This window comes from Gallinula chloropus (assembly GCF_964237585.1).
Source record: "Gallinula chloropus genome assembly, chromosome: 9".
Classification (NCBI taxonomy): domain Eukaryota; kingdom Metazoa; phylum Chordata; class Aves; order Gruiformes; family Rallidae; genus Gallinula; species Gallinula chloropus.
In genome coordinates, this window is record NC_140094.1 from 19,801,777 (window position 1) to 19,945,242 (window position 143,466).

The 143,466-nt window shown below is 51.4% G+C and overlaps 1 protein-coding gene across 1 annotated transcript; it reads right to left on the reverse strand.

The window, feature by feature from the left end:
• Nucleotides 1-35,503: 35,503 nt before the first annotated feature.
• Nucleotides 35,504-80,797, reverse strand: SMAD6 (SMAD family member 6). The gene is made up of 4 exons (XM_084267991.1): nucleotides 79,293-80,797; nucleotides 76,749-76,805; nucleotides 75,071-75,148; nucleotides 35,504-36,447 (listed from the first exon to the last, which is right to left on the reverse strand). Exons 1-4 carry the CDS (start codon nucleotides 80,098-80,100, stop codon nucleotides 35,906-35,908), a joined length of 1,485 nt encoding a protein of 494 aa, XP_084124117.1. The 5' UTR covers nucleotides 80,101-80,797; the 3' UTR covers nucleotides 35,504-35,905.
• Nucleotides 80,798-143,466: the final 62,669 nt, after the last annotated feature.

The following is a 143,466-nucleotide window of genomic DNA, read 5'->3' on the forward strand; positions in this document are numbered from 1 at the left end:
TTTCATTTGCCTGACCTTTCCAGCGAGGCCCCGATTGCCTTTGGTGACACGACGCCCGGGGGCCGCATTCCTCCTGCGCTTCGCCATACTGGCGCTTTGTGCGGCAGGACGCGGCGGCCTGGACGTCATCGCGTGGCCAAAGCGCCAGACCCCGCGGTACCCACAGCCCTCGCTCGTGCCAGCAGACCTCCTGTCGCCGGGCCGGCTGCCGCCAGCCCGCGTGGGCCGCGGCCAAAGAGGTGCCAAGACCCCACCAGCCCTGGGAAAGTAATGCCCACAGGTTTGAATGGGAGGCTGGCAGCGCATCCATGGCATTTATTGTTCCAGGGCACAAGAGCTCTTTGGGGAGAAAAATTTCATGAAGTGCCTTGGTGGAGAGATTAGATCTGTTCCCTTCATTGCTATTATGCTCGGAGATAAAACTGGCGACGGGTGGCTGATGGAGCGTCTGACACTGCCTTTGTGTGCTCTGGGGCCTCACTGTTCAAAGCTGCTCCCAGCAGGGAAAGCAACCCCACCATTTACAAAAAAGGGACTTTCTCCAGATGGGTGATGGGATGGGATGGGCTGTGGCTGGCTCTGGGGCTGGCACAGAGCAGCCAGCCTCAGGCCACGGCTCAGCAGTGATGCTCATGGCTGAACCCCAGGGGCAATCGCAACCACTTTGGGAGTGGGGTGGATGCTCCAAGGGCCATTCTGTCCTAAAGGCACAGGGGGATGTGGATGGTCCTGAGCATCCTCAAGCCTACAGATGAACTCCCCATACTGAACACGCCCAACTCCCATCACTTGCAAAGCTCTACTCTCTAGATGCTTACTGCAACCACCCACCCCAGCACCCTCAGTGAAGGCACCAGAGGGACCACAGCTGGATGAGACTGTGCAGGAAAGCTATGACTTAGGAACTGAAGAGCGGCGCACAGGGATGATGGAGCTGGGTACCTCCAACTCAGTGCATCAAAACATCTTCCTAACTCTGCCACTAGCTTGCTTGTGACCCAGGAGAAGTCATTTCATCCCTTCACTTCTCCTCTGTAAAACGAGGACACACTGACCTCCTTCTTTAACACCTATTGTGGGTCCTTGTTGGAGAGCTGGTTTTTGGCTGCACACAGAACGATGCTGTATTTTGCACATGCTTATGGAAAAAGCACACGTCAGCCTGGAGACACCTACTGCACAACACCAGCTTGACCCCAAGCCTCTGCAGTGACTGCAGAGGCAGGAGGGAGAGGAGACCAAGAGCAGCTCTCCAGGAGAGCCAAGACCTGCCAGAAGCCACTGCACAGTCCGACCTTCTGAGCTGCCAGCGCCGTGCAAGACCCATCTTGCTGCCACCCACCCCACTTCTCATTTTCTCTTTTCATGGTTTCGTAATTACAGTCTAGTCATATTCCCGGACTCAGGGGGCACGGTGAATGAATGCATCAAAGACCAGGCTGCACAGCAAACCATCGCCAACTCAAAGCCACAACACTTCCAGTGGCGTTCCTCGCTTGCGACGGGTGCACCGGTGGGGAGCTTGGATGTCTGGAGAACAAAAGCTCTACACAAAGTGTTCCTGCCCGACTTGAATCGCAGCCCTGACGGCTGATACAGTCTCAAACGCAGTAATTATTGCTGGCTTTGAAGACTAACGTGTTCAGAGTGCACTTTCCACACCTATTTCACCCAAACGACAACACTTACCTCATCCTCCCGGTACCTGCTCCTCCGAAGCTCTTTGTAGTCCTGCCAGGGCAGCTCATTACCGCGCTCAAATGCAGCTTCTGCTGGAACAAGAGACAGTAACTTTATGTAGGAGAGAATGCTAAATGAAAAAGATTGCCCTGAATTACAGCTCACATCACCATGAGAAAAGGCTTTTTTAAATTATCATTATCATCATTTCAACCTGCTTGATTACAGGAAATTAAAGGATTAAGTTTCCAAACGGACATATACTGTGCACACCTCACACATGCCCTGCATTGGCTGGTCCCTGGCCTGTCACCCTGAAGGACATTCCTCTCCCTCGTCATTTCTCATCAACTTTTCACCCAGACCATCTGCATGCTCTGTCAGTGCAACTCAAAGCCAAGTCAGGGATGAAGGCTTCTTGCCATCATACTGTGGAAGTGGCAGACCCGGAGGAGTGCTATAAAACCACGGTGGGATTTTACAATGTCAGCCTTGCAGGACAGAAACCAGCCTTAGAAATCTGCTCTGCCATCCCCAGCGACACCCCTAAGGCAATAACAAAGGTAAACTAACTAGGAAGAGATAACATCAGATAGCCCAAATAGCTCTGACCCAGTGATGCAGAAGCAAAAGCATGTTTGTCGCTCTGAGAATATCTTAAATATGGTCTCAGCCAAGTGGAGTTGAGCCCAAGCACTGTGTTACCAGCAAACATGAGCTCTGCAGAGCAGCCCTGTGGCACTGGTGAGCCAGAGCAGAGCTCAGCAACCTCTGCACAGCAGCACAGCCTCATTCCCCTTCCCAGTGGCTGGTTTGGGCCAGCTGATCCCCACCACATTCTGCACATTCAAACAGACATGGGGGGCCTTAGCAGTCAAAATCCATGAGATGAGGTTGCTTGATCAACCAAACCAGAACATAAACATTTGCTTTATTTGGTTCTACAGGAGCTGGAAGGGTCCCTCATAAGAGATTTGGCATCCACACACTGTGAGTGCCAACCAGAAAGGGAAGGGCTGGAGATGACACTCAGCCAAACACCAACCAAGGCATCTCCTTTGATCAGTTCCTGCACACAGAATTCCAGAATAGTCAGGGATGGAAGGGACCTCTGGAGATCATCTAGTCCAACCCCCCGCTAAAGCAGGATCACCTTGAGCAGGTTGCACAGGCCTGTGTCCAGGTGGGTTCTGAATCTCTCCAGAGAAGGAGACTCCACAGCCTCTCTGTGCAGCCTGTCCCAGTGTTCGGGAATCCACACAGTGAAGAAGCTTTTCCTCACTTTCAGATGGACCTTCCTGTGGTCCAGTTTGTGCCCATTGCCCCTTGCTCTATCACTGGACCCCACTGAGAAGAGTCCAGCCCCATCTTCTAGACATCCAACCTTTAGGTATTTACAAGTATCTGTCAGATCCCCTCACAGTCTTCTCCAGGCTAAACAGCCCCAACTCCCTCAGACCTTCCTCATGCAAGAGATGCTCTGGTCCACTCATTACCCTTGTAGCACCTTGCTTGGACATCTGTGTTGGTGAAGACACAAGGTCTGTCAGCCAACAGGTCAACTCCACGGATGCTCTTTGCTCCGTTGAGCTCTCCAGTGGGGTTGGCACTGGGATCAAGCTTTGCCCTCTGCTTTCCCCCAGAGAGGAGCTGTGCCAGTGGAGACCTGGCAAAGGCAAAACTGCAGCTGTTCACCACCAGCAGTGACCCCACTCAAGCCACACACTAAGGGAAGGAGAAATTTGGCATCTTGGTTTAAAAACATTGCTGCCACCCACAGTCAAAGGCAACGGAGCAGCCACAGCACCCGCCTGGCATCAGGCTCCAGCCATGAACAATGCTGTGTCTGTAAAGCATCAATAACAGGGATGGGGGGGGGGGGTGCCACAGGGATGAGACAATCCCTGCAATTATTTTAGACCTTTTTTTCCTGGCCCCACAAAGTCATGGTGCAGGAATAAATCCCCAAGCATTCCCCTGGTTCAGGCTGATGTCTGGCAGTGCAGAGCCTGCAGCAGCCGCCCTGAATGGATACGATGCTGGCCTGGTGTGCTGTGGTGTATGTTTCCTGCTGTCTGGCCAAAGCTTCACAAGTGACTCTGGTCCAGCAGCCTCATTTAAGAAGGTCTCAGCCTGGTCCCTCAGCTGTCCACACATGCATCTGGGAAAGAACTGAAACTGGGGTTCAAAGCTGCGGAAGGGAAGAGGTCAGCAGCCATCCTGATGTGGTCTGCTTGGGAAACCTGTGGATGGCTGGAGGCTGCTGTGCTTATAGAGAGTGGGGCTCTCCACAGAATGTACAACACTCTCTTCAAAAATTAAAAGGAAAGGAAACTGGGGGGAGGGAGGGAAGCCCGTAACTCCTCACTGAGAGCAGAAAGACCCCAGACAGGTTTATTACTTGTGGAGATGTTCAGAAGGGCAGAACGTCAGCTCTCCACCAGTTATAAAGTAGTACAACAAAACAGATGCTCTTTAATATGATCATCTGTCCCCAGCATTAACAACTGTGCTGGCACGTTAATGAGCCAAACTACCAGAAGCGCTGCCAGTCACGGTGCTGAGCAGCGTTTGACTCTGTGCTGTGCAGTCCTCACTGATGTTTGCTTCTTAGAGCATAGCTAAAAATAAGAAATAAATAAGGGAAAAAGAAAAAGAGATCTCCCAGTCCCTCAAACAGCAAGCACACACTCTCCTTCAGAGCCCCATCAAGGCAAGAAGAAAAATAGCTTTGAGGCACAGCTTTGTTTATGGTTTTAGAGACAGCACTTAAGCTCTCAGAAGTCATCTTCGCCTGCTAAGCCCAGCACCTTCTAAAACCAGCTCCCTACCCCTGCAGCTCTAATCCACATCGACTCAAAAAGCCTTTGGGTGTCTATCAATACAATTCCAGCCTTAATTACAGAGCGCTATTAAGTAACGCTATTGTTCCCTGGAAAAAAAGCCTGTCGAGTTATTTATTAGGAAAGGATTTGGCAGATTGAGCCCAACTGCCAAACCTTTGATAAACTGAAACCTCATTTTTCCTGTGATCTCAATGGAACAGAGCTTTTTTACCCCCCTTCCCCTTAATGCTTTGAAATCCGAAGTCTGAGTAGTTGTCACTAAGTGACGATGACAAAGGGCTATTTTCCTGCCACTCAGAAGAACTGAAATTTTGCCAGTCCTTGCAGTGAAAAATAACCTGGCCTGAGCAACGAGTTGGGTGACTTGATTTCATGGCTGCAGCAGGTGATGCACTCGCACCTTTCATCTCTGGGTGCTATGGAAAGGATAAGGCATCCTCCCTGCTTCAGGAGTTGGGAACCAGGGAGGAAAGAACCAGAAGCTTTCTTTGTTTTTCCAAGGTGGTCCCTGACTTTCTCAACCCTGATTTATTCTAACACACTCCTACAGTACACAAGCTGCCCTACTTTAAACAGTGGCATTTAGAGAGGAGCTTTCCCCGTGGGACAACCAGTTTATCCATCAGGACATACAGCATCAAGTGACAATTCAACAACCAGACTGCTGTGGTCTTCAAACAGTTTTGCTTACAGACTTTCCCCCCCACCCCAGCCCCTCCATCACTGCATCTTTCACTCAGTGCTTGCTGAGATGATTATTGCATTTCTAAACGACACGGAGATGACACTTGTGGTTGATCTAGTCAGCATCCCATGATGAATCCTCAAGTAACTGTCAGGAAGACAAGTGTTAATAGATGGATTTCCCTTCCTGCTGCAGTGCTGCACAGGATAGTATCGACCCTGATGGGTCGGCTCTGTTTCCATACAAGGAGGTGCTTTTCACTGCCAACAGCTAATTCCTAAGCAAATTCTTTTCAAATGTTAATTACAGTAGAACATGGTTGAATTTTACTGACCCCATCAAATTTGACAGGCAACTTCTAATCTTACCCAGAGCCACTTAAAAGGAAAATAAAGTTGAATGTATCTTCAGGCTAAAATATTTGTTAGTCTAAAAGCCTGCAAGCTTCAACCATAACCTTGCAATTTCCCTTGTGTGTATTTACACTGATAACAGGTTCAGGACAGTAATTACTGGGCTTGTAAATACAAGCAAATATCAGGTCCCAGGGCCAAAGGCCAAAACAAGAGTGTCTCTGGTGCTCAGGAAGACTGCTAACTCTCTGTTACTCAATGACACGCAGACAAAAGAGATTTTATGCCCAGATCAAGGCAAAGTACAAGACAAGAAGCTGCATGAAGATCAAGTGGTAATATTTTTAAGTGCAGGAACTTGGAGTTGATCCCTCCTCTTTACTCCTCCAGGAGTGGAAGACCTGAATGTTCCTTCCCACTGGATAGCAACAAAGACCAATGATATTTATTCTTCCTGAGCAGTTTCTTCCAAGCCTTACCCATCCTTGTGGGCCTCCAGCTGTTTGAGTGCTCAGGAAGGCTGCCTCCCCCTCAGCTGATGGGCTGACTACAGCCTTTGGTCACTGGAGGGGCCAAGAGTTTGATCCATAGCAAGGATTGGGTGGAGCATCCTTTCTGGTTTGTGTTTTTCAAGCAAACTTGCCCTCTAGTCATCTGCTCGTTTATCACCATCACCCCACTGGGCTGCAAAGCTCCAATAAGGCAAATCCTGCAGGAAGCAAGTGGGATAATTGGGAAGTGAGTGCCCTGGATGACAGCCAGGTCATGCAGCTCTCCCTTGTGGAAGTCTTCACGTGACAATTCACAAGATTACACTGTGGCTGAGGGTTACAAAAGAGGGAAGGCAGAGAAGTTCAGTGCCACTCACACTAGAGATGCAGAGCATCCTGTTTCCAGAACCAGTGCTGGTGGCCATCCAGCTGCTTTGAGCCTTGTTTGGGACAACCCTCCTTCTCCCTCCCAAAAAAGCCCAGAAGAGATGTGTTTAAAGCTTCCCAGAGAGAAACAAAGTCATTCTTGGTGGTATTAAGGAGGTGCATGGAGCATCGAGGCACATAGCTACCACGGACCAATGCTCTCCAGGTATGGCCACAGCTTGGAAAGAAAGCCCTGGATCTCCACAGGACACAGTTTTGCCCATGATAGGTATGTTTTCAACTCTCAATTCAATCTCTGGCCCCAGGCTACTGGAAATAAACCCACAGTAAGTGGGGTTTTTTTTGCAAGAGCAGCCAAAAGCATCTGACAAGCATTATCTCTCAGCCCAAATCTTAAACTGCCATTATCATTGTCAATCAGGTTTCTCCTGGTTGCAGAGCCCAGCATAAGCTTCTGATCCTGCAGGTAAAACCAAAACCCAGGAGCATTCCTCTCCCAAAAGAAAAAAGCTCCAGCTTTTGTGAAATGAAGATTATTTTCTTCCCCCCCCCCCCCCCCCCCCCCCCCCCCCATCTCCACCTCCCAGTGTACCCCCAGTGGGAAACTCTAGCCTGAGCAGCTCTCTCCCTTTCAAAGGCTGGTGTGCTGACAGCTGGTGGAATTCCTCTGGCTCCTGGGGTCTGTGGCACAGCTACAATCAGGGTTTCCATCTCCCCCCTGTTTTATAAACAAGAATTTTAAACAGTCTGCAGAGTTAACAACTGCTCACTAAGGCCAGTTGCAAAACAGGCTCCTGGTTTATCTCAAAAGCTTCTGGTCTCCCCGCTAGATGTTGAGAGCATCGCCAGAGCTTCACACAAGCACATGCAGGCAGAATTTGAGACACATATTCAAAATAGTTCTGCTATGAACATGGATTTTTCTAGACCTACTTATTGCTTGCTCCCTGTGCTGGCACTAAGAGGCTGCCTGGAGACCCCCCTGCACCCCTTCCAGCCACACAGCTCTTACTCCCTCCGTGGGAAATTCGAGCTGATGTTTGGAGCCATCAGGTAGTTGGTGCTTTTACTTCTGAAAAATCTAGTTCTGGGGCAGTCCCAGCCTCCCCAGCTAACACCCAAGCTCCTCTCAGGGCCCACAGGCCAACTGATGAAATTGGTGGCCGTTCCCATTCCCCTTCCCTACTCATCCCTCCTCTCCAGGCAGAGGTTTCAGCAGAGCCTGGATCCATGGTTTCAACCAAACTGTTTTAAACACGTTATTACAACTTGCACAGAGAGATGTGTCTTGGAAGCTGGACTTTTGGCTTTCCCACAGGAAGGAGGAAGGCAGAACCACAAGATGCATTTCTTTAAATGCCTGATAGGGACAAATTTGGGAGTGGTTTATCAGGCATGTGCATGGCACGTGGCCTTTTTGGGTATGTAGGCTTTCCTCGTGGCTGAGATCCTTTATTGAGGTTTTTGCTTTGGACTGTGCAGCCTTTGAAGCTGCCAGCTGAGCCTGCTCAGGAGGAGGATGCGTTCAGGACCCAGAACCTGGAGGAGCTTAACTGGGGTTGTCAGAGAAACCCACATCACAGACATCCCAAATGCCACTTCCATCATCTCAGTCCTCCAGTGCAGGATGACAGGGCTGACATGGGCAGCAGTTTTATCTCTGTCTATCAGGCTTATCTCTATCAGGCTTATCCCTATCACATTTATGAGGCTTATCTCTACCCCCTCTGGGGTTTGTCCCAAATGTTTTTCTCAGGTTCTAAAGGGTTGGTTTTTTTTAATTCTGACCACAACTGAAACAGGGCAATAACTCCCCAGACTTTTCCTGGCTGTTTTGAGTATCCAAGGCTGCAGCTTAAAGCTCATCATGCCTTCAAGCTGAAAATTGGAAAACTCCCAGAAATTTGTATTTCTGATAAATAATTCCAGTGCTGAGCTCCCTTCTGGCAGCCTCAGGTTAACCTCTCTGGATTAGCATCCCCAGAGCAATTCTCTTTTGCATCAAGCTGCAGCTTGGTGGTTCACATTCACATGATGACAAACACTGACTTTCATCCCAGCATCTCTGTCTTCCAGGAGGAATTGCCCCAGAAAGCTGGGATTATCGTGGGGAGAGGAAGCTGCTGCTGGGCTTTGGGTCCTGGACCTGATGCAAGCTGAGGTGGCTGCCTTCCTCCATCCCTTCTGTCAAAAGGTAACATTGCTTTGCTTTTTCACATTGCAGCCTTTCTGTACAAATAAATATTGGTTTAAACACTGCTGAAATGTTATGTAAACAGCTTCCAGCATGTTTTTGCTGTTGATTATATCTGAGCTGCTTGTACACATGAGCAAGTTCCTAAGAACTGCAGAGATTTGCAGCCTTAAATAGCCCAGATTGTTCTCATCAAGCACACCAGCCTCAGTAAAGCTGCTCCAGGGATGACTTTGGTCTAAGAAAAAACATTTTGGAAGGAATGTTTCACAGTGAGGCAAAGCTCAAAGCCATTAGAAGGGCTTTTGGGACACCACTAAAATTAGGATTATCAAAGGAGAGCTCAGTATCATCTTAGCAGAGGCTGGTTCAGGCTGTCCTCAGGCATAGAGCAGTGCTGGTGTCTAAGCATGACCTGGTCCCAGAGCTGCTGCCCGTCACTCCTGCCATGAGTGGAGCATTATTACCTTTTCCTTGCAAAATCCACCCAGCCGTGGCCTGGTTTGTGATAAAGCTCCACTGAGCCTGTAGGCCAGGTCTCAAAAGACCTGTGGCCCTGTCTCAGGCTGGCCCATGTCCCCAGAACGGTGGGCATCCCCTTTCCACAGCAGTTTGCACAACTGGGACTCCCCTCAAGGTCTGACAGAAGCTTTCCAGTGACACCTGGATGCACCGTTACACAATACACTGATGCACTCAACGTCTTCACACCCTCCATCAGGGCACATGGGAAAAGCCATGCAAGAAAAGCTGGACTGATTTCTCCAAAACCACCTCTGCACAGAGCTGCTCAACCAGAGCAGGAGAGTCCCTTTGCCCCAAGCTCACCTACAGCCAGACCCAGTTCCCAACATCACCGCTGCACAAACACCCACAAGTCATGCTTCTTCACCCCTGTGACACCTACAAACCAACTTCCAAAACTCCTTTGGATGAGAAATCATCTCACATGTGAGGCACTGGCATCCCCAGCATGGTGACTGGTAGCTACACCCCACGGCAGGACGCTCTGTCCAGGCTGCTTGGCCACACTGCCTTTCCGTGCCGCTATAAAACCCTGGTGCTGCTAGAATCCTCCATGCCAGACACAGCACACAGTCAGAGCTGCCAGCAGGCTTGCAGGAAAACATAAACACAGGGGAAAATGCCTGCAGTTACTCAGAGTTTGTGGTCAGCAAGATGGTTTCAGCAGGGGAACCTCACCATCCTGACGATGGACTCGCCCCAGGATATTTGTGTGTCCGCTAAACAAAGCCCCTTCCATACCAAAAGCATCCAAAGGGGCAGTTTGCACTCAAACTGCAGAGTTAAAATTAACTTAGAGCACTTCTCCAAGTGTCTCTGTTTTCTCACAGGAATGGGACTAAACCCCAGGGCTTAGTTTTTGGGGTACAACTCCACCCCTATCTATAGTGACAGGGAAACCTTCACTGAGCAAGGAGCACTCATCCTACCAGGGTGCACATCCAGCACGGAGAAAGAGACGCCAAATCAGCTCTTTCCCACCCTGATCCACCACAGCAGCACCTCCCAAACGCTCCTCAGCTCTTTGTAGTACATACAGACAAAAATGGAGCCACACAGTTCTCCTCTGCAGCCAAGAGCAAAGATTATATCACATTTCCTATAGGAAATCCAGTCCAAGGCATCACGACTGCTCAGCGGGTGTCCAAGCAGGACCAGGGAAGCAGGATTTGGGTTGTCACTTTGTCACCTCCCCAACTGCTTCTGCCTTGCTGTGTGATGCATCAACACTTCCAGAGCAGGGCTTTATGCTTACCAGATGCTCTCGGATAGCACAGGGGCTCATCACAGGCAAGACTGAGTTCACCAAAGGAAAAAGGGAGCCTGTAAGACATGTTGGCTGCCCAGTTTAGAGAGACATGTCAGGCTTTACAAATACCTACAGGGACAAGCAGAGTCGCGAACAATCACTGTCACCACATCAGGATTTCACCCTGAGCCACAGAAGCCAAGGCACTGCAGTTTTAGCCTGACTGGCACTTGCTGAGCTCTGTTCAGCTCATGGCTCAGACTGGGCCAGTCTGTATCTGTTTTGGAAACACAGCATTCTCTGTGAAAGTTCAGTTTTACCTCCTGGATCCCTGTGTGAATCCTGAGCAGCAGGAACAAACACAAACATCCTCATTTGGCCCTTCCAGGACAGAGACAAGCCCTCTAACCCACCACAAATCCCTAACTGAAAAAAAATAACACAATGTAAAGACAATGAGGTTTGTCCCATGTTATTTGCATCCCCTAGGCAAGGGGCTCCAAACCAAAGGTGACAGACAGCATCCTCTAAAAACCAGGCCAGTACCCTCCCTCAGCATCCTTGCCACACACCAGCATCACCCTGACCAGGGGAAGAGCAACTTTTCAGGGATCCTTTCCAAAAAATAAATAAATAGCTGGAGTGGCATCATGTCCAGCATCCTAGCTAGGTCCACCACAGCCTCCCACTCCCTTGAGGCGAGGGCTCCATGGCAGGTTACACACAGCAACTTCTCAAGCACCCCCCTGCTTCTCACTGGGACCGAGCTTTGCCCCATCCTCTGCCCCTCCAGCTGACCTGCCAAAGCCCCCATTAGGACTTATGGGTACGTTTTCTGTAATGAGGAGGGTTTGCAGTAGAAACAGAGCAACCTTCCCCCTCTGTGTGCCAGCTGCTGGGAGGAAATCGCAATGACAAGCACAGAAGGTCAAATCCACAGCAAAGCAGGGGCCAGATGGGCAATCTCTCAAGCCCAGCTTTGAAAGGCCCTAGGATGGCTTTCCAGTTCCCAAGCTGTCTGTGAGCTCACCTAGTGAGCCAAACCACCACATCCTGTTTGCAAAGGGGGAAAAAGCAACAGAACTTCAAGACCAGCACTGCCACAGCTCAAGCATCATGATGACCCCACTCTCCTTTGGACACCCACGTGTCCCAGCATCCCATCCCACAGCAGAGCTGATTGGTGATGGTGCTTTTGACCAACCTTACACTAAATCACATCAATCCACATCCCATTAGCCTGTTATCATGGGCCCATTTGCTCTGTGTTTCTGGTCTGCAATCAGACATCTTTAGGCACTTACAGTGTTCAAGAGTTAAAATATTTGCTGCCCAAGGACAGAGGCTTTGGTGCCAGTTAATCATTAGCAGTGGTTTCCCTCAGCGTTTCCTGCAGAATAGTACCTGAAGAAAAGGTCCCACCAAGATGGGCTCCTCCAGGAATCCTGGGTGATGCTTGGAATACTTAAAATAGCACATCATCACTGCAAGCCCAAGAGCAGCTTCTCTGGGATAATCTAAAATGGATTAACCTCTGTGTAGAGTCATATTAAGTGAAGCAAAATTTGGGGAAGGTAATGCACCCTGCTGAGAGCCACGTACAAAGGAGAAAAAGAAGAACTAAAAATAAGTGGTGTTGCAGAAATTAGACTGAGTTGCAAAACCTCCCCATGAAACACAGTGGAGTATGGAAAAAACAGCCTCTGGTTTGCAAAGCAGATGGGTGCAGAGAAAAGGGGTGTTTTGCCCTCTCCCAGCTCACCCTTTGCTCTGTCCCAGCTGTGGCACTGAGAGTGGGGGTACTGACAGCTCTGCTCTCCCAGGCCCTTCCAAAGCTAATCTTTGGGGAAACAGGCACAACTTGTCCTGTGGCATTTTTCTGTTGGGCAGGTCTCCAGTAAATCCCTGCACAAGTCCCCAGCTTGGGCCAGGGGAGGGTGCCCAGGGTGGCCACAGAGCCCGTGTCCCAGCAAGGCAGCTCTTGGCTCGGCAGCTCAGACTCACCCACCTTCCCCATCCTGTCTTGTCCCAGCTCCTAACGCCCGAGCTGCCAGACTGACCCTCCTGCAGGACCCAGTTTGTGTTCTGGATGCTTCCAGACACTCCTTGCATTCCTCAGGGACTCTGGGATGTGCAAACAAGAGCAATAAAGGGGTATGAAGAACTTAATGCCACCAGTCAACACTGTCCCCACTGATGAGCACTTGTAGGTGATGAGCAGCTGCTCCACAGCAGATGTGTCAACATGGTGACATCCCTTATGGGATCTGCTGGGGCAGGACAGGAGGACCATGGTCTTCCTGCCACCCAGCTCCATCCCTTTGGGGGAGGGTGGGGGGGGGGGTTAGGCAATGAGACCCACCCTACCCTTCTGCAGAGCAAGGATGCCAGCACCTCGGCCACCTCTCCAGCCTGGGTGCTGCAGGTGGGGATGTGGGACCAGGGCACAGATGCTCCAGGCTGCTGCGGGGCTGCGTTCAAAGGCATCCAGCAAGGAGACTGCAGGGGTTTCCTGTGCCACATGCTCAGATGGTGACAGACATCTGGCAGAATGACTGCTGAACAGGCCGCTGAAGACCCGTGGGGACCGATGGACCAGCCCCTTCAAGAACCACACACAACAAACCACTCTCCTGAGACCTGGTCCAGAGGCCACCAGGACTGTCAGTCCCACAGCAAACCCCACCAGCCAGAGCTTCTCCTCAGCTTCCCCACACAAGGGATGGGAGTTTGGGGACTATGTCACCCACCTAGTCCCTAGGGTGCTCCGCAGCTGGGATGGCTGCACCCTTTGGGGCAGCATCACCAGCAAAGTCACTGCAACTAACCTCCAAACAGCAACAAAACCAGTAACACCTGCACCCACTACTGGGAAGCCATTAAAAGCCCTCAGCCCACCAGCTTTGAGCCAGAAGATGACACTCACTGGCATCTTCTCATCACTTGTATTTGCATCTCCAGCTGGATGCTCTCCACTGCAGAAGGTTGCTCAGCCCTAGCACCTGCTCTCACACAGTGCAGAGAGGTTCAGTGCTGGATTTGGCTGCCTCCTGCTCCTTTTTCTGGTGGGTTTGGTTTTGGTGGTGTTTCAGTATCTTTTTTAGGGGGCAGCCCAGCAAATGAGCATCATTTGAATTTTCCCTGCACCAAAGCATGTCATGTGCAGCCAACAAATAAAGTTAAATCCCACCAATGGAGACAACACTGAGAAGACTATTTTAGCAACAGCATTCACCCCCTCCTGCCTGCACAAGCCTGAGACCCCCAGGCTCCCAGGGAAAAGTCATTTAAGCAGGTGGTAGTTTGCTTGATGGTCAGTTTTGCATGTGGATGGTCATGATGATTTCAGCAAAAATGCTGAAAGCGTATTTTCATTGCTAATTAATATTGTTACAGAGGACAGGGATGGGCTGGAACTACAAACATCAGCATCCCTGAAGGAGCAAAAATATCTCAATGGATTCCCAAAATAAAACTAAGGAAAAAGAGACTTTTTTTGGGGAAAAGCAAAGCAACGACCCTGCAGTTCATTTACTGCAGAGGTGTCCAACGCACACATCCCCAGGCTGTCCCAGGGTGGGTGCTCTTACCCCAGCACAAGGGTGCATATTTATACCTGGGAGACAAACCCCTCAAACCTGGAAATAACTCAGTGCTTTCAGAGCCAATGCCTGCATGAGCAAGGTCAGAAGGAAACAGGGGCTCTGACGTGAGCACCTGCCCAAGGTGCTTCCCTCCCAGTGCTGCAGCCTGCGCACCAGGGCAGAGCTGGAATATTTACCTGTCCCTAGGGGCACAGGGAAAAGGAGTGAACTGATGTTATGAAATCTGCTAATTAATGTTTGTAGAGATGCAGAGATGAGAGTCGCTGTGTAATTGCTTCATAGCACGCCCCATTCCTCATCGAGAGACCTGGTTGTAACCTCAGAGTCCAGAACGATGCTTTGGTTTAATCCAGCCTTTCCCAGCCTGATTTGGCAGCAGCCAAGTTGGGGCAGCGTGGAACACAACTCATCCCAGCCCCTGAAGGACAAGCCAGGTTTCAGAGCCCAGCCTAGGCTGGGAAGATAAAACCAGTGTTAAAATGCAAGAGATGCTCTGCATGAACAGCACCGGGACCACTGACCACCACTGATAGCATCTGCATCCACCAAACCCTTGCAGAGTCCTCGTGTTCCCAGCCAAGCCTGGTGTGAGTCGGGAGCTATTCCACTGTGGTGCCTGCAATGGCACCCCAGGGAGACCCACACAACACCATTCCCATCCATGCTGGCAGCTCACAGCACCAGCTTGACTACAGCAGAGGCTGGAGCAACTCATCACCGAAGTGTCAGGGTGGGGAAGAACGCATGTGCTCACTTGGCATCTGCTGAACAGGGAGGGCAGTGACTGGAGCCTTCCTACCCACAGTTAAATCACTGCTGTGCTATCAGTCCCCTCCACATTGTGGGGCTACAAGAGCTGAACACCATGGAGAGCATTAGTCCATGAGTGGGCTGGGGTCACCCACGGCACACCACACAGCAAGGCCATCCTTAGGAGAAGGTGGTTGCTCAGGTTAAGCCCTTCATACCCAATTAATCTCTCCGCAGGGTGCCCTGAATGCCTCTCCCTCCGCTCTTGGAAAGCCAGCAGCATCACATTTTCCAGCAGGAAGTCTTCTGGGTCACAAACATTTTATTTCAGCAGCGTGCTGAAAAAGTGCAAAGGGTCAGGGGAGCTTGGAGATGACATCAGCCTCCTGCCTATTAATCCTGCGTTGAATATTATCCAGGAGAGAGTAGTTTTTAATGGGGCCCCGGTTCCTCTTGTTTAAACTTGCACATACCTGAGCTACTTTTAGGCCTAAACCCACAGAAAAGAAAATAATGCAGCTTGGCTTTGGTGCAAGCAGGAGAAGTGCTAATTCCACCTCCTTTTATCTCCGGGTTTACTCAGTAGTAGAGAGTAAATACAGGAAAATGGGGATTGTTACATTAAGGCACACCTAATAATACTACACCCTTCTTAACGCCAATTAACTCCGGGGCCTTTCAACACGGCAATCGCTGGGAGCACCCTTCAGATAATGGGGCTGATAGAGTAAGGAGGGGAAAAAAATAACACTGGTGTGAGCAGAGCTACGGGCAAGGGCGAGCTGCAGCCCAAGGGAAAGGGGTTATCACAGCAGCACCCCACATCTTTGTTCTGCAGGACTCCGGGGCTTTATTGAGACCACATCTGGAATGTCAGGTCCAGTTCTGGGTCCCTCAGAGGACATGGATGATGTCCTCTACATCTGCACCAAGATGATGGAGTGGAACACCTTCCTTATGAGGAGAGGCTGAGGGAGCTGGGTCTCTTCAGCTTGGAGATGACGACACTGAGGGGTGACCTTATTCATGTTTATAAATAAGGGTGAGTGTCAGGAGGCTGGAGCCAGGCTCTGCTCAGGGGTGGCAGTGACAGGACAAGGGGCAGCGGGTGCAGCTGGAGCAGAGGAAGCTCCATGGGAACGTCAGGAGGAACTTTGTCACTGTGAGGGTGACAGAGCCCTGGGACAGGCTGCCCGGAGAGGCTGGGGAGTCTCCTTCTCCGGAGACATCCAAACCCACCTGGATGTGTTCCTGTGGGATTTAGTCTGGGTGATCCTGCTATGGCAAGGGGGTTGGACTGGATGAGCTTTCAAGGTCCCTTCCAACTCCTAATGTTCTGGGGTTCTGTGAGCTAACCAGGCTCAGATGCTGTTATTAAATATTATGGGTTAGTATTGACAAATGGGAAGCACCAAGCAGCCCATGAGTAACCCCATTTCAGCACTAAAGTTTCAGCTTATCCCAGATTTACAAATAAAACAGGATGTAAAGGAACTGAGCAGCCAGACTAGGCTTGCCCAGTGAGCCACAGCAAGAGGTAAGAGAAGCAGACATCCTGCCTCCAGCATGGCTTGCAGCTCACATGGGCCTCGTTCCACGTGAGCAGAAACTGCCAAAGGAGATGGAACCATTTGTGGGAGCAAAGGACCGGAATCCAGTCCATGTACAGGACAGCATCGCTGCCTGTAGAGAGGGGGTTTCTCTGCTGGGGTGCAGGTTACACAGGTTTCCAGCCCATTTTGTGGCAGTGTACAGACACAGCTCTCTGAGGATGCCCCAGAAAAACCTACAGAAAGTGTAAGCTTCTATTATTAATCAAAAGAGACTTTAAATGATTTTTTTTCCCCCCACAACCATCTGTCAGTGATGACACAGTGTCTCCCATGAGACTAATGGCCAGGTCTGACACCAATTGCACAGCCAGACCCCAGCAGAAGCCAGTACCAGCAGAGAGGAGACACAGGTCCATGGGTCACAATCCCACTCCCAAATAACTCACATGATGCCCAAAGCTGGCTGAGAGAAGCCTCCAGCCAAGTGGGGAAGCTCCATGGCTGAGGAGCGGGTGAGAGGCTGCGGGAGCCTGAACTACTCTGCAGTTCAAGAGGGAACGTTTAATTTTCATGCTCTAAATTAAGTCATCAGGTTTGGTTATTTCTGAGATGGAAGGTATGATCTTCCTTTCTAAATATACGTGTGGAAGGCTGCCAGGGGGAACGTGGGCCTCCAAAACCAACAGGCAATTCAGCTTCCAAGAGAAGAGAAGCCCTCGGAGACCTGGGGAGCTGTTCTGAAAGGTCTTTTTCACGGCAGGGAGAGGAAGCCTTGGGTAGGCTTCACAGATGGGGAGAGCCCACGTTCCTGGTGCAAACTGGAAAGGGACAGAGTCCTCAAAGGGGAGAAGCTGTGTGTAAGCAGAGCAGCCCTGGGGTTCCAACAAGCCACTCTTGATTCAACAGCCTCCCGTTAATGAGCGGGAGGGATGTTGCTCCGAGGAGAAAGCCAGGAGCTGGCACTACTCACTGTGCCTTTGGATGGTGCTCACACCTCTGAGATAGCTCAGCTCCTTTGAAACCTGCTTATGGCCAGACCGCAGGGTTGCGCCTTGTCATTAGGCACCTGCGGGTACAGGACCCGTCTGACCAGTGCTGAGACTACAACTAAACCCACTGGGGCTTTGCTGGAGGAAGGCTTGTGCTCCTCATATGGGTGGGATGCTTCAGGAGCTGGCACAAACACCCACAGGGTATGGCCCACGTCCTGGGACTCCCACAGTGAGGGACAAGGCAGTGCTGTGGGCATCACAGGAAGCCCTACAAAGCATAACCCCCAACTATTCCTTCTGCCATCAACGCCAATGAGTGACTAGAGTAATTAAGGAAGGGGCACTAATGCCACTTGGGCACCAGTACCACCCAGAACACCAGAACTCCCGGGACTTCAACACACCAGGCACTTGCAGACAGACATCACACCAGCCCTTCCCAGCAGCCCTTCCCGTGCTAATCACAAACAGCCCCATCCAACTCGGAGGCTAAACCTGGTCCCCATTGCCACGCTGCTGAAGGAACAAGACCCATCAGTGGGTTTCAAGTGTTTTCTTCTTTATCAGGCTGGATCTAATTAGGAAAGGAACAGCACCACCAGAAAGGCTGAAATTAAACTGTCCCTTCAATTAGTGAAGTGCTGCTGGCAGAAAAGCAGGACCTCTGGGCTGCTGGTTTGCTGTCTGTGTCTTTGGCAGGGCTCTCTGGGAGCACCAGGCTCTTCCCTGCCTTCAGACCCCACTTGGTAGGTGGATGCTAATTTAATTAAATGAGCGTTTTGGCAATGACATGCATGAGCACACCAAGCATGAAGGAGGAAAGAGGGCCACCCTAGACCCAAACTAACCCCTTCTTCTGCCTGACACCATAAAGGAACCTACCAAAGGAGTGATGTTCTCACACTAAAATTCATCAAGATTTCACCCAAACCCACTACGATCTCGACAAGAAGATTAACAGGTTTAATTAGTAACTCCTGGATTTGGCTGTTGCTGCCAAGTCCTGAGTGCAACACCACATGCAGAAGTCCATTTCCAAGCACAAATATGGTCATGAACATCAAAAGGTTTGGAGATGCCGCTTGGGAAACCAGGCATTCTGATGCAAATACATCCATCCCCATCACCTAGGGCTCAAAAGCAAGGCTCAACCAGAAATACAGCTTCTTCAGACCCCTGCAACATCCAGTCTTTCCTGCTTCCAGCAAGATCTGGAATTGCCCTGAAAGAGCCTTTCTGAAGACAGTTCAGAAGACACCTGTTCTTAGACTGCTCCTCCTCCCTGCACACACGTGTCCACGAAAGGTCACGGGACAGGAGGTGGTGACCATCTCCTCACCACCAGATGTTTCCTGCCTTGTAGACAAGGATGGCATGAGAACCACACAGGGATTGTAAAATTCAAAGTATCATCTTCCCTCTCTGCTCTGCCCTCATGAGGCCCCAGCTGGAGTCCTGTGTCCAGAGCTGGGGTCCACAATACAAGAAAGATGGGGGACTGTTGGAGAGGGGACAGAGGAGCCACGAAGATGATGAGAGGGCTGGAGCAGCTCCCCTACGGAGAGAGGCTGAGGGAGCTGGGCTGGTTCAGCCTGGAGAAGAGAAGGCTGTGGGGGGACCTCATTGCAGCCTTCCCATCCCTGAAGGGAGCAAAGAAACAGGAGGGGAATCAGCTTGTTAAAGGGCAGAGACTGGCAGGACAAGGGGGATGGAGTGAAGCTGAAGGAGGGAAGGTTTAAATTAGATATTAGGGGGAAGTTCTTTACAGAGAGAGTGGTGAGGGGCTGGAACAGGCTGCCCAGAGAGGGGGTGGGTGCCCCATCCCTGGGGCTGTTCAAGGCCAGGTTGGCTGGGGCCCTGGGCAACCTTGTGTAGCTCCAGGCCTGGAGGTTGGTGGCCCTGCCTGTGGCAGGGGGGCTTGAACTGTGATCTTTGGGGTCCCTTCCAACCCAGACCAGTCTGGGATTCTACGATCTTCATTTTACACTCCCTGGAAAAGCAGTGACTTGCCCAGAGCAGGACTACAGAACATGACCTGCTAGTTCCCAGTTCACCATACTGGGACAGTTTACCATACTGTCAGACATGAGGTCTCCTTTGGCAAATCAGCAGCTCCCCCTGTTCACGCTGCAACAAAAGCTCCTGCTCAATGTTTCGAAACGAGTGGCTTCAACAACCAACACCCCAACTTTTCAGCTAAAAAAAAAAATATTAAAAAAATCATAATAAAAAAAATCCTTGCAAAAAACCTGCAAGTTTTCTAAAAAGCCAACCCAGACAACAGGAAGAGAAGAGGCCGCTCCCGCGCTCTGTTAATGGGGTGTTAAATTATCCCAATTACATGTGTTGCAATGTCACATATTTAGCTCTGTAACAAGCAGTAAAATCTTGGCATTGCTTTTGGCCAAAGGCAATTGCTTATCAAACCCAGTGCCAGAGAAAAATGATCACTATTTCCTAACGGGGCAGAGGAATTCCGTGCTCCACGCAGGGCTTCATTAGCCAGACACAAACCCATTGTGACCGGGTGGGTTTAATCCGCGCGGGGTCTAAGCCGGCGCTGGGAGAGCACGTCGTGGCAAGGGGGGGGGTCTGTGGGAAGAGGCTCCTGTTGAAAATGAGAGGAGCAGAGCACAGCCAAAGGCCCGTGTGCTGAGGACTGTTAATTTGCTCTGCCCTGAGTTTATTATTTATTTAGAAAGCTTCCTCCCTACGTCCAGTCAGCAGCAAAGAGGGGGGGTGTGGTGTGTGCAGCAGTGCAGCAAGGATCTGTAAGCATCCATGATGCTATGTGAAGGATTTATAGGAAGGATCATAAAGTCACATAGGTGGGGAGAAAACCTCTTATGACCATTGAGCCCAAATGTTGACCTAGCTGCCAAGCCCACTGCTTTGGGAAGAAGAGCAACTGGAATTGGCCAATAAATACTTGAGGGGTGGGGTCAAGAGGACGGGGTCAGTGTTTTTTCAGTTGTGACAGGACAAGAGGCAACGAGCACAAACTTGAATATAGGAAGTTCCAACTAAACATGAGGAGGAACTTCTTTACTATGAGGATGGCAGAGCCCTGGGACAGGCTGTCCAGAGAGGCTGGGGAGTCTCCATCTCTAGAGACATTCAAAAACCACCTGGACACTGTGCTGTGTGACATGCTCTAGGTGATCTTGCTCCGGCAGGGAGTTGGACTAGATGATCTCCAGAGGTCCCTTCCAATCCCAACCAGTTTGTGATTCTGGTTGTCCCAGGGGTGGCTGCCTCCAGCCCTTGGCCACAGCATCCTGGGCAAGTATGGCAGTCCTGCAGCATGACCACATGTAAGAGTGGGAATAAAGACGACCTGCATCCCTGAACACCACCCAGACCTTTGCTGGATACACAACAGACCTCATTCCTTCTGTCTGGAGAGCCAGCAGCACCACAGCATCAGGATTGCTCCAAGTCACACAGGCACACTCAGATTTAGGTTACTGGCTTCTTTCAGCCTAGTTTGGAAATCCTGCAGCGACAGCTACAGCGCCTCAGCAGCTCCACATCCCAACCCTGCTGGAACCTGGATGAGAAGAGCTTGCACCGAAGGGATCAGGACGGGGGGGCTGGGGGGAGGAAGAAAGTTAGCTGAACTTTCCTTAGCCCCAAAAAGAGTGCAAAGGGATTTCTTATTTTCTTCCCTCTGGTTTGTCCATCCCTAATTAGTATCTCAGAGAAAGCCATGCCGGTATTGCATAACCCTGCTGGAAGGAGGAGGCCCAGCCAGGAGTGTTTGGTGCTGCAGGATTTTATAGTTTATACTTTGTCCTCCCAGCACTTCTCGCAGGCCAGAGCACAGGGTGTGCCAGGGGCCAGGCATCCAGACACACTTTGGCCTAAAGAGTCCTAAAAAAGTGATGGAAACAGGATCTTCTGTGAGCTGGAGCACCCTGGCCTGAAGCCAGCCCTGGTAACATGCTGTATGGTACCAACCACAGAGGTTTAAGAACTTGGCCCACAAATGAGATACAGCACAACCACTGCTACCAGCTTCCAACAGGGACAACTCTCCAAAACCTTGTCCATTTAAACTCAGGGGTGAGAAGCTCACCCCTTGGAAGGCTGCACCTACCCCAGGGCCAGCTCCTGTAGATGCAAGAAACTGAGACAGAGGGGAAAGGATGCAACCTGCTTCCTCCCAAAAGCATGGGGCTAGTGGTTGGTTTGGGGGAACACAAGTACCATTGCCATCAATTCCTAGAAAGTAGGATCTCTGCCCAAAGTGGCTATTTGCAGGTGCTTCCCAGGAGTTTTGTGGCAGGGAACCATTCTGCAAAGCTTGAGGAAGGCTGAAGCAAGCTCAGTGGCAGTCAGCCTTTGGGGACCAGCTTCTGGGAACGAGCGTGTCAGGACCAGTTATTTCTAACAGCCAATTTAAACCAAAAAACAGTAAGAAATTCTAGTCTTGCCATTAAATGTTCACAAGTCAGATCTAAAAGCTACACTCCACCAGGCCAGTGAACAAAACCAGTGCTAAGTGACCTGCCATCCAACCAAGCCAGCCAAATGAAAATGCCGCAGACTCAGCGACAACCCCAAACATGAGATTGCTCATGCAGAAACCTCCCTGTTCTCTGACATCAAAGGGCTTGGAAGGCTTTTTCTCAATTCCCCAAGTCCTCCCACTCATGGGCTACCAAGCCCTGGCCAGTACATGCCATTGTGGATGGCAGGAGGTTTTTAGACCGGACGATTTCTAGACCAGATGATTCAAGCAGCACAGCTTCACTGGGTTCATCACCACACACCACCACAACTTTACAATCCCTAGTACCTGGGTTACAGCATCATCAGGAGTCCCTGCTGACAAAAGGCTGTAAGAGGCACCCTTAATATAGATCTGTATGTGTCACTTGCACACCCAAAGGTTGACAGATGACTTCTCCTGGAGAAGTGCAGCCATCAACAGCTAGAGGAGGGGTTTCCATGGGAGGGATTTACTCCCAAGCTGACCTGTCCTTCCTGACCATGTCTTCCAGCTTCCTTTTCCTTATTAACACCTGGGGTATTTTTATAGGTGGCCAGTTTAGGCCAGTGAATCCACACAGGGTACTGCAGCATCATCACCTTTTTCAAGCTGTAGCACTGGCTGTGGAGAGCTCAGAGAAACCCTTCTTCTGGAAAGGGGTGAGAAACAACCCCCAGCACTTCACAAAGCCCAACGAGGAGTTGCTAACACATGAAGGAACAACAGGAAAAAGGGACTACAACTCCACATGGAGTGGTGCAACAGCTCTGGAAAAAACCAAGCAAAAAATTACCCAGTTTGTCCAAGATATTCCAAACCCCTGGTGTCGGTCGGTCGTGTTTTGGATTAAACCCAGATGTATATCATCTTCTCATCAAAAAGAAGTGGCTGGAGTTGTTACAGTCAGACAGCTGGTTTTAAGCTCCCCTTTTCCCCATAGTGTAATACATCCCGTGCTCGTTGGAGCTTACAGCCCATGGAATCTCTTTGCAATTTGTAACCAGCTCACAACGCTGCTCAGCTGTAATTTCATAAATCACCCTGGAGCCCCCGTTTAATAATAAATCTTCTGATCCCTCTGGATCGTGAGGGACCAAGTGAAGGTCTGAAAGGGGATTTTTTTTTTTTTAATTTTACATTTTAATTTTTTTTTTTTCTTTTGAAGAGGAAAAAAAAAAGAAAAAAAGAGATGCAAAGACATTTGCAAAATCCACAAGGGGTCAGTGTCTTGGCAGAAATCCTCCTCCAAGGTTGAGGAGCACATGCACAGTCTCAGCTCCAGGATGTTTTTAATACTCTCAGACAAGGGTAGGATTTGTGGGGGCAGGGGGCTGACTCTGTTGGTTCTTCCTCCTTCCCTTTTTGATGGAAGAAAAGCAAGTGAAGCAGCGATTCTGCTCTGCTGTGGCTGGTTTTCTGCTTGGGCATTGCTTAAGGGAAGGAGCACCCAGCCAGGGCCACAAAGGGGGGTGCTGACCTCAGACCCACGTTGTTCCACCAGGATGGACGTAGGGGCCAGGCAGGGAAGGGGTTCAGCACCATCAGCCCTTCCCAAAGGAACCTCCTAGTGCTCGGAAACATCCTCCACGGTGGGAGAGCAATGCCCCAATGGGACAGCAGGATCACAGCCCCTCGACACCGCTGCAACTCCCTGGTGAGCTCCAGGCTGTCAGGGGACACCAGCCTGGTCTGGGCACGAGTTGGGATGGAGCAATGTGAGGATGCTCAGCAAAGTTGCCGTGGATCAGTGACAACCCAAGCCCACCCAGACTGCAGCCCAAACCCACGTCTGACCACAGGGGCTCTGGTGCAGAGAACTTGTGTACTCATGACACCTTCCAGCACCACGCAGAGCCTGAAATCAGTAGCAGCCTCTAAGTCCTCTCTGCTCCTTGATCCACCCGAGGGGTATGTTACCAACAGCACATCTAGAGAAGGAAGACACAGAGCATTTCCCAGCTCATCTCAAAAACAATAACCTCAGAAGTGTTTTTAAAGCAAGGGGACACTTTGTTCACCACTGTGCCAGCCGTTCTCATTCCCAGCTTTGAAAGTTCCTCTGCTGCAGTTCTGCCTCCCATTTTTCTGCCCACGTGGAGAATTTAAGGGTTGTTATGCAGATGTTTTCAGTTGACTCAAGGACTGCTGATCCAAGAGGTGATGTCCAAAGGCTTTATGAGCCTTTACTTTGTTTCCCTTCCTCGGGTCTGTTGCACTGAAGCAGCTCAAACACACAGAGCAGGGGTTTCTTACAGGGGAGTGTAGTTTGGTGTAAGGAGGAGGATTGCTCAAGCCTTATACTTGAGGAGTAGCTCTGACCTCCCACCTCTGCACACCTCCACTTGTATTGAAGGAAATGTTTCACAATATCACCTTAAAAAAAACTACTTCACAGCTTTCTTCTACATTTAAATAAACCAAAGTTTATGAATGTTATTCATGAGCACTGGGACAGGCTGCCCAGGGGGTGTGGAGTCTCCTTCTCTGGAGAGATTCCAGCCCTTTCTGGATGCTGACCTGTGTGCCCTGTCCTAGGGACCCTGCTTTGGCAGGGGGTTGGACCTGATGGGCTCTGGAGATCCCTTCCAACCCCTACAATTCTATGATAATGTTAAGCTGATAACAAAAACCTCCTGGAAATTTCATCTCAGCTTCCCTAGTCGTAGAACAAGGAGGTATGACCATCTTGGCCATCTCCAAAATCGTTACACAGCCTCTTTTTATCTTGCTTGATACCAGCTGATACGTGCATTTTGATGAAGAATTTACTGATGCAAGAATTCAAGGAGGGAGCTATCAAAGTGAGGGCTTTTTTTCTTTAAAGAACAGAAATATTGAGGTCAGTTCCCATCAGGACACCACAGACTTGGACACCTCAGCTGTGGAGAGGATCCCTGCCCAAGTTCCTACACACATGCTGCAATTTAATAAGGTAGTTACACCAACAACAGCAAAAATTAAATTAATTAAGGACTGACTGCTGAACCCAGCACAGCCTGGACTTGGGTGACATGTCAGAGTACATGGATCAATAACAGAGAGAAGACAAATAACAATTGCTGAACTACAAGAAAAACCCAGGACTTCTTAAGAAATGGAGGGGGAAACCCATGAGACCAGGTTTTGATCAGCAAATACAGATCTGATAGAACTGAAACAGTTCACAAGACTGCAGCCTTCTGGTCCAAGCTGGAAGTGAAAGCCACAAGGCAGTGCAGTCCTCAAACCACACAGGCTCTGGCTTAGCCTGAAGAATGATTTTTAAAGCAGGAATCACAATCACTAGGGTAGAAGAGACCTTTAAGATCAGAGAGTCCAACCATACCTGTCCTCTACAGGAAGGGCAGAAAAGAAATCCAGTGCCACAGGACAAAGGAGCTGTTGGTTCCTTAGAGCATTCTGGGCACTCTTCCTCCCTTGAGGGGTAATTTGGATGCTTCTTTGAGAGCTCATCCTCCAGCTCACACACGAAACCCTCCAGATGACCTGAGCCTGGTGGTGCTACAGCTCCCTGATCCAACTCTTCAGCTCATCCCCATGCACACGTCAGACCCCAGCGACAGGTCACACAGCAAGCTGCACCCCAGCCAGATATCCTGCTCCCCCAGCCAGACACCCTGCTCCCAGCACCACTGATCCCAGAGGATCCAGGTGGATTGTTCTCCTGCTGTAACCCACGCCTTCACCTGAGTGCAGTGCTTGACTCCAGCCTAACAAGGAGGAAAGCCTTATCAGTGACCTAAGGCAACTGAACCCCCTTCTGCTTCCCCTTGCCAAGTCCCATAACCCACTGAGGCCAACTCCAGCTGTCAAAAAGGTGTTTTTCCAAGGAATCTGTTCCTTGGCTTGTCCAAGGAGCTCCAACAAGCACCTGAGCAGCGTGTCACTGGGACTACACGGACCCAGGAGGAAACAGCAGAGTGAGCAGAAGTGCTTTAGATCAGCGATGTCAGAGCTCCTGCAGCAGAACACAGGTCCTGGGAGGGACTGCTCTGCGAACACACAACCAACTGGAGGAGAGGGAGGATCAGCCCTTGTGAAATACCACAGGCAGTGACCAGAGGGGAATCTTGTGCCGTTCCCTGCACACAGCAGAAAGACAACTCAGCAGGGACTTTCCTGGTAGGAGACATTTAGAGCGAAGCACAACAACTTTATTGCCCATCTACATGCAACTGTTCCTTAAAAAGCCACAAGCAAAGCAGCTAAAACCCAGATAAGCACAGGGATGGGCCCGTGAGGAACATTTCTGAAAGGAAGGCACCAACCCCCCAAGATTAGAGCACGGAAGCGTTCCCACAGGCTTGTTTCACTTAGAACTGAGGAGAAACATCTGTAGCAAGGACAAAAAGAAAGCCTTTAAGCTCTTCCCACTCTGAGGATTCAGCTCCCAAAGTGTTTCTTTGCAGGGAGCCTCCCCTGCTTCACAGTCAGGACTGGGGGACCCCCATGAGTAACCCGGGGGGGCAGGGACACACACACACACACACACACACACACACACACACACAACTGGCCTACATGGGTTAGCTTGAAAAGGAGCATCAGGACATGGGTTACCAAATGATTTCTAACCCATAACATGCTTCAGTTTCCAGATTTATCTATTTATCATACTTCAAAGATTTGAACTGGGAGAAAGGGAACTGAGCAGGAAACAGAGAGACCCCAGCAGTCCAAATCAGGGACCCTTTGAACTCAACTCTTTGAAACAAGTCACCTACAGACACTACTTTCCATCAGCATAACTTTTTTTCCACCTCCACCACCTTTGCCATGAGATTTAGCACCATTATCCTGCTTGAAAGAGGCTGAACCCCAACCATTTGTGCATAGACCTTGGTGTCTGGAGGGGTGGAAGAGGCAGACACTCTTGAGGCACCATGACTTCTGTTTTTCCAGGCAAACACAAACAGGTTTAAGATCCAGAAGAGACTGAAGGTGAACCACTTGTGGTCTGATGCTGAGGGAAAGGAGAATTCTGAAGTATTCACATTTTCAGAAGAAAAACTGCCCAAACCCCCAATGTGTTTTACCTTTTTTCTTGGCCTTCCAAGGCTAAAGAGCAGCTCTCCATAGGAAAGCAGATGCCTTCCCTGTGAAAGCTGCATATCTAGGAGACCAACAAGTGTGCAAAGACCTCTGTAGAGGTGAGCCATGAGAAGGGCCACTGCAAGGTCCCAGCTGCTGCAGCATCAAACATATCGTGGTAGAGGGAGCTTCTCCTACACATCCAGCACCAACCCATTGTATCCAGAAACTCACACACTTGAGAGTCTTAAGAAGTAACAATGAGTTAATTATTGACTCACCAAAGCTATTTTTAAAGAGCTGCTGTGACAGAGAACTGCAGAAGCTGTTACAACATCAGGTCCCTTAGACTGATGGTCCCACTCAATCCCCCCTGCACAATCTGAGCCATTGGCTGGTTTGAAGTCCTCAAAGCCTTCTTGAAGAGAAGGCTCTGGGGGGACCTTATAGCAGCCTTCCAGTACCTGGAAGGTGCCTAAAGGAAAGCTGGGGAAGAACTGTTCCCAAGGGCATGGACTGATAGGATGAGGGGTGATAGTTTTAAACTCAAACAGGGGAGATTTAGGTTGGGTATTAGGAAAAAATTCTTCAATAGGAGGGTGGTGGATCCCTGGCACAGGTTGCCCAGAGAGGTAGTGGAGGCCCCATCCCTGGAGATGTTCAAGGTCAGGCTTGATGGGGCTGAGTGACCTGACCTAGTGGAGATGTCCCTGCTCACTGCAGGGAGGTTGGACTAGATGGGCTCTGAAGGTCCCTTCCAACCTTACACATCCTATGAAAAAAAAAAGAAAAAAGAGAAAAACACACTGAATTCCCCAGCATTTGAATCATGGAAGGGTTTGCCAAGAACAGGCCTCCCTCATTACAATTTCATAATTCCTCAATCCTTTCAGACTCACTCAGACACCATGTGGGTAATAATTAACTGTTCCCAGCGCTCAGCGCCTGCTCAGTCGAGGGCTGCGTGTTCAAGCTTGGCATAGAGACCTTCAAAAGCTGTACAGTTTATTTCTGTTAATTATGCTATTTTGGAAGGAGAAGAGGAAGGAAAGCAATTTCCAGAGACTAGTGGGGCTTTTTTTTCTTCATCCTTTCCCCCCCACAGCATCCTTTGGGACAAGGCACTTCATGCTCATCATGGATCTCCCCCAGCATTGGGTTGTGGTTTCAATTCTGCATCCCAAAAGCGAGCAGAGTGGTGTACAATATACCCCTGATACATCCTCCAAGGGAGGAGGCACAGCACATGCTCCACACAAAGCCCTTCAGATAGATGATGGTGTTTAATTGCAGTTTGGGGTTCCAGAGAGCTCCTCTGAGCTGCTCGTTCTGCCTGCTTGTAAAGCCTCACGTCCCAAATGCCATCCCACTGGATGGCACCACAGCTTCTGACCAGTGCTGAGACACAGAGCATCATCCAGCTTAAAGCATCAGCCCAAGCTGGACGATGATAGAAGGTGATAGAAGGCACAAGCAGGGACAAGAGACAGAATGTTCTCCCTCCAAAACCCACAGCCAGGCTGCAAGAGATGCTCTGGGCACTCTTCCCTTTCTCCCCCATTTCACATGCTCTCCCCTGCAGTGCCAGGCTGGAGGGCATGCTCTGTGGACAGAGTCAGGCCACATTCTCCTGCCACTGCAGGCAAGTGACACGGTCACACAGCCCCCACTGTCCTCCAACACCATGGTCACACAAGCAGGACACCTGAAAGGTCTTGTGGTCATTTCATTTGGGTCCTGCCCCACCATGGGCCCCTGGTGCAGAGGCACTGGGGGGGCTGAGCCAGCACCAACATCTCCCAAACCACAATCTGATGCTACATAGTGGTGGCAATGGGCTGTGCTGTCTGGCCATACTGGGGAGCAGGCAACAGGTCAGAGACGCTCTCAATTTATTACCTGGGGGAAAATACTATTAGTAAAGACATTTCTAGGAGTCTTACATGGACAGAATAGTCCCACTGCTTTTTTCTCCTGTGTCAGGAGTTGATGTCCACTCTACAGGAACTGTGGAGGACCCAGAAAGTCCCATCACACATGCCACAGGACCATCAACTCGTGACCCAACTCAGATTGGTGGCTGGTGGGTGCAGAGGCACCCCCAGGGCTGCCACACAGGGAAGGGGCCAGGAAGCACCAACACACAGATGAGGAACCTCCAAGCAAACACTTGGCAGCAGCTGTAAAGCAACAGGGAAGCCATAGGCTCCAAGGAGCCATTTTCAGGACCACAGGCTGAGCAGGATGGGGAGATGCTGCTGGTCCACACGCCCTGGCAGCAGATAGAGTCTGGCATCCCCGAGACCAATTCCCACTGGCAGTGCTAACCCCCCTCCTGCAGATGTGATCACGCCGCACACAATCCCGTAAACAGCATCCAGATGTGATTTGGGAGCCTGAATAATAGTTCTTGATCTCCTGACAATGGTGCCCAGAAGGATCTGGAAAACTGACAGAAAACTTCAGAGCTTTATGCAATGTGCTAGGACATCTACAGCCACAGCTCCAGCAGCCCCATCCCACCCTGCTAAGGGGCCCAGCACCCTTCCCACCCTGCTAAGGGGCCCAGCACCCTTCCCACCCCCCTAGAATTTGGAGGGGGGGTCTCATGCTGTGCACTGAGGAACCAGGAAGCTCGGTGCAGCTCTGCTGTTTATCTTGGTCTTGCTGGTCCAGAAGTCAGAGCAATGTTGCCCAAGGCAAGCTGCACTTGGGACATTTCCTCTGCTTCCCGCTCCAGGGTGAACAACACTGTGGGAAAAATGATTCCCAGAAAACCTTGGTCGCTACAAGCCCGGCCTGAGAGTCGACGGAACGCGAGAGGCAAGAAACCCAGCAGAGCAGCACATCCCAAGACCAGGGAGAGGGTTATTTTTCCCTAAGGAAAGGCAGGAGCCAGCCACCCTGTCTGTCCATCCATCCCCACGACTCCTGGGCCATTCGTTTGATTTTAGCCAAACCCATCTAGGGATGAGAAACCCAAAGGGATTCTGCGGGGCCTGGCGTGCGGCCTAACGTGCCTCTCGCTGCCCCCGCGCAGGAAGAGGCCGCAGCAAAGCAAAGCAAAACCCTCCCTAAACAAGGAGCCCACACTAATGGGGTGCGTTTCACACCCCCTCCCCGAGCTCCCTCACACACCCACCAGGTTTCATCTTGCCTCTCAGAGCCTTGCCTTCCATTTTGTCCCCCAAGCCCCCCCATCCCCACCCTGAGCCGGGGCCAGAGGGCAGCTGGGAGAGTCACATTTCCCTACGAAATTCCAGGAAAGGCACTCCTGCTTTTAATGAGTAGGTGTTTTGGGGTTGGGGTTGGGTTTTCCCCCCCCCCTTCCCTGCTGACTTCCATAGCCAAGCTAATAAAAACGGAAAGCAATAAGAAATTCCAGCAGAAGGGAGGTGTGGGGGAGGAAGAAAGGGAAGATACCACTCGTTTGAACCTATCCTGAAGAGAAGATAATTAGCCACACACATCCCAGGAAGAACAGCAACAGTACATGCAATTATGGGGAATGCACACTTTAAGAGCCTTTGCCAAAAATGCCTGCTTTTATTAAAAAGGAATGGTTTCACAAAGGCCCAACTGTAAGAAAGGTTGTAATTTGCCCAAATAAAACTTAATTTGATCCATGAAATAGCTGTGGTTTATTGTGTAATATATGTGCTATGTGTTTTAATTTAATAGAATCCAATATAATTGTAAGCCAGTCGAGTTTCAGAGCAATTTTGGGCTGTTCCCACAGCGTATATAGCACAGATGCTACTTTGTGCACCACACCAGCACATACAGAAATGGGGAATATCGAAAGGATTATCCAGGAAGCAGCGAGCAACGCGCCGTCACGCGCCCAACGGGAAGTAAGACCTCTGAGGAAAGCAAGAGGAGTTATTTACAGGAAATAACTCTGGATGCTCTGTAGTTAACCACTGGGTCTCAGGTTCCTGCACCCAGTTTTGGGGTGGTGGGACAATGGCTGCAAGGCCCGGTGCTGGGATATTTACCCAGCAGTAAGTGATGCTGTGGACCCTGTCGCAAAGCCAGGTCATCCCCAGCACACCTCCCTTCTTGGGGCCTGCCAGATTCAGCAACCCAGTCTGCCTCAGGGGAGGGGAAACGGAGATGAACCTTTGGTTTTGCTCTTTAGGAAAGCTGTGGGCCACCTTGGCCATCCATCAGACCAGATCCATGTTCATGAGCCATGCTCCTGCTCCCAAACAGCTCAGACAAGGGACAGGATGAGGTGAAGGCACCAGCATCTCTCTCACCCCTCAGCACAGCTCTGCAGCCACCCTATTCCCAGGGTCTCAGAAAACCAAGCTTGAGAGACAGCCAGAGCAACCAGGTAGCAGCCAATTCACCAAACCAAACAGTCCAACACCAAAGCGAAGCACAGCACCAGTTTGGCACAGCCCAGCACCAGTTTGGCACAGCCCCATCCCCACAGCTTGTTCCTTCTACAGGGCCACTGACCTGGACAAGACGTTGGATGAAACCCAATAAAGCAACCCCCACACTAACTCCAGCTCCCAAGGCTCATTTCATGCCCCTTGGGAGAGCAGCAGCTCTGACCACACAGCCACTTTGTGCCCTGATCCAGGACCTAGATCAGGCCTGCTGCAGCTGTGGGGAACACAGGTACAAGTGCTTCCATGGCTCTGTTAGCAACGTGAGCTCACGTCCCAGAGCTGGAGAGCTTCCATTACCTACAAAGACCCTTAAGTCACACAGCATCACACCCCAGGACAAAGCTTCAGCTCTTTTCTCTGCACCAAGTGATCCCCTGCCCCTCCCCCCTTTTCCTTGCCAACCCCCACACAGAGGGCAATACTCAGCTTTTAATTATGCTAATAATTAAAACACCTCCAGGGATGCCCCATCCCTGGGGCTGTTCAAGGCCAGGTTGGATGGAGCCCTGGGCAACCTTGTGTAGCTCCAGGCCTGGAGGTTGGTGTCCCTGCCTGTGGCAGGGGGTTGGAGCTCTGTGACCCTTGGGGTCCCTTCCAACCCAGACCAGTCTGGGATTCTATGCTTTGAACAAGTCCCCTGTACTTTTACTGCAGGGATAAACCTGAGAAGGTGGTTTGCTGTCTAAAGACTGGTGCACCCTATAGAACTGTGGCAAAACCTCTGCCACCAAGGGGATCTCAGCCTCTCCTTCTAAGAGGAACCATACATGACTCCTCTTAGCATTCATTTCTTTCCCTTTCTGGCTAGTAAAAGGTAATTCTCATAGTAGCAACGAGCATCAAGGACAGAGACAATGAAATTCATCTCAGAGGAGTGAGGAGCCTCTGTGATGTACCAGCAGCACGTGGGTGCTTCTCCTCAGCCCACTGCACAGCTTTAAAACACGATACGACTCCAATCACGAGGATCTTGCCAAATAAACACACTCCACAAATCAAAGCCCAGCAGGACTCAGGTCCAACACCAGAATTACTCATTCAGGACTTCCACCTGAGCTGACTTGGGGTGTGTTTGCCACAGGGAAGCCAGAAACAGACTCTGCAGGCTCCAACCTCCTGACTGCAGCCCCTACACCAGGAGGAAGGCAGCGATGCCTGTCCATGCTTTGGCACTCACAGATAAAGGTGTCCAGCAAGTTCTGCTACCTTAGTTAACAGCTTAGAACATCTCCACGTCCCCACCACCCCCGCAGATGATCCATAAAGCAGCCAGTGTGAGTCAGAGCATTCAACTCAAGACTCTTTTGCAGGATCAAGACCTTGACAAGGAAGTTTGAGGGCTGTGGCCTGGGGAAGCTCCACCACCTGAGGAGTCACTGCCTTGGAGGGGTGAGACTCACCAGCTTAAGATCAGTTGAGGAACCAAACCCACACAACACCCCCATCCTACAGCATAACCACAACCTCTCTGACAAGGAACTGATGAATTGGAGCAAATTCCAAGTCCAGAGCACTGCTCAAGTCCTTCAGCACAGATGGAAAGTTGTTTGCTGAGGGATTTGCTGTCCCAACACCACCTCTAACCATGCAGGGCCAGGGGAGTGCTGCTGGGATCCTACCATGCTACCAAGTGGTGGCATATCCAGCTCCTCCAGCTCAGTCTGACCCCCAGTAACAGCAGGACAGGATCCCAGCAGGAGTGAAACAGCCCTTCCCAGCTACACTGCCCAGCACATCCCTCTGGAACAGCCCTCAGCCATGCCAGAAAGCCAACAATCCCCCCAGGGCAAAGCTAAACCAGCTCAGAAGCAATCACAGCAGCACCCCAGCATCAGAGCACAAGGAGAGGTGCCAGGAGCTCAGACAAAGCACCCTCCTGCCAAAGCACAGCCTCCATTCCCACCCTTACAATGCCATAACCCCCCCAGAGCATAGAGAACATGCTACTTACCTCAAGCACTGCAAGCCCACGACTGTTCTAGAAAGCAGCAGAAACCAGCTCAGTCTGCCCCAGTTAGCTCCCAGTTAAGGTGGGGGCAGATGAACAAACAGCCACACCTGTGGGTCTGAGACAGACTCAGCTGGTCCTCAGCAAACCCAACGATGACCAGCTGCACCTGCAAGTCCTGGCAAGAGAGGGATTGCTCTTTGTGTCCCCCATCCAGGGCCACCTGGAGGGCTGCTCCCAGTCACCCAAGAGTCCCCAGGGTCAAACCAGGGGGTCGCATGGGGGAGGCTGCAGCTGAGCTTTGCGAGGGTCCAGCCTGGACTTCAACAGCTTGGAAATCCTACAGCTTCTTTTAAAGGGTCCCAAGTTTGAATGATCACAGTAAGGTATTAGAGGGGAGAAACAGGACAGAAAAGCTACTTGACGTCTTATTTCATCACCTCACCATAAAATCCTGTTTTATTCCCTTTAAGCCCTTGCTGTCAAGTGAAAAGAAACCTCTGGATTTATTCCTAGGGAAGCACATGAGCAGCAAAGGAAGAAAAATTGAGCCCAATCACTGGCTCCCACAAGGGAAAACCCCACACTTAACCCCTCAGATTTCAACCCACAAAAACCCTTTCACTGGTGCAAACCTGGGCTGGAGGAGAAAGGCAGCCAGATGGTAGGACAGCACTGCAAGAAGACAGGGAAAACCAATGGAACTGAACAAGTTTCTGTGCTTACTGGGACAAGGACTTTTGTGGGTGGTATAAAAGCAAATGATGTCCATCCTTGGTGTTATTTTGCCCAATATATGGAAGAAGCTGGTAGCAAGTGGAGAATGGCAGCGCTGGTGCATCCATGTGCAGGAGAGGACAGGGATGGTGGCAGCAGCCAGCTCGGGATGCCAATATAAAACCTTCTGTGGTGGTGGGGAATGCCAGGAGAGAGGAAGGGGGAGAAGCAGCAAGTCAGCTCTTGGGCTGGTTCTTCCCAGTTGAGGATGGTATGAACAGAAATCTCTTGGAAAAAAACCCCAACACATAAAAACAGCCTCATGGAAGTGATGCAGTGAGGTGGTACAGCAGGATGTACCCTGTCTATGCCAAAGGGGATAAATCCCACCCCCATGCCTCCCAAAGCTCTGGAAAGCTGGTTTTGAATGATAGTACCATGTTTTGACACAGTTTCCTGACAACAGTGGCTGTAACACCAACAAAAATGAAGGATGTTGAGGATTCAGTGACACTGCAGGGACTCGACCAGTGTGGTCCCAATTAAATACTGAGCAGGGTTTGAGTCGGAGAGAGGACCCCACAATGTCATTCCCTGCTCGCTTCTCTCCCTGATGTCCACCCCAGCTCTGTGTTTCCACGCTGGGATGCAGTTCCCTTCCACAGAGGGATGCCCTCCCCACCTTTCCCATCCCTGCTCGTGACTGCAACCCCAAGTCCAGCTGCTGACACACATGCCTGGCTCCCCATCAAGAGGGCTTTTTAATAGGACACCTGCACCCTATTGTACACTCTGAGGTTCGAGCCCCTTAGGAGGTCCCATTCCAGGTTTTCCTCCACAAACGTGAGGGCTACAAAAGCATCCTCTGTACCACAGAAAGCTAAGGTGCTTCTGCAGTCACTGGACTCCAGAAGCTGGGCCTTCCCAAAAATCCAAGTACCTGTTCCTCCTGGACGGTTCCGCATCAGCTTGCTGCCTGCACGACTGGGAGATCCAGGGGACAAACCTGCACTCAATTCTCACCTCTGCCTTACTTCAGGTTGCTGGAGAGGTTCCCAAAATTCAGGCCACGCCATGGTGTCTCCAACTGAGGATCCACCCAACCATGAGTTGTCTAAACCCACCGTTTGTTTCTCAGCTATCAAACATACCTGTGAGGTACCGGACTCGGGGAGGAAATCCCCATGCAAGGTTGGTAATGCCACCTGGGCAGCTCTTAGGGCCATGGTTTACTCTGCTCTTCCCACCAGCACCAATACCCATTGATTTGCACCAACAGCCATTCATCTGCACAAAAACAATGGTGCACACTCATCTTCATAATGACCTCATCATGTTTTGTGTTACCAGCAAGATCGTGGAGCCAAGAGCAAGAAGAGCTACAGGAGATGTTCCTCTCACCACCTCCATTTGGTCCCTGGGCTCCACTGCCCTCACTGACCCTCCTCCTGGGAGACAACCACATCCTTCCAGCAACTCATTACTCATTAATTGCTTTTCTAAGGGTCCCTCTGGACCCCCCCAGGACGCCCGAGCAGACCCCGCTGCGGACTTCTGTCAGGGGAAGGGGGGGAAAAAAAAGACAATTAACCCCCCCCCTATAATGCGAATACTTTATTATCAATGAGTGACTGGTATTAGCTTTTTTGTCTGGGTATTAATAATATTTCAAAAAACCATACATCAAAATTAGGGCTTTCTCCTCCTACTTTTGCTGTATAATTTTTCTTTTTTTTTTTAAAAAAAAAAATCTGTATTGAAAGAATTATATAAGCCAAAGTGCATCTTCTGGTTTTTTTGTCCATATACACATTGCACCATACATAAATAATTACATTGTAAAAATGACTCCATAATTACAAGTATAATATATATTTTCATATAATATATAAAACTTTATATTAAATCTAGGTAGATGATATTTGGGATAGTCTTGTGTCTTTTTTTTTTTTTTTCTTTTTTTTAAATCTTTCTCTTTTTCCTTTCATCAGAGGCCGACTGTTACCGACTGTTACTGAGCAAGATCTCCAGCCAACAAGGACACGACGTGATGAACTGTCTGGAGTAGCAGGGCCCCCAGCCTTTGGCGAAGCTGATCCGCACGCTGTTGGGGTCGTAGGGCCCGTCGGCGTAATCCAGCTCGGCCGTGTGCTGCAAGAGGCAGGATTTCTCATAGTCAAACACCTTGATGGAATAACCCGGCATCACCTTGCGCACTATCAGAGTCCTACAGTTGGGGATGTCCAGTGTCGGGGAGTTGACGAAGATGGGATGCTCGCTGCGGTTGTACGCCCACACGCCGTCCGGTTCTTTGCTGAGTAAAATCCCGTAGCCGATTTTACTTCGAGTCCTTCTCACAGTCTCACTCCTGTTTTCCAGGTTTAGTTGTCCGAGGCAGAAGCCGTTTCCTTGAGGTAGGTCATAAAATATACTGACAGACTGTTCGTACACTGTGTAGAGGCGGCCGACGCGCGTCCGGTGCTCCCAATAGGCCACGTTGCACCAGTGGCTCCTCTTCACGGCATCGGGCGACGTACTGGCATCTGTGGGGGAAAGCAGAGAGAGTCAGGGCGTGCTGTGACCACCTGGGAAGAGATGGGTATGGAAGGGAAGCAAATGGCTCTTCCCACCCCATCGGCTTTGCTCACGTGGGAACGGAGCCTGTGTTCAGCCCACAGCTTGTGTTCCACCCAAAACTTGTGTTCAACTCGCAAGACAACCACTTGTCTTCAATTATATCTAATGCCACCAAGAAAGAAGGCTCAAGCAAAGGCTGGTGGGCCACCCACCAGCTCCCACTGAGCTCAACGCCTCTTCCTCTCTCTAATGTCCAATCCTGTGCCCAGCAGCTGGGAGGGACCCTCAAGTGATGTGCATTAAGAGCTGGCATGGATCCTACACCACTGCAACTCAGCCACCCCTGAGCTTGGTGGGTCCCCACACCTTGTGGTGGTGGTGTACCCCCATTTCCAAAGGTTAACTCATGTTGAGCTGATGCCCATGAAGTGCTTGGATGGCTGATCTGACAGTTGTCCCTGGGATGTAATATTCTTTGACAGCCATGCTGATGTTCCCATGGGGAATGTGAAATCTGAGGAGGCATTTCACACCAAAGGGGAGTAGTTACTACAAACTATACACATCCTCCTACAAGACCACTGCAACTCTCTCCAGAAACATGAGAAACATCTCTTCTTTCTAAGGATTACACTCAAGGAAGACGGGAGGGATGCAGATTGCCAAAAATCTGTTTAATTTATGATGCCTCCAGAATTTATGATGCCTCAAGAAGGAAGATGGGAACTCTCAGCCCTAGAAGAGTCCCTAAGAAGGTGAATATACCTCTTGTTGAACGTCCTCCCTGCTCCTACCACACCAGAGAGCAGAAAACCACCCTGGGATTCCCAGCAAGGGGCTCTGCTTGGAGCCAGCTCCGCTCCGTGCCCGGCATTAAGCTCCCTGACAAAGCATCAGGCGCCCGCGGCCTGCTGACCCCTCTTGCCCTCCGGCCATCGTGTCCCATTAACTGGCCCGCAGGGTGATGCCATTATCGTGCTTCAGGGACCCCAGTGACACCCCGGGTTTCAAGCACAGCCCCGCAGCCTCGGTTCTTTCCAGGCTCAAATTACCCCAGAGGGGAATGGGCTCTCCTCCCCACTGACCAGCTCCCAATTCAGCAGCTTCGGTAGGAGTTTAACTTGAGTTGGAACCATAGAAATTTAAGGGGAGAGAGATTGGGGGGAGAGGGTTAAACTGGGTTAGCAGGTTAGAATCATAGAATCACAGGCTGGTCTGGGTTGGAAGGGACCCCAAGGATCACAGAGCTCCAACCCCCTGCCACAGGCAGGGACACCAACCTCCAGACCTGGAGCTACACAAGGTTGCCCAGGGCCCCAGCCAACCTGACCTTGAACACCCTCAGGGTTGGGGCACCCACCCCCTCTCTGGGCAGCCTGTTCCAGCCCCTCACCACTCTCTTTGCAAAGAACTTCCCCCTAATATCTCACCTCACCCTTCCCTCCTCCAGCTTCACTCCACCCCCCTTGTCCTGCCATTATCCCCTTTGAACAAGCTGATTCCCCTCCTGTTCCTCTGCTCCCTTCAGGTACTGGGAGGCTGCAGTGAGGTCCCCCCACAGCCTTCTCTTCTCCAGGCTGAACCAGCCCAGCTCCCTCAGCCTCTCTCCGTAGGGGAGCTGCATCCTAGGGAACTAGTGGGACCGGTGGGATGCCTTTTGCTGTGGTCGATGCTCATCATCTTGCACTGACTCCTTCATCCATCTCAGGTCTGAACCACCCTGAAAATACCAGAGTGGCCCCTTTCTCCCCCATCATGTTGAAAGAATTTTTAGGACCCATCAGAGCTGCCAACAGCCCCTTTTCGGTGTGACAGGCACTTTACCAGGAGCAGGAAGGAAACCCCACAGCAATGAGACACCTCTGAACCCCACCAGGAGAAGAAACACCATCGCCCTGTGTTTATGGCAGTCCTGCATGTGAGCCAACAGCTTCATGCCCCTTAATACTGAAGGTGATGTCCTGGGGTCCTAAAGTCACGGGGAAAGGCTCTCCTGACCACAACTGGGTGAGATATGCCCCTTAAATTCACAGTTAGTGGCTCTTCACAGCAGGGAAGTGGCTGAAGACCCTTGGTCAGAGCAAGGACAGTGTCCTGGAGCTGGGAGAGGCAAACCTGTGTTTCCTTCCTCCAGAGACCAGGTCCTGTCCCCCAGCCACCACCCTTGCAGCTGGGTAACACACTCCAACACCTTTCAGTGGCACCAGGGAGGGGGGGTCTTCATGCCTCCCTGTTTTGAAGTCACCCTCACACCACTCCGAGCCACTCTGTACTATGCTGACACTGCACTCTGCCAACAACAACAATCAGCAACCCCCAAGGCTCTCCCCCCATCTCAGCCTGTGGGCAGTAACTGCATTTCCATGTCCATCTCCAACGACCCTCCTGCATCCAGACCACCAGGCACTACCTGAATAACCCAACTGCTCTGAAAGGGCAGTGACTTCATCAGCAAGTGCACGATGGATGGGTATGGTGTACCCCAGCACATCATTAAACACAACTGGACTTGGCTCTTCCTGAAGTATCTCACAATGCCTTGTAAAGCAACAGCCCTGTGAACGTGAAGTTTTATGGGAGGAGAAGATTCAAATGCAATTCTGGGTTAGAACCTCCTGCCTAGTGCCAACACCATGCACCACCAGCCCTACAAGAGCAGAAACTTTGATGAACTGGTGATGACAACATTCCAGAACCTCTCTGTGGTATTTCTGCACCAGTTGCAAAAACTGTATTAACCAAGTTTCTGGCATTAAACCAAATGTCATTCAAACAGTCTCATCTAACTGAATGTTACTGAAGCAAGACCATCCTTAGCTACCTATCTCTACAAACCCCCAAAATCAGCCTGCCATGGATGAAAATCTTTTGACCTCCTCTGGTAACATCCCTTGATCAACCACCATGCAGATGGTCAGTGCATCTTCCTCTTCCATAGAATCACCTGGGTTGGAAGAGACCCTTTAGATCATCGAGTCCAGCCACAGCCTAGCCCTGCCTAGTCCACCTCTAGATCATGTCCTTAAGCACTTCATCTACTAATGTCCCCAAGCACTTCATCCACACACCTTTTAAATGCCTCCAGGGATGGTGACTCCACCACCTCCCTGGGCAGCCTGTTCCAGTGCCTGACAACCCTTTCAGTACAGAAATTCCTCCTGATCTCTGACCTAAATCTCCCCTGGTGCAATTTAAAGCCATTCCCTGTCATCCTGTCGCTTGTCACCTGAGAGAAGAAACCAACCCCAACACCTCTGCAACTGCCTTGCAGGTGGTTGTAGAGAGATCAGGTCTCCCCTCAGCCTTCCTTTCTCAAGACTAAAAAGCCCCATCTCCCTCAGCCACTCCTCATAGGACTCGTGCTCCAGACTCTTCACCAGCTTCATCACCCTCCTCTGGACATGCTCCAGCACTAAACAAAGACACATTAAAAGCACTACGGGCAAATAGTTCCAGATTTTCTTTTCAGAGGTGAAACAAGGTGCAGTTCATAAATGTCACAACAGCAGAGAAAAGAGGAACTGAGCATCTCTGCTCCTCATCTGCAGGTCCATCTTCCACAGCCTCCAACTTCCAGTATCATCTTCCCCCTGGGCCATCATACAGTTGAGATGACCCCTGTGTCTTTCCAAACCTCTTCTCAAACGCTCCAATTTCACCCTTGTCCCACTCAAGTGATGCTGGAGGGCTACAGACAAGCTCAGAGCTTTTCATCTGCAGGGCCTGGAGGCTGGTAGCAATTACCAAGCTCTGCATCTGTTTAACCTCCCAACCTCTGGGAAGCCCTGCATTGCCCATTAGGTATGTCGGGCTTGTTATTACATTTTTTGGAAGCTACTGCTCTGCCCCTGAATTTCCCTCACACGCTTTCCAAACTCAAGTTTCCCCATCAGCTGAATTAATTAGGGGAACAGTCAGCAAATAAACATCTCAAGAGGTGCTTCCCATGGTTTCCTGCAAATGAATGTACCTAGTGAGGGAAAGCAAAGCAGGAGAACATCTGTTCTAGGAGAACATCTCACTGTGGGTGCCATTACCCGTGGTGCCATCTCAGCTTTCCAAGAACAGACCAAGATTTGGGCACAATGGTCAATCTACACACACGCTGAGAATGAGAAGGTCCTTTCGCACCTCCTGGGCCAGCCTTATTAAAACAATGTCTGTGCAATTCACAGCATGAGCTTCAGTCCATCCACACAAGAACTCATCTCAGGAGGTGACATCCCCCCTCTGCCAACGCGCTCCTCACGTGTCTCATCCCACAGCAGCTCCTGCCTGGCAGCGACAGCTCTGTCACCTTGAAGCACTCCTGGAGATGTCCTGTGCTCCTTCAAGCTGGTGAGGACACCAAGTTTTAAGTAAGTGCACATCAAGCAGCTCAAAGTTTCCTTTCCACCCCACTTCTCCCGGCCAGGGGTGAAGAAAGACTTTAAAAAGCCACACACCAGCTGCAAAACCAACCTGCCCATGACTGCAGGCAATCAGAACACCCCAAAAAGGGATGGTTACAAGACTCATCTGAAAAGCCTCTGCCTCAGGAGAGCTTTTGGCATGGTCCTTCTGCACCCCCAGCCCCATCCATCGCCACCCTTGCTGGCTGCCCTGCTCCCCATGCTGCAGCGGGTTCCTTTACCTCCTTTCATCTCCCAGCGTGCTCCACCAAATCCCGAAAAGATGAACTCATCTCCCAGCCCTGACATAAAGCAAAAGCTCTTCAGCAAGCCCCTAATACGAGGGGGCCTGTGCTGTGTCTCATCCCCTGCCAAGTATTAGTTTCGCCTCCAGCTATTAGCCACTACCACTCAGCAGACAGCAGGGGTGGCTGGCAGAAAAAGCACATCCTCTGCCTTTTAAATAAATACCCCATTTCTCCCCTCCCTTTTCCATGCTGCTCTTTAGGCACAGACAAGAAAATCCCCTTTTTAAAGCTTTTTTCCCCCCTTTCTCCCCCTCTTGCCCCTGGGACAGAGGCAGGCTTGTGAGCTTTTCTTTTTGAAGAAAGCAAAGTATTTGAAGCTGGCGGTGCCTCCCTCGATGGTACACACCACATCTTTAACAACTAGCACTGTAGGCAGCTACAACTTCTAGCAGCTACATCCAGGCTGGCGTCAGGGCTATCTCTTCCATCAAAGCCACCTTTATCGATCAGATGGACGGGCTGAAGCTCTGGCTCTTGTTTACTCGTTCCTCTCAGTCGCTGTTTCCTCTGCTGCAGCGATGCCTCACAGCAGACACATCCAGAAGGGAATTCACAGAATCACAGGGTTGGAAAAGACCTTTAAGATCACTGAGTCCAACCACTCCTGTCCTGTGCTAAACCAGATCCCTAAGTACCTCATCCACCCTTTTTTTAAACACATACAGGGGTGGGAACTCAGCCCCTCCCTGGGCAGCCTGTGCCACAGCCCCACAACTCTGCCAGGGAAGAACTTTGCCCTCCCATCTGAGCTGACCCTGCCCTGGGGCAGCTTGAGCCCATTGCCCCTTGTCCCATCTCCTGTCCTCTGGCTGAAGAGACCATCGCCCACCTCTCTGCACCCTCCTGGCAGGTCAGTGGAGGCGGGGAGAAGGTGTCCCCTCAGCCTCCTCTTCTCCAGGCTGAACACCCCCAGCTCCCTCAGCTGCTCCTCAGAGGATTTGCCCTCCAGCCCCTTCCCCAGCCTGGTTGCCCTTCTCTGGACTCGCTCCAGGACCTCAATGTCCTTCTTATGGTGAGGAGCACAGAACCGGACACAACACACAAGGTGTGGACCACAATCCCTGCCCTGGACCTACTGGCCACACTATTTTTGACACAAGCCAGGATGCTGTTGTCCTTCTTGGCCCCCCGGGCACACTGCTGGCTCGTGTTCAGTCACAGTCACCCAACACCCCCAGGTCCTTCTCTGCCTGACAGCTCTCCAGCCAGTCTCCCCCAAGCCTATAGCACTTGCAGGGATTCAAATGATTTAAAGTTTAAAAAAAAAACCCAAACCCCAAAAAAACCCAAACAAAACAAGGTAGGAAGCAAGGTGGGGAATCAAATCCAGAACTTAACAGGGGGAGAGTCTTGCGTGGCTCAGGCAGGAGCCTGGGCATGGGAACAAATCTGGAGAGCAAACACTGTAAATCCTCATGGCGTTGGCAGTGCTGCTGCTTTTGCTCTCTGCGGAGTGTGGAGGTAAAGAAAATAACTGGAGGTTTTAGATTATTTGTGATTTGACAGTGCTTTATGCCAGCAAAGTTCAAAGCAGTGTATTAAAAGAGAAAAGAAAGATGTTGGGGTTTGGTTTTGTTCCGAAACAAATTGCTGCACAGTCCCACTGCTTGATGTAGCACTTAAAAGCAGGATGGAAAACATGGGCAGGTCAGCAAATGCATGATTAAAGTGTCTCAGATTCAAGCTTCTGCTCTTCTAAGCCACCAAACCTCCTCCAGTGGCCCCACAACACATGGCTGCAGGTAAGAGCTCGCTGTGTAAGGGAACGGGGCGAGAGGGGAGGTTTGCTGCAGAGTTTTGAGGAATGTTCCTGTTTTTGCACCAAGTCCTGATGGAAAAGTCTCCAGGGGTGCCATACTGGTGGTCCCAGCAGAGCCCGCTGCGATACCAGTCCCCCCTTCCCAGCCTAACCCCATGGGCATCCAAACCATGTTTGAAGAGGTGCCCACGGCGCTGACCACGCGTGTCAAGCCCATCCAGACCCCTGAAGAGATGAAGTGGGATATTCAAGTGCCCCCAGGCTCCATTTTCACATCCCACCCCCCAGTACCCTTGCATCTCCAGGCAGCCCAATGCTCCCCTGGGCTTGGGGCTCAGTTATACCCCTTTGCAATGGCTAAGGTCTTGCCTCACTTTTGTTCTTCAGAGCATCAGAATCGTGTTCAGCCTTTTTCCTCCCCTCTGCCACAGCACAGGCGCATCCTTACACTACCCAACATGCAGGCACATGGAAGCAGGGTGGATATACCCATACACAGGTCCCCATGAGCAAGGTCCAGATAAAACACCCGGCACAAAGAACACTCAAGTTTCCCCCAGATCTATTTTAACAGTTCACTGGGGAGCCAGCAGTTCAAATAACCCCCCGTTAATCCCCGTGGAAAGCAGCCCTGTGGTACAGAAGGGGTTAACGCTTCCCAGAGCACAAATGGAATTTTTATGGCCCTGGAAAAAAAATAATAAAATAATAAAAATTGTCAATCTGCCCCAGCAAAGCTCACAACCGTTTTCATTAAGCCAATATACTTAAAATACCTCTGCTGTGCAAGTTTCAGCTGGAATGCATCACTGCGGCCCCTGGAGAGCCCCCCCCGTGCTCCCAGCACCCTCCCGGCACGAGACCCTGCACACTGGGGCTGGTGGGGGGGGGAAGCTGAGTGCTGGCCCCAGCACTGGCCTCCCCCATCTGGATGACCTGGGGACACAGGGCCCAGAAACTGGCCATCATCTGCTTGTCCACCCTCACTGGGAATGGTAGGGTGGGACTTTGAATGCGCCTTCCCACCCTTGAAGGAGCTGTGGCTGCTGGTGAGCCACATCTTGGCCAGCGGCCGCTCTGTCAGCCCACGGGAGTGGTCCAATGCTGGCTCCACCATCTATCTTTAAGGCCACATCCCAAGCCCACCAGACAACAAATGCAGGCAGCTGGGCAGCACTCAGGCTGCTGTCCTATTGTGGCTGCAAGCAGGAGGCTAGAAAGCCCTAGACCTTCTCCTTAAGGCCCAGCATTCCCTGAGGATCCTTCAGTGTCCCAAGGTATTAATTCATGTTCCTGATGCACAGAGGCCCAGAAAAGCTGTCATCAGCTCCCCAACCAATGACTGAGGTCGACCACAGGGACAGCACCCTAGACCTTCCCTATGCTGCAGAGCATCACCCTCTCTCCTGGTTTGCTCTGCTGAGGGAGATGTAAAGACTCAGCCCAGCTCACGCCTCAATTACTAACAAAGAGCTTGATTTCTACTGGAATCACCACTGTTGCAGCACAAGAGGGTCCCAAACTCCTCCAACCCCAGCACCAACCCTGACATGTTCCTCACATTGGACGTGGCTGTTGTGCAGCCACAAAGACCAGTTCAGCTCACTCACCCAGCAAAATCCAACACCAAAGAAAGCACAGCAGACAAAGAGCCCTCACTGCCACCATACCCACCACGAAGGAGGCACCTTCCTCTTCCTCCTCCTCCTCCTTCACCTCCAGCCTCTACCTTGAGGCAGAGCTCGGGTGCTCCCCAGCCTCCTTCCATGAGCCAACTGAATTCGTTAACCCAGTAGATGATTAACTCAGAAGAACACTTGCACTGGGTTAATTAATCAAATTAGTTCAAAAATGGGTCTGACGGGCAACAGAGCCGGTGGAAGAGACGCGTGGAGGGGCCTGGGGGGGAAAGGGGGACATTTCCATGGCAGCCCAAGAAACACAAGCAACACAGGACGGGAGCCAATGCCAAGAATCAGGAAGAAACCAAAATTTTCTCTGCAGAAAAGAAACCCCTCTGCAAAATTATCAGCTCACGCTGGTTTTTTTACATCCTTCAAAGAAAAACACATGCCACGCTTAGTTCTGCCTGGAGATTTGGAAGCCATCAGCAGCTTGTTTTCAAGCTGAAGCCGAGGAGTTCCTTTCTAATCTACTTTCTCTGGCCATGAAATACAGAGTCCAGACCATGATTTTAAGGTATTTTAGGAGGGGTTTTTTTTCCTCCCCTCCCCATCTCCTCTATGTGGTTTACAAAGGTCTTTTCAGCCAAGGGTGAAAAGTCCTAGAAAGTAAAAAAGAAAAAAAACCCTGGAAAAGTCCAACTCAGGTATTTTTCACTGACATTTTTATGTGTTACTTCTAAAGGCCAATGTTTGTGGAGATTTAGGTGATTTTTTTAAACTACTTCTGAGTCGAATAGTCTCTCTACACTCTCAGCTTCCCTTGCTTGGGGCTTTCGCAGGCGTGTTCATGGCTTTTAAGTTCCTGGGCTGTGTGTGTAACCGCTTTCTACCTGGCACGTCAACGTTAACACAACAATGTAAATACATCTTCAAAAGGAGCCCAAAACGTAATCACCTGCGTCTGCTGCCAATTCTGAAAGCACCCAGACCTGTCATCGACCAGAATTTGGCTGAGACTTCTCTGCTGTTGGAAACCAGCCCTGGGTAAGTCCAAGCAAGCCTGGCAAAATCCCGGCATTGTGCTCGGCATCTCCGTGAGCATCCCGGGGCATCCCGGCTGGGGATGTGGGTGCCCCAACCCGATGAAAAAATGGGGAGAGAAATGAGCTGTCAAAAGACCCAAGGGATAGGATGGGGGGAAGGTCTCCACTAACCAATGTGCCATGGAATCAGGAGGTTTGCTGCAATCCCCAAAGCATCGTTTAGTTGGGGATGGATAATTTTTTCCTCTGCTTCCTGCTCCCAGCTAAGGAGGAAGTCTCACTGCCCCAGTGCCCACTGCAAGGCAGGACTATGAGGGTGGGGATGTGCTGGGACCAAAAAACAGGGTGTGTGGGGGGGAATAAATCCTTCTTTAATAATTATTTTTAGGTTGAGAACTTGCACATTTTCAGCTCCTCCGAGCAACCATGTACGCAATCCTTTATTTTTCCCCCACTGAGCCTGAAAAACGCTGGGAATCTGGGAGAAATCAGCCCATAAATCACCCAGCAGCAGCACATTTCCCTTTTAGCCGCCACCGCAACGTCCAACGTTCCCTTCCCCGCGCCGCTCCCGCCTGGCACCGCTCCAGCCCTCGCTATTAATTAATCCGGGGGCCGGCTGCTGCAATCCCGGCTACGCCGACCGCATCAGGCTTGGGCTGGGCTGGTGGGCAGAATTTGAGCTGGCCAAATCCCACGGGACCCTCCGGAGCTCCTCTCCCTTTTGAAGCCGTCTTGGCGCTGCTGAGTAATTCTGGGTACTCTTAAGACATCCCAACTGATGCCCTTGGGGAGGGAAAATAATCCGCTCCAGGACCAGATCTGCGGGAAATGGGAGCACCCTGGTAGTGGAGGAGAGACTCTGGAAAATGGGATAAATAAGTAATAATAGTTTTCGCTCGCTGAGGAGTTTCGGCTGAGCACTTCAAAGCATTATAAAAGCAGAAACTAATTAGTAGGTCCCTCTGAAGAGAAACAGGAATAACACCACCTTCCGCCTCCATCATGCCTTGTGTGCAGAGCACGTCGGGTGCCGGACTCGGCTCCTGGGAACCACCTTACTGGGGTGATGGTCCAGGGCCAGGAGGATCAGGGCTGTAGCCAAACCAAAGCCCTGCCTGGTTTGCACCAGCATTAAACGAAGGGGATTCTCTGAGGTGGAAGGGTCACTAAGGATGGAGATGTTTGGTGAAGCCACTTGGTGAGAACGTGGATGAGGTGTGTATAAAATAGATGCTTGAGCCCGTCCTCGCTCCCACACTTGCTAAGAGCACCAGAGCATCCCTGGCAGCTGTAGGACCCCTAGCCCAGCACAGGACACGCATCCCCTCCAACCCAGACAACTTCTCTGGAGAAAAGTAGTTTATTAAAAAAAAAAAGGTGGCTTTTTTCCCCTCTGGCTGTTCAATAAGGAGGCACTGAGCTCCTCTGAACCAGGTAGCACACCGTGACCTCCTCGCAACGTTCTCGGCACAGTCCCTCCCCTGAATTACAGCTCAACTCCCTCAGAATTTGCCATTTCCGAAGGGGAATGCTGGGAGGTTCCCCTACACAAGGCCTCCCTCAGAGGTCCCAGGCTGGTCCCCAAACCTCCGGCGAAGATGGAAACTTTGGGCTTTAGAGCTCACACAGGACATGGGAAACGAAGCTGGCTGGGACTGCAGTACCTTTGGTGCACTGTCCCATTTTTACCAATCAGAAAACGAGTGGAGATGCTTCCCTGGGAGGAAAACCAAAGCAAAAACCAAATTAAACCTCACCATCAGATGTATCTGGAGAGCCTGCCATTGTGCTCCAGCTCAAGCCATTCCCTCCGGAGCAAGAACGACACCAGCCTTGCCCAGTTATTGCACCTCTAGTGATTTATGCCCTAGAACCAGCCACAAGGGTTTCAGAGCAAACAGACAGCGTGAGAAGTAGCGAGAGGGCTGAAAAAACCCAAGGCCACCTTGATTGCTCTGAGGCGAGGCCACCGTGCAGCCCCAAGCAGCATCCTCGAGGAGACAAGAGGCGCTGGAGGCAGAGATCTGTCGGCTCGATGCCAACACCCCTGTGAGTATCAAGGACTCCAAAAGCTTTAGGGAACTATCTCCGACTCGGCAAACAAGCTGCGCTGGAGGAGTGCCAGGCTGGGGACGCTCCCCGGGGGCCACGAGCAGGAGCCCATCGGATGTTGTTCTCTGTATGGGCTGGGAATGAGGAGCTTGGCTCCTCCCTGGGCAGCCGGGTACAGAGTCCATCCCCAGGCAAGCGCAACACCCCAGCCTGGGACCTCTGGGAGAGCAAAAAATCTCAGGGTTTCATCCCAAAACCTCACCGGTATGTGGGCGGGTTGTGGGACACCCACCCTGACCCACACTCTGCTCCCAGAAAGTATTCCACCCGATGCCTACCCCTGCCTAACAATTCTCCCCTAGCATCTTTACAAAAGCCATTGGGTTTTTTTCCTAGCACAGTATCCGTGCCCCTCACATACGTGGGAAGCAGGCAGAGTGACATGGAAATTTAGGCTTTGCTCTTGCTGGCTGAAGCCCAAGATCCTTCTCCTGATAAACCTCTCCCCAGACTCGCTGTCCAAGCAAGACAAGGAGCCATGGCTCCACGCTCCCCACTGCACATCCCTCTGAGTCCTCCCTTATGGTGGATTTGCCCAAATTTTCCAGGGAATTAAAGGATTTTGGGTGCCAGCGTGACCTTTGCAAGGAAACAATCCTCAGTGTGCCAGCCAATTGGTCACACTGGAAGGATAAACCTATATGGGAAGGTCCTGGGGCTGGTATCTGCCGGAGAGGAACCGAAAGCAGTGGGGACAGTCCGTACACGGTGCTAGCAGCCCTGGGAGCCCCGTGACACAGTGGCAGGTCCCCAGTCCTGTGGTGCTGGTGGGGAGCACAGGGATGGGTCCTGCCCAGCCCAGCTCACACAGGCTGGCACGGGAGGAGCGTGCAGGGGGATGCGTGCATGCGTGTGCACCCACACACGCCAGATTTTCCGAGAGCTGCCTCATGTATTTATGTGTAAACATTTTCTGGGTCTATTCCAGTCCTTCTTCCAAGCAAGCAGCTCGCTCCACTGACAACTGCTCGTGGCCAGCATCCATGGGATCTTACTCCCACTTTAAGCAAAGACTAAACAATGACTTAAGCATCTCAGGATTTAAGCCATGTAGCTGGGTCCCTCGTGGCTGAAGCAGCAAGGATGCCTTTGCAGGAAGACCTACACCACCGCCAACACCGTGGGTAATAAACTTTGTGCCATTGTGGTGGAAGCTATGGGAAGGGGCACCTGGTCCTTTTGCTGTCAAATCCATAAACTGGAAGGTCAGAAGAGCAGATGCATCACAGGGTATGAATTTCTGCTAAGCCTGGGATAAGAGCACCCCCGTAGACCAAACATACCTCCCTCTTCTTGTTTCTGTGCTCCCTGGAATGGCACTGCCCATCTACTAAAGTTCAGGTAAACAGCAAGAAGAATTTGCACATGGGATCAGCAGGGATGGGGGATGGAAGCCCAATGTCTTTGCATGACATCCACAAAGCATCACTGCAGCCCAGCCAGGCAGTGACACGGGGCCTCCGAAAGGCCCCGAAAGCATCTTCAGAATCATCTCCCGGATGACAGAATTCCCAACCCTGTGTTTGCCCGGGGAGAGTGGAGGTGACTCATGCTAATTACCCTCCCTGGTCAAGAAGGACTTGTTTTCATTTCTAAAAACCACAGTTTCTTTTCAAAAAAAAGGGGAGGGGTGGGGGGAATAGGAAAAAACCCAAAATATGCACAGAATTCCCAAGAACACATCCTGCCCTGCTGCATGAATACCAGCCCCAGGCACCCTGATACTCCAGCTTCACTTGGGATGTTCAAGGAGAAAAGGACTAATGAGTTATTGTAGCATGAAGACGCATGGCAGAGATGCTGCCAGCACCAGCACCGGGTCTCCCAGTTTCCAGTAACTCAATATAAATCATGAGCAGAGCTGAAGAAGGGTCTTCATTCAGATTAAAAACCCTCCCACCTTCCCTGGACAAGCTCTCATCTTTCTTGGAGATTTCTGAAATTTAAAGCTAAATTAGAAAGCTAACTTAAAGCTGAGAAATTTAAAGCTAAAGAGATGAAATTTAAAGCTAAAAAGAACCTTTTCAGGACCGACTCATGCAGTCACAACTCCTCCATGAGCTGTTTCAGAGAGGGCTGCAGGGGCTGCAGTTATAAACTCAGCAAATTAAAGTACCAAACGACCTTCCCACCAAGAGGAAAACGGGAAGGAGAGGTCGGGCTCTTTGTAAATCAAGGACAGGGAGATTATCAGAGCATGTGAACACTTCGTTATGTCTAACAAGATCAAGACTGCACACCCTCCATGAGGGCACTGGAAAAGAAGTATCAAATTCTTCCCCTCCCCTCAAGAGAAATAGATATTTTAAAATAAAGTAAGGCATATTGGGCATTGTACATTAAAAGCCTAAACCAGACCTGTTTCTCTTCCCTGTTATATATATATACAGACACACACACTTATAAAGACACACATAGCCTCCCCCAAAACCTGATGAATAACAGAGTGTAAAAATCCAGGTCAGATATCTTACAGAAAGGCATTCACAAAGCCTCAACAAACAACACAGTTCCCACTTTGAACAACTTTAGCTCGGGAACACAACATTTCTGGTGGGGCTGTGGGTGATGAAGCCTCATCATTCAACACTGGTATCTGCATGGCACAAACAAACCCAACACTATCGATGCTATAAACTGTCAAGCTCCTGCTCCAGAATCCTGAAATTGTTAAAAATAGGAAAGAAACTGCACAGTTCACATATTTTATAAAGCTGGGTTAAATCAACATCTGCAAAAAATATCCCTGTTAAACGAAATAGCAGGATTTCATTAAGTAAATTGCAAGTTGGCAAAAATTCTGAAAGAAAGGGAAAAAGCCACAGCCAGGCCTGTAATTTAAACCTCATTTTAACTGTGACAGCACGACTGCGAGAGGCTGTGTTCCCAAACAGAAAAATAAGGGTTTTTTTAAAAAAAAGTACCTGTCCCCACTGCCCCCCACCCCAGCCCACCCCACCTCATCGCACCCCCGTGTCTGCAGTCATTACGCTAATGAGCCCCTTCCCAGGGAGATGAAGAGGGATTGGGACCCATCCTCTGTATTGATCCCACCAAAATCTGGGGTTTTCCACCACAGGAGCACCTGGATGCCTGTGTGGTGTCAGGGGGGTGATGTCTGTGAAACCCTTGGAGCCAAAGGGGGCTTGGGGACACCCCCATGGGTCTGCAGCTGGTGGCTGCAACCAGCGTGGAGAGAGCCCTTGGCCTGGAGGCCAAGCAGCCAAAAGCTGGGATGAGTGACTGTGGGTCTGACAGAAGAGCTCAGTCCGGGCAGCTCTTCATCACCTTTGACATTTTCAACACATCCTGTTCTCTTGCACAAGACCAGGGGCCAGACAGCGTTCTGGGGAAGGGCTGGTGGCACCTACCCCACCCTGTGTGGGCAGCACGGTCCTACAGGCGCCCATCAGGGCTGGGGGAAGCGGGGAGGAATGGGTGGCAGCAGTTGGTTATTTGCTTGGGCATCCCAAAGTCCCTGAAGGGACAGGACGGATGTCCTGCTGCCGAGCAGGATGGTGGTGCTCACCCACAGGGAGCTGCTTTGGGCCTTTCCTTTGGGTCTGGTGTCTGAGGGTGGTCAAGGCTCCACACACACCAACTCTGGATGCAAACACCCCCTCTCTCCCCAAAACCCAGAGCTTCAAGACAGCCTCAGCCCGGAGGTGCGGCTGCCCCCGGCGTGGCCTGGCACAGGCAGAGCATCTCCAGCCAGCCTCCCAAACCCACTGAGTGCCTTTCCTGCCTGGGGTGACTCAGGCAGGCTGGGCCCTGCTCTTCCCACAGCGCTGGCCAAAATCCTTGGCAGGAGCCATCCCTGCAGGGACCGGGTGGGCTGCGGGGACACCCCAGAGGGGCACTGTCCTCTGGGGTCACCTCCTCCAGGTAACACCCAACAGCCAGGGCCCAAACACCAGCTCCAGAACGACAGTGCTTGGACCTGCAGACCCAGAAGGAACATCCCCTCAAAGCAGCGCTCTGGGGTCAGCAACATCTCTCCTCTGTTTGCCTCAAAAATAACGGCAAAACCTTAAAACAAACCCAAAGAACAACAGGCCTGACACGCAGACCCGGGGCTGAGGCGCAGGCCTCACTATCTGCTAAGGACGTCTTGGCCTTGCTGTTTTTCCTGGCACTCAGGACACCCGAGTTCTTCTGAAGGGCTGTTTGCTGCACGCGGAGCTGAGAGAACAGCAGCCCCGTTTCCCTTCTGATCTAAACATCCGTTTGTCGTGCGAGCGGGAGGGGAAAAGAAACCCAACAAACCCACCCCCAAACCCTGTGCTATCTCAGGAAGTGCAGAGAGAAAAGGGGAGGTGGGTGCTGGGGGTAGGGGGGGAAGGGGAGCAGGCAGCCACCCCCCCACCCCAGGTGAGCCAGCTCAGCAAAGAGGCCCAAGACAAAGGCAATGGCTGCCCCAAGGGGTCTGTCCTGCTCTGCTCCATGATGACCAAGTGCAGGACCCCCAGATGGACCAGACACTTCATGCTCCTTAACACATCCACAGAGGCAGAAGTTGCGTGGCTCCTCACCAGCAGCAGCTTTACTCTTACAGCAGGACTGAGCTGCTCCAGAGGGTGAAAACCCAGAGACCCCACAGCTTAGTGCTGCTTGGAGCAGTGACTAAAAGCTCAGAGGCGCAGCAGAGACCCCACGGTGCTGGAGCCTTGGGAAATCCAGTGTGGGAGACAAAAGAAAGGTGGTTATCGTGGGGTGAGCAAAGCCCAGACGGTGCCCAAGCTCAGCCCAAGTCAGGTCCAGCCACCCCAGCACAAAGCAGGATGCTGGAGCGGTGTGGGACCAGCTAATCAGAGTATTTACAAGGGCAGAAGGAAAGCACCCGAGATGCTTGTGCCTCCCCAAAACCCCACCATGCAACAACTGCCTGTGTCTTGGACACCCCACCACAGGTCAGACACCTGTGTCAAACCAGCCACACAGGGACCACCTTGTCAGCACCACCCAAACCCCAAAACCTGGTGACAGGAGACCCCATGGCTCTTAAGTCACAAATCAATCCCCACATGGAGACGAGACCCTGCACCCCCAGTAAAGTGCCTGCCAGGGCCTAGGGGTGTTTGGGGGACACACACATGTCCCCCCATGGACCCATGCTGTCGTTGCCACCATCTCCTCCCAGCCCTGCTTTCCACCCTTCAATGAGCTAAGGGCCAGCTCACTGTCATGTCCCTAAATTTCCTGGTTTTTGAGGATACAGGCCAGGCCATTAACATTATTTATAGGTTCCTGTGTATGAGTTTCCATTTGTTTGTCTGCTTCCAAACAGCCAGGTGAAAAAAAGAAATTCCTGGAGGTCAGACAGTGAAAAAAAAAACCAACCCCACTATGCCCATGGGCTGAGGGACCTAAAGGATCAGCAGCTCCTTCGGAGACGTAACTGTTTCCTTAAATGCTTATTGTGTAAATATTTAAGCTACTTTATAAAATTTTTTACAATGTACTTAGGAAGCATAAATCTCCCCATGGGAGCACGGCAGGCCATCCCAGCAGTGCACGCTCAGGAGCCTGGAAGAACACACACAGGGATGCTTCCAACGCTAACGCTCCACTCCCTGGGGCCCCCGAGGTCACAATCCCACAGGGATCACGACTAAGCCGATCCCCATCATTCCAATGTTGTGTGGTTATGTGCAACGAGTCGTTGCAATATTACCTCACTCCAGTGCCACTGTATTTTTTGCTTTAAAAAAATCTGCTCATGGTTCTTACGGAGTGTACGGCGTCATGGAGAGAGGGCTGAGATTTCCTCGTTGAAATTCAGCCCCAGATTTAACATCACACAGGCAAAACACATGGAATCAAGCCCAAAACGGTCCACCAACACATATCCATCTCAAGAATTAAATGTTTCTCCCCCCACCCCAAAAAAACCAACTTTAAACTCATTACAGCCAACTTCAGCATCCCCAGATGGATGCAACCAACCCAGCACCAACCTCCTGGGTGCTGTTTGTAGAGATGCCCTTCTCCTGGGTGAACATTCCCTCACCTTAAGGAAAAAAACAATGATGTTTTTCACTGACACATCTGTCCTCAGGGTGGTTTCCATATGGAAAGCCGTGGAGCTTTATGAGATCTGCTCGGACATGGCATTTCCCTGCTCCAATTCATCAAATAAACTCAGATCTTCCTACCCAACACAGGAAATAACACGTTTTCAGGGTTTTTTTCCTGAAACTTGGGCTTCTTTGCAGTAATTTAGGTGTGTTTGAGGCAACGACAACAACAAATGGAAGCGGGGAACTGGGAGTTTATTCCCTTTGCAAAGCACAAGCTTTGTGTGTGATGAAGTGCAAGGAAAGCCCGGAAAAGGCTTGGATGGGAGTTCAAACACCGATGCTTTCAAGATGAAAGCGGGCTCTTCGCTGCAGTGTTTAAGTAAAAGCTTTCTCGTACTAAATCATTTAAACATTTTCACATTCTTCACATTTCTCCAAGTGCTGCTCGCTTGTATTTATTGTCATAACCCAGTGCCCTCAGCAAGCAACCACGGCTAGCTGAGGCAACCTGCTTTCCAACGGGAAAGGCCTTGCAGGACAGCAAAAATTGATGGTGAAGGCAGCCTGGCTGGGATTCTCCAACCATCTCTTCATTCTCCGACCACCATCATGTTTTCCTCCTTCTCTTACACAGAAATCCTTCCACACTGCGTGTGGGGAATCATAGAATCATGGAATGGTCTGGGTTGGAAGGGACCCCAAGGATAATACAGTTCCAGCCTCCCTGTCACAGGCAGGGCCACCAACCTCCAGGCCTGGAGGCAACAAGGTTGCCCAGGGCCCCATCCAACCTGGCCTTGAACAGCCCCAGGGATGGGGCACCCACCCCCTCTCTGGGCAGCCCCTTCCAGCCCCTCACCACTCTCTCTGCAAAAAACTTCCCCCTAATATCCACTTTAAACCTTCCTTCCTTTAGCTTCACTCCATCCCCCTTGTCCTGCCAGTCTCTGCCCTTTTAAAAAGTTGATTCCCTCCTGTTTCTCTGCTCCCTTCAGGGACTGGAAGGCTGCAATGAGCAGAACCTGGCTTTCCCTGTTCCCAAATATTGACCAGAAATTCAAAGTAACTCAACTGACTTCACTGTGGTTGTATTTAGACAGCTGTACCTCAGGACTTGGCCTGGGCATTCAAACTGTCTGTTTTAGAAACGCTCGGGCCGTTCCAGTCCGCTGTCAGTGATGAAGTCACAGCCTTACTCATCCCAAGACCTGGGAACAGCTCTGCCATCAGTGCCACGAAACGGCTCCAACAAGCTTAAAATCCACATGATCCCTTCTTTTAATGATGCAACCGCATCCAGAAGGGTCCAGCCACCAGTATTTTGCCCTGTGCCTTCCTCCCCAGCGACAGCACCTCACCAAGGACGCCGGAACGCTCAGCAGCAATGGCAGAGAGACCAGTGCCCTGCTGCCAGCATGATGTGGGATGCTGGGAGAGCTTTGGCGTGACCATGGAGCTCAGCCCATGCAGAGCTGAGTTCACTGATGAGTTTGTTGAGAAGGTACAACTCATGCAACCATGAAGCACAATGCTCAGCGAAGCTCAATCCCACCCTCTCCCAGGCTGTGCTACAAAGGAGCGAGTAACTATAGGGAAACCTGGAATCAGTGGGGATGAACTTGTTGTCAGTCAGTGTGGAGGAGAAACACTGGCAAGGTTTCTGTTGCCAGCCAACCCAGTGGTAGCAGAGGACTGTAGATCTCAGTTTCTTTTCAGACAGGACTTGAGAAACTTAACGCTGCTTCCCAAGGCAGGAGGTAACCGAGCTGTGTCACCCAGCATGCCATCACCAGCCCTCACGTCCTTCCTTCCTTGTAAAACCAACCACCCCAACCCAAGGGGACCTGAGCCCTCAGGAATCCCGAGCCCAGCTCAATGCTCAGGGTACCCTGATGGTTCCATCCCTGCTGTACCCCGCTGACCCTCTCCCCACGAGCTCATGGGGCTGTTTAGTTAGCACACCCCAATATAAAACTCCCTATTTATTTTGGCACCGTTCATTTCGAAGGCCCTAAAACCCAAATAAAGTCCATTCCCCTTTCTGTGCATCTCCAGCTACTGACATCGCTCACAACCAATCTGTAAACACAACTGTGTTGTGTAATGAAGCTGGAAAAACAATCAGGAAGAGGCCAGAGATCTGCTCACAGGGTCCCGCAGGGAAGGCTGGAAGGGGTGGCAGCCCAGGAAGAGATTACAAGGAATGAAACTTTCACTCTGATAACAACAGGTGCTATTTTCTGCCCATGACATCATGCTCCTGACTGCTATTAAACAATGGAGATAGTCCAGTGCTGGTTGAAGTCTTGGAGAACTTTGCTGTTCGTTTTGGTGGCCAGTGTGGTACAATTCCCTCTTTTAAAAATAGATTTTTAATTTATGGGTTTTTTTCCCTTTCACGTCCCTCACAACCACCCAAATCCCCCCCCCCGCTGCCACAAGGATAAATCCCAGCATCCCAGGGCCACGTGAGCAGCCTGGACCTGCTGCACTCCCACTAGTAAATGAGGAGAAATAAGCACTTTTGGGGCACTGCTCATCCAACTTTTAGACTTCTTCCTTACAGAGAAGGATGAATTGTGCCCTGCAAGTCACTATTTCTCCCTGCTGAGCGCAGGAGCATCTAGAAAACCAGCTCAGTCATGAGCACCCGTGTAACTTTAAGATGAAGTGTGAGGGCTGCTGCCCAGACAGCAGCAAAATGGCCCCCAAAATTACCTGCTCTTTAGTTACATGCAAAAGCAACACCTCACTAAGGGGATTCCAATCCTATGGGTATGGTGACCTCCTCCCTGGTTGCTCTGGGTGTGAAATCAAGGTGGAAACAGGCTGTGAGTGTAAATACTTCAGTGGATCCTCCTACCCGCAGACACAAAATTGGTGTCTAATTGGTGGCATTTAGATACACCCAGGTAACTACCCCTACACTCCAGAAACTACCCTTACAGTCCCCTGGCTGGAAAAAGGCAAATGAGGTGTCCTGATGGCATTTTACAGCTACTATCTGCAAGCTCCAGCTCTGCAAAAATCACAGAGGCTGATAGAAGGATAGATGGCCCGTTCGGAGAACCAGAGGCAGAGAAGCACGGTGCTGAGGTGTGCAGGAGATGGTAATGTTGTGACTCTCATTAAACATAAAGAGCTGCCACTGCCTTCTCCTGCAGCTTGCAGGACCCTGTGATGGCCAAACCCCAGCTGCTGCTAAATGGAAACCTGTCCCAGCCATGGAAGGGTCTCTGCATCAGCACGACAAGGGTTTAGTCTCATGTGCAATGCAAAAAGCAGAACATCAACTCTTTTTTAGCCCTGTTGATAAGAAAGACATTAAAATGAAATCCTGCTTGCACCCTCCCTTATGCACATCCTTGTTCTGCTCCTCCTCCCCAGCCAGAGCCCAGCCTCTGCCAAGCTCACCTGGTTTCAGGTTTCCTTACAAACCCTGGGACAGAAACACGTTCCTAACTGCTGGTGAAGCTGAGCCAAGTTCCTGGCAGGGCTGCATTCAGGATTGAAACAAGGGGGGAAAAAGCACAGTGGTTTTGCCCCAAAACCAAGATCTGCCCCCCTGAAACTTGGTGGTTCCTGCTGGCTTTTACTTCACCTCAAAACTCAGGGCTCCAACACCCTCCTGGGGAAGGGGTGGGATTTTCAGAGCTCGGCAAGACATCAACTCCCCTCCTGATGCTGGACATCTTGGTGGAGGTGTGCTACAACACCCGGCACTTTCTCCAGGGCAAAGATGAAGGCGATTGCAGCTTTTAATGCAGCGAAATCCCCAGAAGGATGGGAGCCCCTTTCTAAACACTCGCTGCGAATCTCACCCCGTGCCCAGCGACGAGCAGCGGCGGTCGGAGGCTGCACACAAATATAGCTGCAGGCATCTTTCCGACTGCTGCAAAGTCAAGTTTAAAAGCAGGATGTTTGGCTGAGCTGCTCTTCCCTCAAATAAACACCCACAACCTTACTCAAAACAGAGAGGCACTGCTCTGGGAATACTTGAGACGCCTTATTTCCAAAAACCCAGCCTAGATTCCCCCCCCGCCCCCCTGGCGCCGCAGGAACGCTGCCAGGACGGTTCCTCGGGAAGGCAGCGATGGCCAGAGCACTCCAAGGGGGATATGGTATCCCGGCACACACAAACATTTTCTCATGGCCCCCTCTGCAGAGAGCTGCTAGGTTGAGCTGGCCAGAAAACTCCTGTTTGTGAAGCTCTGACACGTGGAACTGCTGAGTCTCTCCCTGCATCACAGCCTGCGGCAGCACACCAGAGGGAAATGATTCAAGGCATCAGGGTGACCCAATGCTTCAAGCCTGGGTGTGATGCTTGCTGGTCCCTTGTAGCACCCTCTCAGGTCAGCCTGGTGACCACCGAGGTCTCTGGCTGCATACGACTCCGCAGCAGCAGCATCACAGTGAGGAGACACAGCTCCAGCCCTTTGCTGCCAGCTGAGAGGGGATGGAGACACAGCCCTTTGGAAAACCACTTCTGCTGCTTGCACGCCTACGTGCCTGCGGCAGCACGGCAGCTCCTTCACGTGACACGCGAGCCCTGCATCCCGCTTTGAAGGGAAAAGGATAAAAGCTGCACTGGAAGCCCGTGCCGGTTCCTTTGGGTGAATGAACACAGCCCCCTACCACTGACAGCAGACTCCTTCCCCCTCTCAGGGCACAAACTGTTGTCGCCACCACCATTCCTGCATGTGGCCCCTTCCCCATCCGCAGGGCTGGACAGCAGGGCACTGCCTTGAAGAGCACCCCTGCCCCAGCCAGCAGCCCCAGTCAAGCCATTCTCATCCTGTGGGATGCTTTTAGTTTCCCACTTTCTGCTGCCTGTGTGGTTCTGGGGCACTTGGGAGACGTGTGTTTTGGTGCCCAACGAAGCAGACAGACACGGGTTGTTAGTGCTTTAACCAATTTCACTTGCAGTTAAATCCTCAACTTGCTGGCCTGCCTCAGAAGCCCCTTCTGCATGCCAAAGACCTTCCCAAGGGTTTGAAGAGGGTGGCAAGCACAGCTCCAGATCCCAGCAGAGGATTCCAGCGCTCAGCATGCCGCAAGCCCTCAAACCCAGGGATCTGCACCAAGCCAGCCTGTCCCAGAGAAGAGCTTGAGAAACAAATAAGCGCCGTGTCTTACCAAACCTCTAATCAAAGCAAGCTTGTGCTGCAATGGCCAGAGGCGGCCGAGCCACAGGAGCAAGCCAGAAGCCACGCGGGCACATCCCGCATCCTGGTCCTCCCTCCCCTACTGCCCAGGCGGGCACCCAGGGGATGCTCCACCGTGAGACAGCTCAGAAGGCAGCCCAAAAACCCCAGCAGTAAACACACCATGCGTTTCAAAGGGGACAGAGCCAGGAGCAAACAGCATTTTGGAGGCTGAGGGAGAAGCCAGGCGGCAGCGAGGAGCAGGGGCTGAGCACGCCCCGGCGCTGAGCGGTGCCAGCTTCGCCCTCGCCCGGCCCCTGCGCGCAGCTTGCTCCTGCCTCCGAGGGGAAATTGGCTTTGCGAGCCAGCTGTTTCTCATTGCGTGCCTCTCGCAGCCTGCATGGGGGGAAGAGAGCCTGCAGGGAAGGGGAGAGGAAAAAGGAGGGGCGAGAGTATCGGGATTAAAATAATATTGTGCAGAAATCTCAATGAGAGGGAGAGAAGGGGGGGAAAGAGGGAGAGAAACAAATGGGTTTTTTTTTTTTGCCAGGCAGCGATGGGAGTCGCAGCGCTTCAAGCCACGGCTGAGCTGGGATTAGCTCCTGGCTCTCAGAAATGTTCTGGTGTTGGTTAGTTTGTCCTCGTTTAAACCCCGATTGATCGCAGCACGTACACCCAGCCAGGGCTGTTCCCCTCGGCGCGATAAGGCAGCGCCCAAAAGCATCACCGGGAACGAAGCCGCCGCATTTACCATGGGCAACGTGCTCTCTGCTCCACAAACCTTCACGGGGGTTGAGCTGGGCTCTGAAAGGAACTCTCTTCAGCAGCCCAAACCTTTGGGAGGCGACAGCCCTTCCCTTAGCACTCTTTATCTTTTATTTGCTGCTGCTGATCTGTTTGGAAAGGAACAATTCAAGGTTTGCAGCAGGCTGGGATGTGCACGGGGACGTCAGGCTGGATGGGAAAGGGCGTCCTGCCCCACCATGACCAAAACCTGTCCGGTGACAGAGCTGGTCCAACCATGCAAAACATTGGGCTGGTTCTCTCTTTTTGGCTTTCTGGATTAAATTAGTTTTTTGGGGGAAAAAAAAAAAGAGATTTCAAGCCAAGAATTGGGAAACTTTGTGCTATTATTTTTAGTTTACCTTTTTTTTTTAAATAGCAGCAATGGTCTGACTGGATGTCTTGCAGTTGGCTTCTGCCTGCAAAGATCTCCAGTGAATTTTGTGGGATTCCCTATCCCCTAAATCTCCGCACGCCAGCGCAGGTCACCCATGGGCTCCTTTCATCCACAGCAAGGAGGAAAGGGGCAGGGAAGGAACCGTGTTTAGGACTGTGCAGAGACCAAACCAAAGGTGACCACGACCATGCAAAGCCCTGGGAGGTGGTGAGCCCGGTGCCTACAGCAAGCTGCTGGTGAGCCCTCCAATACACCCAGCGCCAAAATACCCATCTCGCCAACCCCAAACACTTCACAGGATGCTCCAGTTTTGGGATGCCTGGTTCTGCAGGAAGCTTCATTTAGGATAATTAAAAAGCCAGCTATAACCCCCCCCTGCTGCTTCTAGGCATATCTGCTTGGGAAGGCTTAGGAGCATCCTCAGGATGGGGGTGGGTTGTCCACCAGCACACGGAGCTCCAGCACTGTTTTCCAAGCAGGAATGAGCCCCAGGCATCCAGTTTCCTTGATGACTTTGTAAAGTCACGCTCAGCTTTTCCTTCCTGCAGGTTTTAACCAAGTCATTAGCTGACATTTACTTCCCTGTGAAGAAAGGAGCTCCGGGACGGGGGAGCTCAGCATATAAAACACCAAGCACAGGCAGCCTTTGAAGAGAAGCCCTTCAAAGACAGCCACATACCAAAGCCACTGAGGTTTTGGGGGTTGGAGGGGTTTTTTTTTCCCTTCTTTTACGCAAACAAATTCAGCATGGCAAGAGCAAAACTAATTTGCAAAGATCCTTAATGTTAAAAGTCTCAAATGACCCGACCCCCTTTCAAGTACAGCTGAATTCAATTCTGGCTCTTAAAAGGTCTGAGTTGATGATTCAATGTGGAAAAGGCCATGGATATTTCAAAATATGTGGCTGTAATTACCTGGAAATAAAAAAAAACCAAACCTCCTCAAATATTCTTGTTTTGGGGGTGGAGGAGCTGCCCACAGTGTTCCTACTCTACTCCTGCCCTAACACCGGGATGCACAGTGACTCTGTTTTGTTGTTCAAGGCACTTTTGCTGACATTTCCCTTTCATTAAAATAGCTCAACAATGGGGGGAAGAGCAGCTCACCCTGTGCATAGGATCTTTACCTTACTTTGTACTCAGAGGAATTTCCTTGCTCTCCTCCGGGGTGGAAGTTTCCACAATCACACGCGAGCGGCTCTAGCGGAGCATCCCAGAGACCGGCTCGCTCCCCTTGTAAATCCTTCTCCAGGCTGGGTATAAATCAGCTTGGCCAAGAGAGGAGAGACGTGATGTGCTGCCAAGGGGGTGCAAATAGCCCCCACCCCTGCGGCCCCCACCTCTGCTCTCATCCCAAGATGGATGGGACAGACCAACAGCCGTCCCCGACGCTTGGCACGCCTTCGGATGGACGCCTGCCAGGGTGGACAGAGGCTTCAGCGGCGGGCGGCACCGACACCCGTGTCCAGCCCAGCCCAGCCCTCTGTGCAAGCAGGGCAATAAAGCCTGGGGCAAATGGAAATGCTGGGAACCTCCTGAGATATTTAAAGATGGGACAAATCAGAGACAGGGCTTATTGTGGGAGGCTGGTCCTCCAATCCTGGAGGTATTTAAAAGGCGTGTCCATGTTCTGCTTGAAGACATGGTCTAGAGGTGGACTAGGCAGGGTTAGGCTGTGGTTGGAGTTGATCTTGAAGGTCTCTTCCAACCTAACTACTATCATTCTATCATTAAACCATCACCTGGCTCACTGGGAAACAGCTCTGAGTTTTGGTAGGGCTGGAATGTCCCCACCACAGTCACTGGCTCAGGAAGCAAAGCACATGGTGCATCACCAGCTCTTCGGAGGACACAAAACTGCCCCAGAGTCTCTTCACGCCCACCCCTCATCCCTGGATCACCCCATCCCACAGGGACAAGACCCAAGCTAAAAGATTCAATGAGCCTACGAACACATGCAGCTTTGGCTGAACCAGGAGGACGGGGACCAAGTAATGGAGTGAAGAGCCAGACCGTGCCCATCCTGTGAGAGGGACCCAGATCAGAGCAGCCCTGTGGCTTGGATCTTCCCAGGGGCTGCCTGAACCACTTCACATTGGCCATAGGAAATGGTCCCTTCTCAGAGGCCACAGCTCCATCCTGGCAGACCCTAATGCACAACAGTTGTCCCATCACAGGGATCCGATGGGCTCACTCCTAACCCATCAACCAACCACAGTTATAGGTGGCAATGGGTCAGCGAGCGAGTTACAGCCCTAATTCAGACAGAACCACCTCTGCCTCCTTGCACGTGGTGCTTCCCTGACCCCCTGCAAGAAAACCAGAGAGCAGAAAACACAACAAGAGGCGACACGTCTGGTGCAGCAACGTCCAAGCCCCAGGCCAGGCTTTTGCCAACTGCTGCTGAGCTACTCAACACATGGCACCCACCAGCAGCCAACAGCCCTGCACCAACACAGCCACCCCAACCCAGCTCTTCCCCTTCCACTGGCTGGGATGAGCAGACAGACCACGCCACAGATGCAACACTCATCCAGTGTCCTCACCTGCAGGAACCCACCTGGGACAGGAGGACAAAGCTCCCACCCAGGTTTTGCAAACTCCGGAGCCAGCTAGAGCTGTCGCCCTTGCCCAGCTCAGGCCCCAACCATAAAACAAGCTCCACAATAGGGTTATTTATTTTTTTTAAGTCAGAAATTATTTCCAGCAGCAGGAGGGTGGAAGGATGCAACGTGCTGGACCCTGCTCGCCGGCATCCAGCCAGTCTCATAAATGGTTGGCAGCCGGCAGCGCAGCAACCCCGTTCCTATTGAAATGAGCTTGTTACTACTAATTTTTACTGTCTTCCCGCTTGATTCATAAAGTTTTGTTGGGGTTTTTTTTGCTCCTTTGGTTCGGTTGGGTCTCTTGCAGATCTCAGAAAGCAATTCCTGAGACACTTGGGGAAAAACAAGCCCTGGCCTCCCCATGAAGGGGCTGTTCCTGCACCCTGGCACAGGCGCCTCTGTCCCCCCTCAAAGCCGCAGTGTCTTGTTTCCAGGGCTTCATAAACTCGTATTAGGAAGAGTTCTCTAGCTTTGAACAGGCCAAAATCAAACCCTCATGGATTAAGCTTTACCATTATCAGCCCCGTGGCAAAAACAGCTCCAGACTTCAATGCGAAGCCTCGAGACACCCTGTCTGCAGACACATTTCACAGGGACCGGCTGGGGTCTGAGACACTGAACTCCCTGTTTTCCCACCTGCTCCCTCTCTCCAGGATGGATGCATCAAGCTCTTGCACTAGGCAGAACCAAGCAGACCTCATCTCACAGCCTGAACTTTTTGTAAGCACTGGCAAGTACGAGCTCCAAGACGCAGCACAGCTTCCACCACTGACCTCACGACCTGCATGGATGAGAGCTCCTCTTTTTGGCTGGGCAAGGACAGCCAAAGCCCCTGCAAACACCAGGAGGGCCACAACAGTTTTACTCCATCCAAAATCCCAACACAGAGCCCTACAATGCAACACACACACACACTTAGTGCTGAGACAGGCCCTCAACACCACGATGCCAAGAGCACTACCAGCCAAGCCAAGCTCAGGAGGAGAATGCTACAGGAATGAGCCCACACAGCGTCACCTTTCCCATCTCTGCCCACGTGACATTTCAAAGCATCTTCAGCACTTCAGCGTGGTGCTTCCCATACAACTCTGCTTATCACTTAGACTTAATTAGCACAAAGACCTTTCCCTACACATTTGTGTTCCAATGTTGGACCCTAAAGAAACCCACAGCACCGAGCACAAAGCAACCGGCTACTCACCTCATTCCCCAGGCCCCTTTTTGCAAACACCTGGGTTATGCCATGGCTGCTCCAGACATGAAGAAGAACAGGGAAAAACCCCACCTCGTGTCTCATTTTCACATACAACTCACTGTTGGGCAGCCACCTTGTGTTCCTTCCCTGCTGCTGATGTGGGACAGGGCACGGATGCTCTGAGATCCCTGGGTGGTGGTGGGAGGGGGTTTAACGGATACAAATCAACTGATTCATTCTTCCAAGTGGACAAACTTGCGTTCTGCCGGCGCAGGATCTCACAAACGGGCTGTTGTCTGCACGCCACGCCAGGCACTCGTCCCCAGAATAGGCTGTGCTTTGTAACAGCCAAAAGCAAGGCAGGAGGAGGGGGGAAAAGGAAGCGAGGGAAAGCAAAACGATGTGCTCTGACAGCACGTCCATCCCTCTGGAGACAGGTGGAATAGAGCTGAGGACAGCACAGCACCATCACCGCTCACCCAGCGGCCACCCAAGTGCTACGTGCAGGTATCTACACAGGGTTTTTCTCCAACTCTTTGAGGCTACGGGGTGTTTTTCCCCCCTTTACTGAACAGACAACAGCAGTTTGCATCCCTACGTGTGAAAGCATGAAGCAGCTGGCATTTTTTTAAAAGTCTTTAACATTCTTTGGCTCCTCGAATGGAAAAATCTTGGCAAACCAGAGCTTAATAAATGGAAAGAGCAGAAAAATAGCCCTTCTGCTGGCGTGTTTCAGTCCTGCTAATGGAATACGTAGATAAAACCGACGCAGCCGTGTCTCAAACCCTTCTGCAGCGCGAAAAACCCTGCCCAGGTATCCCCAGTGTGCTCCTCCTTGCGTGGAGATGCCCCTGCAGCAGGATGAAGCCTCCAACTCCTCCCCCAGGCCACTAAAACAGGCAGCCTGATACTTAAAGAGCATTTAGGAGGAACATCTCCAAACACCATAAAAGTTGAACACAGGCAGAGGATGGGGAGGGCAGCAACCAGCACGGAGCTTCAAAGCCCAGGTGGGAAATCAGCCAAGCTGCAGTGGGTCAAGCTGAGCAGGGATGTCCAGCTGGGACAGCAAATGTGACATGAGGGCACTCGTACAAAGTGCCATGGGGTTGGGAAGAAGGGCTGCAGGCTGAGGTTTGCTCTGGGAACAGCGCTCGGACTGGGATGGGGAGGGCTGGGGGATGCTGCGGGGCAGGACCATGCGGGCTCTGCCCTCGTACTGTCATCTGAGGCCCCCTGCTCCCCCAGGAACAGAAAACCACTGCGAAGGAAAACACGAAGCCTCTCCTGATCCCTCTCCCTCGCACTGCTGGGTCTTGGCAGGTTTCACACATGGGTTTTTATGAGCTGAAACGCCAAATGCTGAGTGCAAAGAGAAGCAGTGTAGCCTGGCTGTCCCCAGACAAGGTTTGCACCCCCGGGGACAGGTAGGAACGTATTTTATTGTGTGAGCGAGTTCAGGTCTGAGCCCCAGAATTAATTCTTAGGTATAGGAGCTGCAGCAGGGTCTCTGCAGTGTGTTATTTAGTGGGGGGTGGTAGGGCTGCCCCAGCTGAGATGGGGTGCCTCTGCTTGGGGTGGCAGCCAAGAGCATCCAGTTGCATCTGGATGGTATCACGATGCTGGGTGGGTGCAGCTCAGCACCGTGAGATGGCTGAAAAGAGGTGGATTAAGGAGATGCTCTGCAGGAAGAGGGCTTCAGATTTAATTGCACTGGTGTCCTCTGATGCTCTTGGTGTTCGCCCATAGCCAAAGCCTGGGATGAGGAACCCAGGCGATGCTCGGCGGCTCACCAAAGGAAAAGCGACTCCGGGAAGGAGGCAGCAGGGCAGCAACGCGCTCCAGCACTTCAACGCTGGAGACCATTTAATCCCTGCTCCAGCCCCAGGAGCTGCAAAGGCCATTACAAGTCAGCATTTAGCAACTCTGGAAGAGGTCAGCCAAGACAGGCATTTCCATGCAAAATGTTTTTGTTCTTAAGGAAAAAAAAACCAACCAACCAACAAACCCCCAAAACAAACAGGAATTCAACAGTTCTCAGCATCTGAAGCCCAAACCCCAGCACTGGCAGCACACTGCACAACTTCTCATCAACATCCCCTCTCTGAGCACTCTGTCCCCACAGCAGTGCTTTTTTTCTGGGTGAAACACTCACTTTTTTGAGGGAACCGACCACAGAAAAGGCACAAAACAGAAGGGAGAAGTGAGTGCTGCCCACCATCCAAACCCGATGCCCCATGAGCGAGGTGGAACTTCAAGGATGTCACCTCCTTCCCCACCCTGCATCATGACCAAACCAACTCCCACATCCCCACATGGGACTGGGAGGCAGCATCCTCCTCTCCTCTCTCCCAGAGCCCACGGTGCAGGAGGACACAGGGCAGCGCTGGGAATCGCAGCAGCCGCGTGCTTAATCCCCTCCGATCCCGAGCACTTGGGAAGGACAAAGAGCCGAGTCTCCTTTGCCAGTAAATTGAACCTGCGGTTCCAGGGGCTCGAGGCACTTCAAAGCCTGCAGCAGCCCAGCCAGCACCAGTAAAGGGATGTACTTTTCAGCTGTCGAGCAGCAAAGTCAAATCCACACAAATAAGCAGTGTTCCAGAAAACCAGGTTTAACCATCAGCAGCTCTGAGCGACCGGGGATGTTTTTCCTGAAGGGTTCTTTTTTCACCCCCACTTCCCAGTTTGTCTTGGGGTATTTTTTTTCTTTAGGTTTTTTTTTTTTTTCTTCTTTCTTACTAAAACACGTCTCCAGCTCCCACACCACACCCCCTGTTCAGGTCTGAGCATCCTCCAAAGGTAAAATGCTGAGTTAGGCATTGGAATCCAGGAAAGGAGTTGCCTTTGATGAAGAGCGAATCTACAGACTTCAATCGTCTCGGTGAGCGCCACAGATTTAATAAGTTATTTCCGTGGAAAACCTTAGTAACTGGGTTATGAATCAAGCCTATAAACACCTCTCACTCATCAAAGTGCCACCAAAAAAATAAAAATCTATTACTGTAACTGTGAACACAAGCCTCTCTCTACAGCCCCCCCCTCCCTGCAAGAAGCCAAAATTCCTCCTTCAAAACATCCACAGCTTTCAAAGGTCATAAATACACTACGTCCAGTCTTCAGCAAGTCCAGTTGAAAAGCAAAACACAGGAGTGGAGAAGCAGTGGAGTTCAAACAAAGCCGGCCCATCAGATACACGCCGCTTAAAAGACACAACCGGACTCACATCAAAAGAACTTTTACTACCTAGAAAGCCCTATCCAACTCCTAATAGGGTGCAAGAATGTAATGTTTTGGCTACAAAGATTAAACTAATTTACTTTTAAGTAACTTGCTTACTTCCTGATGTGTTTTTTTTTTTTTTTTTGAGATGTGCTTAGGTGCTTGGAGAAGTGAGGGATGTGATTATTCTGTGATTCAAGGCCAAACATCATAACTACTCAATGAACCACAGACAAAAAAACATATTTTATCTGGGTGTTGTACTTAGTCCAAGAACTTCTAGGCTGAAAACATCCCAGTGAGCTGTGAAAAGCCATCCCCGTTCCAGGTAAAGGAAGGGAGAGAAAAGAACAACTCTCCCTCCATCCACACTGAGAAATTCAGCCACAACGAAATACCGCCCATGGTGCAGCTGCTCTGGGGCAGCGTCCTGCCCTGCTCCACCGTGGAGCTGTGTGTACACACACGAGTGCAGGGACATCACCTGCAAAGCTGCCTTAATCCTTGCCAAATATTGGGAAGACCAAGCCCCTTCCACCCCTCACACAGGAGGCAGCTTGTGTTACTCCACACAGACGAACCCAAGGCTCTGGTAGGCAGCTGTCCTCCTTTTATTTTAATCCCTTCCTGCTTCTGGACTAGGGACAAGGTCTTCTTGTCCATGTTTTTCCCTGTTGTCTGTGGGGAGGGTTAAAGCAGTAGTATAGGTTACCTTGAAGGGAGGTGTTCTTTCACGTGAAGTGATGCAAGCAATGGATGGTGACGGGAATTTGGCTCAACACACAGCTCTGCTACTGCCAAGCCACCAAGGCTGGGGAAGTCACAGAGTTCCTGGCTCCTTACAGGGAAGGACATGTGGGAATAGGGGAGTCCACCACCGTTTCATCATTCAGATGAAGAACATCACTGGAGCGGTCTCAACTGAAGATGCTCCTCAGGGCAGGGAGGTCCTTGGGACACTGCTGCTCCAACTGAAGGCAGGATACTGCTCCCTCCTGTCCTCCCCACTTGGCACCACTGGGCAGTAACAGTGATCTTGTGAAGCATCTGTACAACCAATAATGAAAGGACATTTCCCCATCTCCCAGCCCAGAAGATACATTCCTTTCTGAAGACAGCTCTTCTGTAGGCCAGCGATGATGCTCTCTTGGTGTGCAGGATGCAAAGCTTCAAAACAATCTGTATTTCCTTCTTCCTTCAGCACAAACCATCTCTTTTCCCACCTCCAGCAAAATCCCCAGTGGTTCCTCACCCTTTGTAAAAGTGATATCCCCTCCCCATGTGACTGACCTGGCTCAGCTCTGAATTCATTTCAAGACCAAACGGCTTGTACAGCCAGCTCATAACCCGCAGGGATAGCTTTACAAGCAGGTGTCACTTGCTTTAGAAACCCTTCTGCCAGAACTTCATCCTCCTTCCAGAAGATCTGCATGGATGGGTCACCAGCACCTCCACTGCTTCTCCAGACAGGAGTCCAGCTGGTCCAGCTGGCATGGGGAAGGTACATGTTCAGCAAAGCGTGGTCATCCACAACCTGCTGCGGATGTCACTGTGCAACTGCTGGGTTTGGTGGCCCAACAGGACTTGCCCTGCATGGTTTTAATGGAGAAACAACCATACGTGGGGAATATCTTCCCCAGCCTTGACTGAAGGAGTGGAGGACTGAAGTACCAGTCTATAACTGGTTGAAGCCCTGAAGTACCAGTCTTCAACTGGTACAGTAGGATGCATTGATGCTCAGCCAACATCTTCAGCAACATCCTAGCAACCCAAGGTGCTGGGTTACGTTGCTCATGGATGATGCACAGCCATCAGCAGGCTTTGAACACAATGAGGATGTAGGATGAATGATCCCATCCCTTCCCCTCCTGCTCTCAAGAGAAAAAAGATCTGAACTCCAGGACCTGAGCTACCTGCTGCGACAAGCACAAACGCAGTAAAACCACACTGGGGTTCTCCTGTGGATCTACAGGCACTTATCAGCTCACAAAGACATTTGTTGCAGGGTAAACCAGCATCTCTCCAAATGGGGCAGGCACTAAAAGCCTGGGGACATCATCTCCACGAGCTTCTTCCCCACCTTCCCTGTCCAGTAGTAATTCCATGACCCACCCTGCACTTTGCAGCGCTGCCTTTGATGTCAGCCCCAGGCAGGGCCAGAAGCTGCACACAAACCACCCCAAAGCAAAGGGAGATCACTGCTTGGAGCTCTCCCAGTCACAGGGGAAGGATGTTTCCACCTGGCCACGCTCTCCCATCGGTCCACGGCCACGCGTGGAAAACTTTTTGCACTGAGCAAAGAAACCCTCTCTGGAAAATAGATGCGCTTTATTTCCCACTGGCAACCTAAAAACGATGGAAGAAAAATGTTTAATATAAAAACATCTGACAAAGCACCTCCAGGATGTATTTTTTTGCATCAAAGAAGTAGCTCTTGGCAAGAGGCTCGCTCCCCCGACAAGGGGAGGCTTTAGCCAAGCCCTGATTGTTATAGTCTGCGCAGAGCGAGACGTGCCAGCGAACCCAACCTTCAGTATGAAAGAAAAAGGAAACCAAAACCATTACTGGCCCAAATAAACATCTGGCTGCCATTAAACTGGATGCACAGATACGCTCTGCCTTTTCTTTTTTTTTTTACAATGCATTTTGGTTTCTGCTATAGGATGGGGCAGGGGGAGGGAAAGGATGACAAAACACAGCCCCATCCCACAGCCCCCGTCACCAGCACCCACGGCCGCGGTGGGAGCGCGGCGCCAGGATGCACCGAAGCCAGAGGCAGTCCTCAGAGAGCTGCCAAACCAACATTTCAGCACCAGAAGAAACTGCCACCCTATTAATGAGGAAAGTCTCTCTTCTTCCCCCCCCCCCCCGCTTTCCTTTTCTATTAACAGGTAGTTTCCCAATCTCTGCCCCAATCTGGAAGGGGCCGTGTTTGCTCAGTTTCCATACGTATCCGCCTTACATATTTATAGGCTTTTTTGCCTTTTTTCCTACTCCTAACACACAGGATCTTCATAAATTTTCTTGTTAACATAAATCCTCGCAGTCTGTTATTTCTGGGAGGGGGGGGTGGAGAGAGAGGAAGAGACAAGTTCACTTTCTCCATTCAGTGGGTTTTAAAATATGCTTCCTTCAGTTCATCCTAAAAAGCGCTGGAAGCAGGGAAAAAGAAACCCTCCAGCTCTGGAGCTGTGGGGTGAGTCATCAGCTGGGATGGATGGGGATCCTGCTCCCCAAAATCCAACACCCCCAAGTCTCGTTGCCACCCCACAAGCTACTCCTCCACCTTCCCAAGCCTTGGGGGAAAAAAACCAACCCAATCCTAAATAATTGGGATGAGCTCCAGGCAGCTCAGTCTCTCTTTGTTTCTCCTCTGCTAATTCACAATTATCCTCTGCCAGCTTTGGAGGGGGTAACATGGAGTAAGTCACGGAGCAGACCCCATCTCCCCATGGAGCCCAGCATCTTCCAGGCTTCAGCAGAGCTGCTAAGAGCAGACTCACATGCACACTTCCACGCTGGGGGCCGGCTCCCCACCACACCGGGGTGCAGAGAGGAATCCATCACCCTCCAACAAACCACCAACTCCGGTTTCTTCCTTCAGATGCACGTTCCCAGCTACAAACACGTTCGCCAGAGCTCAAACTCTTCAATTAAAGACTCTTGAAGAGTTCCAGCACAAAGGAAGTGGATTGACACCCAAGTCTAAAGTTGCTGGCGCAATCCCTCTCGCCAGCTCCTGCTGTCCCCACTCCCCTCCTGCCTGTCTCCCACTCCCAGCTCTCACTTCTCCCACACACCACTCACTCCCCCTCCTCTCTCCGCTCGGGTGCGTTACGGAGCACCCAGCTGGCCTTGTTCCTCGGTGCTGAGCATCCCCTCACATCAGGCAAGGGATACAGTCCTCCTGCACACTGCAGCACGGAAGGGAGATGGGTTGGACACAGACACCCACACTCTGCCTTTTCCCCCCAGAAAACCCTGCCACACACACACAGCTCCAGCCTCACAGGCAACATCGGTTCACAAAAGCATTTCCATAGGAGCAAAGCAACGTTCCAAGGCAAGGAGTAACCAGCAGGGATACAGTGACACAGGAGACCAGCTCTGGGGATGAATGGCTTGTTTTGAGGAAAACCAGCCACGATAAGAGCTTGGCACTGACTGCCACAGGCAAAGCCACTGTTCTGTATCTGACACCCAGCCAGCACGGGACCGTGGTAGCAGCTGTGGACTCTGTGAGAGAGTTATACCCATCACTACCTGTCTGCTCCTACAGCCAGCTACTCATCCTGATTTATTATTGCTCTGAAGAAGACTGATGCCCCAACGTTTCCACAGACTCTTAGAGGATGGACAAGCTGCTCCAGACCTGCAGTCAGCATGGAGAGCTACGGGAGCCTCCTACAGAAGCATCACCTCCTGTCTGTGCTCAACCCTTCCCCTCCTGCACCATCCTTAGGACCTCCACAATTTAACACAGCCGCTAACAAGCACCCTGGTTGCTACTTGCAGGAACTCAGGAGGCTTTTTTAGCCAGAAGGACATGATGCAGGCAGCATGCTGTGCTAGAGGAGCAGTGAGGAGCAGAGCTATTTCTCAGGCCTTAACAGGGGCTTTGCTGGGGAAGGGGAGGGATAGTCCCCAGGGGGCTATGGGGAAGGCAATCCCCGAGCCCATGGCCCACATCATCTGCTCCAGCACGTCCCCACCGTACTGAACCAGTTCCCGCAGCGGCAGCGCAGCCCTCTACAAGCCTGGCAAGTCTAACGGGTACAGCAGCTTCTTGGCATGTGGTGGAGGAGCCAAGTCTGAGGGGAAGGGAGAGAAGAAAAAAAAATTACTACAAATGTTCCACCGATGATGAGTCACGGGGCTGAGCTTTTGTTTCTGCCTCGCTGGGTTTTGCCCTTTCCCTGGTATTTCCCCAGCTCCAGCCAGAGCTGCGGGGACGCCGGCACCAGTCACGGCTCTGCCAGCACTCAGGGGACAGCACGACGCCGGTCAGGGAACCGCCTGGGCCTGCAGGGTGGCTCCTGAAACAGTGGGTTTGCTTCATCTCCACTCCCCAGGCACACATGGCTGCAGGAATCAATCTAACTGGGAAGAGATGGAGCCCTCGTCGTGCTCCCACAAGCCTGGATGTGACACTGCTTGGGCTCAGGCCATGGAAGCGTCAGGATCCAACACCTCCAAGTGCCTCTTCCTACCGACCCGCATCCTCCCAAGCCCTTGTACCTCAGGAGTGTTCCCAGCTCAAGGGGAATGCTGTGCCTGGACACTGACCCTTGGACAGACAGCTTCGTTTCAGGACCCAAACGCTCTGAACCACAGATGAAGAGACCACGGGGGCATCACCCATCGATCCCGCTCATGACACGGGAGGTCACATCCACGACCACTCACAACCTGTGCTGCCACTTTGCACTGACCACAATTCCCAGTTTTATAGCAAGCCTGAGAGCTCACTGAAGACTTTCTCCTACTCTAAGAGCTGTCTCATAGCCATAAGAAGGTCTGATTCAAAAAACGAGGCAGGGGGTTGTGGGGTTTCTACTCATGGACAGGAATCTTTTGACTTCACACTAAAACTCCCCGTTTAGAAGTTCATCAAGTCAACAAACAGCAGCCACAGAACGGTTCTCTCTGTTATCCAAAATGTAATTCTGCTGTTTTACTAGGAAAAGCCTTTTTAGGTGATCAAAGCTGAAGCAATAAATAGCAGTGGCTTGGTGCTACATCCAAAATGCACTTATTTTTGGAAGAGGAGTTAATCATAAAATGTTCAAGGTTGGAAGGGACCCCAAGTATCATACAGCTCCAGCCCCCTGCTACAGGCAGAGCCACCAACTTCCCGGCCTGGGCTACACAAGGTTGCCCAGGGCCCCATCCAACCTTGAACACCCCCAGGGATGGGGCACCCACCCCCTCTCTGGGCAGCCCCTTCCAGCCCTTCACCACTCTGTAAAAATCTTCCCCCTAGTATGTAATTTAAACCTCCCCTCCTTCAGCTTCAATCCATTCCCCCTTGTCCTGCCGTTATCTACCCTTTTAAACAGTTGATTCCCCTCATCAAGCACTGAGCTCCTTCAGTACGTGCAGGGAAAGGCAGGAAGGGACCACATGCTCTGTGTGTCGCTCACACAAGGCGGCATTTCCAGCAGACCTATTAAATGAGTCAAAATGGAGAATAAACAACCCAAAACACAGCAGATGGACTGGAGTCTAAGTGTTTTGGGGTTCCCCCCCCCCCCGCCTTTTACTTCCCTGCGATGACAAGTATGGGTTAACTCCAGCAAAGCTCTTATCCTCTTTCAGCAATCATGAGCACTGGGGAAAAATAAATCACACAGCCCCAGACTCTTATTAAAAGTTTCACCGTTGGAACCGGCTCGGGGGGAGAGGTGGGATCCGGTTTCAGTACAATCTCAGTCACGGGCTGTCATCAGAGCGTTCGAGGAAAAGTTAAAACCTCTCTTCTACTCCAGAAAACCCACCAGATGTCCCATAAAGGCTCAGCTGTGAGAGAAGCTGAACCATCACATCCTCAGGAACCCCGGTTTTCTAACTCGGCAGCTGTAATTAACGGCAATTATCGAGTTACAATAAAAGCCATGGGCATGGGGAGCTTTATGGACACACATCCAGCCCCGGGAAGGTTTGTGAGGAATTGCAAGAGCATATTTATTCCAGCACAGCCCTGAAGGATCCGACTCCTGGCTATCAATTGTTCCCCTGCTATGGACACTTGGCAGCGCAACAAAAGCGGCGCAGGGCTGGCGCGCTGGACTCGGTCACAAAGCCGACCGTGGCAGGAGAACCTTAAAGGAGAAGGGGAAGGGAGAATCCCCGGAGGGAAGGCGTGCTGCCACGCTGTGACACTGTGGTGCTGTGCTGCTTGAACCTCTTTGAAGTGCTGCAGCAGTCAGGATGGGCTTAAGCATCCCAAGGAAGTCGAGGGTCTCACCAAACCGTCCGTGAACTCTGGCAGAAGCATCGGACGAGAAAAGCCACGGAGAACCGAGCAGTACCCCAAGGGACCCTCCAACACCGCTGAGCTCCTGCCCTCAACTTTGGGCAAGCCCTAGAGAGCAGCAAACCCTGCCCATGGGCTCAGCAATCCGGCAACGCAGCACTGAGGTGCCCAAATCCTGCCCCATAAGACCCACTCCAACTGCACATGGGGTTTCACCACGACAAAGGTCACGCCCATCTTCATCTCAGCCCTCAGACCATTAACCAAGTCACTTCTTACATGGAAATTAAACCTGGTCCTACAGACAGGTCCCTCCTGCCCCTGTGCAGCCAGCCCCCAGCCCAGGACCGCAGGGAAAGGACATGAAATGATCACCAGAGCCCAACGCCAAGAGAATCAACATCCCGAGCAAATCCACATCCCAATGCCTGCCTGCTTGCAGGTAAAAGCACCCCAGGCCTTACAGAGCGCCATGAAATGAATGGAAGGTTGCAGGGGTGGGGCAGAGCTAAAACCGAGACCTAATTAAGCAGAGCTTTGTTCAGCAGCTTCAATGGCACCATAGCTGGGAGCTCTGCTCATGAAAGCCGGGTTTGCACCGCAGGGCCGGGACCCAACAGGTAACACAAGCCGGACGGACTCGTCGAGAACCACCACAAAGCAGCAGCAGCGTCTGCAACGACCTCAGCACCCCCCCACCCCCAAAACAGCGACAGCAGAGAGCCCAGCCCTGCACCACAACCCCTGGGGGCTCCAGCCAGGTCTGGGTGGCTTCAGACATCCCACCCCCGCTTGTCCCAGCACGTTCACCCCACCAGTAGCCTCTTCCCGCAACACACGCGCCGCAGGCATCAGAACCATCGACTCGAGCGGCCGCTGGTTGTCTCCCCCCTCACCCCACATCCCCCTTTGATTCACACCAAGGGCATAAACCAGCAGCACCACAGCCCCCCCCCGCCTCCCTCCCAGCAGCCACACGTGCAGGAAGGTGGTACAAACATTTACCCACCTGAGAAGTCTCCAGGTGTGATGTTGGGTGAGTTTGTAGCCTCTGTTTCAGTGTAAGACAACGTGGAATCCGATAGATCTGGAGGGGTAGGAAAAGAAAAGAAAGTAAGAAAAAAAAAGGGGAAAAAAAGGGGGTTTTTTGTCCTCCTGTGTTCACAAATGCCACACGAGCATCCCCAGCTCTTCGGCTTCCCACCGCCTCCCTGGCAGAAGCTCTCCGCCGAGCCAGAACGCAGGGATTAACTCTGTACCTCTACCATGCAAATACAGACTTTGAATTGTTTCGACCACAAAAATAACTGCAGTTAAGTTGATCAAACAAGTAGGAACTTGGTGCTTACTGGATAAAGTTACATTAAGCCTCTAAACAATTCATCGTTACTATACTTAATTATCACCATTAAAATTCTTGAAGCTGTTTATTCTTGCTTCCTTCCTTCCTTCCTCTTTGCTGAAGCGAAGGAAACTTTGTTTTAACAAGTTAAGAGTCTTTGTTATTCTCTCTTGCTTACACCCCTCTAATTAAGTGCTCAACTGTTTGCTCGCAGATTAACTATTATTTTTCCAATCAAACAAGCCAGTGAAGCAAATTTCGATCCCTGGCTGATGTTTTAATAACATCACATGTTGCTTGCTATCGTCTCTCCCTGCAGCACAAGCAGTTTCTGAAGGGAATGAGCTTGGAAGGGGCAGTGCAGGGAGGGATTATGACTTTCTTTTGCTAGTAATAAAGGGAAAAAAAAACCACCCAACAAAACTATGCTCAGTAAACGGCACTTTGTGGGATGCTCCAGTCACTGCCCTGCAATACAGCCCTGTCCCATCGCCCTGTCCTGATCCTATCACCATGGCAAACTCCTGTCCCACTCCTTATCATCCTGTCAAATCCTGTCTCTTGTCTCCTCCCCATCCCTGCCCAACAGGGAGCAAATGCAGCTCCCCTGGGTGGGTTACCCGCCCTGTAAATCACAGCCACCAACTGCGGGACAAAGGCAGAAATCCCACGCTCCAGATGTGCCCACTGCAGCAAGAAACTCAAGAGGGACTCAGGATTCCTCCCTTCCCTTGAGTAGGAAGCAGGCACTGAGCACGGATGGTCAGGATGCAGCGATGCCAACTCAAAACATCCTCAAGCCCACATGTGCCATGCAGGACCAGGCTCCAAGGGTGTGGGGTGTGCTGGACTCTCCAGCAGCCTTGGCTTCCCACCCAGCCCGTGCACACTCAAGCCGCTTTCACTGGCCTTTTCAAACCAGCTCCCAAGTTTCAGAGATCCGAGGTCTCATTTTAATAACCAGAGGAAGGTCAAGAGCTGGCTCCTCCGCGGCGCTGCGCAGCCGGGTACCCAGGAGCTCCCACTCCCCCTCGGCTCCGTCACCCCACAGATTACACACGCAGAGCGAACTCGACGTCTGGTAACCTCTCATTACGCCTTCATTAAAACAGCGCTTATTTTGGGAAACACTCCTGAGTCTGCTCGGCAATTTGGTGTGACAAACTGACGTCCAGTCACTTCTCCAAGCCCGTCAGCTGATGCCCTGCTCAGAAATAATGAGCAGCCGTAAAACCCCGACCTGCTGGCTGCTGTCTGACGCGGGTGCCGGGGTGTCTCAGCACCCACGCTGGGACTGCACCATGAAAAAGACCTGCCCGGAGATCCAAGGAGGGAAAACACGTACCCAGTGGCTTTTGCTCATCATTAGGAGACAGCCGAGAGTAGGGAGGTGGTGGAGACTCTGGAAAAAACAAAACTTTACATTAGTGCCGAGTTCAGTTTATCAACAAAACCCTCATGCTTTGTCCTCCAGGGTAGGAACTCAAAATCTGAGGTTCTAAGTACCCAACGGACAAAAAACCCACTTGGGAACAACTGGAGACCAAGAGTCTTCCAGATCTTTGAAGTACAGGGGGTCCACCTTGACCTCTCAAAGCAGACTTTGCTGCCAGAACCACTGCAGTTCTGTCCCACACCCCTGCACCAGCACCCGCGACCCACAGCACGCAAAAACACCATGTTGCTCCCAAAGAACGACGCTTTCATCACCTGTGCTGGAAGACAAACCTCCAGCCGTGGCTCCAACACACTCAGACGGCCTCAAAAGAGCTCCCCAAACACGAGGGCCAAGAAAGGGTGTTGGGTGATGAAGACACTCCTCTCTTGGCACACGAAGCCTGAAACCACGGTCCAAGCTGGCTTCAGCCAAGAAGCCACCGCACTAACCATGGTCCATCCCAACAAAGCCCTTGGCACGCAGGTGGCCCCGCAGCAGGGGCCTCCAGTGATGTTGCTTCGGCCTGACCTTGATTCAGCAAAGCTCCTCGGCACGCGCTCGGCTGTACGCGGCAGCACATCAGCTCAAGGCCTGAGAGGTGCTTTGCTGAATCCAGCCCTCTATACCAGCTCTTGCTCGGCCTCTGAGAGTCGAGATCCCAGGAAAGCCTGGCTAAGGTCCTCCATCATCTCCACACACCGGTTAGAGGGGTGTTTTTTCCTTGGGAATTAGGGCATCGATGCACTTTTTGAGTTACAACTCACTCAAGTGAGGTATACAGAGGCCATCTGGGTTCTATCAGGGCACCGGCACTGAGCAGGGGCTGACTTCAGTGCCAAACTGTCCCACAAAGTCACCAGTGTCATGTTGACCCCAAACTACTCTTACAAGGGTGTGCTCCTCAGCTCCTGCGTGGATCCCAAAGCAAGGCCCTCGGCCCCAGAGCGGCAGCTCGGCTTGGGTGAGCTCACCAAGAACCACACCAACATCCCCCCTGTGACGGTTCCGGGGTGGCCTGTGGTCATTTACTGCTCCTGAGGAAAAAAGTCAAGGTTCCTCCTCCGCCAAACCAAGCAAGCTGCCCAAGCAAGATGCTTTTCTGGCAGAAACACCCTCAAAGTGAAAAAAAAAAACCAACAAAACAAAGAACTAAACTGGTGCCAACATCCCAGTCTGGATGCAGCATCCCGATCCACGCTGCTGGTCTCAGGCTGGCACCAGGCCTGCTGCCACAGGGGTCCTCTTCAAAGACCCCCCTGAGTCTTCGCCCCACTCAACTACGTCCCCCCACAATACAGCAGGGGTGACGAATGCGACCATGCACCGAAAGCGGGCAGTCTCTGCCAGGAGCCAGCTGGGGAAAAGGGCATGGATGCCCTTCCCGGGTTCCCGGCGCCCGGGCGGGGCCCTGGCACAGACACCCGCTATCAAAACGATAAGGAGCCGCTAGATAAAAGCTCTGCTCTCCACTCCTCCTTGCACGGGGCTCGTAGTCACCCGCCGCTGGGGAAACAACCCCGGCAAAGCCACCGGGAAGCTTTTGCCCGTCCGTAAACCAAACGCCCGTTCCCGCGGAGGAGCATCTGCTCCGGCTGAAGGGGAAGGAAAAGCTGCTCCCAGCCCCCGGCGCTCTTCGGGGCGGGGGGGGGGGGGGGACACGGATCGGAGGGGGGGGACGGACGGGGGAGGCGGGGGAGCACGCCCAGCACACAAGTTTCTTTCAAGCAAGTGATGCAAAGCGAGGCAGAACCCCGGACTGCAAAACAGAGCTAAAAACCCAGTAATATATAAAAAGCCCAAAGCCGAAGCTCCTGCCGAGCCCGCGGCTGGCAGCAAGGCGCCGGCGTCCCCCGGGCTCCCTCCCTGCCCACAGCAGAAAGAAAACCCCAAACCACCAAGAAAACCCCGCGAAACACGGGAGCTGCCCCCGCTCCCAGGCGGGATCGGCGTCCCCCCGAGGCGGCGAGGGCATCCCCCGCACCCCCCGTCCCGGTGCGCCCGGCGGGGCCCTGCGGCTTTAAGCCGGCGGCGGTAATTGCCCGGCTCCGCGGCCGCTCCGATAAACAGCGAGCCAGGCTGGCGCCAGCAGTATGCAAACGGCGCGTTATCGGCCCTTCGGCACCTAAATAGCAGGGGGACCTCGGCGGGAAGGGGGAAGGAAGGCGGAGGAGGGGGGGAGAAGGGGTTTTGTGAGCACAACCGGCAACCGCTCTCGGCTAAGGGGGCTACAGCGGCCCAGGGAGGGAAGGAGACCCCCGGGCCAGGCGCATCCCGGCCAGGCACGCCCCCGCCGCTCCAGGGCACGCTGCCCAAGGGGGTCAAATAAAGCGAGCAAGGGGGTCTGACACCCCCCGAATCGGTGAGGGAGCGAAAAAGGACCCCGGGTAACCCCCCCTCCATCCAATCTCCCCCCCACACACACACACCCCGCCCCAGCCCCGCGCTCCTCACCTGGCCCACAGAGGCGGCTGAAGTGGTAGGGGTTGCAGCAGACCGTGGGTCCGTCGGCGACGCCGAAGCTCTGGCACTCGCAGAGGGGCTTCAGCTCGGCGGGGTGCTGCAGGTCGGGCCAGCGAAAGAGTTTTCCCAGGAGCAGGTGGGGGGGCGCCGCCTGGCCCCCCAGGCGCACCTCGGTGCGGGCCACCAGGACGCAGCCGCTGGGCATACCCCCGCGGGACTCCACCGCCTCCAGCAGGCTGTCCAGCGAGCGCTCCTTCAGCCGCTTCAGCAGCGAGTAGGTGACGGCCTTCAGCTCCTGCTCCAGCAGCAGCAGCCGCGACCGCGCCTCCCGGCTCCGCTGCTCCGGGGAGCCGCCGTCGTTCGCGCCGTCGGGGCTGGGGGGGGCGACGACCAGGTCGGCGGTGGCGGCGGGGGTTTGGGGGTCGCCCGGCTCCCGCTCCTTGAAGAGGCAGCAGGTCACCGTCCGGCCGTCGTTCTCCCGCGTCCGCCGCGGGCTCGTCCCCTCGGCGCTCTCCCGCCGCGGCGGGGCGCGGAGCCGGGCCCCGCGCCGCTCCGCCATGGGGTCCCCGCGGGGAGCCGCCTCGCCCGCCGCCCCGCCGCGCCGCTCCTCCGCCTCCCGCAGCAGGCTGCGCGCTACCGCGCGGATCTCCGCCGAAGGGTTTTTCTCCGGGATCTTGCAGCTACCGCTGGCTCCGAGGTCGTGGCCGCTCCTGGCGCTCCCATCTCCGCCGTCCCTGTCCGGAATGACGCGGCTCCTCCAAAGTCGCCGCACCAGCCCTGAGCGTTTGGACCTGAACATACGACACGCGGGCGGCCGGGGGTCGCGTCGCTCTCCTCCTCCTCCTCCGCTGCTGCTGCTGCCGCCTCCTCCTCCTCCGCCGCCTCCCCCCCCCCCGCCCGCCCTCCGCGGGGCTCCTCGCTCCGCCGCCGGCTTTATCTCATCTCAGACCCGCCGCCCTCGCAGGCTGCCCGGCGCGGCGGTTCGTCTCCCCGCGGCCCTGCCCAGCGAATCGCCGACGGCCCGCGGCGGGGCCGCACCATGGGGGAGGCGGCGGGGAGGGAGCGCGGCGCGGGCATAGACGGCGCCGCGGGGGCTGCGCCGACGCCCGCGGCGGTGCGGGGCCGCTCCCGTGGCGGCGCTGGGGCTCGGGCGCGCCGCGCCGTGCCCTACATCGGCTGCCAACGCGGGGCCGGGCGGGGGCGCGGGACGGGGCCGGGGCGGCGCTCGGCTGCACCCCTCGGCGGGGGGGGGGGGGGGGAAGGCGGGGAGAGCCCCGGCGGCGCGGAGCTGCCGCCCGGCGAGGAACCGGCGCCGGGCCCTTGCGCGGAGATGACGAGTCTCTTCGGCCGAGAGCGGCGGGTGGGGGGAAAAAAAACCAGCGAGAAAAGGTAAAAATAAAAAATATTAAAAATTAAAAATGGTTAAAAAAATGGAAAAATCAAGGAAAAAACCGAAGAAAGGCGCGAGGAGCCCGAACCAGCCCGGGGGTCGAGGAACCGGCCGATCACGCGGCGGGGGCGCGGGCGCGGCCGTGCCGGCACGTGAGCCGTGCGCATCCGGGGTGGCGCGGAGCGGTCCCGCGGGTCCCCGCGCTCCCTGCGCGCGGCTGCCGGGGCCGCCGCCTCCGCGCTCGCTCGCGGCCCGCCCTCGCTGGCTTTTGTGTGGCCGGGGCGCGCGCGCGCAGGGCCCCCGGCGAGCGGCGGCGCGATTGGCTGCCGCCCATCATGTGCCAGTCTAGACACTCCGGCGGCTCCGCGCGGCACCGGGCCTTGCGCAAACAGCGGCTCAAGTTTCCGAACTCTTAAAGGGACACGAGCCCCCCGCCGCACAACACCCTCCCCCCCTCCCCACACATATTACCCCCACACGGGAGCGGGGTAGGGGGAACCGCCGCCTTCCCACCGCCGCGCCTTCCCTGCGGGGAGCGGGCGGGATAGGGAAGGGAGGAGTGGGGGGGGGGGGGAAAGGAGGACCCGCCGTGCTGCGGCAGCCCCGGGGGAAAGTAGGTCAAGGCGGCGCGGCGGCGGCGCGGGGGTTAAGGCCGCTCACCCCCCCCCCTCCCTCTCCCGCCGGAGCCGCCGCGGCGGGACACGCCCCCGCGATGTATCGACTTGTCCGCCGTGGCAAAAGTTCAGGCCCGGCGAGCGCTCATTGGTCCGCCGCTGGGTGACGCGCGGCATCGTCGCAGCCTATTGGTCAAGACGCCGCGGCGGCACCGCCCACCCTCCCCCCCCTCCCTCGCGCGGCGCGGCGTGCCCGTGAATGAAAGGCATTCCGCGGGCGCCGCCGGCCGCGCCACGCTGGGTCCTTGTGCCCGCCGCCGCCGCCGCCGCGGGGGCCAAGGGCGGCGGGGAGCGGCGTGCCCCGGCCGCGGCCCCGCGGGGGAGGCGAGCGGGCGCCGGCAGCGCCGCGACGCGGCAACTGCCGGGGGAAAAAGGAGGGGGGGGGTAGCCCCGTGGGGGCGGCGCGGCGCCGGTTCCCGCCCCACGCTGCCGGTGGGGAGCTGCGTGCGGGGACGGGAGTGGTGTGAGTGCGTGTGTGACACCCCCACACCCCAGTAAGAACTAAACCCGGCGGCCCTTCCCGCTGAGCCCGCAGCGGGACTTCTCCGCCCCGCCGGACGCGCTCCGGGAGACGCGGCTCCTGCTCCCCGGGGGCGGCAGGAGGGGGGTGTGGAGGGGGGACACACGCACACGCACCGCAGCGCTCACCTCACCCGCACGGGGGGGGGAAGGGGGGGGGGACACACACGCACCGCAGCGCTCACCTCACCCGCACGGCCCCGCGGGCAGGAGACGGGGCTTGTCCCCCTCTCACGCGTGGGCAGCGGCTTTGCGTGGCGTGGGGGGAACCTGCTGATGGGGACAGAAAGCCGAGGAGCTTTGCTGGGGGGTCTCACCCCAAAACCCACCCGGGAGCTCATGAACAAAACCAAACCCTGGCAATCGGTTTCCCAGCAGTGGACCCACTTGGGGGGGGAATCAACCCAAAACCCTCCCAAGAATGAAACCCCTTTAACCACCACACAGCCTGGATGCTCAGAGCTTCTCTCCTGGCACCTTGGGGTAGCTCTGGCCGTTCCCTGAAGGCTGATGGCACTTCCCCAGACCTGCACTAACACACCCTAGAAGGTGATTGAAACACGCTCAGAGAATACAACTTACAACACAAAAGGTGTCCTTTGGCTTCGTGGTTGGTTCTGCCCCTTACCACCCTGTGGGACTGGGGGCAAAGCTCCCTTTCCCCTGTGCTTTTTGGGTGGGTTTTAGGAAACATGTGGCTTTGCCTTGTTAAAAACACCATGGGAAAGAAAGAAACCAAACTCACCCAAGTCCTGCAAGGGACCAGCTGCCTCTGTTTTCCCATCTGCTGCAGGTGGGGGCTGATAGATGGGGCAGCACCGTCCTCTCTGCTGGGCTCCTGGCCTCTGCACAAACTGAAACACAGGAAAACCAGGTGCTGTTACCCAAGTTCTGGCTCACTTTGTGTCCAGTAATGTCCTGGTGATGGCCAAAGCCCAACCTGTGACATTATATACCTGTGTCACAGAAGTCAGCCAGCACCCAGCTAGGAAAGGAGAATGCCAATACCCTTTTCCACAGGAGGGAATAAGGACAAGCCAAAAGGCACAGGGAGGCTGCAAGAAAGATACAACTTCCCACCTGAAACAGGCATTTCCCACATCTCACACTGCAGCAGGGTCCTGAGCTGCTCCAGAAAGGTTCCAAGGCGTGTTTGAAACCCACACCAACCGACCTGTCCAGCATGGCCCCATCTCAGCTCCTGCAACAAGAGGACAGCGTTTGGCACTCTAACAGGGGCAAGAAAACCAGAGCGACGGTTGTATGTGTCATAATGGGTGAATAATTTATAGTGATGTTGGTTATTAAAGGATTTCTGGTCATTAACAGCAATGTGCTCTCTTGGTGCCGTTTTCCCTCCCTCCCATTGTAACAGACATTCCTGGGAGATGCCCTGGAATGCATCCTATAGGCCTTGGCACCAAAAAAAAATAAGCTGGGAGAGCAGCTTTTGAAAGCCTGCCAGTCTCACCAGCCTTGGATCTCCCACCTGCCACAGAAAGCCAAATCCTCTTGGGCCCAGGAGGTCAGTGGGTGGCTGGGAGGACACCAGCACCAACCTCTTCCCAAAGCCAAACTGCAGCTGGGGTGGGGAGGAGGGGAAGGTGGAAGGATGGGGACAGCAGAACCCAAACTGCAGGAGGAACTGCAGCACTCCAGGTTTCCTGTATGGAAAAGTAAGCACATTGTGTTCTGCCTTTTTCTTTTTAAAAATCTCTAAAATTTTATATGTTTCCAGTCAAGGAGAAGGATGCTGAGGTTATAAACCACAAAACAAATAATTATCATTTAAATAATGTTTTAACAACCCAGTCTGTAGATAATTTTAATGCCTTGAAAATGGGGTTGAGATGGGGACTCCTGATGCCTTGATGCTGAGGGGTGGCAAAGGCTGGGGGACACACTACACCCCCCGCTTCACACCCAGGACTAGAGGCACAGGGAGTATGAGCCCGACCAGAGAAACCACAACAAAACTGCTGCAACCAGAGCAAGGGGCTCTGCCAAAACCTAAAACTCCTCATAAAATAAGTCGGGTTTTGCTGGGAGCTGAGTTTTCTGAAAGGAACCAGAGAGAAAAAGAATTCTGACACCATCAGAATGTCCTGTTTGGTTGGGTTTAACGGTGGAGACGTGATTTTCCAGCCCAAACTGACTGCTCATCTCTTGCAACTGCAGAATCTTGTGACATCCTGCGTGGCAACACGCTGTGATAGGGCTCTGGACCATCCTCAAGATGGAGAAAGCGAAACACGGGGCGAGGCGTGCTGATAAATCCAGAGTTAGAAAGGGAAAAGATTCAAGAGTTTTCCTGCATGGAGAATTTCACAACTGCTGGAGCCAGTGTTCCCAGACACTGGCATCTTGAAACCCTTCGTGCTGAGGATGTGATCTCACCTCGGCACATGCCCCAGGTGGGATGCAGCCGTGGCAAAGCCCATCCTGGCTCCTCTGGAGGAAAAGGAGGGCAGTGAGGAGGGGGAAGGGCTGGAGGGGAAGGCTTATGAGGAGAGGCTGATGGTCCTGGGGTTGTTCAGCCTGGAGAAGAGGAGGCTGAGGGGAGACCTCATGGGGTCTGTGGCTTCCTGCTGATGGGAGCGAAGGGGCAGTGCCGATCTCTCTCCTCTCTCTGGGGAGCAGGGATAGAACCCGAGGGAACGGCGTGAAGCTGCACCAGGGGAGGGTTAGGCTGCGTGTCAGGAAGAGATTCTGTAACTGAGAGGGGAGGTCAGGCACTGGCACAGGCTCCCCAGGGAAGGGGTCACAGCCCTGAGCTGGGCTGAGGGCAAGAAGTGCCTGGACGATGCCCTCAGCCCCACGCTCTGACTTGGCTGGGGCTGTGTGGAGCCAGGAGCTGGACTCGATGGGCCTTACGGGTCCCTGTCAGCTCAGGAGATTCTGTGATCCTATGACCTCACACCCCAAAAGCGGGTCTGTGTGTCCCGCTGCAGCTGAGCCTGCACACAGCACCTGCACACACACAGCAGCATCACACCCAGACCCCATCCTGCCTGGCTGCTGGTGGGGATGGTGGGCACCCTCACCCCCTCTGCCTGCGTCCCTGTGGGGAGCGGGGCAGCCACACGCCTTCTGCCCAGGAAGGGGACATCACTGCATCACCCTCCTCCCATGATGCCCCAGTTGATCCCTTTATATCCCAGCACAGTGATAGAGCAGGAGGGTTTGCACTGTCCCAATCTGTGCTGGCACCCTTCCTGTGACCATCCCTCACCCAGTGACCCCATCCACACCCCTGCCAGATTGGGCAGCACCGCAGTGGCTGTTTGGTGCACAGGTCCCATGGGGCTGAGAGGGCGAAGCGGGGCCGTGGCAGCCCAATTCCTCAGGGATGAGCTGAGATGAAGCCTCCTCCAAAATTCGGGATGGGGACAGGGTGGGTGGGGGGGGAAGAAACAGAATCCGACCGAAATTTGCCGAATGCTGGGATTAATGTTAACGGGTTAATGGAACCTCCGGGAGCTGCTGAGTTTCCAGGCTGTTCAAGGCCCTTCCCACGAGTATCTGCTGTGGGTGGGGAGAAGCTGACTCACAGTTTCCAGGGCTGTAGTAACATTTCAACACCCCGGCACTCCAGCCTTGGGGACTGATGGCAAAGAGCACGTTCCCAGCAGAGTGGTTGGGAAGGTTTTGGACGTGTTTTCTCCTGTCAGAAAATGGCAGTTTGGCAAAATTAAAATTTTTAGGGTGTTTTTTTTGTTGTTGTTGTTTGGGGGTTGGTTTTGGTATCAAACTATGAATTTCCATGAAGTGCTGCTTGGAGGGCTTTGGAGGAGAAAGGATCCTTGGAGGCACGTCAGTACTCCTATGGAGGCCGGTGAGACAGAGACATCTAATTACTGTGATTCTCCCAAGGAAAGGAGGAGGTTGGACACCACTCCCAGGTTTTGAAGGGTTTGCAGTCCTGTGCTCCACAGCTATGAGTGGGTCTGGTTGGTTGGATGCTCCAGTGGTGCCCTGAGAGCTGTGCTTAGGCCGTTGCTCCTCCAAGCATGGGGTTTCTCAGGACTCCTTCGGCTTGGAAAGCAAAGCTACAATCCCTCCAAGCAACAGGATCTTGTGTCCCTACCTCTGCTTTACAGATGGCTGCAGCACAGGGATCTCCTCACCAGTATGGCACAGGAGTGAACGATGGGCATCACTACTCCTCTGGCTCTGCAGTGAAACTGCTGATCCAGGGGAAGATCTACCTCCCACCAAACCTTTCCTGATGCCACTGACAGCGATTTTCTGTCCTTTTGAACTGAAGGTCTCATAAAACGAGGCCTGAGGGTGGAGAGGATGAAGAGGTCGGCTCTTGAGCCTTCATCTAGTGCTTTACCCAAGAGGACATCCTACCTCATGGTCAGCTATGACCCACCACCCTCCAGTGGATCCCGTGGCAGCATGAGGATGGTGATGGGCTCCCAGGATTTGCACGAGGAGGCACTGGTGCAAGGCAGAGAAGCGGATGGGGAGGAGAAGTCACACTCAGCCAAGGATGGTGCAGCCTCTGAGACTCCAGGATGTGCTGAGTCCAGGGATCCACCTGCATGAGAGTGGTCTGGGGGTTTCTAGGCCCAGAGAAACTCACAGCATCGACCTCAGCCTCATCCTTTTCTTCCCCAGCGCAGGGGGAACAGCGTGGCTAGCCAGTAAACCCCTCCTGCCCTGCTCCAACTCCTGGAGTCAAGTCATATCACATAAACCAGATGCTCTGTTCAAATGGAAAGGGAATTATAACCAGAGGATACCACTAAAAACCCCACACCCCCTCCTAAGAAACGCACAGGGGTTTGTCCTTTTTATCAGCATTTGTTCAGCAGCCCATGGAGACAGTCTGTCTTTCTGGAGCCTTTTCCAGGCAGATAACACCCAGTCCTGAACCTGCCCTTTTTTTTTTTTCTGGCTTGGTTTTGGTGAATTGTCATCTTTTGAGCTGGAAAGGGTCAACTTGAATAAGGAAAACAGAATTGGAATAAGGAAAACAGAATTGGAATAAGGAAACAAGCCAGTGCTGCACGCTGCCACCACGCTGACATAGCAACAAACCACATAATAGGTCAGACCTGGTGTCTTGAAAAAATAAAGAGATAAATCTACACACACACACACCCCCAAATATCTATCCATATTTATCTATCCATATTTACCCATGCAATTTGCAAAGACAAAACTAGAAGTTCCCTGTGAGGGCAGGATTTAAGAAAGAGAAGGATTATTCTGTTTGGAGTTGGTCCAGAAAGTAGAGGGAGTGGACCTATATGTCAAAAATGGCTTTTCATTGAAGTCCAGTGGTGCTCTGAGAGAAGCAGAAGGTGGGGCTGGATGAGAAGGAAGCATGGCTTGAGGGAGACATCAAAGCAGATCTGAGAAAGGTCAGATATAAATGGCAACCTGTCCGTTTATGCAATAGTTTGCTCTTCTATTTACGATGGTATTTTCTGGGAAGAGCTGGTCAGAGCCAACTAGGGCAGGCTTGTAAAAAAAAAAAAAAGATCATTTTTCTCCTTTAGAAAACACAAAGACAGACAGGCTGGGCTGCTGGCTTTTCTCCCTTCCCAAGATCTGCTGCCCTGGGCAATTTGTTCTGTTGCAGCAGCTCTTTGCTGAAGTGACTGGCGTCTGGTCCGCTTCAGAGCAGACGCCAGTCACTCCAGTAAAGAGCTGCTTACCACATCTTTGGTAAATATTTTCTGCAGTGGTGCAGTAGGGTTTTAAAGAGCAGCACTGTTCTTTCATAGTCATCTCCAATAATAACTTGGAGAGAAGCAGCCACAAGGCATTAGCAAAAGCTGCTCTGCTGCTGACCAAAACTTGGGAGAAGCAGGAACAGAAGTGGGAGGAGAATAGGAATGGTGATTTGAGTCGCTGGCCAGAGAGGCTGAATGCAGTGAGGGTTAAAGGAAATGTCATTAAAAAAGGAAAAAAAATGGGCAGGCTTCAATAACTGGTCCCAGGATATATCTGTGGGACCAGCAGTGCTGGTCTGATGCTGCCCCAAATTTCTTGCAACCTCAAAGTGGGGATATGAGAATCATCAGGGCATAAAGAGAATATTGTCCTCTCCATTTGCAGCCTGGTCCAAAGGTAGCCAGAGGCAATCACTGCTAAAGTACCAAACTATATCTCTTCAAGTACCAAACCATGGCTCTTTCTTGAGTTCAAACTGTATTTTGAGCACCTCTGCTGGCAGCTGGCTGGGGGCTCTCCAGGGCTTGCTCATGCCTAAGTGTGTGGAAATAGAAAGTGGGATCAGGGAGGAGAGGAGCTGACCCCACAGTCACTGGCACTGCTGGGTGTCACTGAGAGCAGCTTGTCTTTCAGTACACACCAGGGTGTGGAAACACAGGGTTTGAGCCCACAGCAGCACTGCTGCTTCTTACACACGTGGAGCTGGCCTTGCAAGAAGGGAGATGGGAGTTGGAAGCCAGTAGGGTCTCCAGGGAATTTTCTCCATCCCACTGCCACACTGTGGAAGGAGAAAACCCCTCTCTGAGCAGGCACCCTGTGGGCTTGGTCCTGTTGTACCTCGAACTGTGCTGAGGCGCTGCCTCTGTCGAGGAAACCACTGGCTCCAACATCTCAGGCTGTTGCAAGATGATCAGAAGCAGCAGCTTCTTCCCTGAGGCTCCCTGGGTGTGGGCAGCCTGTGTCCCCGATGAAGAGTCATCCCGGCCGTGGTCCCGGCCACACGTGGGCACAGAGACACTGGTGTGTTCCTGCATGACACACCCAGCTGAGCCCAGCAGCTCTGGAGGGACAGGTCTCCTCTGGAGGAGCCATGGCTGGGGCTTTCCATAGCCCATGCCACTAAACCCTTCCATGGGGATTTTGGTGCCAACCATCTCCACCCAGCAGCCAGCCCCAGGAGGGGGTGAACTGGTGTAGCTCCTATCACCTTCAGTGGACAGGTCCCAGCCAAAATCTTACCTCCTCCTGTGGGTGATTACCTGGGGCCACGCCTGACCACGCAGCCTGACCGGGAGCACTGGCTCTTGCCCACCCTGCCCAAAGTCCAGCCTGTGCTGGAGCCGACCTGGCACAGGGATGCAAAACTGTCTCTCTGCTGCCTGGGAACGGCGGGCGGCTTCCTGTGGCACATCAGGCTGTCCTGGCACAGTCCGGGATGAGGAGGAGAGCACGGAGCATTGATGGGAGCAGATACCTGGTGACAAGAGCTGCCAGAAACCAGATTGTATATATAAGGTGAGTGGGTGTCAGCTCTCCACCTCCTTTTATTCGGCTAGAGAGTGAATAATGAGCAACGCATGGGGATCAGATGTGGTGAACCGAGACCCAAAAAAGCAAGGAGAGAGAAAGAGAGGACTTACGAGTGCAGAGGAGCTCAGCTGAAGGCTCAGGCACTGGATCTGTGGGAAACAAGGCCCAGCAATTCTTGTCCCTCTCTCTCCATTGAGCTTCATCCATCCCAGTGGTAGGGGACAGCAGATGGTGTCCACAACAGGTCAGCTCCAGAGTCACTTGGGAGGAAAGAGAATAAATCGTTGAAACAAATGGTCCCCAAAGCCAGGTTAGGACATCATTTCCCTGTCTCAGCTGCAAGACCTGCCAACACCTCTCAATGTCACATCCAGCCACAGGCTGCTGCCCACCCCTGCTCCTGCATCCCCTCGCTGGGACACGGGTGGGTGTTTGTCACCACAACCCCACCAGGTGACCAGCACCTCGCACCAAGGACCAGCCTGCTGCAGATGCTGAACTAAAGAATGACATCAGCCATCCCAACACAAGTTATTAATATCATCATTAGCTGAACAACAAACGTTTCTCTCCGAGTCGTAAAGCAAGGGTGGCATTTTTATTAGCTGAGGTTTCCTCCTTTTTTCCCTCTCCCCACCCACCCCCCCCCCTTTCTTTTTATGGCCTTATCCACAAATGCTGAGAGCCAGAGGGAATTATTTGTTCCTTACATTAAAGTGAGAAGCAGTCAGACCACAGCACTACAACCACTCCCCATATCGTTATTTCCTTCTTTTGGGTTTATATGTGCCTCATTATTAAGCCTCAGCTAACACAGCCATCCCAACAATGCATGGAAGTACCAATCACTGCTTAGCAGTATTAATAATTACTGTAATTACAGCATTTTAAATATATTTTTATTATATTAAGAACTTTTTCCTACTTTTCCAACCAAAAAAAAAAGCCATAAATGTAGCCTATCAATGCTAATTCTCCTCTTATTGGTAAAAACTATTGTTAGATTTCAAAGGGCCCTACACCCATCCATCATGCCAGGGTGGTGTGGCACATCCTCAAATGCTGGTGTCACCCAGCTGGGGTGGGGGCCAGTGGGAGCTTGGCAATGTGCTGCCAGTCCTCGGATGAGGAATTCAGTCCTTGGGAGCCAGACAGCACCCAGTGCCTTTGGGAGGGGCAGAAATACATCCTCAATACACACATCCTCCTTCTTGCTTACACCCCCCTCACATCCCCTCTAGAGCTGATTTGGAAGAGGGTTGGGAAGGACCTCTAGGTTCACCTATGGCAGGTTGCAGAGCTATTGCTGGGGTGCACACAGGGGCATCATCCCCCGACAGGCACTCCTGTCATTAACCCTTGCTCGTAGCACTCTGTCCAATTGTTGGTGCCAAACCCAGACACACAAATGGCCGTGTAAACACGCAGCCACGCTTTTAATTAAAGATGCACTGAGATAAAAAGCTGCAGAAAACAATTGTAAAAGTAATATTAGAGGTGTTTGTCTCCCCAGTCTGCATGTGTCCTGAGCAGCTCCAGGAGGCTCACTGGGTTTTTACCACCAGCAGTAATTCCCCCTCCAGCAAAGCTGGACACCCAGTCCAGAGTCCAGCTCGTTTCTTCGCTCCAAAGAGTTAAGATTTCACTTGTCAGGCTGTTTTTGTTTCTATTCACATGTCAGCGCCTGTCATTTATTTAGTCAATGGGACATGTCCAAGGGATGGAGACAGGCTGGGTTAGTCATTCTGACCGTGGGTCGCCAGTCACTGCAAAACCGCCTGAGGTCATTTCCAAAAGCTCCACTAACAATGAGAGGGAAGCTGGGCCCGGGAGACCTGCAGGAAACGGACGGGAGATTAAAGACAGAGATAGTCCTTTACAGAAAGCACACTGGAGGAATGTTCCCTATGTTCTGTCAACAGAGTTTCTTCCTCGCTCAAGACTGTCTATTTTAAGGCTGAACTCGAACCAAAAATGGAAATCCTCGTTCCATGGCTATCAGTGGATCTTGGGTTTCTGGGACTGCAGCAGGCTACGGCTGAGGAAATGAACCCTCCAGCCTGGTTGCTGGTCCCAGAGACACTTTAAACAATTCCTCCTTGCCACAGCTCTCCGTTGGGTTTGTGTCTTTGCCTGGTTAAAGCATAGGGCATAAAACCCAGCACGGTACCACCTTGCTCTGCCTGCAAGCATCTTCTTCAGCAGTCACGTCCCTGCTGCATTCCCGGCACCGCCAGCCCTGGGGATGGCACCTCAGCCCTTCTGGGGCAGCAGAAAGCAAGAGATGGGCTGCAGGGCCCACAGCTTGGACTCAATGGGGCCTACTCTGCCCTCCTGAGGCCCCATCTGGGTCCTGTGTCCAGAGCTGGGGCCCACAATACAAGAAAGATGTAGAACTGTTGGAGAGAGGGGTCAGAGGAGGTCATGAAGATGCTCAGAGGGCTGGAGCAGCTCCCCTATGGAGAGAGGCTGAGAGAGCTGGGCTGGTTCAGCCTGGAGAAGAGAAGGCTGTGGGGGGACCTCATTGCAGCCTTCCAGTACCTGAAGGGAGCAGAGAAACAGGAGGGGAATCAGCTTGTTAAAGGGCAGAGACTGGCAGGACAAGGGGGATGGAGTGAAGCTGGAGGAGGGAAGGGTTAGATGAGATACAAGGGGAAAGTTCTTTACAGAGAGAGTGGTGAGGGGCTGGAACAGGCTGCCCAGAGAGGGGGTGGGTGCCCCGTCCCTGGGGGTGTTCAAGGCCAGGTTGGATGGGGCCCTGGGCAACCTTGTGTAGCTCCAGGCCTGGAGGTTGGTGGCCCTGCCTGTGGCAGGGGGTTGGAGCTCTGTGATCCTTGGGGTCCCTTCCAACCCAGCCCAGCCTGAGATTCGATGATCCTATGATCTGGCTCTTTGAGGATGCTGTCCTGCTTTGAGGAAGGGAATGGAAAAGCAGCGCTGAAACGCGACCGTAAGGTTTTGCCGCAGCATCTTGGGCTGAACTCAACCCCCGTGGCTGCAGATCTGGGGGAACGGGAAATTCCTCTGGCAGCCATCTGGGCGGCAATACAGGGCTGAAACACAAGAGCAGTTTTAGGTGCACATTTTGCTTTTTAAGCAAAACAGGACTTACTTAACACATAAGGTACCTCTGGGTGTTTTGGAAAACATTAATAACAACCACATGATTGGTGTAAAATACGGAGTTTCCATCCAGACGCGCCATTGTTTTCAGATAAATACATTCCATGGAGCCTTTCTGCATCTTAACTTTCTACATGTGGCTTCTGCGTCTCTGGCAGATGGAAATGGGGGGTTGACAACTGTAGTGGTGGCCCAGGAGCAGCCACCAGCACCCACTGGCTCAGGAACCAGGGACAAGGGCTAACTCCTGCCCTCTGGGGTGGGTGCTGTCGCCGGCGATGTGGGATGGAAGCTGGAAGGTAAGGAAGGGGCAGGAAAAAATGCTGCGTGGTGGATTCAAGCTGCTACAGAGAGATAGGGAAAGGCAGAAAACACGCTTCTTGGAGGACAAACATCCATCATGGACACACAGGAGAGTATCCAAATTCCTCAGTGTTATATTTATGAAGCCTTTCAGAGACATGATACAGGCCAGTTCGTGTAGATTTTTCCATGTGCTGTTAAAGATTCAAATTACAGAGTAATTTTCAGGCTTTGAAGACGTTGGTCTTGGTATTGCAGAGCCCGGAGGCTGCTCCAGGCAGGGTCTGTCTGTGCTGCAGACGGGAGATAACGCAGAGCCACCACCAGCGCCGAGCAAGCTCAGGAGTCAGGAACGGGCCAGGAATGACGGCGTGGAGGCACTGGGAGGAATTTACTCTGCTTGCAGATAAGGAAAGCATCCTGCTTTAAGCATGGGGTAAACAACTTTTAATACACAAGCTAGTTATCTGGAGAGTCCCACGGGAGGAAGCGTATCTGGTGCGAGGCTCCGCAGGCACATCTGCGCTGTGCCGCACAGCACGGTGCCGGGATGCTGACCCTTGTCTCCTGGTGCCCAGGAGGTTTTAGGGAGCCCATATGCTCAGGGGTGCTCACTGGGGCCAGGGACAAGGCTCTACCAGCTCGCAAAAGGGAATGGAGATAGTTGGGTTTGTCTCTGGGAGGAGGACTAGGGCTCCCAGTTCGTTGGTGGCCTCGTGGTTGCACATGTAGGACTTGGGCCACATGAGTTAGACATTAGAAACCAGTTGGGCAAAATCAGAAAGACTCTAAAGAGAGACCTAAAGACCCTTCTTCAGCACAAAACTGCCAACTCCAATCATCTTCCCCACTGATTACTCAGAATACCCTACCCAACTGCACTCAGGTGTGCTTGCATGGATACAGCCATGAAAGCACCCAGAAGCTGGAGAAGGCAAGTCGTTTCATCTGGGATAACATTTGGGAGAAGCAACAAGATGACAGCTGCTCCTGGTGCTGCCTGGGTAGCTGCAGGGTCCATCTCCTGCTGCAGAACCCGGGTCTGAATCCCCGAGGAGCATCGCTCCCGGGCGGCACGCAGGGAGCAGGGGCAGCTCCACCAACCTTCGCCTTCTTGCGGAGAGGCGACGGAGTCGGGAGAGGCGATGGAGGGAGGAGGAGGAAGAGCTGATCTCAAGTTCAGAGTCTGATTTATGGCCGAGGCCCCGGGCAAATCACTTACTGGCTTTGTGGTTTCATTTCCTCATCTCTAGAATCTCTTTCACGGGTGATGTGTGAGGGGGAATTAACATTCAAACGTTGTTTTTAATAAATATTTAAAGCTTTGTCTTGAGTTTTATGAATATTTCTGAATGATCTTTCTGCTCTTGTGTAAGGGTCTTTCCCTGCCAGCTCTTTAATCTGAGTTCCTCTCCCTGGAGTGGGTGCGATGCTCCTGCTGCACATTTGGGCATTTGTTGAGTAACAATTAAACCACTGGGGTTAAACACCAAATCATGTGAGGGTTCCTCCACAGAAAATAAACCAAAGCAGCGCCCAAGATGCGCTGTTAGCCAGCTCTGAGTAACCTCCACTACTCCCAGAATCTTCATTTCTGGGTGAAGCATCAGTGAAAACTCAGTTTTCACCAGCCCAGCGTGATTTGGACGGGGAAGGACAGGCTGGAAGCTACGCCCTGCCGGGGCCAGTGGAAATTCGGTGTGGGTTTGACCCGAGGACTTAACGCATGCTTTTGTCTCTGCTTAATTAAGGGCCTGGAGCATCTCCCCATGAGGAAAGGCTGAGTGAGCTGGGGCTGTTCAGCCTGGAGAAAAGAAGACTAAGGGGGGACCTTATTAATGTTTATAAAGATCTTAAGTATGGGATGCAGGGGGAAATGGTCTGTGGAGACAGGATAAGGGTCAATGGCTGCAAGTTGGAGCATAGGAAGTTCCACACCAACATGGGGAAGAACTTTTCCCCAGTGAGGGTAAGCCCTGGGACAGGCTGCCCAGGGGGTGTGGAGTCTCCTTCTCTGGAGATATTCCAGCCCCGGGTCTGGACACCGACCTGTGTGCCCTGTCCTAGGGACCCTGCTTTGAAAGGGGGGTTGGACCCGATGAGCTCTTGAGGTCCCTTCCAACCCCTATGGTTCTGTGATTCTGTGATTCGTTATTGTTCAACTCCTTAAAAACATCAGGATATTTTCCTTGCATCTTGAAAGTCTTCTCTAACTTCATAAAATACGTGAACGCTTAAAGACAGAATCCGCGTGCAACTGGATAAATAGTGACTGAGGAGGAGGAATTTCGCGGTGTTCAAAGGGAGTAAAATAAGCTGACGAGCCTGTGGTATAATGAGTTCATTTGCCTTGCAGCCTACCTGGTGCCCAGCGCCAGTTCACCCTCCCTCAGACATTGCTAGGGATGGGTCATGTTGTTCTCCACCCAAAATGAGTGATTTTAAGTTAAAGATTCAAAATTAACTGTCTCCGACGTGCGCCAGCCCAAGGTCAGTCTCTTCCTTACAGCATGGGTGCTGGATTTCTCTGGCAAGAACATTCAGAGTGTTTCAAAGTGCAGCGTTGTGACACCAGGAGTTCAAAACCATCACCATTTCTAAACGCCTTTTCATTCTATTTTTAAACTTTGGAGAGCAGACCCAACCAAACCAACATTTTTTGCTCAAATCCTCATTTCCCAGAAAAATTATAAGCCATTTGTTTTAGTCAGAACTAGAACAAACCTTCCCCCCTCAAAAAAAAACCCCAAAACAAACCCCTTTTCAACTGCCAATAATCCATTTTTATCCCAGATTTAATGTTGTTATAAAACTTCTTTACTGGAACCGCTGGAACTTGAAGTTGTCATTACGTGGATACCTTGCACCGTCGCTACAATTCAAGCTATTTTGTAATCCTGTAATTCCCTGAGCTCAGCTCAGGCTTCAGTGCCCCTGTCTGAGGCATGTTTACAGCTTATTCTCTCTCCATAGGCAAAATCAACCCGAGATCTCGGGCTGAGGGAAGGCACGTTGCTGTCTGTCACGGGGGGGGTATGTTGAAATAAGGCAGCTATGAAGAAAGCCAGCTATGCTCAAACCACCACAGAGTCCCCATGGAACAAGGCACATGAAGAATATTTCATGTTTAGTCAGGGGAGGGGATAGGCAGGAGCTGGATGATGCTGGGTTTCTTGTGATGAATAACATTTCTAAGGAGAACTCCCTGACGTGGGGTGAGTTCCACGGTTTATGTTCCTAAAGAACCACTCTCTGGTGTTCCACACCGTTCAGTTGCTCACCATGGAGAGCTGGATGGAGCAAACTGACTTTCTCTCTCCGTGTCCTTTGCATCCCACAGTGCTGATCAGCCAAGACAGGAAGCAGATTTGGAAGCTGTAATCAAAAAACCCCACAACATCAATTGTGAAGAGAAGCTACATCATCTTCCCCTGCTCTCCTGAGCTGAGAGCCTTCTTTTCATCATCACAGTCCCTCAAAGGACAGCTGTCCATCTGACTGTTCCACTACTGCTGCCTTCTCCTCACTCTCCTGTGTCTCCTCTGCTGCCCTAATGCAGTTTCTTGCTGTGCCTGCAAGGTGCCAGCTGGTGTCAAGGCAAGGAAGCCAGCGGTGCTGAGGATGGAAACCAATGGCAAAGGGCTGAGAGAAGAGCAAACTGGTTCCCAAAGAGAGGATCCAGGCAAAGTCTCAGGTTTAAGAAACACTTCAAAGCTGCACTGCACTTCTGCAGATGATGGGAATCATTAATGATGATGGGGATTGCTAACGGTGATGGGAATGGCTAACGGTGATGGGAAACATATTCATGTATCCTGCTGCCTTCCAAGGGTATGAGCACTTGGATCCCATCAAATAACAGGACGTGCTTGTGAAGTTCCCCCCTTTGATTCTCCTGCTGAATGCTTATGCCAGTGACTTGTCCAGAGAGAGACTCATTGCCAAGAGAGGCAGTCACATTTCATTCCTGAATGCCCTCTGGACCACATTGTGCTCCTCCTGCAATGGCTCCTCTGTCTTGGGTCTCCTCTGCTGCACATGAGAAGGTGGGACAATGCTGCTTTCTGAGCATCCCTCCAGGTCAGAGGAGTTGGACATTGTTTTCTTTTCCTGTTTTGTTTTGCATGGAAGAACTCCCCTCACTTGAGTCACTTCGGCTCCAGAAACAGACTAATCATAAACCTGACTGCTTTGGGCAGCCCAAGCCAAGCACTGGCCTTTTGGAATGGGGAGAGAATGAAAATCTACAATCACATGGTGGCTTTTCATCCCTGAGAGCCTTCCAAAGCACATGGGGCGATTACCCACCACTGACACACCACCATCACTGGTGGATGTTGGTGTTTCATCCACCAAGGTGGATGAAAACTATTGTACCCTGTGCCACCCATTCAACTCTGAATCTTACTCCAGGCCCAGGATCAGAATCTCAGGCTGAAGCTGCTTCTGATGCAACCAAGGCTGTCCAGCAGCAGGCAACACACAGGGATGACAAGAAGAGGCTAAGAGCTACTTTGATAGTGGCTGAGATGATATTTAGACTATATGGAGACAAGAACAACACCCAACCTATGGACAGAAATGGATCTCTCAAGGAAACAGAAAAGGAAGAAGACTTTGTGCTGGATCTTGCTCCAAGGGATGCCTGAAGCCGATGGAATCACTCTGGATCTCTGCTAGAGAAGCCAAAAGCAGAATCTAGCACCAGTTTTGGCAAGGGATGTACAATGTAACAATGACACATAGTTGTATGACCAACAGAGATGGTTAAACACTGAGTCCATGTCCCAGTCTAGTATGGATATCTGGGAGAACAGGGGGGTTAGTCCTTTTCCTCTGTAAAACTTGTAAAAGTAATAGAAACCTCGGTGAAAGAAGTAACAGAAACAGCACCTGCCTCCCCACCCCCCTCCCAAAATAGACCTGAGCCTAAAAGTCAGTAGTTTTTAAACCAACACATCTTTCATTCAAAATCCCCAAATAACTACAGGTTTCACTTTCTTATTGTGTCTCCACCACCAAGAAAGCCCAGCAGCTCTGTTTGGAGAGAATACCCACCTCTCCTTGGCATTAACCCCCCGCTACCGACACTGTGGGAAGTCACCTCTGTTCTCTTCCCTATTCTCAAATGAAAATCACTGTTTGCCCATGGATCAGGGCTGGTGGTACCCTCACCATGATTGTTCTGTACCTGTCCTTGACCTTCAGAACACGCTGTTCATGCATTTCAGCTGGCAGACTGGGACAGCCCTGCCCTTGCTCACCGCAGAGCGATGGTTTCTTTTTCTCCCTCTCTTCCCCCAGCTTCATGTGACTGATCTGTAGGAACTTGCTTTGGCACCATCAGATTAGTTGCTGTTAACATCACTTATCCTGTTGAAGTTTCTTCCCAGTGAGCGATGAAACATACCTAATCCAGGCAGATTAAAGAGAAACACGTTTCATCATCCATCCCTCACTTCAGCCTCTCCGTGAGGCTGCCTGGCAAGCGGCCTCTGGTTTCTGAATTGCTCAGAGCTCCATCAGACATCCTCCACAGAGACACAGACTGACCAATTTCAGGTCTATGGGGATATTTTGCAGATTTAGCAGCGAGGTGGCAGGCTCAGCTTGTCCCATAAGTACCAGGCTCCATGGACATCTCAGCCAGGAGGAGGACAGCTGCTTGGTGCCACCAAGATGTGACACCCAAGAACCACCGGCAGGATGAAAATCCTGTGTCAGAAGGAGCTTCAGTGGGAGGCTGCACTTTCTTTGTTAGCAGAAATCCAGTCACAAGGAGATTATGTGGAGATAATGTGGAGGAAACCAGAGCTTCACTATTTCTGCTGCTTGTGGAGAAAATTATTTTCATTATCATAATCACTGAAAAAAGACCCTTCCAAACCCATCAGGGAGCACCAAGGGGCTTCTAAAACCTCTCTCTGGAAGACACAGTGACCACTGACCATACAGAAAAGACTCTCCCCTGAGCCTGGATCTCTCCCAGTGTTCCCCATATCCCTCATTTCATCTGGCCCCTGCACCGTGTGCTCTCAGGGCAGGGGCTCTCCTGTGCCTGTCTGTAGCCCCACCAGCTTCTGAGCTCCAGGAGGACCCTGCCAGGACCATGGATTATCATAAACAGTCTCAGCAAAGTCCTTGCTTTTATGAGACATGGCCAGCCACCAAAAAGCAAGAACAGAGTCAGTGAAGCCCCACTGCACCCTCTGATACAAAAGACAGGCAGAGCTGCTCCATTCTGCCACGATACAGCGTGAACCAATTCAGATTCAAACCAAGCTTCTCCCCTGCCACCAAAATAAGCGTATTAAGGAATTGCTCCCCTCCCCAAACCACAGGGCTGTTTTAATGACCTTCCATTTAAGCATTAAGGAGTGAAATGTCTAATCCTGTCGAGCGTGTCAGAATGTGACTCATCCCTTTAATGCTGTGAACTGCCTCCTTTCTGGCAGCCGCTCCGTACGGCAACTACTGCAGCCTTCAGACCAGCAAGGTCTGACTCTGCTGAATGAAAATGATAAATAAATTCTAACTGGAGGTAATACCTCATCTAACTCGTGTGTGTGCAATAATATTATTCTAGTTGCCAAGCAACTAGCAGGAGGGAGTGAAGGAAAGAGATAAAACCTCCTGAACACAGGTACATACTTCGCTTCACAAGCGACCCTGGTGCTGGGTTTGTCAGACTTTGCCCAATGGTTAGTGTCAGAATCTTCTCTGATTAAAAATAAGGTGATGAAGGATTACAGTAAATCAGAGTTGGATCCAAAATCCATAGAAATCCCTGTGAGCCCTGCCTCTGGAAGCTCTGAAATTTCCACCAGGCTGGAAGTGAACAAAGTGGTGGGAGAAAAGATAATGCTATGGCTGTGGTCGTCTCCTGTGTGGATAGGTTCTGCTGCTGCACATGGTGATGGTCTTGAAGTCAGCTCCTTGAGCTCTTCCTGTGATAGAAGCAGCAAGCAAACAAGCAGAAACAACCCGTGACTGTGCACCTATGTCTGTGTTTAACTGCCTGTTGTTCATGTAGCCGCTTGTTTGTGCACATCTGTGCACGTTGCAAGATGATACTTGGGCAATTAATGGGGTGAGCTAGCCCCTAATGGGTTTTCATAAGCACAGCCCTAACCACTGAGCCCTCTCTTGCAATCCTCCAAGCAATGGAGCTGCTCCTTCAGTCTTCCAGTTGAAAAGGGGTAATTGCATTATCAGCGAGAGCTCTCAAGATCTCCCAGGAGATGTTTTGGAACCAGCAGGATTGAGGCTGAAGTATGCATGATTCACTGAAATAAAGAGTGGTCTGCGTGTTTAAACTTGGCTTTCAAATGTGTTCCCAGAAAGGAATGGCCCACGCTCCAGTGCCTCAGCACGGGGCAGGATGTCCCCAACATACAGGTGGGTGGGTGTCACATCCGATGAGACAGCTCTGTCCAGTAACGTGTGTCACCCAGCTTCTCTCAGGTGTGAAAATGGAAGCTGAGTTTCTAAAGTTGCTTCTAAACCCTGGCCTCACACATGCAGAAGTTAGTTTATTTCTTTTTCCTTTCTGGATGCTGTTTTGGCTCTTCTCCTTTGCCCCAAGGAGGTGATGCACCGGGCCCAGGCAGCCACTCAGGGCTGTCTGTGAGTCCCCCAGAACGATGCTCGTTTCTTTTTGAGTTAAACAGCATCTTGTACCTGAGTTGTATGTTTTAAGAAACCACCTGGACTCCCCTCCAGCTTCACACAGCTTGTTAAACTGGCAAGCTGAAAGAAATCAGAAACAGACTCCATGGGAAACTTCACTGTCATCTTGCTGCAGAGCTACTGGCTACTCCATGGAAAATACAATGAGTACAGGACAGTTTGAAAAAAGACAGAGGAAGAAAAGCTTGTAGCAAGAGAAGAACAAAACAAGCACCAGATAAAAGTGGTGTCATGAGCTGAGGCACGTTATTTACCAGGTGCAAGGTTTGCTGTGATGCTGCCCCTTATTTTTTTCCCCCGTTTGCAAATCAGTTCAGCTAAACCAAGTTTCACACCTCCTACTTGTAACCTCCAACGATGTGGCTTGTCTGAACCTCTCACCAAGAGGCTGAGCTGCAGCGGGACCTCCTGGCCACCCCATGGGGAACAGCCCGCAGCCCTGCCCCGGGTGCCCAACTCCCAGATTTCAGGATTTAAGGTTAAGGTTCTTCTGCGCCAACAGTCAGGAACCTTGAAGGCTGTGTAGACATTCCTATCAGTCCTGGCCATCACTCAAATACTTGCAGACAATGAGTAACAGGAGCCCACACATGGCTCTGATCAAGCAGCTCACCATCCCTCGCCAGCTGCCCGGCTGGCTGTGTCACCGCCGCGGGCTGGCCAGGGGCACGGCTGCCTTCTGACCCAGAGATGGGCTGCACCAAGGGAAGGCAAGCACATGCCTGCTGGAAACCTGAGGAGCTCATCACTATAGCCCCAGGACAGGCTGCAAGCTGTTACCCCCATGCGTGGCATTCGCGTGCCCGGGGAGCCAGCGTGGACACCCACTCTGCTGTGGCCAGGCTGCTCATGGCACCCAAGCCTGGGAAGGCTGAGAAAACTTGGGTCAGCGTCCACACGTGGCGCGGTCACGCCTCTGATGGCAGCTCTGGCAGAGCGCGTGAGTCAGCAGGGAGAGATTAGAGGAAAGTTCCCTTCTCTCTCAATGAATGAACGAGCCCTAAGATTTTTCTGGGGTGGGGAAAAAGATAAGGCTTAAGGAGGAAATGCAGTTGTCTCTGCAGCTTTCAGGTCTACCTTGAGCATCCAGCATATCCCTAGAAAGAGCTGGCATTTGATGGCGTAACACAGAGGTGTCTTCAGATCATTTTCTGGATACTTAAGTGGAACTAGTGTATCTGAGACCCTAGACTGTGATTCTTCATTTCATTGGGGAGGGTTTGCAGGCTTTACAAAGGTCTTCATGTGCTGCCAAAGTCCCAGTGGCCACAGGGAGATGCCTTCAGAAGGGTTAATCACTGGAGCTGCCTGTGTGCCAAGAGGATGCGGTGTAACCAATGGTAGAAGAAACTCTGCTGTGTTCACCTGAATCCCTGGAAGTCTGCAGGGACACCTGTGGCACCAGGAGCATCTACCTCCACTTGCTCCATGCCCCATGTAATGGGCACAGACAGGCTGTGTCACTTACTCCAGTTCCCAAGAAGCTGCAGAAACAAGAAGTAGCCACACAGGCTTAGATAGCTGATTTTTCTGGCTAGCATCTCAAAGACTTGGGTCTTACATGGGTGGGAGGCCCATAGAAGAGCATCTCTTGGTCTCTGCACAGTAGATTTGTGGACCAAACCCTAAGAACACTACACAAAATCTCATGTAAGGAAGGAACTAGCCCACTCCCATCATATCCTGATACATAGAGAACAAACTGGAGCAACATGCAACCTGGAGATGTCATCGGGGATGTGCCAGAGCCACCTCCCCTCTGCTCTGTGGCCTCTCAGCACTGAGACTATTAGTAGCTGGAGGCTGCTTGCTGTCCAGGGCTGCTCCTGGACGCCTTCTCCAAGCAACCCCACCCAGCCCAAGTGGGTCCTTCACAGCAGATGAGGGTTTTTCTCTCTTTTTGCCTGCACTGTGAGCACGAGGCTGGAGCTGAGTTGTCTCACAGGGTGTGCTGCAGCCCGGCAGGCTCCTGCCAGCCGAGGAATGTGGGGCAGCTCCCAGCCCGGTGCGCCGGCACCGACCAAGGGGGTATGTCTTCTGCTGGCATCATACCTCTTCTTGTTGAAGAGAAGGTTAAAGCCTGGGCAGATAACAGTGAGCTGCGTGGGGCTGTGACAGGATCTCTCACACTGAACTTCTGGACTGCTTACAGTACAAAACCCCACACCATCCCCTCACTGGCTCCACGAGAGGTCCCTGAAAGAGGCGGCCAGGAATACTCAAGTTCACCCACTGGGGAAACATTGTGTTACGTGAAGATTGCAGCCTTCTCCCCTTATCTGAGAGGCAGCTGATGAAGGGCCTGGCGTCAGTCTGGCAACTCTGATGGCCCCCATTTAGCACCAGCTAGAGCTGCCTATCAGCAGAAAGCTGGGGCAGATAGCAGACGGGACTATCTAATCACATACCTTTTGCATTAGTGCTGCCATATATTCCTTCCATTTGCAATCAGGAGACTGGACCGCACTGAATTTTCACAGGAATGAACTGTCAACAACCCCATCCTTCCCAAGGCCTAAAAATGGGTGCTTTATCACAGAGGCCAGGAGACTTCTTTTCTTAGACTTCCAGGCAATGGCCGGAGCAGACTTGGAGCCCCCACGAGCGAGACATTCAGGAGACCTTTTTGAGATAACACCAGTTCACTTGGCTCTCTCAAGAATGCCTTATGGCTGTTCCTTTTCAAAGCTGGAGTAAGGAAACCAGCTCAATTAGAGCATATCAAGAAACTTTGTGTCTCCCGGTTTGTTTACCTTTTATCAGCGCTCTTAATATGCTTTCCTGCTTTTCCAAGAGGAGCAGGAGGGCTATGCTTTGGAAGATCATGCTAGAAAAACCAAGTCAGAGGCAGCTTTTTAAAGCAAAGGAGTCAGAGTTGGTAAGGAGACAGCAAACAACGGCTACTGGCTTTCTGCTGGCTCGATGCTCCTCTGCTTCCCGGTGCGCTGGTGTGGCTGTGTGATTAGATTTCATTTCAGTTTAGCAGGAGTATATAGTTTTGTTTAACACAGGTTGCCAATCTCTAATCACTTGGGTCATGTTTAAATAGCCTGTGTAACTGTTAGTTCAAACCTAGAGCCAAATGCCCATTAGGACTCATCCTAAATAAAGAGCCCAGTGAAACGTCTTCTCCAAGAATGGCATCTCCAAACATTTTCCAAAGCCAAGCCCTGGACTCTGCAGCAGACTCAGAGAGTTCATCAGCTCTCAGAGCCTACATCATGCCATTAATTGGCAGCATAATTAACGATGGCCAAATCTCAAAAAAAGTGCTAAATTAGATTTCACTTGAGACAAGCAGATGTAGTTTGGATGATGGGGTAAGGCCAAATCCTGCCTGCTGCTAAAGCCTAGAAGTCTGGTGGCAGGAGGAGAATCAGATTTGCAGCCTTCACATGGCTCGGCTCTCCAGGCTGGAATGAGATGCTCACATCCCCTCAAACCGGAGATCTGGCCACACAATTACCTTAAGTGCTTCTGAAAATAAAAGTTTTTGGAGGCTGGTTGGTTTCATCCTCCTTAAATATAAAGGCGCCGGTTCTGCCCGCACCCTGCTCCTGCTCCTGGCCAGCTAGAAGCCCTGCCAGCATCCTACACTGCCACACAGTTCCCAGTTCCTCTCGTACTGAGAAGGGAAAATAAGAACAGATGACTGATCCTCCATAAAAGTCTGATTTTTGATCCAGTGAAACACCCTGGGTGAATGCTCAGGGGATTTTTTTTCTATATTACAGTGGCTTTGTTCACTCCTGCTGCATCACAACGCTACAAGGAGCTGTTCAAACCTCAATCTGTGATCCATGCTCAGCTCAGTTGTGTTTGAAATCTTTATTGCTTCATCTCTGGGGCAGTTTAGGAGAAAGGGAACACAAAGCCTGGCCAGTGAAGTCCAACTTCCAGCTAGTTCAACATGTAACTCTGAGGGATGGGCTCTTCCACATCCAGTCTCACCCTGTCCCTCCAGAAAAGTAATTTTACTCATTTCCCACTGGGAGATCAAATGCAGGTCTGCTCCCATTCCAGGGCCCTTTGCCTGGAACACAAATAGCTCTGGAAACACTCTTATCTATGCTCAAATGTCCTTTTGGAAAATATATCAGCCTGGAAAGGGCTGTCTTGGTACCCCTAAGCCTCTTTGTAAGAGAAACAGGAGCTCAGCCCACAACCAGAGCTTTTCAAGGAGGGTTGCCTTCATCTTAACACCAAAATCCCACAAGCATTCCTAGCTGCAGCAGAAGCCTCTTAAATCCCACATCCATCCCAACAGAAACCTGCCCACAGTGTTTTGGGGCATCCTACCAGGTTCCCTCTGTCACGGGGTGACAGCGAGATGATGCTGCACCCCCAGCACAGCCCCAGCCACGCTCTGCATGGTCAGTTTATGTCCTGCCAGCATGCCTACAGTGCTCCCACTATACCAGACAGCTTCTCTGGGGTTCCCTCTTTTATATATGCTTGAGGTTTTTTTTTTCAGTTCCTCCTAACACATAGGTGGAGTCTCAGGTGAAAAAAACCAACCCTGGCTTTTATCAATCACTGAAAAAGGTTCGGAAACGTGGGCAAGTTGAAACCAAGTCTTGAACAGCTCAGGGCTGGCCAAGACATCTGTCCTGGGGCTGGAGCCCCTGTGCTGCCAAGGTTGCCTGAACCTGACCTCATTCTCCCATCGGTGACACTTGGCTCACGTGGCTTTGGATTTCCCAACCAAAGCCTTGGCACCGCTCCCGTCACGGTGCCAGAAAGTAACAAGCGATCACTAACTCCTGACACATCTGCTGCCCCAGGACATCCAAACCCTGCCTGCCTAAACCATTAGATATGGGCTGGGGGGGGGTGGGGAAGAAAGAGTTTGGCCTTGGATATCAGTAACACCAAAAGGCACGCCTCCCCTCCACTCTATGCCAGCTGAACCTGCTCCCCAGCACCTCTGCAGAGGGGCCCCAGATCTGGCAGTGATGACTGCCAGTGGATGGTTGTATTTGGGTGGCTGTCTTGCCCAGCAGTGTGTAGGGCTGGGCTTGGAGCGAGTGGCTGACTCGGGTTTTGGAGCCTGTCGGTGACTCCTGTCTCAGTGAAGATCAGGATTTCCTCCCCTGGTATCAGAGGAGATGGAGGGGTGGGAGCACAGTGTGAAGGGATGGACACTCAGCAGCAGCTTGGTGAGTGCCCATTGCCATGTCAGAGAAAATGCTTATCCTGGGCTCATCCCTAGGCTCGGCCCTGGAGTGTCACAGGCTTATCCTAATCGTAAAGGACTAGTCAGGACCATTGCGACGCGAGGGAGGTGCCATGGGGTGAAGAAGTGTGCTATGACAGAAGAGGCAGAGCTGTTAGAGGCTCCTCTGAACACCTCCCTGCCTCACACTGGGGGCAAGTCACAGCACGGATGTTGCCACCCCAAGGGAACAATTTGTTCCCGAGGGATTCCCAAAGCCCCTGCCCGATGCTTTCCCAATGGTTCCCAAACCTCCCGTGCTGCGAAGCATCAGGAGCCCCTTGCAGAGCACTGTGCACCCCGGCCAGCCCCTGAAGCAGCACGGTGGGACCAGGAGGTGACAGCAGCTTACAGATGAGCTGCAGGCTCCTTCCCATGGCCTCTGGGGTCACTGGCGGCCGCTGGTTGGGAACCACGGCTCAGCACGTTGTGAGGATGTGTTCCCACCACTGCACACGCCGGTGCCTGGAGAGGCTGACACACTGCAAAACAAGAACAACACGTCTGCAGCACTATCAAACCTCAGTGGCTTCAGCTATCCCCACAGGGAAATGGTCAAACAAGATAGCAGAGATCCAGGCCCACCACCTCCTGGCCTGAAGCCCAGAGAGCAGCGTGATTTTCCATCAGCTCTGTTTATGAGTTGTCTCTCCCCAGCTCTGGAACTACCTTTGTCCTTTGACAACAAGCCCGTCTCCAAGTGTTTCTCAGGTTAATCACCCTGGTGATGGCACTTCCAGGTGAGACACGTAGCTTTTGCTGTCACCTCCCATGAGCCACAGACTTGCCCCGACCCACAGAACGCAGTGATGCTGGAGTGTGTTGTCGGTGCCGACACGGTGCTGACGTGGTCCCCTCATGCCCCTGGCAGCTGCCAGATTGCAGCAAAAAAATACTCAATAAAACCTTAAAATCTGTGAGATTTCATCTGCCCTTTAAAGAAATTGCAGATTTTCGGTTTTTTTCTTTGATTTAATGTCATGGATGAACTTGCCCAGATCACCCACAGGTCTGAGATACTTAGAGAAGTTTGTTTTTAACTTCATCACTGGTATCTCTAAATCTCTTGCACATCCTAGGCTAGAAAAGGTGTCTCCTCACGTGCTTACATCCCAGAAAGCAGCATGGTCTGAACCACCCCCTGAATTAGGTGGAAGACCATCATTTCATCTCTTTAATGGAACACATTTTTACAGGGCCTTCAGCCCATCTTTGAAACTGCAGGCTGCTTTTTCTTGGCCATGGTTTTCATGCACTTTGTTTCCTTATCACACCATATAATTTTCAGACAAATGAAAATCTGGGCTTTCACTTGCACAAACACTTGGCCATAAAAACCTCACCACTGCCAACTCTTACAAACGTATCCTCACAGCTGATGGTCTTTGTAAGGTCTTAGTCCTGGGAGACCTGTGAATGTACCAGAATCTCGACTTTCACTTTTCTTTAGGAGTAATTTTTCTACCCTTTGCAGTTATAGAGAAAAACACAAAGCCCAGGAACCCCAATAATGCAGATGGGAGAAGGCAGAGGAAAAGAACTCCCTCACTGTGATTTAAAGGAATATGCATTTGATGGATCTTTAAGGGGATCTCATGAGTTGGGGTTGGCAGAGGTTTGGGAACGCAGCCCAGGTCCCTGCTCCAGCACCTCTGTTGGAAACAGGGTCCCATGCGACACCCACTCCCCAGACATCACCATTTCAGGGGGTTTTTCAATGTACTGCAGTAACTAAAGATGCACTGTACATATCAGACTGCCTTTGCCAAGATAAGCACACTCAGAGATGCCTTTTTTCCGCTCCCCCCCCAGCCCATGCATGGTCAAACGAACACAAATATTAACAATCTCTTCATCAGACCCAAACTGCTGAGAACTAACAAAAGAAGGTGACCCTGTAACCCCCCATCTTCAATCACAGGTGTAATGCACTCATGTCTATCCATTGCTTTCCATCCAAAAGCACTGGTAATTAATAGATAAGCAGTAAGACTGAAAGTAGTAATTCCAGGAAGCAGAACACTTGGTTTTCATGGAAGATGGCAGTACTGTTTGCTTTCCCTGGAGTGATTCAGTAGCAGAAAGGTCCCTCCTGATGCTGGGTGGTGGTGGGAACTGGATGGGGTCAGTGGCTGCTTTGTTGCAGACCTGCTGCAGCCCGCAGGAAGGGGAAGAGAGGAGCAGCTGAGGCTGCAGGGTGCTGGGTGCCTGGCAAAATGCCACTCACGTTGGGCAGACAAGTGTCGTGCTGAGGGGACCTCAAAAGTAATGGGTGTATCCCTGGGATCTTCTAATTAAGCGGTTAATTAAGGACAGAAAAGGTGGAGAGGCTATTTCACTGGGGTGTGCTGGAAGCCAGCACTGAGGACCCACGTCTGGCTTTACACAGATTTTGCACAACTTCACATCAGGGCAAAGCAAAGCCTGAAGGTGAGAGCAGCACAAACGTGTTCCAGCCTCCTGTTTTCACACACAACCCCCCCGGGGTCCCTTTCTGCTGCCACACAAGTCGGTGGGAGCAGAATGGCTTTGCTCCACTCCTGGAGAGTGGCTGGGAGCTGATACGGTGCTGGCATGTGGGTTGGAACAGTAGGGATGTGTGTAGGTCCCTTGGGAAGCACCCAAAACACCCCTTTAGCCCACAGAAGTGCTGTTCAACAACAGGATTTCCTTCAGATCTAGATTCATTCAAACTCCAAAGCCACATTTTGTTGCTATGCCAGGCAATAAACCAGCATGAAATGAAGGAATTTACACATCAGGCATCTCTGATTCCTCCCCTCTTTCCCAAGAGCAGTGTGGGGGGACAGTTAATGATGCTAGTTTATGGCACAAATATTTTGACAGAATATATTTTGATATCATAAATTTTAACAGTTCTGGCTGGTTTTAAACTCTGTTTTTCCCCAACCAGGAATCTGTGTAAAGTAATAATATCTGAAGTGTTTCTTAAGGAGCGTGACCTGTCCCTGGGAAGACATCTCCTTCCCTCAAAATAATACTGCTATGCCTGACAAAGAAGCTCCAAATGTCTGCACTTGCAAAGCATTCATGGCTCAAAGTCCTATCTTGTGGTCACTTGTGTGTAGGACCACTTGCTAGCACAACATTCCCAGTGTGACCCTGTTACCCAACCGCCCATGTTCCTCTGAACCTTGTTGTGGTCACCTCAGCACCCTTCCAGAGTGGGGAAGTGCTGCTTGTCCTGCTTACACTTGGGAAAACAAAGCAAAAATAATTGACTTGTGCAAGGTTGGGATGAAAGAGAAGCTTTTAGGAACTGAAGGAAGAAGCTGAGCATCAGTGCACCAGGAGTAAGACCTAGAGATGGGTGTGTGAATCCAGAAGGAGAAGTCAGGATGCTAAGGCTGCTGCATGTCCGAGTCTTTAATGCATGGCAGCTGTTTGGAACATACATCTCAGTACTTCAAGTGCCAGCATAACCTGCTGTGTTGAGCCCACAGATCGAGGTTTGTTTGTTGTGAAGTCAATGACAAACTGCCCTTGGCTTCCATGGGAACCTGGGGACGCCGCGACGGCAGGACTCCGAGGATGGGAGAAATTCCGCAGCACTCAGTCTGGGAACGTGTCCCTGCCACCAAACTGGCACCTTCACCTGCCTGCTCCCTGCCTGGGAAAGCTCTTCTCACAGAGCCTGCAGTGTGACTGGACAGACCCATGTATCAGCCAGCTTTCACCGTGCCTGCTGAAGAAGCCATCGCCCCGCACACGCGCCCGCGATGCTCCCGGTCCCTCCTCGCACTCCTGAGCCCAGTTCCCAGTAACTGAGAGTAACAGAGACCAGCTGGGCAGCAGCTGCCCTGCAGCGTGGGACAAGGTTGGATTCCCCACACGCTGATGGGACAGTGACTGTCACCTTCTGCTGCCTGTTTGCACGGGAACCTGCAAGGGAGCAGCAGGGAGGAACAATGGAGGTAATCCATGGGAAATGATCCAGCACAGACAGGATTAGCAGAGGATCACAGGGTTGGAAAAGACCTTTAAGATCATCGAGTCCAACCGTCCCTGTCCTGTGCTAAACCAGATCCCTGAGCACCTCATCTCCCCTCTGTTAAACACATCCAGGGTTGGTGACTCAGCCCCCTCCCTAGGCAGCCTGTGCCACAGCCCCACAACTCTGCCAGGGAAGAACTTTTCCCTCACATCTGAGCTGACCCTGCCCTGGGGCAGCTTGAGCCCATTTCCCCTTGTCCCATCTCCTGTCCCCTGGCTGAAGAGACCATCGCCCACCTCTCTGCACCCTCCTGGCAGGGCAAGGGAAGGTGTGGAGAAGGTCTCCCCTCAGCCTCCTCTTCTCCAGGCTGAACACCCCCAGCTCCCTCAGCTGCTCCTCAGAGGATTTGCCCTCCAGCCCCTTCCCCAGCCTGGTTGCCCTTCTCTGGACACGCTCAAGTATACAAGAGACAGAGACTATAAATCCCAAAGAAACCAAGCTTCATTAGTGCCATTTCTTAATGAACAGCTTGCTTAATTACACAGTTGGAAAGGAACCAGTTCGGAACAACTTTCCAATATGTTCCTTGAATGTCGTTACACCGAACAGGTCTGGTGGTGGAATGAACTTCCAGACATCCTACAGCTTAAGTTTAGCTTCATTTTGGGCTACAGACTGTGCTGGGACACGTTTCCCACAGTGGAGCTTAAACTCTCTGCAAACATACAATTAAAATACTCAGATTGCACACAAAAAAAGAAAAACCCAAACCCTGCTACAGTTTAACCTTTTGCAACCATTTTTCACAGCCACATTTTTCTCTTTCCTAGCAAAAAAAAAAAAGAAAGCCAGCATCTACAACCAGCAGGGCCTGTGTCAATCTTCAGCCACCCCAGCTCAGGGCTGAGAACTAGAGAGGCAGAAAAAAATGTTGCTGGGAGAAGGATCTGGCTGTATCTGCTTCCGAAATTTCCCATGCACAGAAATGAAATGTGGACCCCGGCACCTCGGTGTCTGGCTCCAGCTCTGAAGTGGTTTCCACTAGTTATAGAACATGCTGACAGCCTCTTCAGATAAGTAGGGCAAGGCAAGGGCACTCGGGCACTTGGCAGCCAGAGGTTCAGGCGTCCTGCTTGCGTGGCTTCGGGAGCAGGTTTTGAACCCCAGTTGCAGTGTCTACCAACAATTCATCTGCTGAAGGTACCTGAGCCATCAATCCCTTTGGTAATTAAAAGCTCAGTGAAATCTCCAATCAATAGTTCAGGATACTTGGAAAGCATCAAATGCTTTTACTGTAAAACCAGGAGGAATGGGGAGGCAGTCGCTGCTCAAGGTGAACCGACTGCTATGTCTGCTCCAGAACGTGGAAGGATTTCAAGCCCTCCATCCATTATGGGGTTTTACAGTTGCCCATCACTGTGGTGCTCAAATCCCTTCCCCGTGTCAACCAGTTCCCAATGCCCAGTTCATGGCATTCCTGGAATTTCTGCTCTTTTTCTCTCTTAAGGATAAAGTTTCAATGGGATCAGGAGCTCTCACAGGGTGAGTTTTTCAAACCAGCTCAAATAATTCCAATCAATTAATCTTAACTGCACTTAATCACACGTTCAGCCACGCTCTTTCAGGGAAGGAGGGGGAGGCAGAGATTGGAAGACACCTCTGATTTTGTCTCTCTGCAGAAGCTTGCACAGCTGACCATCAGCCAAACTGTTGGTGGCGTCAGGACGGCCCCACCGGTGCTTTCAGGTCTCTCCCACTATGGCAGTGCCTACATTTCCCAACTGATCTGTGCAGGAATGGCTTTACAGCACTATAAAGCCCTGCTGGAGATACTGGCTATTTTTTATCAAGTCAGCTCTCTTCCCCCTATTAGCCCAGAATTGCTGTGATGTTCCTGCCCCACAACCACCCATCACCCCCCACCCCCGACGCCCATGATGGCATGGTGGGACCAACTCTCTGAGTGGCCAAGTGATGTGATGACACTGTTTGGAGAGAAGTAAGTGGGCAGGGATCCAGAGTCTTCAGCAACCCAAGGCTCTGGCAGGGCATGACCACAGAAGGGGGCTTAGTGTGTCACTTTGGGGCAGGGGATGCTTTTTGGGATGGTTTCCCCACCCGCTCGGGACACGCTCGCACCCTGTTGTTTGACCAGGACTCTCTTGTGACCAGCCACTCCTCAGCTTGTCAGAGGGTATTATTTCCATCCTTGCAACGTTGCTGAAATACAAGTAGAGGCTTTTTCACACACACAAATTGTGCTGTAGTGTAAACACAGCCTGGAGGAGCCCGCTCGAATTTCAAAGCTACAGGCACAGTCCCTCAGCCTTGCACAGTGTTTTGCCCACACACACACACACACACTTTTTAATGATGATGAGGAGAAAGCTTCTGCCTAACAATAAACCAGGGTGGATAAGCCTGGTCTGCCTCTGCTCCAAGTAATCCCTGCCTGAAACAGGCAGAAAGCAGAGCATGGAGCAAAGACATCTTCCCCTAGGAAAAATCTCCCTCTCCCTGTGCCCTTCTGAGCAGCCAAAGATGTTTGCTGACCACCAGCATCACCCTTGGGGTGTCCACAGGCTCCAGCAGTCCCAGACCTCTGCACTGACACTAACCACACACAGACACCACGGTCAGAAAGATGGTGAGTCCTTTGCCCTGGTCCCCAGCTCTCAGGTCACGCCAGAACCACACAGAGATGCTCAGCAGAGACTCGGTGGCTTCGCTGTTAATTTGCCTTTGGGTTTCAAAGTCACCCAGCCTTCAGGTGCCTCTCACCCAGCTTCAGAAGCATGACTGAAACCAGAGGACTAATAAGAAAACCTAAATTAGTCTGAGACAGCTGGGATTCCATCAGACTGGGGGTAATTGCTACTGGTTGTTGGGCTGAACTTTCCTGCTTTGAACTCACTTTCCAGTTGCTTATTCATCTCCCCTGAAGTGTGTCTCCTGCTGATGACAGGGTGCATTCTGGAGAGGGAAGGACCAGGTTCTGAGCTGCCAGCACCTCCCTCAGCTTACCAACTGCATCTCTCTGATATCCTGGTCCAGGCGATGGAGCAGCTGGCGTGACAAGGGAGTAAACAGAATCCTGCATCAATCAGTGCTGCTTAAAAAGCTGATTACATTTCAGCCCTAATTGAGAGCAGGGCCCCGATGTTTGGAAGGCTTTTCTATTTTCTTTTAGGTCTGTATGTAAGGGCTTTGCACCTTGTTAAGGAGGGGGGAGGATCTCCTGGCAGTTGAATTTGCCCTCTGTTTGAGATGAAACTTCCCCAATTTCCCGGGGTGTGAGACAGGGAGGTGTTAATGAGAGAAAGGCAGAGGAATGAATCACAGCCAGCGCTGCGGTACAGGCTGCTCCTGGGCTCTGCAAGGAACGAAATGTTCATGGGGAAGTGGCTGAACTGGTTTCTTTCTCTGAAAAAGGCCCTAAGAAGGAGCTGGAAATGTTTTTGTAGAGGAAATGTCAACAATGCAGGACTCTCCCCCTCGTCTCCTTCAGCAGAGACCACGGAGAGGCTTGCAAGCCATAATTCAAAGCAGGCTCTTTAAAGCTCAATTCAGAACCCCACTCCTATCAAGAAAACTTAATTATCTCTATTTTAACATCTTATCTCCAACATGATTTCTCCAAACAAACAGCAGTCTGGAAACAGGCAGTAGATAATCCACCCAATCTCTGCTATCTCAGTCGGGAAAGTCAGCGCCTGGGGCAGGGGAAGGAGATCTGGGGGGAGCCAGGAGCACCCAGTTCCCAAAGGGGAATGCAGGATGCTTGCCTTGGCATGGGGCATCATCTCCTGGGGGCCCCCTGGGCCGGCAGGGCTGGGGGTGCTGCTGGGTCTGGCCAGTGTGGATGAGGGCTGCTTGTACCAGCAGAGCACTGTGACCCTGCACAAGATGCTCCACAAGCTTAGCAAGAGCCCCAGTCTCCAGGGTAGTGCAAGAAAAGAGGCTCCACAGTGCTTGGCATCAAACCCACCAGCACAGGATGCTGCTGCAACCAGCCAGCTGAGCACAGCCATGGGCTAAGATGCTCCTCTGTGTGTGTGTGTGCTATGAATATGAAATCCATAAAGGAGAAATCATGTGTGAGTCAGCAATCCAGGAAATGTGGAGGTTTGGGGGAAAGATCCCCACTATTTTTCAGCATTTCTTTGGGGGTGCTGCTTCTGGATTTCATGTTTCCCAACCAAAAGCTGGGCAACAAATTCCCATTCCCTCTCAGCAAGCATAAAGGCTGGATCCTGGGTCTAGCATCTCTAGCCCTTCAGTAAAGATGGGCTCTCAGACACTCCTGGAAGGTCAACAGATTCTCAGAAAGGTGCCTAGGAGAGCTTTGGGGCTCCATGTCTTTCCCCAGTTCAAACTGTTCCCCACACAGTATTTTTCTCATGCTACATCCCAAACACAAACACCTTCCTGCAGCCACACAAGGAGTTCTGACCTAACCCTGGTTCCAAGGTCTGGTCCTGCTGCATCAGTGGCAAACCTCCTTGTGATGATGACACTACTAATGACTAATTCTGATACTAATTAAATATCAAGGAGAACTTTCCACCCAACATGACACCATAAGCACTAGCTAAGGTTCTGCAGACAGACAGTACAAAGTGTGTGGATGTTCATCTGTGTGGAACTTGCCAGAGGGACCCAGAATGGGATCACCCTGTAGAGCTTTGGACAGAAGATACAGCCTCTGGTACTACCTGGGAGCCAGATCTTTCTTGAGTAAAGATTCTTTTTAAAGACCAGACTTCAGGGGTTAATGTTCTATCTAATCCTAGTGGAGCAAGTCTAGAGGAGGCCACAAAGATGATCAGAGGGCTGGAGCACAGGCTGGGAGAGCTGTCTTGGAGAAGGCTCAGGGTAGACCTTACAGCACCTTCTGGTCCATAAAGGGGTCCCAGAAAAGCTGGAGAGGGACTGGTGACAAGGGCAGGGACGGACAGGACAAGGGGAACGGCCCTCAGCTGACAAGGGGAGGTTTAGATGGGATATCAGGAAGAAATTCTTCCCTGTGCAGGTGGGGAGGCCCCAGCACAGGGTGCCCAGAGCAGCTGTGGCTGCCCCTGGATCCCTGGCAGGGTTCAAGGCCAGATTGGATGGGGTTTTGGCACCCTAGTCTAATGAAGGGTGTCTCTGCCCATAGCAGGGCTGGCACTGTGGGGCTCTGAGGTCCCTTCCCACCCAAACCTGCCTGGGGTTCTGTGATTCCACGAACAGAGCTGAATTGCTCATGGTCCTGTCCCCAAAACCTTTTAACTGAGAGTGAACAAGTTCCAGCACAGGTAGAAGTGGCCCCTTGCTCTGCGCTCACTCAGCAAGATCCTCATCTAGATCCTCACCCAAAATCCTCCAGGCTGGTCCTACCACACAATCTTCAGAAGGAATTTCCATGAATGTAGGTCATCTTGGAAATATTTCTATTTATTTACTTGTTTTCTAGGTGGAAAATGCGAGTTGAGCAACGGGAAATGACATTTTTTTACCCCATCCTCAACACTACACTTGAACAGAACTGGAATTTGGATCCACAATCTATTTATTTATTTATTTGGATGGGACAGGGAGTGAGGGAATTCCTCTGAGACTTTCCCAGACCGACACACTTCCTAAAAATAGCTGCACAGGTCGTTTTGTTGGCCTGAGGTGCACAGCATTGAATGGTGGTATAGGGGAGGATGCATTTTTTATGAGGGAACCTCTTGATCTTTTGAAAGATCATTTCTCAAGAGCCACCACTCCCTGTCCCACTTTAAAGGTTGGTTTTCTTGTTTGTTTGTTTGTGCAATCTCTGTCCTTGTGTCCACTGAGCATGATAATGAATGCTTTACTGGAAAGGTGTGATGGCTTTCTGTGCAGGTTGTCTTGATGCAGATCTGGGAGGATCTCTCCTGAGAAGAGCTCACAATAATTTTGGAGAGTCCTGAGATATGAAGGGAGCATCTGACTGGCTCTGCATCTCAGCAGGCTGCTCTAACCAACAAACAGTGTAATGCTGAAACTCTGGAGCTCAGGACCACCCTGACACCTAGCAGCTCTCTTCCATAGAATCCCAGACTGGTCTGGGTTGGAAGGGACCCCAAGGATCACAGAGCTCCAACCCCCCTGCCACAGGCAGGGACACCAAAATCCAGGCCTGGAGCTACACAAGGTTGCCCAGGGCCAACTTGATCTGTAGGCAGCCCAACCTCAATTCCAGTTGAGGCTGGAGCTGTCACCTTGTCACCCAGCAGAAGATCCCAGGAGCCTGTCCAGGAAGCTCTGGGCCATCTCTCTGCTGGTGGCAAATCCTGTAGCATCACCTCAAGGGTTGATGAGACACATGCAAAGAGTCTCCTCAAAGCTGACTGTTAAACCTGAACATGCAGCTTTCCTCAGGGTAGGGGAAACACCTGGTCATCACAGAATATCCCCTGGGAGCAAGGCCTGGCTCTGTAACACTGGGATTTATTTGGGTGTCTGTTTGCTGTGACCCACCTGGAGAATGACACAGGAACCTGCAAAGTGGGGGAAATACAAGAGCCACAGCCTCTTGCTTTGGATTCTCTGACAGCTCAGAGAGGGTGTGTGGGTGAGTCCCCAGCCAAGACACCACCCACTTTACACCAGCATTTCACAAGGTTTTGAGTCTGGTCACCTTGGGCTCCCTCCAGAGTAAGTGGAGAGCCATATGCATCTCCAGTGGGCACTGCCTAATTCCTTAATTACTCCCTGAGATCTTAATGAATCCCTGGAGGTGTTCACCTGCGTTCCTCCACTACAGAAGGAGCCAAGAGCAACTGTATTTCTCCTTCAGACATCACAATGCAATGCCTAAAGAAGTGCTGGGTGAACCCACAGGAGTGCAGGACTGGGCAATGACTTGGGTTTACTGCCCAAGTTTGGGCTCTTTCCCTGCACCAAACAGTCTTCCCTCTGCTGAACTTTCTCTGTGAGTTGTCTCAGCAGTAGAGCAGCACTGAAGGATGCTCGGAGCAGTGGGCAGAACATGTTCGTTCACACCACCTCCCAGCTCCACCTGGTACTGGTCCCTCTGGTACATACCTGCTGTTCCAAAACAGCAGGTTGAATCCTTCCACCACAGACATGGGCTCTGAACTTGACCTTATGCTAGTTTTATCCTACAAGAAGATCTTTGGGCTTCCTCCTCCATTCTGTGGAGCTCAGTGAGGAGTGGATGAGATCCAGCTGAAGGATGAGCTCTCCTGAACTGGGATAGAAACGCTTCCCATTCCAGTGGCTCCCAAGGATGGCCATATTGGAGCTTTCTGGTAGCAAAGGGCTCTGCTGGTGGTCCCAGATGTTCCCTGTCCACATGAGCCTTTTGGTGGGACTACCATGCCATGTGCTTTGCTCTACCTGTGGGCTGGCAGGTTGCCACAGTCAGAAGTTCCTCCTCACTGAACTATTCATCTCATCTCCAAGGAAAACACCCTTTCCATGTGCCAAATGGAACAAATTAAAGTGTATGAAAGTTTGAAAATACCTTAAATGCTGGGATAAGCAAAACCATAAAAAGCATTAAGGCCACCAATCAGGGACAATACTGGAACAGGATCCTTTAAGGGAGCCTGAAGGACTGTTGGGGTGATTCCACCTGTCCCAGGGCTCCATCAGCCTCATGGTGAGAAGGTGCCTCCTTAGATGAGGAGGAACATCCTTCCTGTGCCGGGCGGCAGTGAACATCACTGGGCTGTGATCACATCAGCTTCTCCAGAGTCCTTCTCTGCCTCTGGGGCTGGAGAAGAAAGAGAAGGCTCCAGGGGGACCTTATAGCAGCCTTCCAGTACCTGGAAGGTGCCTAAAGGAAAGCTGGGGAAGAACTGTTCCCAGGGTCATGGAGCCATAGGATGAGGGGTGATGGTTTTAAACTCAAAAAGGGGAGATTTAAAAAATTCTTCACTCTGAGGATGGTGGATCCCTGGCACAGGTTGCCCAGAGAGGCTGGGAAGGCCCCATCCCTGGAGATGTTCAAGGTCAGGCTTGATGGGGCTCTGAGCGACCTGATCTAGTGGAGATGTCCCTGCTCACTGCAGGGGGACAGGACTAGATGGGCTGCCCTGTGCCTTCCTATGTGATGTTCTCATGGTCTGAGGGTTCTACAAAGCCTTCAACACTGCAGGTTTTTGGATGGTTTGGCTCTTTACAGCGTTTCTACTTATCTCCACAAGAAGTGACACAAAAATGAGCCCTGAAAAGCACCAACTGTGCAACACCTGCACGGCACCAAGTCTCAATGGCTCCTGTGTTTTAGCAAAGCCTGAAATTATGCTTGGAAGCACCTTGAAAACCATTCAACACACTCAACAACAAGTCACACAGTGATGTACCAGAAAAAGGTCTTCTCCTAACTCAGAGTGAGCCTGTATCAGCAGAGCCTTCTAACCACTTTGAAGCATGTTGGTCCATACCCATATTAATGCATGGTCAGACACACAGCCCATCGCTCAGCCAAGCCCATTACACAGCACATTACACCATGCCCAAGGTGTGACAAGTGTCTGTCACACGAGGCACTGAGGGGACTGGTGCTTCTCCCCACCAGTTTTACTGTCCATCCAAGATACCACTCCTGACAGCAATTTTCTCTCCATGTGTTTGCATTATGAGGCTCTATACAAAGAGGTAATGAATCAGGTAATGAATTTTACCTGATAACTAATGAGATGGAGAAATATTCAGCCAGTCTTGCAAGGGAGAGGTGGAACAAGGACTGCACTGGGAACACATGTTAGAAGGAGGGAGAGGCTGATGTCCTCAAACGCTTTTGTTAGCGATGATTGGTGCTGGGAACACAGAACTAGAACAATTGGGGAAGTAAAAAAGAAAGAAGAAGAAGAAGAAAAAAAAAAAAAACCCAAACAAAACAAAGCAAAACAAACCCAAAAAACCCAAAGGGAAAATCAGAAGTAGGAATTTTAAACAGGAAAAGCATGGCGTCAGGCCGGGCGGAAGATAACAGAGTGCTCTGCTGAACACACAAACAAACAAAACATAACAGAGACAAACTGGCAAAACATTCCTCTGGCTGACTGAGCCACTGCTCTGCTACAGTCACAGGTCTCCAACCAACGCTGTCATTTTGTCACTGCTCCAGCATCCTTCCCTGCAGATAAATCGGAGTGGAAGGGATCTCTGCCTGTTCCAGGGCTCGGTAACAAAAGAGCAATGAGAGAGAAATGTCAAGAGCAAAATGAGTAATAGTTCCCCTCTTGTTAAATGAGGATAATACCTCTGACCTCTCTGTGAAGTACTTTAAAAACTCATTAGTAAAAAGTTCTAGATAAGGGCTAGGGCACAGTGCTGTTACTGCTGCCTTGCAGAGAGAGCTTTTCCCTTTAAAATCACGTCCGAAACGTGGAGAAACGGGATGACTGACTCCTGCCCAGCTCCGTGCTGCAGGACAGCACAATGCTGCAGCTCCCAAGCCCAGCACTGCTCCCTCCCCTCCCAACCCTGCTGCATGGGCCAGAAAAGCCAAATCCCATGAAGGGGAATCCACAGCCACGTCCCTGCTCCTCTCACTGTCTATGCCAAGCTGCCCTACCAGCAGCTTCTGTGACAGCACAGGCTGCAAGTGGTGAGCCATGTCACGGTGGCCACCACAGTTATATCACAGCAAGCATGGGGCTCATCATCCCAGCAGCTTTTCCTGCCTCTGAAGTGCTCCTTCTCCCCCATCCTGGTGCACAATGAATTATCCCAGCATGGTAGAGCAGACCTCCAGCTCTTCACCCAGCACGGAATGGCAATAGAGCTCACAACCTTCTGGGGAGTGGGTAGAATTCAAGGAAAGACCTAATGGCCATGACTGCTCACACAGCTGAAGTTCAGCTTACTTTAAAAGACTGAAATCATCTACAGACTTCAGCAAACAGCCCTGAAGAGATGAATAGCAACCTTCAGGTCCACGAGCCCTACTGGCAGCCACCAAGCAGAGATGAGGACAGAGTCCATGATCTCCTGGGGACTGTGAAGTTTATTCCACTCACCCTAATTTTCTGTATCACTATTTCCCAAATAGCACTGTGTTCTCAGGAGATGAAGAGAGGGGGGCTGTTTATACCACATGTGATAACTAAACAGAGCTGGAGAGTTATCTTATCTTCCCATCAGGATTCAGACAGGGAGGGTTCCTTTGTAAAGCCCAAACGAGCCCCCTGGAAGTTTTCCCAAACATTGTTTTACACATTATTTTATCCACGGAAGTCAAAGGTCTCTCTTCAAAGAATGGGAAATGTATCACTTCTTTCTCTTCAGATCTCCATGAGAAATCATCCCAAGAGGAGAAATCAGTGGAAAGCTGAGGTGCCTCTCTTGTATGTGAAGGGCTTGGGGAGTTGCCATCCACTGCTCACACTGATGGCAATTATATAAAGCCAAAGCCTGAAATTTCAGCTCTCAAACACAAGAACACCATTACCTGCTGTGTGCCTGGAGAGATCCCATACCAGCAAAGTGGGCTGCCACCTCATGCACCAGGACTGGGAGTGGTGGTCAGCTTGTTCTTGGTGTGGCAAAGGCTTGGCCGATGGTCTGCTCAGACACATCTGGTCCCCAGCCCTCAGACAGCTCCCACATTCCCCATTCAACACAGAATCACACACAGAATCACAGATTCTAAATCCCACAGGAATACATCCAGGAGGGTTTGAATGTCTCCAGAGAAGGAGACTCCCCAGCCTCTCTGGGCAGCCTGTCCCAGGGCTCTGTCACCCTCACAGTGACAAAGTTCCTCCTGACATTCCCATGGAGCTTCCTCTGCTCCAGCTGCACCTGCTGCCCCTTGTCCTGTCACTGCCACCCCTGAGCAAAGCCTGGCTCTAGCCTCCTGACACTCACCCTTTGTGTATTTATAGACATTAATGAGATGACCCCTCAAACTCCTCTTCTCCAAGCTAAAGAGACCCAGTAAGGACCCAATCTATGGTGTCTCCAACAAGAACCACAGAAATCTGCAAGTCAGGGGACCAAGTCTGGGGTTATACAACAGTTTTTACTAATGATACTGCTACCAATTTCACCATTCTGCCTTCCCTGCAAGACTGGTCCTCTCATTGATCTGAGAAAACACTAAGACTATATAGGAAGAACCATAAGGGGGAAAGGAACCGAGGCTTTAAGAAGGTGCAGGCTGATTACTAGGGATAAATAGTCCCTGCCCCAAAAGCAGCACTTGGAAACGCCAGCTCATCAAGTTCTTTCAGTATCACATTATGTATTATCTCCATGTTGCAGGTAGGGCAAGAGGGGCCTGGAGAGATGCCATGCCCTGCCCAACGCCAGCCCCTGCCCCACACCATCCACTGCCCAACGCCATCCCCTGCTCAATGCCAACCCCTGCCCAATGTCATCTGCTGCCCAACACCATCCCCTGCCCAACACCATCCCCTGCCCAACACCATCCCCTGCTCAATGCCATCCCCTGCCCAGCCAGGCACCACCTCCAAAAGCCACCTGAGCACGAGGAACCAGTGTTTTTGGGAGAACCCAACTTCTCTCCAACTGAAACATTACCAGTGAACACGATGGGCAAAACTGTTATTTTTGGCCTGTGCATGACAACTCCTAATGGCTCCTCACTCTCCTTTTTTTTGTTCTTTTTTATAAGAAAAGAACAACAATAACAAAAGTTACCACTGCCACCACCTTCTCAGGTGTTTCAAGGGGACAGATCTCCAGACTGACAGTAATTTACTTGCATGCATCCCACTGATTTTCCAGACTCCTGTCCTTACTGCCATCAAGTACCTTAGAGACCTCAAGCACTTTCCTTGCTGTCTCTCAGAAGGACTGAGAAACGTGGGAAAAAAATAAAAAAGAATAACTATAATGACCAAGAAACAGGAAAAGCCATTATATAGAGTAATAAAAAGCCTGCTTCCCCCCTGGTCAAAAACACGATCGTATTATCTTAGCAACCAGCCCAGCAAAGCAGATTTTACCACAGGAATTGGATAACCATTCCTAAAGAAAGGGGAAGGGGAAAGCGTTTATTCCTTTCCATATTTTATGACGTGAGAGCTGATATGATTTGCTGGAGTCCTGGCTGCACATGTACAGCCAGAGTGGGGTTCACAGTCATTGTTTTTTGCATTTCACTGCCTATATGCCGCAGGGTGAGGTGGTTTCCTACTGCTGGTGTTTGAAGGGCCTGAAACCATAATAGTCTCTCTGTAACATTCCCAAATGTTGACAAGTTTGGTGCCTGTTTTGTCAAGTAAAACATTTGTGATCTCCTTTGGAGCTGTCTAGGGTGCACTAAATTAGTCAGTTGTTCTTGCACTTCTACGCAGTACTTGCTGCCTGGCTTAATAAAAAGCCCTTGAGAAGAAATATATATACATTAAAAAAAAATAAAGCAGCCCACAGAAAAGCCTTTCTTGCTATATAAAGAGCACACTCAGATCCAATACCTTTGGAAATGCTCTGCAGTGCTCAAATTCCATAACCTTGCGCAGAGAGAAGGGTTAAATGAGATTTACAACCGTTTGGAGCAATTATGAGGCTCTGCAATTTAATGGTAATTCCAGCAAAAGCATCTCTGAACAAGACAGACATGTCAGGAGAGCCACTCACAGGAAGCTCTTCAGGCAAAACATTACATACGCTGTTAATTAGGGTCATTGACTCCTCTGCAGAACGATCCTTATCGAGGATGGGGAGGCAGAGTCAGCACCCTGCCACCCTGCTCTGGGAGAGAGGATGGTGTGGGGCAGCTGGAAGAGGGAGATCCAGCTGGGCTGGGCCGTGCTGGCTGGAGAACCGAGTCCTGTTTGAGTCGGTGAAACATTTTTTCCCTGCTTTTTATTGCTAAGGGACGGCAGGCACTGAGAAGAGCTTGGACCAAAGCAGGTTTTGCTTCAACTGTGAAAGCTGTTTGTTTGCTTTCTGCTCTACCTGGGCAGTAAAAACAGCTTTGCCTTCTGCCTGTCAGACTCTAGCAGGCTGCCGAAATGCTCGAGTGACAAACGCGGCGGGAGGAGGTTTCAGTCTGAACAAGAACCCGTTTTCACCCCTTTTATTTCCCTGCAAGACTCCTAAGTCATGGGGGGTTTCACAAAACACCCCTGCCTGGCTTAAATTTGGGGCCCACGGTACCTGCCTGTTCTCTTCTCAAGCAAGCCTGAACCCTAATTGCTGGGACTGGCCCACTGAATGCTGAGCATCTGAATAATGAATTACTTATCTTTGCTGTCGAGGCAGAAACCTATTAGACATTACCAGCTCCAGCCTCAGATTCCTTGACTGGGTTCCAGCTGTAAACATTCAACAGGAAGAGGTTAATTTTTTGATTCAGTTAATATAAATACTGAAAGGTTCCTTACTTCACTGTCCCACATCACTGCAACATACATTCTGTAATTAGAAGCATATTTTTGTGATTTCAAGGTATATTTTGCCAAACCAACAAAAAAGCATCAAACTCCAACGTTTATGCCAAAAATACCCACTGTATAATTTATGCCAAATCAACAAAAAGTCTTCTTTTGTCCTTCCCAAACCACACTAAAGAACAGCCTGTTAAGAAGCCCAAATGTTAAAGTTCAGGGGGGGAAAAAAAAGCCCTTTATTATACAGTGGATGAGATAGGGAGAAATAACAAACCCGACCGATCCAGCGCTGCCATTTATGTGAGAGGGATGTTTGCATCTTCATCTCTGCCAGGAATGGCATCTTTAACTCTGTTTATTCCCCCTCCACCCCATGCACACTTCTCCCTCCTTTTATTTTATTATTTTATTGTTATTTTTTTTAATTTTCCCAAAGCTCACTCAGCATCTGGAATGTGTAGGCAGCGATCCATGTGTTTGCAGTAAACTTTGAAAGCAGAGCCGATGAAGACCACATGGGCAGGTATCCTGGAAAGCCAACCTGCCTTTTAGGGATTGCTCAGGAAGGAATGCAACGTGGACCAAAAGCTAGGAGACACAGCTAAATTCTGAACAACAACATCAAAATAAACACACACACCCCCCCAAAACAGCAAACCAGAAAGAAAGGAAAAGAAAGGAAGGAGAGTGTTTTGGTGGTAATTAAGCCTTTCCCTTCCCCGACTCGAAGAAAAATGTTAATTAGAAGTTGGAGCATTTGGTTTTAATTCAGTCTGATGCACAAATGGTTTGTTTCCACACAGCATATTTTCATAGTCTACGGAACAGCCTGGGACTAGGAAGCCATTCCAGGCAGTGATTACAGCTCCTACACGCGCTTACGGTCCTTTCAGAACTTGTGGCAGAATGGCTTCACTGACATTCCTCCCCGTGCATTAGGGTGGATCCATGTGCAATTAGTTAAGACAGGCTTGGTACACACAATTAACAACCTTTTTTTTTCCTACAGAGAGGAATTCAGTAGTCTTTACATACTCAGCAGAGATATTAGGGACCGGCGTTCTGCCAGGGCACACGGCTCTGAGTAGAATTTACTCCACCACATCTGCTAAGTCTGTAACTCACTGCACCACGACTGAGTAGTGTTTGGATGAACCTTAGACAATAACGTTCAATCTGGCACCAGCAGAGACCCAATGATTCATTGCCATGGAAACCACTAATGCAAAGGTTCCCTCCAATAATAATTCGTTATTTATAGATGTATCACGGATGCTCCTTTAAACCAGCCAAGAGCTGAACAGCCTTTTCCTTTCTGAATGCAAACCTGCTGTTTGCAGGCTCAGCTTTCTGATGCATGCTAATTGCCAAAAGTCACTCCAGAGGCATTGAACCTGAAGGGCTGGGCTCTCAGCAGACCATCAAAGCCCTCCCACCAGCTCCGCAGCAAAGGGGAGAGCCCAAGCAAGGTGTCTGCCTGGCAAAGGGGCTGAGGGCTCTGAACCAGGGGGCTCCAGAGGTCCTGTGAGATGTAGCTCTCACTGGAGAACAGAGAAATTGGGGTGGTTGAAGAATTTTTTAGGCAGAGTCACTTGGGCCATGAGGAGGCATGAGGGAGAGCTCTGCCTGTGATTGCATCTAAGTAGATAGATAGGAACTGTGCCAGCAAGAACAACAAATCCCATGCCATCAGCTGACATTGTGGGGCCAAGTCAAAAATCAGAGGGATTTTGTGAGTGGTGGGGGTTTTTATCCAAACCCCAAAGGGTCTCCAACCCAACAAACGGTTTCCAACCAGCTCTGCAGAAGAGGTTTACTTCCATGGATAGCTTTGTACTCGAAACCTCTCCGGATGGAGCTCAGTGAGCAACAGCACCACGAGAACCCTGGTAGCTTCCAAGGTACTCCCATCTAGGGTTTGCACACCTACCGACTCCCTGAGCCTGGCTGCTGTGACAAGGTGGGTGAACTGGCTGCATCCTGAAGCCTGGCAGCATATGGCATAAAAAGCAAGACATCTTGTGTAGGTCCAGAGCCCCACAGGAGCCAGGACTGCTCTCTCACACAGAGACAAAGGCTGGGAGCTGCGCTCAGATGCACAGTGAAATAGCCAAGGAGGCAGCATCTGGGGAGAGAAGGTTTATCATCTTTCCAGCCATTTTTGCAAAAATTTCTGATTCATTTCCTGGCAGTTACTGTCAGAGAGAGGGTACAGGACTAGCTGGGCCACATCCCAGATCCCGTCTGCACTCCTAAATACTTAGCTTATCTCTTTGTGTCATGGAGATGTGCTTACATAGCTTGAGGGGCTAAAAATATTGCCAAAAGCATTGAAAAGAGAGGCAGGGGGTTATTTTTTTTAACTGCACTGACAAATGGGAATGACTGGATTGATAAGCGCTGGGGTAGGGCCCAGGTTGTTACAGCAGATGGGGATGCAGCCCCATTCCTGCCTGACATGGGTCCTTCTTGCCAAGGTGCCTTTCACCTGCATGCTGAAGACCTGGCAGAGAGATGGTGGTAGGAGAAACCACCAGAGAAAACTTCTTCTGGCCACCATTTATCAGAACTGGATTTCTTTAGGCCTGGCAGGCACTGGATCTGCTTGCAGGCATGGCTTGGGTCAGCAAACGTGATTGAAAAGCCAGAGTAAGAATTTGGGGGCATGTTTATGTGGCTGCAAGCTCTTTTGGACAGCTGAGTGAGTGGCACTCCATGGCATGTCCATGGGCTGCCAGGGCAACCAAGCAGCTACACACAGCCCAGCAGTCCCGGGGATGGATGGGCTCCCAGCATGGATGCTGGGAGCCCATCCATCCCCGGGACTGCTGGGCTGTGTGTGAGCGCTGTGCAGACCCCCCTACCCCTGAGACAACCTTCCCTCCATGGGATCCTACTGTCAGTGATTTCAGTAGCAAGCTGGAAGGGTCAGGCACGTTGCACTTAGCAGAGGAGGTGGGGAAAGACACCAGTGCAAGACCTCTAAGGGAGCTCAACGGTGGAGAGAGGGAAGGCAGGGACGTGCCCAGGGGGTTACGTAACACACATCTGGGAAGGGCACGGAGCGAGGGAACCAGAGGAGATCCCTGAACCAAAGCCAGCAGGCTAAGGCAAAGCAAGGGGCTGCTGCAGTCCCTTCCACAAAACCCAGCACGGACCGACGAGCCCGTTCGGAGCTGAAACGTGAATTCTGCTGAACACCACCAGGCATGACCTTTCGCTTTACCTCTCGCACTATTTAGACTGGCTGAGCTTCCCTGGCCCAGCAGCGATCACACAGTCTCCATCTGCCCGCTCCCAACCAGAGTTACAGCCTGTGCTGCCGATGCAGTCTCTTGGGTTTGTTTTTTTTTCTTGCAATCTTGACTTCATCCCAGCAAGGGCTCCTGTCTCTAACTAGCCGCTGTCAAAACAACTCCAGCGGGGAGATAAGGGAGAGAAGACTTTGAAGAGGCTTCTTCCTGCAAGCTGCTCGCTATCTCCCCAAGACATTTGTCAGCATCCCCTAGGAAGGGCAGCAGACGCGGGGAAGCCAGGAACCATTCCCCCTCTTAAGCCTCCAGTCACATCACAACACAGTATTTAAAATGGCTCGTGAATCCCAGATAAAAAGCAAGCGATTAGAGTCTAGAAGAAACCTCTGTTTTCTATCACCAGATGTGGCCGTTTCCCATCAGGACAGACATTCATTCATGGAAGGACAAATATTTCTGCCCACTTTTTCCCAGCTTTCTTGCTTCTCTGGTCTTCATGGCCACCTTTCTCCTGATTTAAATTAGGCTGTGGCTTTGGAGCATACCCAAATCCACCCCCAAGAGAAAAGAAGATTAGAAAAGGGATGTGATTCATTTGGTAGTTTCCCCTTTCTAACGTCTCGCTTTGAGCAAAGCATCCTCAGAGCAAAGCTGGCAATCGCCTGGAGCTTCACAAGGGGACAGGGTGCAGGCTCTGTGCTGCTTCCCACTGCAGCCACTCGCCTGCCTCTGTGGCACAGCATGGCCGAGGCGTCCCTCCTTCCCCACAGTCCAGCAGGGATCTGAGCTCCCTCTGATAAGCAAATCATGCCCAAACCGAGCCGGTTTCTGCCATCAGGGAGGAATTCTCCCTTTGGCTGGGTGAGGTGGGTCATTTCCATGTCTCTTGGCTGTTTGCAGGAGGCTTGTTGGTTGCTCTGAGCTTGTGGTACGGCTGGCGAGCAGCAGCGCTGCCCATGGAGCTCACCCCATGCTGCTGCGCTTCTCCAGCTGGCTGAGGGCTTGGGTTTTTATAAAACACCAAACCACATATTTTGAGTACTGATTTTACATGGACAAGGGCATTTGGAACTATTTCCATCCCACTCTTCTAGGTAGCTGATGAACAGCACAGGCCCACAAAGCACACTGAACACAGTGCTCTTAATTCACTCCTCACTGTCTGGCTACTTGATGGGCTTGAGATGCAGAGTTTCCTTTCGTACTCGCTCTGAGCTGGGGGGGAACAACAGTGCTGTCAGCTTTTGTTCCCTTGGGAGGCCCACATCTTCCCAAGGACTCTGTGCTCAGAAGATCCCCTTGGACCACGGAGCTTTCCCTATGGCCAACAGCAACTGCTGCTCCCCAGTGCGCCCATGGGAAACCCAACACCCAGCACCATCACTGAGCTTCCCCTGGCACTGAGCAAGCCCCAGACACGCTTTCTTACTCAGGGGCTTCCTCAGCAGAGCTGTGCAGCCTTTGAGGACGGCTGGCTGGAAACTCAGCAGCTACCCCAGGATGGATTATGGTATCATATGGCCGCCACCAACAGCAGTAGAGACAGCAAACGGGGAGACACCAGGCACAGGGAGCAGGATGGAGGGGTCACAGCACCTGAGCCCCATCCCACAGCGACAGCAAGTCCTGCAACGGCGCTAAGGGAGCCGCTGAGCTGCAAGCCGGCCGCACCGTTACTGTTCCCTTGTTTTAAAAATGGGCAAAGAAAACACACAAAAAAATACTGAAGTCTGCAAAGAGGGAAAAAAAAAAAGCCTGTGGTGCTCAGTGACTTTCTTTTGCTGCAGCCCATTGTTCAGAGGAGGCCTGCTGTCCCTTTCCCATGCCAGAGAGAGATTTGCCTGGTGCCGGCCAGTTCTTTATCCCACTGAGCAATTAATACAGCTTCCCTCAGATAAACATGAGCTTGTTTAACTATGTCTCTTGATAGGTCCCAGTCAGGCCTGATAACATGGATGGTCGGATGTTGTCAGGACGAAGGAGTCAGACATGCTGGCAACAACCTTTTCCCTTTCAAAGCACACATGTTTAGAAAAGAAAAGGGCTGCGGCTGTTCCACCGCTGAAATCTCCCAGTAGCATCAAATGAGAGGCAGAGGCACGGGCTGGGAGCTGCCTGGAGCCAGACTGGTCCCAGCATGGGCAGCGCTGCCAGCCTGGAGTTTGAAGGTCGCTCCTTCGGGTCATTCCCAAACTAAGGGATGTGTTACAAAGCAGGAATTAAAATGCTCATGCTAGGATTTCTACTTCTGCTCACAGCAGCAGCAGAATAAAAAAAGCAAAATAATAGTGCTATTTTTGATTTCTCTTCTGGTTTTGAGCCCCCAGCATGTGTTTCTGTCAGCTTTCAGAAGATCCCCACTGATCACAAGTCCTAGTTTCTTAATTTAGTAACTTTTTATCTTTATCTTCAAGTTCCTTTGATTTGATTGTGCAAGAATCTCAGCACTCATTAAAAATAAACTAATTATCTTTGGCAAGGCTTGGGACTGGGACAGTGACAGAGCTGTGGTAAAACCACATGGAAACAGTTCTTCTACGTGTGGGGACTGCACCCACATTCCTGGGTACCTGGCTTTTGGGATGCCCCTGCCTTCCCCAAGAGACCGATTTGGGGATGGCAAAGGTGTCCCCTCCCACCCCATGCTTGTCCCACTACAAAAGAGTGCCATGGAGGGACCTGCTCAGGGCTTTCAATGGAAACCTGCTGGAAGCTGAACGGGGATTTGAGGGCACCTCATTGATGCTGCTTTGGGGTCCCTCCACATACCCGCTTCAGGGGTTCTGCACTCCTCCTGTCATCCCTGGGTTATCTCCCCTGCTCTGAGAGCCTGCCCCAAACCCTTGTATCTTCCAGCTCCTCCTCTCCCCTGCTGAAGACATCCCTTCCTCTCCCATCTCTCTCTTGGAAACTCCCCTAGTCTTTCCATCTTCCCTTCCTTCCTGCTTGGCTGCAGACACCGCTCCCCTTCCCCAAAGTGTTGGTCCTTTATCTGTGGGGAAGGATATGGGGGGAGCACAGCTCTCTTCCTCTCCACCCGTCCTGTCCTGTATAGCTTCCCCTGCTTGCCAACCAACCTCCCACCTCTCCCAGTCCCACCAGGATGTGCTTTGAAGAGGGCAGCACCCACACAGCATCTCCTTGTCTGCCCCGGGGTGCTCCCTTGGGGAATGGCACCCAGGGGTCACTGATGGGACACAATGACACCCCAGGTGTGGTCACCTTCCTGGCCTGGAGGACAAAAAGTGAGGCCTTCAGCATAACATGAGCTGCAGGCACCCATCGAACAACAGCACAGCACAGAAAACTCCCAGAGTGCCACAGACCCCAGTTAGAGGGGTAGAGCTTGCTTCAGAGCTGGCCCCAGGCAAAACCAAGCAGGGCTATTAAAATACTCAACCCTCAGGTAGCAAAGTGCAGGGCAGCACCATCAGACAAAAGGCAAGTCCAGTTCCTAGGTGTGTGTGCCAAGCCAAAGGAAGCCTGAGAGCCACCCTGCAAAGCCTCCCTGTGAAAAGATCAGCCCGTGGTACCAGGATTTGTCCTGGGATGGGTTTCCTCTGTTGTGGTCACACATGTATCACTGGCAGCTCTCCTCCCAGCAGGCAGTTTTGTTCTCTGTTACATCTATTTCATACACAGATCCAACAGGTTCTCGTTTGCAGTTTGTGAATAACGTGATAGGCAACAAAAGTAATGAAATTCAGGACTTTCTGAACCAAACAACAAGTGAGCTTGGTGGGCTGGTACCTCATGATGGAGAAAGCAATGTTGGTGTGGCACTGCTTTACAGCCAGCAAGAGATGATTGCCTGGAATCTGGCTCAAGGTGATCGCTTTCCATTTATTTAAAAGGGTATTGATCCTTCAGCAGAAGCTAGAGGCAGACTCAGAGAGGAAATGCCATGAGGAAGAGCCAGGAGGAAGCCAAAGATGGCTTCTACCAGCTTGTCTGCAATTTTTCCCCTTAGCTTGTCTCTGTGACAGACAGCTAAGACACTGTCAAGACAGGTCAGGGTTACCCAAGTAACCAGGTTACCCTGACCATCTCCAGCTGACATCATCCAGAGGATGGTGGGATCTCCGAGCATCACCTGTTGAGGCAGGTGTTGGCTCAGCAGTGCAGGTCACCTTTACATGTGTTGCCACTGAACACAAACCACACTGCCACAACTCACCAGCTCTGCTGCTGCCAAATGCACCTTGCCCTTGCCTTCTATCTAGAGCAGATTGGATGATGGATGTATTACTCTGAAACTGTATCAAAGTGTTTGAAAGGTAAGCGATACATCTTGTGACCCAGAACTCCAACCATGAGGTGAGTCCTTGAGCAGGTAACACTGTTTTTTGGGAAGAGCCCAGTGCAAACCTGAGAAGGGCTGTGGAGCTGGGTGGTCCATGAGAGTCCTCATGGACCTAGAATCATAGAATCACACAACACTTTGGGTTGGAAGGCACCTCAAAGATCATCCAGTTCCAGCCCCCTGCCATGGGCAGGGAAACCCTCACTAGCTCAGGGTGCCCAAAGCCCCATCCAACCCGGCCTTGAACCCTGCCAGGGATCCAGGGGTTCCACAGCCTCTCTGGGCACCCTGAGCCAGGGCATCACCACCCTCATGGTAGAATTTCTTCCTAATGTCTAATGTAACCCTGCCCTTGTTCAGTTTGAAGCCACCTCCCTTGTCCTGTCCCTGCTCTCCATGGTGACCAGCCCCTCTCCCACTTCCCTGTAGGGCCCCTTTAAGTACTGGTAGGCCAATTGAGACATTCAGGCCTTTATTCCAGTTCTGCTCAGACTAGACATACAAAGTCCCATCCTTTCTAGTCCAGAAAACCTCTCCTCTTCCAGAACATCACTGCATCAGCTGTCATGAAGGTGGAGACATCTCAGGGACGTTCAGAATCACACCCAACTTCAACTGCAGCTGTTCACACCAGACACTTTGGTGCAGAATTCAGCATGATTTGTTTCTAGTAGGTTCTTGCACAACCCAACCACAGCAGTATCTGAACAGAGCCTTCTGCAACACTGCAGGAACAGGCTGGAGTATTACTTAAGCAAAGAGCAAATTACAGATTCCCTGTTGCTGGCTTTCCACAATGACTAGCATGCACACAGTAATATTTGGCATTCCACAGTATTAGCCAACCAACCCGCCTTTGCCTGCCAGATGGCCTCACATTAGCCTGATCCTCACTTGACAGCTAGAGAGCAGAGGACCAGAGTACAAAGTGAAGAGGCTGGATTAGAAAACAGAGCTGCCTGACTCCCAGCTCAACGCGCCTTCATCCAGATTGCGCTCACATCTGAGACGCCGCGGAGACGATCCTTCGAGCCCCTTAAACCATGAGGGATGAGCTGAGACTCCCTTTTGTGCTACAGGAGAAGCAAAGCAGGGTTGATCCAAGATGTGTTAACGCCACAGGATTCATTTCAAATCACCTGCCAAACCTCCAGGCTGGCTTCACCAGCTGCACAGCCCTGAGCATCTGCAGGCATCGATATCACAAATACCACACAGAAATTACACATCTTCCCGTGCACCAGGACCCTGTTTGCCTCTTGTTACAAGGACCCTGCTGCAGTCACGCCTCTCCTTTCCGCCTGTCACACTCCAAAGAGCTGGATATCTTTTACTAAGGCCTTACACCACCTCTTAGACACCTTCAGTTGAAGGACTGGAGCTGGGTCAGTGCTTGGAAGCATCGTGCTCCTCTCCCTGAAGGTATTTATGAGGAAGTCATTAGGAGGCAGGCGGGGAAGAGGGGCCGGGGACGCTGAGAGAGCCCTTTCATTGATCAGATTATTTTTAGAAAACAAATTTCCCTTAATGGGTTTATGGTTTCAGTGAGGAGAGGAGCTGGTGCCAATGTTTACAACTCTGAGTCACGTCACAGAATCTCAAGGCAGTGGAAAGTCTTATGAGCCTTGGACAATTGTCCCACTGAGCTAAGCTTGCCATGGTGCCTAGGCACGCCGCGTTGTCAAGCTTCACTCTAAGGAGCCAAACCTCCCAGTAAACAGCATCAGTCATCCAACCAAGGGTGGACACTGGTGTCTATCTGCTGGATAGACAGATCCAGAGTGACACACCTCTGGAAAACACGCCTGACCGTAGGCAAAGAGGACACGCAGAAGGGTGAAAGCAGAGTTCCAACAGCTGGTGTGTCCCTACAAGGAAACTCATCTTTTTGTGACAATGTAGACTCCCTTTTCACACAACTTACAGACTTAATTCTTCACCCTGGTGTTCTCACAGAGGCTTTTGTGCCTTCCAGCAACACTAAGCCCAAGACCTACCCACAGCACGTAGCTGCTGGCTCTGGGGACATAGCAGCATCCACCCCATGCCCTCCGCGGCAGGAGAGGGGGGAGAGCAGGGATCTCCTGCAATGCTGTTGTACTTCCAGAGTGCACTCTGAAGTAAATCCCACAGTTCTTCCCCACTGCCATGTTCAGTGTGCTGAGGGCAGCCTGCAGAAGATCTGCTCCAAGTGTTACACCACTTGGGACAGAGAAGAGGCTGTGAGGGTCTGCCCTGCTATTCTCTGTTCCCCCTCCTTCTACTCTCCTCTTCTAATCTCAAGGAAGTCTAGGATGGAATAAGCCCTGTGGCTTTGCACATCAGAACCCTTCCTGGTATAAACCCAGCTGAATCCTGTCACCCAGCCCCAGTGAAGCCCACCTCCTCCCCTGCAGAGCACCAATGGAGCTCGAGAAAGCTCAGCCCTGCCAGGGTCCAGCCAACCCCCCCAGGGATGTAGATCCTTTGTCTTGAAAGCACCAGGGTCCCCCTGTGTCACCAATGTGTCACACACATCCCCAGCTGCTGGGGCTGCTGCTCCCCTCCACACAAACACTCCTCCCTGACAGAAATCTGTTCCTGGGGAAGGTCCAACACCCCTGGGGGGTACCCAGCCTGCTTGCAGCCTCTTGAGCTTGCATTGCATGGCTACTGCCCAGCTCACCCCTCAGCCAAGCCCACAGCACCCTGACATGCTCCAAACCCCATTTCCATCAAAGATCAGACCCCAAAATCTCAGGCAAGCCCAATCTGGAAGAAATGAAGCACACTTTTGGACCACTCTCCCCTTTGTTTTCCTCTCACTGAGCATCTCCATCCAGCGTTACCCCCCAAAGCTGCCAGGAATCAACACCCAAACAGTAAAAAAATGGAAGAAGCAGTTCTAAAACGAAGTAATAAAATCAGCTTTGCAAAGCTTTCCTTGGGTTTGATTCTCTTTTCAGCACGCAGCGTGCAGGACACTTGGCTCTGCTGGCCTTTGGTTTAGAAACAGAGGTCAGATTTCTGCACGTCTTCTGAGGGCACCATTCCACTGGCTAACGTGGGATGGTCACACCCAGGCAGTTTGCAGGATTAGGTCAACAGATATTCATTTTTTTAATTGTTAAGAAAGTCAGCCCTCAGGGAGGAGTATTCCTAAAAGACTGTTGAAGAAGTATGCAGGATTAACAGAGAAACCAAGAGGGGCAACTCCAGAGAGGCCAGTCATTCCTAAAAAAAACCCTCTACATATAAATTTGGAAATAAAAAGCAAGACAAAAAGGATGCTGGCCATGATGGAACAGCTCTGGGTAGTGGCGTAGGGTGAGGCTCTTTCAGTGGGGTTGTGCATTTTTGGGCAAGTTGAGGATCTGAGTCACTGCTTTCCAAATCCTTCTGCTCACCCCAGCCTATCAGGGCATGCAGAATCACTGAATGGACCCAAATGTCTTTCTAATCAACATCTGGCTCCAATAAGCAGCCCAATGGTCATGCTTTAACAATGTTTGTTCCAAACTAAATCTTTAACTAAACATTTTCTGAGAAGGGGTTTTGATAGTGGAGTTGCAAGAGCGAAGAGGCTGTTTGTGTTTGTTTTTACTAGAGATCCCAATTCTCTGGGGTTTAACTCATCCTCACACGTTCTTGTAGGGCTGAATCTTGGTGAAGCTGAAGAGGTTTCTGCCATCACAACCCAATTTTATGAAGAAATCCCTCTGGTAATTTTAACCTGCAAATGCACACCTGGCATAGGCACAGAGGAGATGCTTGTACTCATCACGTTGGGTACTCCCTCCTCTCGGTCCAGCATAGGTAGGAACAAGGAAAAACACAGCAGGGAACAATCAGGATAGATACTAGGAGAATTATAAAAGGATTATCATTTCTATCACAGGATGTTTGTGAGAATTTATCGGATCCACATCAGCCAGATACCAATTCTGCCTGGGAGGGGGGTGGACCAGGGCATTTTCCAAGGTGTGTTTCAGCCCAGGTTACCCTGTGATGCTGGTCCAAGGACAGCAGCACAGCCACGGCACCTCTAGGCTGGTGATCACCCCTCACAAATCTCTTTGTGCTGCCATCTGCAAAGGGCAATTACCAACCTGCTGAAGATTACAGGCCCCTGTGGAAGAGACAGCCAGTCTCCTCCGCTTGTATGGCTACAAACCACAGTCAAGACCAGGCTCGCCCATCATCCAGGTTGTAAACTCTCTGCACGAGGCCAAGTTCTCTCTCAGTCTAGACAAGGCAGGCAGAGCGGCGCAGAGCGTGCTGCGGCTCGGGGAGCGGCAGGCAGCCCCAGCCTGCCTCAGCCAGCAGCCTGACTGGAAAGCACATGGGCTGCAGGCTCAGCAGGCAGGAGCCTCCTCCTGACCCCCCTCTGAGCTCAGGGGGGTTTGTGGCTGTCGCAGGGGGTGTGATTCACTCAATCCCCAGCCCTTGGGAGAAGGGAAGTGTGCAGGTACACGCAGCCCTCCGGCTCAGCAGCCAGGAACAGCGGGTTCTGCATCTGGCACTGATGGTGACTCAGCCGGCTCCGTGATCCCGTCCTGCTGCTGTCTGTATCACGGGGACACAAATGCTTCCCTTGCTTCCTAAAGCACTGCCAAATAGACTTAAAACATAAAAGAATAGCTAATTCTAAAGCAACTGCTAGGAGTCCTGTCTTCACCTGCATCTGCTGCCACCAAAACATATGGAAAAACATCCCCGGGGCAGAGCAGCATGTGACAGGTCGGAGCCTGGACCGTGCATGGCCTCCCCATGTCCTGCTCCATTCCCAGCCTGCTTCAGGTGCTTGGGCTGGGGGCAGCTGGGTACCTTCCCCTCCTGGCATCTCTCCGGTTTGGCCATCACAGCCGGCCCAAGGGAGGAGGAACCAGCAGGTTGTGATTATTTCTTAAATCTAGTAACATCAAAAGTTATGAAAACTCCTCTAGCATGTCCTAATACCCACTCACCTTCATGTGTTCCGGCTCATACCCTGTTCCTTCCAGCTACCAACTGCAGCCCCAAAGCTAAACCTGGGTTTAACACCTCCTGTGTTTCACCCCTCAGCCTCTCTGCAGGGCCATCCGGGGTGAGACCCCAGGGACCCAGCCGGGGGGTTACCCACCACGCACCATCTGGCCCTTGATACCTAATGGGGTTTTTTGGGTTTCTTTTCCCGATTGTCCCTTTCCCATTCCAGAAGCGTTTCCTGGCTCTGCCTGCAGAAAGGAAGGACACTGAAAAACACAGATGTGGGGTCTGATTCCCATTTAGGACCGAGGGCCCCTTTACCCTGCTCCAGCACCGCACAAAGGCTTAAATGCAAATGGGAACCAGGCTCTTGGAGGTCTCACTTTGAACAGGTTATATTCTTACCACTTTAAACAAACTCTTAGGAGAGGGGGCAACTGAGTTTTAACCAGTACAATATGGCAGGGGCTGATGGTTTAGGCCTGATCTTTTTCCCATCCCAGGAGGACCGGCCTTGCCGACGCTCTGGGCGCTGCGGGAGAAGAGCTGAAGGGGAAGGGTCAGGCAGCCAAACAGAAACCTTTTTTAATTGAGAATAAATATAAAGATACTGTACATGAACAAAAATGAAGCGTGTTCCGCCGAGGATTTTAAAGCTTCCAAAAATATTCCCTCAGCCCTTGCCAAAGGTAATACAGCCAGACTTTCCATGGAAAGCATCATTGTGCGCGGTGGGGTTCAAGGAGGTCGCTCTGCTTGAAGTGCACAAACAGCCAGTGCCCTGTCCTGTCCCTCCTCTCTATGCACATGCTCTGCCACCAGGAACAAGTGGCCTTTTTTTGAGGGGGGGAAAAAATAAAGGAAAACAACTCTCTTCCCTCAGAGGTAGTATAGAATTCACCCTGGCTGCGTGGCAGCAGCAAGCTAGAGCTCGTATTTACTAGAAGCCCCCTTCAGAGGACTCTGACAGCTGCTTGTAGAAAGCCTGGGCATCAACAGGTTTGCTCAGAGGGTTGTGCATTTTTGGAGACTTTTCTAAGCCTGGCTTTCTTCCCCATCCCCAAAGCAATGGCTGCAAGAGATCCTGCAGTAAGGAGGTGGGAAACTCACTGATGAGAGGTTACTGCTACCATAGGCATGACTACACGCCTCTTGGAGCACTGGAACATAACCCTCTTTTCTAAGGTTGCTGCCTTCCACCTAATTATCCCCAAAGCTTTGACTTGTAAACACCTGACCTAATTCTTTCCATGGGCAGTTTTTAATATCATAAATTCTTCAAAAGTGTCTTTATGATGCATCACACTGTGTTACCTTGTAAATAAGCTGTGTGCCAACCCAGCATTTTACGGCGCAACAGGAGTAAGACACTTACTCACTGAATATCCAGCACTGGGGAGAGGTGATACAGTGAGGCTGCAGAGCTGGGTCCTCCAAGCCTGGAAACCCACGACTGAGCTGCTCCAGAGGAAGGAAAATCCTTACACCTCTTCCTAAGAGCAATGCTGTGTACAGATGTATTTGTTTCATGTTTGGTTCACAAAGCTTTCTGCAAAGATGCATCCATGAGGCTGCAAAGCTTACGCCCGTAGGCAGAGGGTAGGTACAGAGGGAATTAGGGATGCCTGGGCTTCCTTTGCTTGGCACCAGTGGTCCCCCATGCAAAGGTACATGTGACAAAACCCAGGAGCCTGTCCAGGAGATACACAGGTTTCTCTGCAGCAACACTACAGGCCAAGGGAAAAGTTGGGAGAGGAACCCAGATCTCACTTCCCCGACCTCATATTCCATCCCATGTCTTCTCCTGACACTGGATCAGAACTGATTTTGCAAATGCTGCCTATTTTTGCATCTATTTGTACATGCCATGCCCAAACCCAGTGCTGGGGCGGTCACACACACCCACCCCACTCAGGGAAGACACCACGTGTAGTGGCAGAGCTGAGCCCTGGGCCAGCAAGACACAGAGCAGCCCAGCAGACAGGCAGAGCCCCCAGAAGACCAAGGGGCAGGGAAGGGATGTAGGCAGCACTGCCAGCTGCTGCTGGCCTTCAGCAAGAGCGATCCAACCCCCGGGCTGGAGGCAGGGAGTTAAGGAGCGGGCCTGGAGAAAGAGTTGCCGAAAGCACTGCAACATGATAGAAGCTCTGCAGGCCTTTGATCTCGGAGCTGCCCTTGAACTGTCACTTTAATGATGTGTCAAAGACTAAAAAGAGTTGAGATTAAGAATACTGGAGCCTGGGGAGAAGCAGAAGGCCATTTTAAGCCCTCTGGGTCTTCACTGGGTTTCTGGAAGCTTTTAGATCCTTACTGCATACTGTGCACCAACATACACGTGAAAAGCAGGTCAAACACCCGCAGCCCTGCGCCGCGGGTTGCCTTACAGAAAGCCTGCACGCTCCCTGCACGGGCAGATCCCTACCTGTTCCCAACATGCACGTGCACGCTCTGCTCCAGCAAGTTTTTTCCCCACAAAAGGCTCAAGCGAGTTGTTTTCCTGAGTTTCTCTGTGGGATGATGCTCTCCCTCCTTTCAACATGCCCCGAAAGCACCGCCGCGGCTGCGCGACGGGAGTGGCGTAAAACAGACAGGGCTTCCTTAAAACAGCCTGAACTCCAGAAAACACCAGGAGTTTTATCAGCCCAGGACTGGCAGGAGGACATTTGGGCTCTCTGCAACTGCATATATTTCATTAATATCCCAGCCAGCTTTAATGGCATTACCATCAGGTTAATCTACTTTAGATTAATGAACCTCAGTTTCAGCCAGGCAAGCTAATTAAGCTGATTTTCTTTGAACTTGTTCTAATGAATGTATTAATATCATTCAGGGCTTCTTTCGGAGCTACAAGCATGGCCATGTTATTCCTGAGAAGAGGCCAAGGATTTTTTTATTAGGGAATCATGTGCTGTGCAGAGCCTGAGACTGCCTTGCCTTTGTTTTCTCTGTGCTGTTGCACCTTCACGCTGGCTGTGGAGAGAGCAGCCCTTTGGTTTTCATGTCTCACCACGGCTCCAGGAGCCAAGGGGAGCTCAGGAATGCTCTGAACATGCTCAGGATTAGACCCATATAGAAAAAAAAATTAAGAATATTTACTGTTTATGATTTTCCTTTTACAATGTTTACATCTATCTAATTGCTCCTCTGTCTTCATTCCAACTGAGTGATATTTGAATAGCAAAATGGCTAAGCTGTAGGTTTGTGTGAAGGATGCCCATGCTGGTATAACCATCAGAAGAACTGTAGGGATCCCTACAATGGGATTACCTCAATGCAGAAGCATTCCCTATAGCACCTGGAATAAAATGATGGCCCATTCCTTGGGAAAAGCGACACCCAACTCCAATCCCATGAGAACAGCACATAGAATCACAGAATCACAGGATGTGTTAGCTTGGAAGGGACCTTCAGAGGTCATCTAGACCAACCTCCCTGCTATGAGCAGGGACATCTTCACTAGATCAGGTCGATCAGAGCCTCATCAAGCCTGACCCTGACATGAGGGTGTGTGTCTACATGAAGACTTGACCATCAGATTGGTTCACTCTGGGCAAAGCCACCTGATGTGGTCCCTTCCCAGCTGTATCAAGCCTTGCTGGCCTCCTCAGAGGCCCTTCAGATACACTTCCTACATGCAAATCAACACCCCTCAGTACTTGGCCTGCAGAAGTCATCCCATAGGATGGGTACTACAGGTACTACAGGCACAAGGCAGGGAAAGAAAACTGGGTTTGCCAGTGGGTGTCCAGGCCTGATGCTGCCAAGGCAGACCCAAACCATCACAGCCACAGCCCACATACAACTGCATTGGCTTTCCAGAGTGCTAATGAGCCACACAATCACAGCAGGGTTGGTACAACGTTCCTAGGCTGTTCTGTGGCAGCTTGCCACCTGGGTAAGGCTGCAAGGCCAGGTTCAAACCCGGAGTTCAAGGAAGGGAGAAAGAACTTGCAACTTGGCTTTGCTACAAGAAGCTTCGCACTGGGGTCTGGCTTGGACACCGCTATGGGAATCTTCCCGGGATGCTGCTTTGGACAAACATAAAGAAGGCCTAGGGATAACCACTGTGGGTTTGCTCTCTGCCTTCCTGACAACCACTGTCATCCCCCCACGTTCCTGGGGAAACCGCTAGAGAGACAGTTTCCTAAACACCCCCTTTCTCCAGCCCCCAAAAGACAGGCAGCTTCACTGCTCCCAGCAACCCACACACCTCAGGCCAGGGCTTGGGAGTGGTGTCCGAACCCTGGGCATGTATGACAGGGAAAGCCTAGCACAGGGCTGGCTTAAATAAACTCCTTAATGAATCGTTACTGGGATGAAAGGAGAAAACCACAGGTCCCATCTCTCCCAGTCACAATCCCTCAACATAAATAAAACAAACAGCCTGGAAACAGCTCTATAAAAACACCCTGCCACACAGGTATCGTTCAAAAATGGGGAGCAGGACATCCCCCCCCCTTCCTAAATAACCAGCCTGTGATCAGTGTGCCAGGCTGAGGAGGAGTTTATTTATAAATGCACATTTCTGATGAATCATTGGAGGAAATGCACGCAGACTGGAGACAAAAGTCTGCAGTTGCTAAACCAAATAGGAAATGCTCTTTACATCTGCCTCTTCAGTTGGCATCCACTTCCCCTCTGAGCCTCTTTTCTGCTGGGTTGGCCTGTTTATTTTTGGGTTACTTTTGTTTGTAAAGCCAAACAGAGCTTCTGATTTTTGGATTTATCTTGGGGATTTTTTTTTTCCTCCTTTCTTTGTAAACAGTGCTTCTCACTCATTCAAGCCCCAAATTATTAACAGTGGAACTCAGATCACCTTCCTGCGTAGAGTTGTTTACTCTCTTCAGGGAAAGCAAACCAACGGAGTGGAAACAGGGTGGAAAAACAGCCTCATTAAAATGATATAAAAATAAGGACAATGGTGGAGCAACTCTGCCAGCTATGGAAGAATTCCTGTCTATTTTCTATTAAATTGAAATGATGCACTGGTGTGGCCTCACCTCGAGTCCTGGGGGCAGGTGTGGACAGCACAGGGCAAGAGGGACACACAAATATTGGAGAGTGTCCAGAGGAGGGCAGGAAGGATGGGGAAAGTCTGGAGGGGAAGGCTTATGAGGAGAGGCTGAAGTCCTTGGGGTTGTTCACCCTGGAGAAGAGGAGGCTGAGGGGAGACCTCATGGGGGTCTGTGGCTTCCTGCTGAGGGGAGCGAAGGGGCAGTGCTGATCTCTCTCCTCTCTCTGAGGAGCAGGGATAGAACCCGAGGGAACGGCGTGAAGCTGCCAGGGGAGGGTTAGGCTGGGTGTCAGGAAGAGATTTTGTACTGAGAGGGGTGGTCAGGCACTGGCACAGGCTCCCCAGGGAAGGGGTCACAGCCCCGAGCTGGGCTGAAGACAAGAAGTGCCTGGACGATGCCCTCAGCCCCATGCTCTGACTTGGCTGGGGCTGTGTGGAGCCAGGAGCTGGACTCGATGGGCCTTACGGGTCCCTGTCAGCTCAGGAGATTCTACAAAATCAATACAAATCACTAACCAACAGCCACTTGCACCTCAGCAGTCAGCTTTCAGGGGATGGGCCACACCAGTGCCACTCCCATTCATCTGATCCTGGTTTGCCCCAAACTGGCCCTCACGAGACAATGCCAAAAGGAACACGCTGCTTCTGTTTCCCCACGAGATCCCCATGGATCTCCACAGGGATTCACCCACCTCTGTGACATAAAGAATCAGCAGAGCTGGAGGGAGAAGCCACATCTCTACGCATCGTAGGTCGAACGTGTGGGCCTCCCTCACGTAACCCTGCAAGGTTTAGACCAGTTACTGCACCGAAGTGTTTACTCTGGTTGAATATGAGCTGATGGGAGATAAGAACAAGCTCCTGCTCATAGCCCTGCTTTTCTCCACGGCTGGTACTCCCCATGTGTGTGTGTGCGCACGAAACTCACACGTTAGCTATTTGATCCCTTATTTCAGGATTCATATGCAGAAAGCTGGCATGGCCTTTCCTTCAGAGGACTTTAAAATCCTTCCAACCCCACTGGAGGGAGAATTGACACTGCCAATTTTTTAATTTCTTTTTTTTTTTTTTTCCAAGGGTTTTATAGAATGTGCTACGCGTGCAGAACGCAGCCTTTCCCTCTTAGAAAAACACAGTCATTTCAAAGGGTAAGAAGCAAAAATAGAGGCTCACAAAAACAGAAACAAAGCTGGATGGTTTTAGCTGCTTCAGGCTCACTGGAGGAAGAAGCACCCTGGTAACTATTATCAGTGGTAAACACCACGTCTTACTTCTGCGGGACAGAGCAGCGCCTCTCCTTTCTGCTCGCTTTTTATAGTAGGTTAAAAAATAACAATCTTGCCATGGAAAGATGATGCAAGCAATAACTTCACGGGGTCAGAACAATTGCAGCAGTCAACCAAAGCTGAGGAACACGTCGGTGAAGCACAAACCTCCTCACTCTCTTCAGTTGGAGGGCAGAGGATTGCTGGAGTCTGTGGTTTGTAGGCACTGGAGGGGCAGAGCTCATACTTCTGCAATCTTGGTTTTGTGGAATGCTTTGCCTCCTCCTGACCTTCAGAGCATGGATCTGGCCAGCCTGAAGCAGCACTTAAGCAGCTTGACTGCTCTCAGGAGCTATTTGGTCCTTTGTCCCCATTCACCGGCCCATAGAAAGCCGTGGGAGTCTTCCTATTTGTTTTAGGAGCCTCAGGAGAAAGGCTTTACTTGGGGAAGCAACTTTGAGCTGATTTAGGCACTTCACATTCTCAGAAGTAACCCCCAAGCTCTTTCTCTGCACGTGTCTTTATAGAAAATCACCTAGTCTAGGTAACAGCAGTGCAAAAGCCCTGCCCATCAGCTCTGCACCCTTCCGAAGGGCAGCGGCACGTTCTCCTGCCAGGTCTGGCCCCAGGAATGGACCTTGGAACAGGGTCACGTCTCCAGGTTGCCAATACAGCTCGTGGCACCAGGGCTTTCAGAGGTACTCCAAAGCTTTCAAAGCTGCAGAGGCTTATGTTTCAATAACAGCCTGCTCCCAAAATTAAGAAGAGCTGTATTATCGCTCCTGCCAGAAATAACGTAAACTAATGTTACTCTAGGAATGGGCTTTGGGTGACCGGTTACGCTGCCGTTTTCAGGGCACTGAGAGAAACTTGGTGTTCTTTGAAGAAAAAAAGATAGAAAAAAAAGAAAGAAAAATAGTTCAACTAATGAAAAACTGATAAGAAAGTCACTGAAATGCCAAAAATTCTCTCTCACACACAAAACCCCACCCTAATTCTTGCTGTACCATATATATTTACTGGTTAAAAGCACATACCAGCCTGTCTAAATCTGTGATCGGTGCCCAGTTTATAACACCTTTGTGGCTTTTAGTTTCTCACCCAGGCACATCAAAGCAGGGGACAGTTAGCCAAGGAAAACTTCATTGTTAGTATTAACTCACTCCAAGAAAAAGATTTTTGGAAGTTCGAGAATTTTTCACTTCATGGCAATTGTTGATTAATGAACCTCAATGGGCCAGGGCCTAAAAGAGGACTTTGTTAATAAAAACTACTAAACAGTTCAGGAGGAGTAAGGAGATACTTTCTTTGAACCTAACTGATATAAAGGTGTAGACAAAAAAAGAACTGTGAAGATGGATTGATTCAGTGTGATCCTGTTTGCTCTCCAGTTCTGCCTCTGGCTATTTCTAAACCAGCCCAACACAATTCCTGAGGACAGGAGGAGAAATCAAAGAATCACAATTTAGCTGGAAAGATCAGAGCATTTGGGAAATATTTAGCAACAATGATATTTAGGAAAGGAATGGCATTACCCCTCCGCCTCCTCTTGGCCACCACCAGCACAGCTCTTGTATTGTAGGAGGGCCCAAGGGTGCTTCTGGCAGGGATGGGAGCACAGGGGTCTTGCAGTTCTCTTCCTGGCCCTCCCATGGTTTTGGTTGGAGAAGTGACCTAACATCTCTGAACCTACATGCATCATGGTTTTGTTTGGAGAAGTCATCTGACATCTCTGGACCTGTATGTAGTAGTCTGGAAAGAGGGTTAATAAAAATGACTCATTGTACTGGGATGATCCAAGCTTAATTCCTGTTTATTATAGAGTTTTAGGCTTCCCAGCAGAGAAGTACCATGTGGAAATGCATTTTTTTTCCTATTAGTAGATGGTGCTGATGGCTGCACGACCTGTGCTTGAGTTAGTCACCAACACCAGTGGAGATACACAGG

Excerpts from the sequence above, each read along its gene's own strand:
- SMAD6 (XM_084267991.1), bottom strand. The coding sequence starts at position 80,100 with ATGTTCAGGTCCAAACGCTCAGGGCTGGTGCGGCGACTTTGGAGGAGC. Across the intron at positions 76,806-79,292 it reads CAGCCGCCTCTGTGGGCCAG|AGTCTCCACCACCTCCCTAC; the intron begins GTGAGGAGCGCG and ends TGTTTTTTCCAG. Across the intron at positions 75,149-76,748 it reads TGATGAGCAAAAGCCACTGG|ATCTATCGGATTCCACGTTG; the intron begins GTACGTGTTTTC and ends CTACCCCTCCAG.